Raw genomic sequence first — 144,179 nt, 5'->3', positions numbered from 1 at the left:
TTGCATGAATGTGTCTAACTGATAGTTGTTAAGATGCATTAGTAAGTCTGGACTTCGACCGTGTCTGCATGTTAAAAGTTTTGCTTATCATTTTTTGTCGAAAATTACATGCTTATCATTCTTAAGTCTAGACACGTTTTACTGCATTGATTGCATAAATAGTGTATAGACAAAAATTCATATCTTAGCGTATCTGTTACTGTAAACTTTTCCTGACATCTTCCGAAAATTTCTCCGTGATTTATGGAATTTGGTATTATATATACATATGTAAATTATGTATTGAAGAATACCAAACTAAATTCTATAATCTATTTCATATCAAAAATCATCTATCTAATTATACAAGATGGATCCCGTATCTAGTTCAAATTCCTTAAATTCCGACAGCTATTCTGATATGGATATTCTCCTGAACTCTGAAGAAAGTGTAACTGGAATGGATCAACCAATTAGCCATCATCTATTCTGGATGAATTGGGGATGGGTTCGTAGCCTACTTAATTATTGGAGACAAGAAGAAGGCGATCCCTTCCATCCACCACATTGCCCTCTTGGCGAAGAACCTGAAGCACTTACCGGCGAACCTGTTCGTAATACCATTTTCTCTCTCATTTCCAGAGTATCTAGTCATGATTATATACTATCTCACATTCTAAATCTTATTCGTCCGCTCGTCCGAATCGACAATCATCCCGGTGTAGTAGAAGAAGTCAACGAGCTTCGCGCTCGGGTAGTGGCTTTGGAGAATATGGTGCAAAGGTTACAAGCACCAGCAGCATCATCGGCATCAACAGTACCACCGACAACAACACCAACAGTACCATTACCACCACCAACAACATCCGCATCGCAAACCTCAACTTCACAATCTGTTCCACAAGCATCAACGTCATACGCACCGTAGTTACCAAGAAATACCAGCAACAATAACCGATGAAGTATTAACTCATTTCCCCTGAAGAAATTTTATGTATATTTAATATATATGAATTTTGAAATCAAAATAAATCTTTTCATACTTAGCTATTACGTGTGAATCTTAACTGGTAGGAACTACTCGGTTAGTTCATATTACTAATATGCAATGATGTACATCCTTCCTTAACAACTTAACCATTGTTAACTACAATCTCTGTTTCAACCCAATGAATTCCATTTCATAATAAACCAAGTGTATTAATCAATTACATAATTGATTTTCCATTTTCAATTTCGATATACTCGAAATTTCCAGAAAACATCATCTATGCCTGGTAAGGTTCACAAAAATTTCACGAGCACCAACATCCTTCACCGAGGAATAACAATAAGAATAAATAATGAAGTATTGATTTCATTAGTGAAAAACTCCGCAAAGATTATGTAATCTTTAATGTTTTAGAGATTAATCATTTCTAAGTCAAGCCGAAAATCAAATGAGTTTAATATGATATTAACTCATTAAATCCGTATTACATCTGAAGAAATATACATACATATATTTTCATAAAGACTGTAATGAAAATTCTTTTTTTATAAAATATTACTTGTGAAATCTTTAACGGGTAGGTAATTCCCGAAAAATATATAAGTTCACAATTAATATGTTATACTGTACATTCTTCAACTTTGATTCAAAAATTATTAACTATGCTCATAGCGATATACAATCGTTTTCATACAAATTCAATTACATATTCTGATATTGACGGATCAGAATCCAAGTCAAGATTTAACAAGTGATATCATTCTTAGATCTCTACATCTTTCAAAGCTATACTTTGACTTCAAAACTGTGAAAGATCTATTAGCATTGTTTTACCAAAAATAACCTTGCAATTCCTTTCCAAAAGTATCCAGTATTATCAACCGTTCAACCAGTCAACGACAACCTTTCAGACTTGAAACTTTGGTATATACGTTTTTGTTACCGGGGAACCTTTTATATCCCACCATATTAGCAGTAAATGTACTAGCGACTCTGTCACTCTGCAATTTGAATCTCTCCGGAAATCACTATATATATAACGCCTATCTTCTGGACTTATGAGATTAATCCTGAACTTATGAAAATCACCCTAACCTACTAATCTGTTCTTCGAATTTGAAAAAGATGATGAAGCAGCAAAAACTGTAAACGACCTTAACAGTCAAAAGTTTCATGATAAAGAATAGTATGGTGGTAAAGCTGAGAAAAAGAGAAAGTTTGGAACTGGAAAACGGATTGAGCAAAGTATGAAAGAGGCTGTGGATAAATCACAAGGACAAAACCTGTCTTCAAAGAATCCAAATGATTCAGTATCTGTTGAAGCCATTAACGAATACCTTGCTTCTGAATCTAAACCCTTGCGGACAATATTCTTCATCATCCTCTGATATTAGAAATTCTAAGATATCATCGTATCTTTCATTATAAATATCCTCCATATTTCTGGAGATAATTTCACAATCATTCTTATCGAAAATCAATTTTCTCTTTACGATATCTGTCTTACACCATAAAAGAAACTATTTTAGTTTCTAAATTCTAAAACTTTCAAGTTTAAAATATAAATGTTTTGAAGTAATGTTGGGAATTGAAGCATGAGTTAATATAATATAATGACACTTGATCAACGTGATTATATTACAGTAAGTCATGCTGAGTTTCTAATGGAACGTGATAAAGGTTCACAGATCATACCCTCATCATGAACCATGTTACATAACTCTTTCATTCTATTTAACCTCTAAACATATTAAGAAAATATTTTTCTTGATGATTCGGTCTTTTTCGAGGTATTCTGGTAATTCGACAAGTCAGATTGTGCCATTACCGTTTCTTTCTTAGAACATTAATTATGTTCATTTCAAAATCCATATCTACGAATTTTGAACCATTATTCGCTTGACTTAAAGTCGGGAAGAGAAAACGAAAGCATGAAGCTCCGAAATATAATGGAAAATATAAAGCCCGAAAACAACCCCGAAATTACAAACCGTGTATATCAATGCGTATAGCAATATAAAGACACGGGAGAATGAAAAACAATATAACCTCAAGGTAATAGTAGAAGAAAATAACCTCCTCTGGTGGCAGATGAAAAAGAAGAATGAATGATATGATAGCCAAGAAAATATCAAGAATCAGAACTGGATGAAGCATTTTCACAAATCTTTTGTAAGTATGAAATAAGAAAGAAGATTATAGGAGTGGTGAAAATAAATGAAACGGAAGAGGTTAATTTATAGCAAAATATCAGACATAGCAATCGAGGCAGATTACGCATTTAATCAAAGGAAATCCCAATTTCCTTAAATTCCGAAGAATCAAATCTTATTTAGATAATGAAGATTTTCTATTCCTTAAATTAGGAAAATCAATCGTTAATATGTCAAGAGTTAAGACGAATCTATATTCTTCATTTCACTCTTTTACGATAACTTCCCTCATACGCTTCGAGTAATTGGATTGTGTTATCCATATTATTCAACGGTGATAAAACTCTAATTATCAACTCATATACGTCATGAAAACATTTTTATTGTTAGCCATGACGACCTCACTCAAATTTCGGGACGAAATTTCTTTAACGGGTAGGTACTGTGATGACCCGAAAATTTTCGACCAAATTTAAACTTAATCTTATATGATTTCGATACGATAAGCAAAGTCTGTTAAACTGAATCTCAAAATTCTTGAACTATTCAATTACCTTTCGTTTATTCACGATGATGCACGAATAATTATATGTAAATAGATACATATACTATAACTTGAGAACGTAACTAAGTGTTGGGTATATGATACTGTGCATTAATCTTATTTGATTGATTACCTGATTGATATATTTAACTACGGAGTTAAAAGATTATGCCAAACGATTCAAGTAAAAGACATTTACTGAGTCTCTTAAGGATTATGATATCATTACGGGTCTCTATTGAGAGGTCCACGTTGATTTGAGAAATCATTCATTTTTAACGGTATTCGGAACAAATGATAAAGTGTTTGTTTAAATTATGTAACTTGGACACATACAATAATAAGGAATATTAACTGTTGGAATTAGATATATGAATAACCTGTGTTATGTATTTTAAAAACGTGTTTATTAAATATTGAATATATATATTTAAATATAATATTAACTTGGTCATAAAACAATCTGTTATTATATATATAATAACAAATAACGAGACGATGATTTATAGAAGTAAATGACCAAAATACTCGAAAGTTTAAGATATACTTTGAGTGGTATAGTTTAGGAATAATTTAAGACTATATTTTGACAAAGGTACGAGTCGCGAAACGTAATGTACAAGTTTTCTCAACGTACGAAGAGACACTCGAAAAACCGGAACCGGGACATAAGTCGAGTGATGACGTACGACTTATCGGAACAAAAATTACAAGTCAACTATGCATGTGAATTTAATATAATATATAATTAATTATTTAAATTAAATATATTATATATATTATATTAAATTATGTCGACAAACAAAATTACAAAAAATATGTGAGCTGGATCTGACGGCCATGCGATCGCATGGCAAATAGGCATAAAACCCATGCAATCGCATGGGCATCAGATTCCAAAAAGTTGCCTATAAAATGCCAGTTTCTGCTCGAGTTATATTTACACCTATATTACTCCCTCTGTAATATTATTATTATTTATTATTTATATTAATATTATTAATATTATTATTATTATTATTATTATTATTATTAAGATTATTATTATTATTTATTTTATTATTATTAGTAGTATTATTATTATTACTAATTATATCACTTAAAATACTACGACGAGGTCATGAGCGTGTCACTTTCAAAATGGTTTTCAAGCGGGATAGAGCTAAGAAAATTATGGGTTATTGTCAAGGAGGTTATGGGTAATGTTCGGGGGTATATTTGTGAATCAAACCTAGTGTTTATCATCTCCGTTGCGTCTACGTACTTTCCTACAATATTGAATCTCAATATTGATACGTAAGCACTCATATTTAACTTTTATATATTAATTGTGTATCCATGTCTAGTGCTCGAGTATATATATTTATACATACTTGTATTCTAAATTTCGTCGTTAAACAGTTTATGATGAATCACCAATTAAATACATATGTTACTGATAAAAGGTATATGATATGCATGTTTTTGGAAAGCTGGCGAAAAATCAATAACTTTTCATTTAGAAATCGCGTAATTTCGGTGAACGAATTAAAAGATATGATCAACTGAATTATGATTGACATTGATTGAAATTGCTTTTGAAACTTGTTTGTAAGAATGATAAATTGGATTTTTGAATATTACCAGGCAAGTAAATGAGTCCATATATAAGGCACGTCTCGTTTTGTTGAATTATTGTCAAAATTGACTTTTTGAAACGACTTTGGATAACTTTTGTATGTCGATCTCGAGCATTAGGATTGTTATACACTATGACCTGACCTAGCTTGATAGACATTTATTGACCAACATATGTTCTCTAGGTTGAGATCTACGGTTATTTGGTAATCTGAGTTTCGATCACATTTTGGTGAACGACTTTATATGCTGCTAAGGTGAGTTTCATAAGATCCCTTTTACTCTCTACATTTTTGGGCTGAGAATACATGCAAATGCTTTGTTAACTGATATACAATATTTATATGCGTGAGTTTCATTGATCCCTTTTTAATTGCTTTTGCAATCTATATTTTTGGGCTGAGAATACATGTACTTTATTTTAAACGCAATGGATACAAGTACATACTAAATTCTACACTGAGTTTGAACCAAAAATCCCTTAGCTTTGGTAACTGTTAACTGCCAGTTATAAGAACTGGTGGGCGCGAGTAGTAGTATATGGATCCATAGGGCTTGATATCCCCGTCCGAGCTAGAGCACTAGCCTTTTAACGGACGTATGCTATTTGAGAAGCGTACACGTTGGTTTACGTGTATTATTAAGATGATTATACAAAGGGTACAAATTATATATACGTTAAGTTTAGTTACCAGGGTGCTCAATTTCGTAGAATATTTTGATAAACGTTTCTGGATGAAACAACTGAAATCTTGTTATCCACTTTTATATGCAGATTATGCGAAACACTAAAACTATGAACTCACCAACCTTTGTGTTGACACTTGTTAGCATGTTTATTCTCAGGTTCCCTAGAAGTCTTCCGCTGTTTGCTTATATGATAGACAAGCTATGTGCATGGAGTCTTACATGGCATATTTTTCAAGAAAACGTTGCATTCACCAATTCATCACCATGTACCTTATTTAGACTGCATTGTCAACGGAAGTACTGTTGTAAACTATTATATAAGGTGATTGTTTATATGTAGAAATCATCAGATGTCGAAAACCTTTGATTTAATATTCATTTATGGTGTGCCTTTTCAAAAGAATGCAATGTTTATAAAACGTATCATATAGAGGTCAAATACCTCGCAATGAAATCAATGAATGACGTATTCGGCCAAATGGATTTGGAGCGATCGTCACATTAAACCTATCTCATTTTACCCCTAAACAATCGTCATATTTAAGAATATATTATCAAAGTGACCAACTTATAAGGTGAAGTAACATTAATATTACTGTATTGATTTGTCCAGGTGAAGATGATCAAAGGGCATCTGATCTCTTGGTAAAGAGGTCACTTAACAATCAACATATTATTCATATTATTGGCACAGAATAAATAATAACCAACTTATTCAAAATGGTTTGTTGATGTTTAGCCTCACAATCAAATAAACAATTATGAAGATGGATTTGTACAAAGTCCAAAATTATACCTGTGGTAGTGGTTAAGACTGTGGCGGTTACGACGGTGAATGGTCAACCACCATATCCGTCGCTGTGGTGTTTACGACGGTTGTTTATAACCGCTGCTGTGCTTAAAAAAACAACATGGGTACGGCGGCCACCTGCATATATCGTGATAACACTGAATAAATTTCCATGGTTGTTTGTGTGTTGGTCGTCAAGGGTCAGTAGTTGTGGCATTCGCTGGGAAAATAAAAACATACAGATTCAAGGATTGCTCTTCAATTCCTTACCAATTAACATACAACATAAAAGATTTGAAACAAAAATTTGTAGGCGTCCAACGTTATGACGACCCAGAAATTTTCGACCAAATTTAAACTTAATCTTTATTATTTTTGACACGATAAGCCAAGTCTGTTAAGTTGAGTCTCAAAATTTTTGAACTGTCTTCATGAATTCAATTTGACATTCGACTGTTCCCGACGATTCACGAACAACTAATTTTAAATAGTTGCTTATATATTTAAATATAAATTTAAAAATATATATTTAAAATTTAAAATAAAATAATATATGATTTAAAATGTAAAGACTAAAGATTGTAAAATAATAAACAATATAATAAGGTTGTTATTAAAACGAATTTATATATATGGTTTCTATACATAATTATTAATATAGGTATATTGTATTATATATTAAAAATATATATATACAAATTTAGTACTCAATATAAGTTATTATATAATATATAATATATGATCATTAAATATTACATGATTAATAATATATAATATTAATACATTTAATCTAATTACAAGTTAAAATATAGTTATTATAATTAATACTATTATTATTACTTTCATTATTATTATTAAGATAAATATTAATATTAATATATGTATTATTAAATTTATTATATCATATAGATATGAAAATTTGATACATTTAATTTGTTATATTATTATTAATATTACTAATATTATTGCTATTATTATTACTTTGAATATCATTATTAGTAATATTATAATTAGTAGTAAAATTATAAATGTAGTTATTATTAGGATTATTATTATTGTTATTACTAAAAATTCACATTTTTGTTTAAATTTATTTTTATCATTACTTTTATTACTTTTATCAATAATATTATTATTACTAGTGCTAGTTGGATATTATTATGATTATTATTGATTCTATTATTATTCTTAGTATTTTCAATATTATTAGTATTATTATTATTAATATATTTATATTTATTAATTATTAATATTTATTATGTATAAAGATCATACAAATATAATCCATATCTGTTTTAAGTCATTTTCATTTTTTTGTCTGCTCCCAAATATTCTGTCGTTAACTACAACCTTACAAAACTCGATCACATCCACTTTCTATATTTTGATTTGATCTAATTCCATTACCCATCTATATCTGATTTAATTTTTTTATTCATGTTTCTGTTTCTGATTTAATTTCTTGTCGAACCAGTTAGGCTACAAAACAAAGTTTAATGGATTCGATTCAGCTGTAATAATATCACTTAACTCCTATATAACCTTCAACTAATACTGTGACGACCTGGGAATTTCCGATCAAATTTAAACTTTAAATCTTATAATGATTTCGACATGATAAGCAAAGTCTATTAAATCGAATTTCAAAATTTTTGAACTATTTCATGAAAGCATTTGACCTTTGACTATTCCTGACGATTCACGAACCAATATTGTAAATAAAAATATTTATATAAAAATAAATGTAAATATATAGATAATAATTGAAAGTAATAAAATATAATTTAAATAATAAAATCAAATATGTAAAATAAGAATTCAGTGTAATTTAAAATGAACATATATATATGATTTCTATTAATAGTTATTATATTGTAATATATATAAAATATATAAACGTTAAATATTTAAATATGTTATTATACAAAATAAGTATTACATAAGTAATAAAATGTAAAGTTAATATGTTAAATGTAATTACAAGTAAAAAAAATTTATAATTGTTATAATAATATTTTTATTACTTCCAATATTAGTATCAATATTAGTGTTACTAATAATCTATAGATATGAAATTAATATATATAGATTGATAAAGTATTATCATTATTAATATTATTGTTATTTTTAATAATATTAGTATTATTGTTATTGGCAATATTATTTTTATACATTTTATGGTAATTATTATCATTATCATTACTAATATTATTATTACTATTATATTAATATAAATTTGTAATATTATAACATTAAGTGTATTATTATTATAGTTATACTTAATATTAAGATTAATTATAGTCTATAAAAAATAAATAAATAAATAAATAAATAAAGAGATAAACAAAAGTAGAGATATATAAATAATAAGAGAATCTATATTATTTATTATTATTATTATTATTATTATTATTATTATTATTATTTTTATTAATATAATTAAAAATTATTATTAATAATAAAAATTGTACGTAAGAGATTTGGAAATCGAATAACATCTTAATCAAACTGTATGAGATTGGTACTAGCTGCTTTTAATTGTTGAAATCCAAACCAGAACAAACCAAATTCTGTTAACAATCCATGTCGCCTTTTATTTTTATATCTTTTTTATTGTACGATCGATTATTGCCTTAGGAATTCAATTGAATTATAATTCGATCATACTGTCAATGTTAGTAGCAAAATCGCTCAGTTCCTTCACCACCATATTCACTTATCAATTCATCAGTTTTAATTTGATTGAATTTAAACAGGAAAATACAAGAACACATCGTGTTCTCTGTTTTTTTTTTTTTAAAACAGAATGATTTCGTAAACCATTTCAAAAATTATAGATGCAGTCTTGTTAGGATTTTGATACTTAAACTTTATGCAAAAGCTAAGCTACCAATTCCTCATATTGAGTGTGAATTTTTGGAGTCAAAATTATGAACAAAAAAAGTCAAACAATTGGCTTTCTGTAAAATTCGAATTTGTTTTGGAATTACAAGATCAATTGACAATTTCTAAAGTTTCCAAGAACATTTTTGAATCTAATTCACGTAGGAAGTTTTGTTTAAAATGGTCTTGAATTCGAAATCAAAATTGGAGTTTGTCATCGTGATTTTTGATGCTGATGCAGTTTTCAATTTTTTTCTGATAATCCATTTATTCCACCACTGAACGTTCTGTTTTGATTACAGAATAAAAATGTATTTTTGTTGTTGCTGTTATGAACTTTAGCTGGGTTCTGTCGATTGAAATTAAGGAAAGGGAAGAAGAAAAGAAACATAATAATACGGTATATAAGTGTAGTGACCCAAACTTTTCCATGTTTATATATATTAATTGAGATTGATATTTACATGATTAAATGTTTCCAACATGTTAAGCAATCAAACTTGTTAAGACTTGATTAATTGAAATATGTTTCATATAGACAATTGACCACCCAAGTTGACCGGCGATTCACGAACGTTAAAACTTGTAAAAACGACATGACGATATATATATGGATATACATATGGTTAACATGAGATTATGATAAGTAAGTATCTCCATAAGTATATTAACAATGAGTTACATACATATAAACAAGACTACTAACTTAAGGATTTCGAAACGAGACATATATGTAACGATTATCGTTGTAACGACATTTAAATGAATATATATCATATTAAGATATATTAATATATCATAATATCATGATAATATAATAATTTAAAATCTCATTTGATATTATAAACATTGAGTTAACAACATTTAACAAGATCGTTAACCTAAAGGTTTCAAAACAACACTTACATGTAACGACTAACGATGACTTAACGACTCAGTTAAAATGTATATACATGTAGTGTTTTAATATGTATTTATACACTTTTGAAAGAATTCAATACACTTATAAAAATACTTCTACTTAACAAAAATGCTTACAATTACATCCTCGTTCAGTTTCATCAACAATTCTACTCGTATGCACCCGTATTCGTACTCGTACAATACACAGCTTTTAGATGTATGTACTATTGGTATATACACTCCAATTATCAGCTCTTAGTAGCCCATGTGAGTCACCTAACACATGTGGGAACCATCATTTGGCAACTAGCATGAAATATCTCATAAAATTACAAAAATATGAGTAATCATTCATGACTTATTTACATGAAAACAAAATTACATATCCTTTATATCTAATCCATACACCAACGACCAAAAACACCTACAAACACTTTCATTCTTCAATTTTCTTCATCTAATTAATCTCTCTCAAGTTCTATCTTCAAGTTCTAAGTGTTCTTCATATATTCTACAAGTTCTAGTTACATAAAATCAAGAATACTTTCAAGTTTGCTAGCTCACTTCCAATCTTGTAAGGTGATCATCCAACCTCAAGAAATATTTGTTTCTTACAGTAGGTTATCATTCTAATACAAGGTAATAATCATATTCAAACTTTGGTTCAATTTCTATAACTATAACAATCTTATTTCAAGTGATGATCTTACTTAAACTTGTTTTCGTGTCATGATTCTGCTTCAAGAACTTCGAGCCATCCAAGGATCCGTTGAAGCTAGATCCATTTTTCTCTTTTCCAGTAGGTTTATCCAAGGAACTTAAGGTAGTAATGATGTTCATAACATCATTCAATTCATACATATAAAGCTATCTTATTCGAAGGTTTAAACTTGTAATCACTAGAACATAGTTTAGTTAATTCTAAACTTGTTCCCAAACAAAAGTTAATCCTTCTAACTTGACTTTTAAAATCAACTAAACACATGTTCTATATCTATATTATATGCTAACTTAATGATTTAAAACCTGGAAACACGAAAAACACCGTAAAATCGGATTTACGCCGTCGTAGTAACACCGCGGGCTGTTTTGGGTTAGTTAATTAAAAACTATGATAAACTTTGATTTAAAAGTTGTTATTCTGAGAAAATGATTTTTATTATGAACATGAAACTATATCCAAAAATTATGGTTAAACTCAAAGTGGAAGTATGTTTTCTAAAATGGTCATCTAGACGTCGTTCTTTCGACTGAAATGACTACCTTTACAAAAACGACTTGTAACTTATTTTTCCAACTATAAACCTATACTTTTTCTGTTTAGATTCATAAAATAGAGTTCAATATGAAACCATAGCAATTTGATTCACTCAAAACGGATTTAAAATGAAGAAGTTATGGGTAAAACAAGATTGGATAATTTTTCTCATTTTAGCTACGTGAAAATTGGTAACAAATCTATTCCAACCATAACTTAATCAACTTGTATTGTATATTATGTAATCTTGAGATACCATAGACACGTATACAATGTTTCGACCTATCATGTCGACACATCTATATATATTTCGGAACAACCATAGACACTCTATATGTGAATGTTGGAGTTAGCTATACAGGGTTGAGGTTGATTCCAAAATATATATAGTTTGAGTTGTGATCAATACTGAGATACGTATACACTGGGTCGTGGATTGATTCAAGATAATATTTATCAATTTATTTCTGTACATCTAACTGTGGACAACTAGTTGTAGGTTACTAACGAGGACAGCTGACTTAATAAACTTAAAACATCAAAATATATTAAAAGTGTTGTAAATATATTTTGAACATACTTTGATATATATATGTATATATTGTTATAGGTTCGTGAATCAACCAGTGGCCAAGTCTTACTTCCCGACGAAGTAAAAATCTGTGAAAGTGAGTTATAGTCCCACTTTTAAAATCTAATATTTTTGGGATGAGAATACATGCAGGTTTTATAAATGATTTACAAAATAGACACAAGTACGTGAAACTACATTCTATGGTTGAATTATCGAAATCGAATATGCCCCTTTTTATTAAGTCTGGTAATCTAAGAATTAGGGAACAGACACCCTAATTGACGCGAATCCTAAAGATAGATCTATTGGGCCTAACAAACCCCATCCAAAGTACCGGATGCTTTAGTACTTCGAAATTTATATCATATCCGAAGGGTGTCCCGGAATGATGGGGATATTCTTATATATGCATCTTATTAATGTCGGTTACCAGGTGTTCACCATATGAATGATTTTTATCTCTATGTATGGGATGTGTATTGAAATATGAAATCTTGTGGTCTATTGTTACGATTTGATATATATAGGTTAAACCTATAACTCACCAACATTTTTGTTGACGTTTAAAGCATGTTTATTCTCAGGTGAATATTAAGAGCTTCCGCTGTTGCATACTAAAATAAGGACAAGATTTGGAGTCCATGTTTGTATGATATTGTGTAAAAACTGCATTCAAGAAACTAATTTCGATGTAACATATTTGTATTGTAAACCATTATGTAATGGTCGTGTGTAAACAGGATATTTTAGATTATCATTATTTGATAATCTACGTAAAGCTTTTTAAACCTTTATTTATGAAATAAAGGTTATGGTTTGTTTTAAAAATGAATGCAGTCTTTGAAAAACGTCTCATATAGAGGTCAAAACCTCGCAACGAAATCAATTAATATGGAACGTTTTTAATCAATAAGAACGGGACATTTCAGTTGGTATCCGAGCGTTGGTCTTAGAGAACCAGAATTTTGCATTAGTGTGTCTTATCGAGTTTGTTAGGATGCATTAGTGAGTCTGGACTTCGACCGTGTTTAGTTGAAAAATGATTGCTTAACAAATTTTGTTGGAAACTATATATTTTTAACATGTGAATATTATGTGATATATTAATCTCTTAACGCGTTTGATATTATGTGATAGATGTCTACCTCTAGAACAAGTCCCATTGACTCACCTAATAATAATGAAGAGTCAAATGTAAATTGGAATGATTCGTGGACTGATTCACAAGTTCCCGAAGAGGAACCGGAAGAAGAGTCGGAACCGGAAGAAGAATCGGAACCGGAAGAAGAATCGGAACCGGATGAAGAAATAGAACCGGTGGGGGAAGTAATAAAACGGTTAAGTAAAAGAAAATCCTCAACCAACCGACCAAGGTTAATTATGGTCAATGGTGTTTCCGCCAAGGAAGCAAAATATTGGGAGGATTACCAATTCTCCGATGAATCGGATTCCGACGAGAATTCCGATGATGTTATAGAAATTACCCCAACTGAATTTAAAAAGGCAAAAGAAAATAATAAGGGAAAGGGCATAAAAATAGAGAAATCTAATTCCAACCCCGATGAACTTTATATGTATCGTCAACCCCCGAAGTCCTTAAGTTGTAACAATGACCCGGGAACCTCCAAACCACCAGGTTTTTCTAAACCAATGTGGAAAATTACGGCTCGTATTAGGGGAACATCATATATCCCTAGAAACTTGGCAAAACGAACCAAAACCGAAGAAGAAGAAACAAGCGAGTCGGAATAAGATAGTTGTATTCGTGTGGTGTAATATATGTAATATAGTGTGCTTATGCTTTATGATGTGTAAAAATTGCTTGTATTAATAAGTATTTTTTTTTATGAATCTAACTCTTGTCTATTTTACAGTATAAAAACACAAAATGGATAGACAACCCAATATTTTAAGAGACCTACCCGGAGACATGATTGATGAAATCTTGTCTAGAGTCGGTCAGAATTCTTCGGCACAACTATTTAAGGCGAGATCAGTTTGTAAGACATTCGAAGAACGTTCCAAGAATGCCTTGGTTTATAAAAGGCTTTCGTTCGAAAGATGGGGGATATCACATTGGGAAATCCATAAGTTACGATGTGTTTACTTTGACGCATATATTGCGGGGAACCCAAATGCTATTTTACGCAATGGGTTAAGAAATTATTTTGACTCAATATATCCGAATATTGGACTTCGTGATTTAGAAAAAGCGGCTAACATGCAACATAAAGAAGCATGTTATGCTTACGGATTAGTAATGTTCGCTTCTCACCAAAGTGAGAACAAGAACATCGGGCTACAACTATTAAACAAAACGTTCCCACAAGTGACGGAGTCGGTAATTGGGGTAAGAAATGAGGTTTTTAGATTGTTACGGGACTGTTGGAAATTACGTAACCCTCGTCCCTTTGACGACGTTACAACACGCTGTCTTATCAACGGCCATAACGGTTATGTTCCACAAGACCAAGGATGGGAAGTAATCCTAGTAAAACCAGAATGCATGACTTGTTTCTGGACGTATGAATTACGTGTCTTTATTGCCTTTGCTGAACGACTTGTGTACTAGCTAGAATTATCTTCACAACCATCTTGTATCAAATTTATTGTGTGCTATATTTCATGCTATATGTAAAATAAGCGGTATTGTAAGTTTGTAAAATATTGTGAAAAAGTTTGAATGCGAAATATTATTATAATCAGTTTTTCATATAGAATTGTAGTAGTTGAATTGTATATTAGCTACTAAGTATGAACTTAACGGGTAGGTACTACCCGAATTTAAACTTATAAAACGCTAATATGAAGAAAAAGCTTTTATAAATGAGTTCATATTATGCTACGAAATACTATTAACTACTCTTAATATTATGTATGATTAACTTGTTCCATTTGACTATTTTGAAGGAAATGGCACCGACTACTCGACACACCGTGAATATGAATGAAGAGGAATTCCGTACTTTTCTAGCTTCAAACATAGCCGCAGTACAGGCTGCACTACATACCAACAATAACCTTGGATCTAGCAGTACAGGAAATCGTGTAGGATGCACCTACAAAGAATTCACTGCCTGCAAACCTTTGGAATTTGATGGAACCGAAGGACCGATCGGATTGAAACGGTGGACCGAGAAGGTCGAATCGGTGTTTACCATAAGTAAGTGTACTTAAGAGGACAAAGTGAAGTACGCTACGCATACCTTCACAGGTTCTGCGTTAACATGGTGGAATACCTATCTAGAGCAAGTGGGACAAGATGATGCGTACGCACTACCGTGGTCAGCATTCAAGCACTTGATGAACGAGAAGTACCGTCCCAGAACCGAGTTCAATAAGCTCAAGACAGAACTTAGAGGGTTACGAACCCAAGGATTTGATATTACCACGTACGAAAGACAATTCACAGAATTGTGCCTATTGTGTCCGGGAGCATTCGAAGATGAGGAAGAGAAGATCGACGCGTTTGTGAAAGGATTACCGGAAAGAATCCAAGAAGATATAAGTTCACACGAGCCCGCCTCCATACAACAGGCATGTAGAATGGCTCACAAACTAGTGAACCAGATTGAAGAAAGAATTAAAGAACAGACTGCTGAAGAGGCCAATGTGAAGCAAGTCAAAAGAAAGTGGGAGGAAAACGGTGATAAGAATCACCAATACAACAACAACAGCAATTACAACAATAATCGCAACAATTATCCCAACAATCGCAACATCAATCGCAACTACAACAAACGGCCCAACAACAACAACAACAACAACAACAACGGCAACTACAACAATCATCCCAACAACAATAATAACCGCAACAACAACAACAATCAGAAGCAGCTATGCCAAAGGTGTGAAAAGTATCACTCGGGGTTCTGCACCAAATTTTGCAACAAGTGTAAAAGAAATGGTCATAGCGCGGCGAAGTGTGAGGTCTACGGACCAGGGGTTAATAGAACGAAAGGAACAAATGGTGTCGGAACGAGTAATGGAGGAGCAATTAGTGTCGGAGCAAGTTATGCCAATGTAGTTTGTTATAAATGTGGAAAACCGGGCCACATTATTAGAAATTGCCCGAACCAGGAGAACACGAATGGACAAGGCCGCGGAAGAGTTTTCAATATTAATGCGGCAGAGGCACAGGAAGACCCGGAGCTTGTTACGGGTACGTTTCTTATTGACAATAAATCTGCTTACGTTTTATTTGATTCGGGTGCGGATAGAAGCTATATGAGTAGAGATTTTTGTGCTAAATTAAGTTGTCCATTGACGCCTTTGGATAGTAAATTTTTACTCGAATTAGCAAATGGTAAATTAATTTCAGCAGATAATATATGTCGGAATCGAGAAATTAAACTGGTTAGCGAAACATTTAAGATTGATTTGATACCAGTAGAGTTAGGGAGTTTTGATGTGATAATCGGTATGGACTGGTTGAAAGAAGTGAAAGCAGAGATCGTTTGTTACAAAAATGAAATTCGCATTATACGAGAAAAAGGAAAACCCTTAATGGTGTACGGAGAAAAGGGCAACACGAAGCTACATCTTATTAGTAATTTGAAGGCACAAAAACTAATAAGAAAAGGTTGCTATGCTGTTCTAGCACACGTCGAGAAAGTACAAACTGAAGAAAAGAGCATCAATGATGTTCCCATTGCAAAAGAATTTCCCGATGTATTTCCGAAAGAATTACCGGGATTACCCCCACATCGATCCGTTGAATTTCAAATAGATCTTGTACCAGGAGCTGCACCAATAGCTCGTGCTCCTTACAGACTCGCACCCAGCGAGATGAAAGAACTGCAAAGCCAATTACAAGAACTTTTAGAGCGTGGTTTCATTCGACCAAGCACATCACCGTGGGGAGCTCCTGTTTTGTTTGTCAAGAAGAAAGATGGTACATTCAGGTTGTGTATCGACTACCGAGAGTTGAACAAACTTACCATCAAGAACCGCTACCCACTACCGAGAATCGACGACTTATTTGATCAACTACAAGGCTCGTCTGTTTATTCAAAGATTGACTTACGTTTCGGGTATCATCAAATGCGGGTGAAAGAAGATGATATTCCAAAGACTGCTTTCAGAACACGTTACGGTCATTAAGAGTTTATGGTCATGCCGTTTAGTTTAACTAATGCACCAGCTGTGTTCATGGACCTTATGAACCGAGTGTGTGGACCATACCTTGACAAGTTTGTCATTGTTTTCATTGATGACATACTTATTTACTCAAAGAATGACCAAGAACACGGTGAACATTTGAGAAAGGTGTTAGAAGTATTGAGGAAGGAAGAATTGTACGCTAAGTTTTCAAAGTGTGCATTTTGGTTGGAAGAAGTTCAATTCCTCGGTCACATAGTGAACAAAGAAGGTATTAAGGTGGATCCGGCAAAGATAGAAACTATTGAAAAGTGGGAAACCCCGAAAACTCCGAAACACATATGCCAGTTTTTAGGACTAGCTGGTTACTACAGAAGGTTCATCCAAGACTTTTCCAGAATAGCAAAACCCTTGACTGCATTAACGTATAAAGGGAAGAAATTTGAATGGAATGATGAACAAGAGAAAGCGTTTCAGTTATTGAAGAAAAAGCTAACTACGGCACCTATATTGTCATTGCCTGAAGGGAATGATGATTTTGTGATTTATTGTGACGCATCAAAGCAAGGTCTCGGTTGTGTATTAATGCAACGAATGAAGGTGATTGTTTATGCGTCTAGACAATTGAAGATTCACGAACAAAATTATACAACGCATGATTTGGAATTAGGCGCGGTTGTTTTTGCATTAAAGACTTGGAGGCACTACTTATATGGGGTCAAAAGTATTATATATACCGACCACAAAAGTCTTCAACACATATTTAATCAGAAACAACTGAATATGAGGCAGCGTAGGTGGATTGAATTATTGAATGATTACGACTTTGAGATTCGTTACCACCCGGGGAAGGCAAATGTGGTAGCCGATGCCTTGAGCAGGAAGGATAGAGAACCCATTCGAGTAAAATCTATGAATATAATGATTCATAATAACCTTACTACTCAAATAAAGGAGGCGCAACAAGGAGTTTTAAAAGAGGGAAATTTAAAGGATGAAATACCCAAAGGATCGGAGAAGCATCTTAATATTCGGGAAGACGGAACCCGGTATAGGGCTGAAAGGATTTGGGTACCAAAATTTGGAGATATGAGAGAAATGGTACTTAGAGAAGCTCATAAAACCAGATACTCAATACATCCTGGAAAGGGGAAGATGTACAAGGATCTCAAGAAACATTTTTGGTGGCCGGGTATGAAAGCCGATGTTGCTAAATACGTAGGAGAATGTTTGACGTGTTCTAAGGTCAAATTCTGAGCATCAGAAACCATCAGGTCTACTTCAACAACCCGAAATCCCGGAATGGAAATGGGAAAACATTACCATGGATTTCATCACTAAATTGCCAAGGACTGCAAGTGGTTTAGATACTATTTGGGTAATAGTTGATCGTCTCACCAAGTCAGCACACTTCCTGCCAATAAGAGAAGATGACAAGATGGAGAAGTTAGCACGACTGTATTTGAAGGAAGTCATCTCCAGACATGGAATACCAATCTCTATTATCTCTGATAGGGATGGCAGATTTATTTCAAGATTCTGGCAGACATTACAGCAAGCATTAGGAACTCGTCTAGACATGAGTACTGCCTATCATCCACAAACTGATGGGCAAAGCGAAAGGACGATACAAACGCTTGAAGACATGCTACGAGCATGTGTTATTGATTTCGGAAACAGTTGGGATCGACATCTACCGTTAGCAGAATTTTCCTACAACAACAGCTACCATTCAAGCATTGAGATGGTGCCGTTTGAAGCACTTTATGGTAGAAAGTGCAGGTCTCCGATTTGTTGGAGTGAAGTGGGGGATAGACAGATTACGGGTCCGGAGATTATACAAGAAACTACCGAGAAGATCATCCAAATTCAACAACGGTTGAAAACCGCCCAAAGTCGACAAAAGAGCTACGCTGACATTAAAAGAAAAGATATAGAATTTGAAATTGGAGAGATGGTCATGCTTAAAGTTGCACCTTGGAAAGGCGTTGTTCGATTTGGTAAACGAGGGAAATTAAATCCAAGGTATATTGGACCATTCAAGATTATTGATCGTGTCGGACCAGTAGCTTACCGACTTGAGTTACCTCAACAACTCGCGGCTGTACATAACACTTTCCACGTCTCGAATTTGAAGAAATGTTTTGCTAAAGAAGATCTCACTATTCCGTTAGATGAAATCCAAATCAACAAAAAACTTCAATTCATCGAAGAACCCGTCGAAATAATAGATCGTGAGGTTAAAAGACTTAAGCAAAACAAAATACCAATTGTTAAGGTTCGATGGAATGCTCGTAGAGGACCCGAGTTCACTTGGGAGCGTGAAGATCAGATGAAGAAGAAATTCCCGCATCTATTTCCAGAAGATTCGTCAACACCTTCAACAGCTTAAAATTTCGGGACAAAATTTATTTAACGGGTAGGTACTGTAGTAACCCAAACTTTTCCATGTTTATATATATTAATTGAGATTGATATTTACATGATTAAATGTTTCCAACATGTTAAGCAATCAAACTTTTTAAGACTTGATTAATTGAAATATGTTTCATATAGACAATTGACCACCCAAGTTGACCGGCGATTCACGAACGTTAAAACTTGTAAAAACGACATGACGATATATATATGGATATACATATGGTTAACATGAGATTATGATAAGTAAGTATCTCCATAAGTATATTAAAAATGAGTTACATACATATAAACAAGACTACTAAATTAAGGATTTCGAAACGAGACATATATGTAACGATTATCGTTGTAACGACATTTAAATGAATATATATCATATTAAGATATATTAATATATCATAATATCATGATAATATAATAATTTAAAATCTCATTTGATATTATAAACATTGGGTTAACAACATTTAACAAGATCGTTAACCTAAAGGTTTCAAAACAACACTTACATGTAACGACTAACGATGACTTAACGACTCAGTTAAAATGTATATACATGTAGTGTTTTAATATGTATTTATACACTTTTGAAAGACTTCAATACACTTATCAAAATACTTCTACTTAACAAAAATGCTTACAATTACATCCTCGTTCAGTTTCATCAACAATTCTACTCGTATGCACCCGTATTCGTACTCGTACAATACACAGCTTTTAGATGTATGTACTATTGGTATATACACTCCAATTATCAGCTCTTAGCAGCCCATGTGAGTCACCTAACACATGTGGGAACCATCACTTGGCAACTAGCATGAAATATCTCATAAAATTACAAAAATATGAGTAATCATTCATGACTTATTTACATGAAAACAAAATTACATATCCTTTATATCTAATCCATACACCAACGACCAAAAACACCTAAAAACACTTTCATTCTTCAATTTTCTTCATCTAATTAATCTCTCTCAAGTTCTATCTTCAAGTTCTAAGTGTTCTTCATATATTCTACAAGTTCTAGTTACATAAAATCAAGAATACTTTCAAGTTTGCTAGCTCACTTCCAATCTTGTAAGGTGATCATCCAACCTCAAGAAATCTTTGTTTCTTACAGTAGGTTATCATTCTAATACAAGGTAATAATCATATTCAAACTTTGGTTCAATTTCTATAACTATAACAATCTTATTTCAAGTGATGATCTTACTTAAACTTGTTTTCGTGTCATGATTCTGCTTCAAGAACTTCGAGCCATCCAAGGATCCGTTGAAGCTAGATCCATTTTTCTCTTTTCTAGTAGGTTTATCCAAGGAACGTAAGGTAGTAATGATGTTCATAACATCATTTGATTCATACATATAAAGCTATCTTATTCGAAGGTTTAAACTTGTAATCACTAGAACATAGTTTAGTTAATTCTAAACTTGTTCGCAAACAAAAGTTAATCCTTCTAACTTGACTTTTAAAATCAACTAAACACATGTTATATATCTATATTATATGCTAACTTAATGATTTAAAACCTAGAAACACGAAAAACACCGTAAAATCAGATTTACGCCGTCGTAGTAACACCGCGGGCTGTTTTGGGTTAGTTAATTAAAAACTATGATAAACTTTGATTTAAAAGTTGTTATTTTGAGAAAATGATTTTTATTATGAACATGAAACTATATCAAAAAATTATGGTTAAACTCAAAGTGGAGGTATGTTTTCTAAAATGGTCATCTAGACGTCGTTCTTTCGACTGAAATGACTACCTTTACAAAAACGACTTGTAACTTATTTTTCCGACTATAAACCTATACTTTTTATGTTTAGATTCATAAAATAGAGTTCAATATGAAACCATAGCAATTTGATTCACTCAAAACGGATTTAAAATGAAGAAGTTATGGGTAAAACAAGATTGGATAATTTTTCTCATTTTAGCTACGTGAAAATTGGTAACAAATCTATTCCAACCATAACTTAATCAACTTGTATTGTATATTATGTAATCTTGAGATACCATAGACACGTATACAATGTTTCGACCTATCATGTCGACACATCTATATATATTTCGGAACAACCATAGACACTCTATATGTGAATGTTGGAGTTAGCTATACAGGGTTGAGGTTGATTCCAAAATATATATAGTTTGAGTTGTGATCAATACTGAGATACGTATACACTGGGTCGTGGATTGATTCAAGATAATATTTATCAATTTATTTCTGTACATCTAACTGTGGACAACTAGTTGTAGGTTACTAACGAGGACAGCTGACTTAATAAACTTAAAACATCAAAATATATTAAAAGTGTTGTAAATATATTTTGAACATACTTTGATATATATATGTATATATTGTTATAGGTTCGTGAATCAACCAGTGGCCAAGTCTTACTTCCCGACGAAGTAAAAATCTGTGAAAGTGAGTTATAGTCCCACTTTTAAAATCTAATATTTTTGGGATGAGAATACATGCAGGTTTTATAAATGATTTACAAAATAGACACAAGTACGTGAAACTACATTCTATGGTTGAATTATCGAAATCGAATATGCCCCTTTTTATTAAGTCTGGTAATCTAAGAATTAGGGAACAGACACCCTAATTGACGCGAATCCTAAAGATAGATCTATTGGGCCTAACAAACCCCATCCAAAGTACCGGATGCTTTAGTACTTCGAAATTTATATCATATCCGAAGGGTGTCCCGGAATGATGGGGATATTCTTATATATGCATCTTGTTAATGTCAGTTACCAGGTGTTCACCATATGAATGATTTTTATCTCTATGTATGGGATGTGTATTGAAATATGAAATCTTGTGGTCTATTGTTACGATTTGATATATATAGGTTAAACCTATAACTCACTAACATTTTTGTTGACGTTTAAAGCATGTTTATTCTCAGGTGAATATTAAGAGCTTCCACTGTTGCATACTAAAATAAGGACAAGATTTGGAGTCCATGTTTGTATGATATTGTGTTAAAACTGCATTCAAGAAACTGATTTCGATGTAACATATTTGTATTGTAAACCATTATGTAATGGTCGTGTGTAAACAGGATATTTTAGATTATCATTATTTGATAATCTACGTAAAGCTTTTTAAACCTTTATTTATGAAATAAAGGTTATGGTTTGTTTTAAAAATGAATGCAGTCTTTGAAAAACGTCTCATATATAGGTCAAAACCTCGCAACGAAATCAATTAATATGGAACGTTTTTAATCAATAAGAACGGGACATTTCAGTAAGGAAATGGAAAAGGGTTTAAAACAGATATGTAGGCGACAGAGCCTTGGTTTAGGGTGTTAGCGGGTTTACAAGAGTTTTCGGGTTCGATCCTAGGCGTGGCCATTTTTTTTAGGAAGCACTTACAAACTCTTTTAAAGGTAGTAATATATTTATTATTATTATTATCACTATTATTATTATTTTTATTATTATTACTAGTGTTATTGTTATTAAAATTTGTTGTTATCATGTTAATATAAATAATAGAAATTAATAGTATCACCATTTTTATATTATTAAATAATATCGTTAAGTAGCATTGTATTATTATTATTATTAGTATTATTAGTTTTGATATTGATATATGTATTATTATTACCGTTATGATTGTTATTATTAGGGTTATTATTAGTTTTATCAATATAAGTATTAGTATTATTATTATTAAGTGTTATAAATATATTGGTTATTATTATTATTATTATCACTAATAGTCGTATTATTATTATTATTATTATCGTTATGATTATGATTATTAACATGAAAATAATACCAGTTATCATTATTTTAGTATTAGTATCACTTTTGTAACTATTAGTATTATTATTATTATTATTATTAAACAAAGATATCAGTATTAACAATATCTCTATTAATACTATCATTTCTTTTACAAAATTATTATTATTATTATTATTATTATTATTAGTAAATCATTAATATCATAACTACCATAAACAGTAAAATTAATATTGTTACAAATAATATTATTAATATCATTGTTATTATCACTAATAGGGTTATTATTAACTTATATATATTATTAATGTTATTATCATTATTTATTTTTACTAATATTAACTTAGTATAATAAAACTATTGTTTTGATAAACAAACTAAATACATACATAAATTTCTATATCTAACACATATAACATAACAAAATTTAATATTTATATATATATATATATATATATATATATATATATATATATATATATATACAAAATGAACATATAAAACATATATATATATATATATATATATATATAGGGGCAGGATCAATGGGGAAGTAACTAATCGGGGGGAAGCAAATTTTTTTTTTCGTTATTTTTGAATTTTTTTTTCCCGGCATCAAGATCACACGAAAATATGAACATTTAGAAGAGACACTTTGTGATGAATGTTATTATTTAGGCGGGAAAATGATCGACAAAAATAACATTCAAGATAATATTGTTCGTGAAGAATATGAACGTTTTTTTTTTCTTTCATGTTTTGTGAAGTAAAATTTAGCCCGATTTAGAGTTTAGGGTTTAGGGTTTAGAGTTTAGGGTTTAGGGTTTAGAAACCCAAAACACCAAACCCTAAACCTTAAACCCTAAACTCTAAACCGTTCGTGTTAAAAACTCAATCTAAATCCTAAATCTAAACCCTAAATCTAAACCCTAAACCCTAAATTTCTAAACCCTAATATCTAAACCCTATAAACCCTAATATCTAAACCCTAATATCTAAACCCCAATAGCTAAAACCTCAAAATACGCTCGAAAAACACGATAATTATTATATATTACTTCTTCGAGCGTTTTCCCGCCAAAATAAAAAAATTTATCACAAAGTGTCTCTACTAAATGTTCATATTTTCATCTCATCTATAATGTTCGTGAACAAAGTTTTTTTAAAAAATGAAAAAAAAAGTTTTTGCTTCCCCCCGCTTCCCCCCGAATGGTTACTTCCCCATTGATCCTACCACTATATATATATATATATATATATATATATATATATATATATATATATATATATATATATATATATATATTATTAACATAAAAATGATATAACTAATACTTATATATATATATATATATATATATATATATATATATATATATATATATATATATATATATATATATATATATATATATATATATATATATATATATATATATGTGTGTGTGTGTGTGTGTGTGTGTATGTGTGTGTGTGTGTGTGTTTTCAATTACAACTATGAATATTAATAAATATACAAATGTTATAGGTTCGTGAATCCGAGGTCAACCCTGCATTGTTCAATATAGTCATATGTATTTTTACTACAAAATACATTAGGTGAGTTCATTTGCTCCCTTTTACTCTTTACATTTTTTGGGACTGAGAATACATGCGCTACTTTTACAACTGCTTTATTAAATGCTTTTGAAATACATTTTGAACTGCGAATACATGAAATGCTTTTATAAATGTTTAACGAGATAGACACAAGCAAAACATTCCTCAAATGAATTATGTGGACGTGATAATTGCCACCATTGAATTATGTGGATGTGATAATTGCCACAATTGATATGAATATTTTCCCCTGATTATTATTGCTTGGTAACCTAAGAATTAGAGAACATCACTAATTTTAAGAATTAGTGCACGCCTAATTGACGCGAATCCTAAAGGTAGCTACCGGGTTTAACACCCCCACCCAGAATGTTCACTAGACGGAAGGGCTAGTGGGTGTGGTGTTTAGTACTTCGAAGTTTATATGATTATTATACAGACGAGATGTTCTGTTTTGGGAATATTATTATGCGCATTATATGTTAAGGTCGGTTACGAAGCCAAGCTATGAAAGCAATGAAAAGTGAATGTTATGTATCGAGAGAATGATTTTATACACAGGTTATGTGTATGTTATTTTGTGCACAAGATATGTGTACGGTTACTAAGTTTTATGAAAGATAATTTCATACACGAGAAAGGTGTACTGTATTTAAAAGATATCGCATGTACATTACATGTGGGTATAGGATTCGGGCTCATTTGTACCATACAGGATTTAAATCTTGTGGTCTATCAAAATGATGAATTTTATTGTTTTATGATAAACCTATGAACTCACTAACCTTTTGGTTGACACTTGAAAGCATGTTTATTCTCAGGTATGGAAGAAATCTTCCGCTGTGCATTTGTTCATATTAGAGATATTACTTGGAGTCATTCATGACATATTTCAAAAGACGTTGCATTCGAGTCGTCGAGTTCATCAAGATTATTCTTAAGTCAATTATAGTTGGAGGTATTATGAAATAGTATGCTTGTCGTCAACTTTCGATGTAAAGAAAGTTTGTCTTTTAAAAGTGAATGCAATGTTTGTAAAATGTATCATATAGAGGTCAATTACCTCGCGATGTAATCAACTATTGTGAATCGTTTATATTGTATATGAACGGGGCATTTTAGTTGGTATCAGAGCCGTGGTCTTAGCGAACCAGGTCTTGCATTAGTGTGTCTAACTGATAGTTGTTTAGATGCATTAGTGAGTCTGGACTTCGACCGTGTCTGCATGTCAAAAAGTTTTGCTTATCATTTTGTGTCGAAAATTACCTGCTTATCATTCTTAGTCTAGACATGTTATACTGCATTGACTGCATGAATAGTATATAGATAAAATTCATATCTTAGCGTATCTGCTAATTCATATCTTAGCGTATCTGTTATTGTTACCTTTGCATGACAGATTCCGTAGATTCCTCCGTAACTTATGGGATTTTAGTATTATATATGCATATGTAAATTATGTATTGCAAGGTACTAATCTACATCCTATAATCTATCTCTCATCGAAAATCCTTCCTCTGATCGTACGAGATGAATCCCTCAACTAGTTCGAGTCCCTCAGATTCCGATAACTATTCCGATAGTTATTCCGACAGCTATTCTGACATGGATATTCACCTAAGCTCCGAAAGCAGTGTAAACGAAATGGATCAACCAACTAGTCATCTTCAATTCATTTGATGGGTTCGTAGTCTACTTAATCATTGGAGACAAGAAGAAGCGATCCCTTTCATCCATATTGTCCTCTGGGCGAAGAACCTGAAGCATTCACCGGCGAACCAATCCGAAACACCATTTTCACTCTCATTTCCCGAATATCTCGCTACGATTATATTCTATTTAAAATTCTAAACCTTATTCATCCGCTCGTTCCAACCGACAATCATCCCAGAATAATTTAAGAAGTCAACGAATTTCGCGCTCGAGTAATCAATTTGGAGAATATGGTGCAAAACTTACCAGCTTCAACAACAGCACCGGCAACACCAGTACCACCAACAACCTAAGTTTCAACATCACATGCCTCAACATCTCAATATGTACCTCGAGCAAAATCAGCGTTCTACATGACGTTCTACAGCATTTATCTTCGTTCGACATGACGATTATGTAATCTTTAATGTTTTAGAGATTATATTCTTGTTCTAATGGTAAATCAAATGAGATTAATATCATATTGACTCATTAAATCTATGATTACATCTGAAAAAAATATATATGTAAGTATATTTTCATAAAGATTGTAATTAAAAATTCTTTTGTACAAACTGTTAATGGTGAAAATATTTTAACGGGTAGGTAATATCCGAGGAATATTTAGATTTCACATTACTAAGTTACATTGTACATTCTTCAAATCTAATTCAACAGTCATTTACTATCCTACTTACATCCACAGATATATGTATCCGTTCACCACAGAATAACCATTTTCATTCAATTTCATATTTGGATTTTGACCTATCAGAATCCAACAAGTGGCATAATGAAGAAAACACTAGACAAATTAAAATTTGTTAGAAACAGACAAAATTAACTATGAGAAATTTTGTTAAGAATCCACGCTAACTATTCCTAGCTAACTGTTCCTAGCTAACTGTTAATTCCTTATTACATTTATTTATCGCAATTTAATTATCGCAATTTAAATTCTAGCAATTTTATTTATTATCATTTAATTTCTGTTATTTATTTTACGCACTTTAAATATCGGGACACGTATACAAGGTTTTGACATATCATATCGACACATCTATATATTATTTGAAATCACCATAGACACTCTATATGCAGTAATGATCGAGTTCTCTATACAGGGTTGAGGTTGATTTTAAATAATATATATACTTTGAGTTGTGATCGAGTCTGAGACATGTACACGGGTCACGATACGTATTAATTAATTTGAATATTATATATTAAACTATATATGAATGATCGAACTGTTAACTGTAGACTATCGACTGTGGACGCATAATATTGGACAATTAAAATGAATTAAAATACTGATTATAACATATGAAACTAAATAATTCTTCAAGTTTACCACTTGATTTCATCTTAAACCTCATTTGTATCTTGACGATTACAATCCACGTTTAAACCTTTCATGATTCTTAAAAACACCTCAAACAAGAGGATGAACCAATCGCATTTCATCTACGGAAAGAAAGATTTATGCATATAGTATTGCACCTGAAAAACTCTCGGAAACTGAGTAAACGTTTAACGCGTAGCTGTGCTAATTTCTTTAGCGTTAGTATTACAAAAAAAAATAAATTTTTGCAATCTCTTTCCAAATTAGCCAATTTTGTCACAGCTTCAGCAAGTCAACTTCGACTTTTCGTTCGAAACAACCTTATTATAACCTTGATATATATGTGTGCTCTTTTATTGTTACCGGAGAACCTTTTATATTCCACCTTTATAACCACAGATATATCAGTAACCTCGTCGCTCCGTGGCTTAAATCTCTCCGTTAAATCACTATATTTATCCATTGAAACCCTATCATATACTCATCCGCATCTTGTAACGAGAATTGCCATACCAAATACCGGGAATCAACAATCAGTACTTTGAAAACTCGCAGCATGTCTACATCAACAATTTTATGTATACATATAACATTTACCTCTTAGAATTATGATCTTCCATTCTGAAATTCTGAAAAGCACTTAGTCTACAAATCAATACTCTGAATGTTGAAAAAGCTGAATGAAGCATCAGAAACTGTAGACAATCGTAAACGACCTTAATCGTCGGAAGTTTGATGATAAAGAATAGTATGTTGGAAAAGCTCAGAAAAGTTGGAACTGGAAAACGGATTGAGCTAACCATGAAGGAGACAAAGGACAAATACAAGGACCATACCCTATATTCAAAGAATCCAGGTAATTCTGGATCCGATGAAACCTTTAGAGAATATCCTGCTCCGAAGTCATGTTAAAATCTTACGATAAATTTTCCCTTATCAACTTTCGAACTTAGAAATTCCAAAATATCATCATAAGTATCTTCGATACTTCTGAAGATATTTTCATAAATATTCTCGTCCGAAATTATATACCTCTTCGTGCTATCTGTAATACATTATATTAGAAAATTCTGTAAAATCTAAGTATAAGCTATGAATGAATTCTGAAGTAGTGTTGGGAACTGAAGCATGAGTTAGTATAATATAATGACACTTGATCAACGTGATTATATTACAGTAAGTCATGCTGAGTTTCTAATGAAACATGATGATTCACAGGCCATAACATCATCATGTGCCATGTTACATGACTCTTACATTCTATCTAATATATAAACATATCAAGAACATAATTTCTTGATAATCCTATCTTTTCTCTTGAATTCTGGTAATTTAACCAATTAAGCTTGTAGTATTACAATCTCTCTCTTAGAACATTAGTCATCATCATTCGAAACTTCATACCTATGAAATCTGGACCATTATTCGTTTGACTTAAAGTCAGGAAGAGAATACAAAAGTTTGAATTAAGAAATAAAGAATAGAAGGTATGAGCTGTGGAAATAAGGAAAAGAAGGGGGTGAATTTATAGAGAAATATCCGACAGAGTAATCGAGGAAGATCACCGTATTTAATTATAGAGATCTTAATTTCCTTATTCACCGAAGAATCAAATCTTTTAGATTTCGAAGATTTTCTTTAAATTCCTTGAATTCCGGAATTCAACCATAACTAACCAAAAGTTATGACGAAAACTTGTCTGTCTTCATTTCACTATTTTGTGATAGCTTCACCCGTACTCTTCGAGTAATCGAATTATCTTATCCATATTAATTAACAGTAATAAAACTCTAATTTCTAGCTCGTATGTGTCATGAAAACAATTTTTTTTTATAACCGTGACGACCTCACTCAAATTTCGGGACGAAATTTCTTTAACGGGTAGGTACAACGTGAATGGTAACAGAAAAATAAAACAAAAAATAAAGAAAAAGAACTAGCCATTCTCTGTTCTTGTCTCATTTTTCAAATACCTCAAGTACGAATCAAACTTCAAAATGTAATAATGCAATTGTGTTAGGAATCCTTTATTTAATCTTTCTGCAAAGTTTCAAGTTTCATTTTTTGATATCGAATCCGAATTTCGAAGTCAAAGTTTAAATTTAAAAAGTCAAATTTTTTGTTCTTGAAGAAATTCGAGAGCGTATTTATGTTTCAAATTAAATTGAGAGTCCAGAAAGTTTATACATTTGATTTAGCACCTATTTCATGTTATAAGTTTTGTCTAAAACACTCTAGAATTCAATATGTGATTTGGGTGTTCTTCGTTTGTTTTGAACAGCAGATACAGCTGCTATATAATTTTTTTTTTAAAATTCTTTGATAAACAATAACAATCACATTTAATAGTTTCAATTCTTTACTACATTCTAATTCAAAAAGTAAACTCTTTGTTATAAATTTTAAATGTTTCCTGGTCGATGTGGTTTCAAGAGGAAGAAGAAGGAGAAAAGGAAAACAGATTACAATGGGTTAAATATTTATACGGGGGAAATATAATCAGAAAAGTGTGTAGCAGAGGAGTAGTTGTGTGGATGTCGGGTTAGCTGGAGGTCGAGGGTTCGAGTTTAGGCTGAAGCATATTTTTTTTAAAAACTGGTTTAAAGGTAGTCTATTCTTCTTTTGTTATTATTATTATTACTTATTGTTATTATTGTTATATTAATTATTACTAGTATCTTAATTGTTACTAATATAGAAACTAGTACTAGAACAATTATTATTATTATTATTATTATTATTATTATTATTATTATTATTATTATTATTATTATTATTATTATTATTATTATTATTATTATTATTATTATTATTATTATTATTATTAATATTATTATTATTATTATTATTATAAATATTATTTTTATAAACAAAAATATTTATACAAAAATATATTTATTACATATATCATAACTATATTAATATTACATACTAGTGTTTTTTTTTAAATAAAATATTATGGTTATTTAAGTTACATATAATATAAATATATATTCTAATAAAATACTTTAATAAAAATCTGATATATAACGATTACCTATCTATTTAAGATATATATATTAGTCATAATTAATTTATTTAATTATAAACATGTAAATATACCATATGTATATGTATATGTATATATATATATATATAATAACAAATATATTACTAATTTATATATATATATATATATATATATATATATATATATATATATATATATATATATATATATATATATATATATATAATAACAAATATATTACTAATTTAAATAAGTAAAATATTATATAATTAATATATATAAACTGGGATGATTTCCATTATATGTTCATTATGTGTTTTAATATATATATTACTGAAATAGGTTCGTGAATCCGAAGCCAACCCTGCGTTGTTCAGTTTCGTCATATGCATATTTTTACTACAGAATATCGTATCGTGAGTTTCATTACTCCCTTTTTAAATGCGTTTGCAATATATATTTTTAGGACTGAGAATACATGCGATGTTTTATAAATGTTTGACGAAATAGACACAAGTACTCGAAAATTACATTCTATGGTTGGATTATCGAATCGAATATCACCCTTTTAGCTTGGTAGCCTAAGAATTAAGGAACATACACCCTAATTGATGCGAATCCTAAAGGTAGATCTACGGGCACTAACTCCCCTAATACTGGAAAATGGTATGCTTTAGTACTTCGAGTTTATATTATACAGACGAGTTTCTGTTTGGGGATATTCTATATGCATTATGTTAATGTCGGTTACCAGGTGTTCAATCCATATGAATGATTTTTAAACACTTGCGAGTGTATGATTATTGAATAAAGAAAATCTTGTGGTCTATTAAAATTATGGAAATAATTGATTACGATAAACTAATGAACTCACCAACCTTTTGGTTGACACTTTAAAGCATGTTTATTCTCAGGTTTGAAAGAAACCTTCCGCTGTGCATTTGCTCATTTAGAGATATTACTTGGAGTCATTCATGACATATTTCAAAAGACGTTGCATTCAAGTCGTTGAGTTTAGTAAAGATTATGATTAAGTTAATGAACGATTAGTTGGATATTATGAGATGGTATGCATGCCTGTCAACTTTCGATGTAATGAAAGTTTGTCTTTTAAAACGAATGCAATGTTTGTAAAATGTATCATATGGAGGTCAAATATCTCGCAATGTAATCATATGTTATTGTATTCGTTCTTATGGATTAGGACGGGTCATTACAAACGTAAAAGATTGGATGTCTGTTACGTTTTCTGGCGTTGTACTTGATACAAAAGTAAGCTAATGTTTAGGCCATATTCTATGTATGGTAGTATTTTGCACTTACAAAACTACACATTGATTGCTATAAAATGATGTCGTAAGTGTTATGACCTGAACAACAGCTTCATTCTTTAGTAAAGAGAATTCCATATAGTGATGACCTGAACAACAGCTTCCTTCCTCTACATCCACTTTCGAAACTTACAAAACATGAGCACGTTTGGTTCTAATATCTTGATACTTTAGTCCCTATTAGTACGTAAAGAAACGCATAAAATTTAAATAGTGTACCACATTATAAGCGTACATAAGAAAAATATATCATAAAGATAAGTATACAAAAGTTCACTTTATGAAGGTTGACCGGTGGTCCAGCAACTCCAGAGACATATGTATTCTTCTGATACATCAAGAAGTAATGAGGTCAGACAAACGAAAACAAATTTCATGATTTTCTATGTAAAAGTACAGCTGCCAATTATATCCAAAATTATATATAATATGTCGTCTAAGTAAAAAGCAAAAGAAAATAAATATGTCAACTTGCGAAATTGAAATTCAAAGAATCATATGCATTTGTGAGGTCGAAAAAGGAAAGCATACATGTTGACATTAGAGAAACATAAGTTTACCCATTTACAATTTACGCGTTCCTCCATCAATGCTGACATGGTTTTTAGCCACACCCATACTCGTTATGTAAAAAGAACCTATAAAATTGAGATCAAAAAAAGTTTTACCTGTGAACATAATGATTGAGAAACAAAACAGAATAATTTCATAAGCAAAACTGACATGAACAATACCAAAGACCTGAAATGTCCCGTTCTTATTGATTAAAAACGTTCCATATTAATTGATTTCGTTGCGAGGTTTTGACCTCTATATGAGACGTTTTTCAAAGACTGCATTCATTTTAAAACAAACCATAACCTTTATTTCATCAATAAAGGTTTAAAAAGCTTTACGTAGATTATCAAATAATGATAATCTAAAATATCCTGTTTACACACGACCATTACATAATGGTTTACAATACAAATATGTTACAACAAAATAAGTTTCTTGAATGCAGTTGTTACACAATATCATACAAGCATGGACTCCAAATCTCGTCCTTATTTAAGTATGCGACAGCGGAAGCTCTTAATAATCACCTGAGAATAAACATGCTTAAAACGTCAATAAAAATATTGGTGAGTTATAGGTTTAACCTATAAATATCAAATCATAATAATAGACCACAAGATTTCATATTTCAATACACATCCCATACATAGAGATAAAAATCATTCATATGGTGAACACCTGGTAACCGACATTAACAAGATGCATATATAAGAATATCCCCATCATTCCGGGACACCCTTCGGATATGATATAAATTTTGAAGTACTAAAGCATCCGGTACTTTGGATGGGGTTTGTTAGGCCCAATAGATCTATCTTTAGGATTCGCGTCAATTAGGGTGTCTGTTCCCTAATTCTTAGATTACCAGACTTAATAAAAAGGGGCATATTTGATTTTGATAATTCAACCATAGAATGTAGTTTCACGTACTTGTGTCTATTTTGTAAATCATTTATAAAACCTGCATGTATTCTCATCCCAAAAATATTAGATTTTAAAAGTGGGACTATAACTCACTTTCACAGATTTTTACTTCGTCGGGAAGTAAGACTTGGCCACTGGTTGATTCACGAACCTATAACAATATATACATATATATCAAAGTATGTTCAAAATATATTTACAACACTTTTAATATATTTTGATGTTTTAAGTTTATTAAGTCAGCTGTCCTCGTTAGTAACCTACAACTAGTTGTCCACAGTTAGATGTACAGAAATAAATCGATAAATATTATCTTGAATCAATCCACGACCCAGTGTATACGTATCTCAGTATTGATCACAACTCAAACTATATATATTTTGGAATCAACCTCAACCCTGTATAGCTAACTCCAACATTCACATATAGTGTCTATGGTTGTTCCGAAATATATATAGATGTGTCGACATGATAGGTCGAAACATTGTATACGTGTCTATGGTATCTCAAGATTACATAATATACAATACAAGTTGATTAAGTTATGGTTGGAATAGATTTGTTACCAATTTTCACGTAGCTAAAATGAGAAAAATTATCCAATCTTGTTTTACCCATAACTTCTTCATTTTAAATCCGTTTTGAGTGAATCAAATTGCTATGGTTTCATATTGAACTCTATTTTATGAATCTAAATAGAAAAAGTATAGGTTTATAGTCAGAAAAATAAGTTACAAGTCGTTTTTGTAAAGGTAGTCATTTCAGTCGAAAGAACAACGTCTAGATGACCATTTTAGAAAACATACTTCCACTTTGAGTTTAACCATAATTTTTGGATATAGTTTCATGTTCATAATAAAAATCATTTTCTCAGAATAACAACTTTTAAATCAAATTTTATCATAGTTTTTAATTAACTAACCCAAAACAGCCCGCGGTGTTACTACGACGGCGTAAATCCGATTTTACGGTGTTTTTCGTGTTTCCAGGTTTTAAATCATTAAGTTAGCATATCAAATAGATATAGAACATGTGTTTAGTTGATTTTAAAAGTCAAGTTATAAGGATTAACTTTTGTTTGCGAACAAGTTTAGAATTAACTAAACTATGTTCTAGTGATTACAAGTTTAAACCTTCGAATAAGATAGCTTTATATGTATGAATCGAATGATGTTATGAACATAATTACTACCTTAAGTTCCTTGGATAAACCTACTGGAAAAGAGAAAAATGGATCTAGCTTCAACGGATCCTTGGATGGCTCGAAGTTCTTGAAGCAGAATCATGACACGAAAACAAGTTCAAGTAAGATCATCACTTGAAATAAGATTGTTATAGTTATAGAAATTGAACCAAAGTTTGAATATGATTATTACCTTGTATTAGAATGATAACCTACTGTAAGAAACAAAGATTTCTTGAGGTTGGATGATCACCTTACAAGATTGGAAGTGAGCTAGCAAACTTGAAAGTATTCTTGATTTTATGTAACTAGAACTTGTAGAATATATGAAGAACACTTAGAACTTGAAGATAGAACTTGAGAGAGATCAATTAGATGAAGAAAATTGAAGAATGAAAGTGTTTGTAGGTGTTTTTGGTCGTTGGTGTATGGATTAGATATAAAGGATATGTAATTTTGTTTTCATGTAAATAAGTCATGAATGATTACTCATATTTTTGTAATTTTATGAGATATTTCATGCTAGTTGCCAAATGATGGTTCCCACATGTGTTAGGTGACTCACATGGGCTGCTAAGAGCTGATCATTGGAGTGTATATACCAATAGTACATACATCTAAAAGCTGTGTATTGTACGAGTACGAATACGGGTGCATACTAGTAGAATTGTTGATGAAACTGAACGAGGATGTAATTGTAAGCATTTTTGTTAAGTAGAAGTATTTTGATAAGTGTATTGAAGTCTTTAAAAAGTGTATAAATACATATTAAAACACTACATGTATATACATTTTAACTGAGTCGTTAAGTCATCGTTAGTCGTTACATGTAAGTGTTGTTTTGAAACCTTTAGGTTAACGATCTTGTTAAATGTTGTTAACCCAGTCTTTATAATATCAAATGAGATTTTAAATTATTATATTATCATGATATTATCATGTATGAATATCTCTTAATGTGATATATATACATTAAATGTCTTTACAACGATAATCGTTACATATATGTCTCGTTTAAAAATCATTAAGTTAGTAGTCTTGTTTTTACATATGTAGTTCATTGTTAATATACTTAATGATATGTTTACTTATCATAGTATCATGTTAACTATATATATATCCATATATATGTCATCATATAGTTTTTACAAGTTTTAACGTTCGTGAATCACCGGTCAACTTGGGTGGTCAATTGTCTATATGAAACATATTTCAATTAATCAAGTCTTAACAAGTTTGATTGCTTAACATGTTGGAAACATTTAATCATGTAAATATCAATCTCAATTAATATATATAAACATGGAAAAGTTTGGGTCACTACAGTACCTACCCGTTAAATAAATTTCGTCCCGAAATTTTAAGCTGTTGAAGGTGTTGACGAATCTTCTGGAAATAGATGCGGGTATTTCTTATTCATCTGATCTTCACGCTCCCAGGTGAACTCGGGTCCTCTACGAGCATTCCATCGAACCTTAACAATTGGTATCTTGTTTTGCTTAAGTCTTTTAACCTCACGATCCATTATTTCGACGGGTTCTTTGATGAATTGAAGTTTTTCGTTGATTTGGATTTCATCTAACGGAATAGTGAGATCTTCTTTAGCAAAACATTTCTTTAAATTCGAGACGTGGAAAGTGTTATGTACAGCCGCGAGTTGTTGAGGTAACTCAAGTCGGTAAGCTACTGGTCCGACACGATCAATAATCTTGAATGGTCCAATATACCTTGGATTTAATTTCCCTCGTTTACCAAATCGAACAACGCCTTTCCAAGGTGCAACTTTAAGCATGACCATCTCTCCAATTTCAAATTCTATATCTTTTCTTTTAATGTCAGCGTAGCTCTTTTGTCGACTTTGGGCGGTTTTCAACCGTTGTTGAATTTGGATGATTTTCTCGGTAGTTTCTTGTATTATCTCCGGACCCGTAATCTGTCTATCCCCCACTTCATTCCAACAAATCGGAGACCTGCACTTTCTACCATAAAGTGCCTCAAACGGCGCCATCTCAATACTAGAATGATAACTGTTGTTGTAGGAAAATTCTGCTAACGGTAGGTGTCGATCCCAACTGTTTCCGAAATCAATAACACATGCTCGTAGCATGTCTTCAAGCGTTTGTATTGTCCTTTCGCTCTGCCCATCAGTTTGTGGATGATAGGCAGTACTCATGTCTAGACGAGTTCCTAATGCTTGCTGTAATGTCTGCCAGAATCTTGAAATAAATCTGCCATCCCTATCAGAGATAATAGAGATTGGTATTCCATGTCTGGAGACGACTTCCTTCAAATACAGTCGTGCTAACTTCTCCATCTTGTCATCTTCTCTTATTGGCAGGAAGTGTGCTGATTTGGTGAGACGATCAACTATTACCCAAATAGTATCAAAACCACTTGCAGTCCTTGGCAATTTAGTGATGAAATCCATGGTAATGTTTTCCCATTTCCATTCCGGGATTTCGAGTTGTTGAAGTAGACCTGATGGTTTCTGATGCTCAGCTTTGACCTTAGAACACGTCAAATATTCTCCTACATATTTAACAACATCGGCTTTCATACCCGGCCACCAAAAATGTTTCTTGAGATCCTTGTACATCTTCCCCATTCCAGGATGTATTGAGTATCTGGTTTTATGAGCTTCTCTAAGTACCATTTCTCTCATATCTCCAAATTTTGGTACCCAAATCCTTTCAGCCCTATACCGGGTTCCGTCTTCGTGAATATTAAGATGCTTCTCCGATCCTTTGGGTATTTCATCCTTTAAATTTCCCTCTTTTAAAACTCCTTGTTGCGCCTCCTTTATTTGAGTAGTAAGGTTATTATGAATCATTATATTCATAGATTTTACTCGAATGGGTTCTCTGTCCTTCCTGCTCAAGGCATCAGCTACCACATTTGCCTTCCCCGGGTGGTAACGAATCTCAAAGTCGTAATCATTCAATAATTCAATCCACCTACGCTGCCTCATATTCAGTTGTTTCTGATTAAATATGTGTTGAAGACTTTTGTGGTCGGTATATATAATACTTTTGACCCCATATAAGTAGTGCCTCAAAGTCTTTAATGCAAAAACAACCGCGCCTAATTCCAAATCATGCGTCGTATAATTTTGTTCGTGAATCTTCAATTGTCTAGACGCATAAGCAATCACCTTCGTTCGTTGCATTAATACACAACCGAGACCTTGCTTTGATGCGTCACAATAAATCACAAAATCATCATTCCCTTCAGGCAATGACAATATAGGTGCCATAGTTAGCTTTTTCTTCAATAACTGAAACACTTTCTCTTGTTCATCCTTCCATTCAAATTTCTTCCCTTTATGCATTAATGCAGTCAAGGGTTTTGCTATTCTGGAAAAGTCTTGGATGAACCTTCTGTAGTAACCAGCTAGTCCTAAAAACTGGCGTATGTGTTTTGGAGTTTTCGGGGTTTCCCACTTTTCAACAGTTTCTATCTTTGCCGGATCCACCTTAATACCTTCTTTGTTCACTATGTGACCGAGGAATTGAACTTCTTCCAACCAAAATGCACACTTTGAAAATTTAGCGTACAATTCTTTCTTCCTCAATACTTCTAACACCTTTCTCAAATGTTCACCGTGTTCTTGGTCATTCTTTGAGTAAATAAGTATGTCATCAATGAAAACAATGACAAACTTGTCAAGGTATGGTCCACACACTCGGTTCATAAGGTCCATGAACACAGCTGGTGCATTAGTTAAACCAAACGGCATGACCATAAACTCGTAATGACCGTAACGTGTTCTGAAAGCAGTCTTTGGAATATCATCTTCTTTCACCCGCATTTGATGATACCCGGAACGTAAGTCAATCTTTGAATAAACAGACGAGCCTTGTAGTTGATCAAATAAGTCGTCGATTCTCGGTAGTGGGTAGCGGTTCTTGATGGTAAGTTTGTTCAACTCTCGGTAGTCGATACACAACCTGAATGTACCATCTTTCTTCTTGACAAACAAAACAGGAGCTCCCCACGGTGATGTGCTTGGTCGAATAAAACCACGCTCTAAAAGTTCTTGTAATTGGCTTTGCAGTTCTTTCATCTCACTGGGTGCGAGTCTGTAAGGAGCACGAGCTATTGGTGCAGCTCCTGGTACAAGATCTATTTGAAATTCAACGGATCGATGTGGGGGTAATCCCGGTAATTCTTTCGGAAATACATCGGGAAATTCTTTTGCAATGGGAACATCATTGATGCTCTTTTCTTCAGTTTGTACTTTCTCGACGTGTGCTAGAACAGCATAGCAACCTTTTCTTATTAGTTTTTGTGCCTTCAAATTACTAATAAGATGTAGCTTCGTGTTGCCCTTTTCTCCGTACACCATTAAGGGTTTTCCTTTTTCTCGTATAATGCGAATTGCATTTTTGTAACAAACGATCTCTGCTTTCACTTCTTTCAACCAGTCCATACCGATTATCACATCAAAACTCCCTAACTCTACTGGTATCAAATCAATCTTAAATGTTTCGCTAACCAGTTTAATTTCTCGATTCCGACATATATTATCTGCTGAAATTAATTTACCATTTGCTAATTCGAGTAAAAATTTACTATCCAAAGGCGTCAATGGACAACTTAATTTAGCACAAAAATCTCTACTCATATAGCTTCTATCCGCACCCGAATCAAATAAAACGTAAGCAGATTTATTGTCAATAAGAAACGTACCCGTAACAAACTTCGGGTCTTCCTGTGCCTCTGCCGCATTAATATTGAAAACTCTTCCGCGGTCTTGTCCATTCGTGTTCTCCTGGTTCGGGCAATTTCTAATAATGTGGCCCGGTTTTCCACATTTATAACAAACTACATTGGCATAACTTGCTCCGACACTACTTGCTCCTCCATTACTCGTTTCGACACCATTTGTTCCTTTCGTTCTATTAACCCCTGGTCCGTAGACCTCACACTTCGCCGCGCTATGACCATTTCTTTTACACTTGTTGCAAAATTTGGTGCAGAACCCCGAGTGATACTTTTCACACCTTTGGCATAGCTATTTCTGATTGTTGTTGTTGTTGCGGTTATTATTGTTATTGGGATGATTGTTGTAGTTGCTGTTGTTATTGTTGTTGTTGTTGTTGTTGTTGTTGGGCCGTTTGTTGTAGTTGCGATTGATGTTGGATTGTTGGGATAATTGTTGCGATTATTGTTGTAATTGTTGTTGTTGTTGTTGTATTGGTGATTCTTATCACCGTTTTCCTCCCACTTTCTTTTGACTTGCTTCACATTGGCCTCTTCAGCAGTCTGTTCTTTAATTCTTTCTTCAATCTGGTTCACTAGTTTGTGAGCCATTCTACATGCCTGTTGTATGGAGGCGTGCTCGTGTGAACTTATATCTTCTTGGATTCTTTCCGGTAATCCTTTCACAAACGCGTCGATCTTCTCTTCCTCATCTTCGAATGCTCCCGGACACAATAGGCACAATTCTGTGAATCGTCTTTCGTACGTGATAATATCAAATCCTTGGGTTCGTAACCCTCTAAGTTCTGTCTTGAGCTTATTGACCTCGGTTCTGGGACGGTACTTCTCGTTCATCAAGTGCTTGAATGCTGACCACGGTAGTGCGTACGCATCGTCTTATCCCACTTGCTCTAGATAGGTATTCCACCATGTTAACGCAGAACCTGTGAAGGTATGCGTAGCGTACTTCACTTTGTCCTCTTCAGTACACTTACTTATGGCAAACACCGATTCGACCTTCTCGGTCCACCGTTTCAATCCGATCGGTCCTTCGGTTCCATCAAATTCCAAAGGTTTGCAGGCAGTGAATTCTTTGTAGGTGCATCCTACACGATTTCCTGTACTGCTAGATCCAAGGTTATTGTTGGTATGTAGCGCAGCCTGTACTGCGGCTATGTTTGAAGCTAGAAAAGTACGGAATTCCTCTTCATTCATATTCACGGTGTGTCGAGTAGTCGGTGCCATTTCCTTCAAAATAGTCCAATGGAACAAGTTAATCATACAGAATATTAAGAGTAGTTAATAGTATTTCGTAGCATAATATGAACTCATTTATAAAAGCTTTTTCTTCATATTAGCGTTTTATAAGTTTAAATTTGGGTAGTACCTACCCGTTAAGTTCATACTTAGTAGCTAATATACAATTCAACTACTACAATTCTATATGAAAAACTGATTATAATAATATTTCGCGTTCAAACTTTTACACAATATTTTACAAACTTACAATACCGCTTATTTTATATATAGCATGAAATATAGCACACAATAAATTTGATACAAGATGGTTGTGAAGATAATTCTAGCTAGTACACAAGTCGTTCAGCAAAGGCAATAAAGACACGTAATTCATACGTCCAGAAACAAGTCATGCATTCTGGTTTTACTAGGATTACTTCCCATCCTTGGTCTTTTGGAACATAACCGTTATGGCCGTTGATAAGACAGCGTGTTGTAACGTCGTCAAAGGGACGAGGGTTATGTAATGTACAACAGTCCCGTAACAATCTAAAAACCTCATTTCTTACCCCAATTACCGACTCCGTAACTTGTGGGAACGTTTTGTTTAATAGTTGTAGCCCGATGTTCTTGTTCTCACTTTGGTGAGAAGCGAACATTACTAATCCGTAAGCATAACATGCTTCTTTATGTTGCATGTTAGCCGCTTTTTCTAAATCACGAAGTCCAATATTCGGATATATCGAGTCAAAATAATTTCTTAACCCATTGCATAAAATAGCATTTGGGTTCCCCGCAATATATGCGTCAAAGTAAACACATCGTAACTTATGGGTTTCCCAATGTGATATCCCCCATCTTTCGAATGAAAGCCTTTTATAAACCAAGGCATTCTTGGAACGTTCTTCGAATGTCTTACAAACTGATCTCGCCTTAAATAGTTGTGCAGAAGAATTCTGACCGACTCTAGACAAGATTTCATCAATCATGTCTCCGGGTAGGTCTCTTAAAATATTGGGTTGTCTATCCATTTTGTGTTTTTATACTGTAAAATAGACAAGAGTTAGATTCATAAAAAAAAATACTTATTAATACAAGCAATTTTTACATATATCATAAAGCATAAGCACACTATATTACATATATTACACCACACGAATACAACTATCTTATTCCGACTCGCTTGTTTCTTCTTCTTCGGTTTTGGTTCGTTTTGTCAAGTTTCTAGGGATATATGATGTTCCCCTAATACGAGCCGTCGTTTTCCACATTGGTTTAGAAAAACCTGGTGGTTTAGAGGTTCCCGGGTCATTGTTACAACTTAAGGACTTCGGGGGTTGACGATACATATAAAGTTCATCGGGGTTGGAATTAGATTTCTCTATTTTTATGCCCTTTCCCTTATTATTTTCTTTTGCCTTTTTAAATTCAGTTGGGGTAATTTCTATAACATCATCGGAATTCTCGTCGGAATCCGATTCATCGGAGAATTGGTAATCCTCCCAATATTTTGCTTCCTTGGCGGAAACACCATTGACCATAATTAACCTTGATCGGTTGGTTGAGGATTTTCTTTTACTTAACCGTTTTATTATTTCCCCCACCGGTTCTATTTCTTCACCCGGTTCCGATTCTTCTTCCGGTTCCGATTCTTCTTCCGGTTCCGACTCTTCTTCCGGTTCCTCTTCGGGAACTTGTGAATCAGTCCACGAATCATTCCAATTTACATTTGACTCTTTATTATTATTAGGTGAGTCAATGGGACTTATTCTAGAGGTAGACATCTATCACATAATATCAAACGCGTTAAGAGATTAATATATCACATAATATTCACATGTTAAAAATATATAGTTTCCAACAAAATTTGTTAAGCAATCATTTTTCAAGTAAACACGATCGAAGTCCAGACTCACTAATGCATCATAACAAACTCGATAAGACACACTAATGCAAAATTCTGGTTCTCTAAGACCAACGCTCGGATACCAACTGAAATGTCCCGTTCTTATTGATTAAAAACGTTCCATATTAATTGATTTCGTTGCGAGGTTTTGACCTCTATATGAGACGTTTTTCAAACACTGCATTCATTTTAAAACAAACCATAACCTTTATTTCATCAATAAAGGTTTAAAAAGCTTTACGTAGATTATCAAATAATGATAATCTAAAATATCCTGTTTACACACGACCATTACATAATGGTTTACAATACAAATATGTTACAACAAAATAAGTTTCTTGAATGCAGTTTTTACACAATATCATACAAGCATGGACTCCAAATCTCGTCCTTATTTAAGTATACGACAGCGGAAGCTCTTAATAATCACCTGAGAATAAACATGCTTAAAACGTCAACAAAAATGTTGGTGAGTTATAGGTTTAACCTATAAATATCAAATCATAATAATAGACCACAAGATTTCATATTTCAATACACATCCCATACATAGAGATAAAAATCATTCATATGGTGAACACCTGGTAACCGACATTAACAAGATGCATATATAAGAATATCCCCATCATTCCGGGACACCCTTCGGATATGATATAAATTTCGAAGTACTAAAGCATCCGGTACTTTGGATGGGGTTTGTTAGGCCCAATAGATCTATCTTTAGGATTCGCGTCAATTAGGGTGTTTGTTCCCTAATTCTTAGATTACCAGACTTAATAAAAAGGGGCATATTCGATTTTGATAATTCAACCATAGAATGTAGTTTCACGTACTTGTGTCTATTTTGTAAATCATTTATAAAACCTGCATGTATTCTCATCCCAAAAATATTAGATTTTAAAAGTGGGACTATAACTCACTTTCACAGATTTTTACTTCGTCGGGAAGTAAGACTTGGCCACTGGTTGATTCACGAACCTATAACAATATATACATATATATCAAAGTATGTTCAAAATATATTTACAACACTTTTAATATATTTTGATGTTTTAAGTTTATTAAGTCAGCTGTCCTCGTTAGTAACCTACAACTAGTTGTCCACAGTTAGATGTACAGAAATAAATCGATAAATATTATCTTGAATCAATCCACGACCCAGTGTATACGTATCTCAGTATTGATCACAACTCAAACTATAAATATTTTGGAATCAACTTCAACCCTGTATAGCTAACTCCAACATTCACATATAGTGTCTATGGTTGTTCCGAAATATATATAGATGTGTCGACATGATAGGTCGAAACATTGTATACGTGTCTATGGTATCTCAAGATTACATAATATACAATACAAGTTGATTAAGTTATGGTTGGAATAGATTTGTTACCAATTTTCACGTAGCTAAAATGAGAAAAATTATCCAATCTTGTTTTACCCATAACTTCTTCATTTTAAATCCGTTTTGAGTGAATCAAATTGCTATGGTTTCATATTGAACTCTATTTTATGAATCCAAACAGAAAAAGTATAGGTTTATAGTCAGAAAAATAAGTTACAAGTCGTTTTTGTAAAGGTAGTCATTTCAGTCGAAAGAACGACGTCTAGATGACCATTTTAGAAAACATACTTCCACTTTGAGTTTAACCATAATTTTTGGATATAGTTTCATGTTCATAATAAAAATCATTTTCTCAGAATAACAACTTTTAAATCAAATTTTATCATAGTTTTTAATTAACTAACCCAAAACAGCCCGCGGTGTTACTACGACGGCGTAAATCCGGTTTTACGGTGTTTTTCGTGTTTCCAGGTTTTAAATCATTAAGCTAGCATATCAAATAGATATAGAACATGTGTTTAGTTGATTTTAAAAGTCAAGTTATAAGGATTAACTTTTGTTTGCGAACAAGTTTAGAATTAACTAAACTATGTTCTAGTGATTACAAGTTTAAACCTTCGAATAAGATAGCTTTATGTGTATGAATCGAATGATGTTATGAACATCATTACTACCTTAAGTTCCTTGGATAAACCTACTGGAAAAGAGAAAAATGGATCTAGCTTCAACGGATCCTTGGATGGCTCGAAGTTCTTGAAGCAGAATCATGACACGAAAACAAGTTCAAGTAAGATCATCACTTGAAATAAGATTGTTATAGTTATAGAAATTGAACCAAAGTTTGAATATGATTATTACCTTGTATTAGAATGATAACCTACTGTAAGAAACAAAGATTTCTTGAGGTTGGATGATCACCTTACAAGATTGGAAGTGAGCTAGCAAACTTGAAAGTATTCTTGATTTTATGTAACTAGAACTTGTAGAATATATGAAGAACACTTAGAACTTGAAGATAGAACTTGAGAGAGATCAATTAGATGAAGAAAATTGAAGAATGAAAGTGTTTGTAGGTATTTTTGGTCGTTGGTGTATGGATTAGATATAAAGGATATGTAATTTTGTTTTCATGTAAATAAGTCATGAATGATTACTCATATTTTTGTAATTTTATGAGATATTTCATGCAAGTTGCCAAATGATGGTTCCCACATGTGTTAGGTGACTCACATGGGCTGCTAATATCTGATCATTGGAGTGTATATACCAATAGTACATACATCTAAAAGCTGTGTATTGTACGAGTACGAATACGGGTGCATACGAGTAGAATTGTTGATGAAACTGAACGAGGATGTAATTGTAAGCATTTTTGTTAAGTAGAAGTATTTTGATAAGTGTATTGAAGTCTTTAAAAAGTGTATAAATACATATTAAAACACTACATGTATATACATTTTAACTGAGTCGTTAAGTCATCGTTAGTCGTTACATGTAAGTGTTGTTTTGAAACCTTTAGGTTAACGATCTTGTTAAATGTTGTTAACCCAGTCTTTATAATATCAAATGAGATTTTAAATTATTATATTATCATGATATTATCATGTATGAATATCTCTTAATATGATATATATACATTAAATGTCTTTACAACGATAATCGTTACATATATGTCTTGTTTAAAAATCATTAAGTTAGTAGTCTTGTTTTTACATATGTAGTTCATTGTTAATATACTTAATGATATGTTTACTTATCATAGTATCATGCTAACTATATATATATATATATATCCATATATATGTCATCATATAGTTTTTACAAGTTTTAACGTTCGTGAATCACCGGTCAACTTGGGTGGTCAATTGTCTATATGAAACATATTTCAATTAATCAAGTCTTAACAAGTTTGATTGCTTAACATGTTGGAAACATTTAATCATGTAAATATCAATCTCAATTAATATATATAAACATGGAAAAGTTCGGGTCACTACAAGACCGGATCTCCCGAAGAAGCAAAACCATTCAAGAAAAATGGGTAATTTTAGTGGTTCGCAAAGCCTTAAGTCACTGATGATATCGAATATAGTTCCGTCTTGACTGCAACTTTACATGCTCTGCATACCAAAAAGTAGCATTACAATATTGACAAACATTATTGCAATCCCATGTATGACAGTATAAGGTAGAAACATCTACCATAATAAAACAACAAACTTATTAACACAATGTAAATAACAGTCATGAACAACAAAGTTTTAACAGACATAGAGAGTCAAAAAGAAATAACGAAAATGAAACCACACCTTCGGAGATTAAGATATCTTCAGTGCCATAAACTTAGCCGTTTAAATCTGGTATAGAAGTGTTAAAATTTGACGGTTAAAATCTGCTATAAGCTTAGCCGTTAAAATTTGAAGCTTACCGTTAGCTGCTGTCTTCTTTTGAAAGATGCTTTCTTGGATCGGTGGCATCAAGAAAGAAAGAATCTTGAGTCAGGGGAAGGGGTTTGGGAACGAATATACAGCGACTTTAAATAGCGTCAGGGTTTTGAGAAAAGATGATGTACAAAAGGATTGTTATGCCAATTTAAAAAATTAGAAGTGTTAGAGACCAACCAACACAAAATCAAAAACAACAACTGCAAGACATAACTAAAAAAAAACTGAAATCACAAAACGAATAATACAAATAATGAAACTAACATCATAAAATCACAGATAAAATGACATTACCAGCATCAACTAAATGTGGATTTGAAATTGAAGAGGAACCGACATGCAAATAGGCTGAATCGCCTAACCCCAAAGAGGTACCAGACGCACCAGCATTAGCAGTCGCCATGAAGATTGACCCATTTGACGATTTGCTAATCGCGGCTTGTCTTTAAGAAATAACGGGGTCGTTGAGCACATCATTTGATGATTTGTTAACCCATTAGATATATAGTATCAACAGAAGTATTCTATTCGTAAGTAATCTAGTCAATCGATCACTAAAACAAAGGAATCGATTCCTTTTCTGATTTTTAACGTGCTTCTATCCAGGTATGTACTGTTTGCCACCTTCACTTTAATAACGGCAGTAAATGAATGGAGCAATTTGTTAGATTTTATAATCTATGATAACCTCCTAATGGTAAACATTTATAGCCTTAGCAAATTAAGACCCAAAAACCTCCTCATGCCCCATGGTGCACCTCAACAGCCTTCACACACCTTAGCCTCCAAAACCTTTAGATAAATGATGTAGATACTTAATTAGCAGATTGTAAAGTAAAACCACACTAAAATGGAACCGTACATATCATTGATATCAATAACCACACTTTGCTAAGTTAAAAATCAAAGTTGTTAATAAAATTGTTATAGAAAAAATGCATAGCACAGAATTGGACCAAATTAGCTCTTTTTTCAAATTATCCTAAAATATTAATATTAATTAAAATTAAAAGTGAAAAGGAAAAAGTGTTACCCAATTATTTTTTCACTGCTAGTATAAGGAAAGTTTGACGATTTACGGCTCGGAGTTAACGCCCCTCCGTCTTCGACCACCGGTGCTCTGTTCTGCTCTACTCTGTCACTGACGATTACTCTTCAAGGGCATTGAAATCCCCAAAATATTAACCAACACCTAACAACGGGGTATGAGTTAAGTCATCTCAAACCCTAAATCGTTTTCTAAATCCAGTTGATTTAACAATGAATCAAAAAGGGTAAAGGAAATTAAACCCTAATATTTGGTTGTGGTGGTTGCATGGATAGATACGAACACGACGGTGGTTACGCAAGGTACGACGGCATCGAGGAATACCACCTGAGACCTAGACGATGGTGGTTGTGGCAGTGACACTGATCTCGAGATGAAGATGGTGCATGGTGGTGGTGGTTATGTAACAACCCAAACCAAACCACGTTCGAACCCGCTTAAAATGTCACAAAAATTTTTTTTTATTTATTCAGCAAGTGGCGCGGCGCGCTAGAGACCTCGCGCGACGCGCAAAAGTAGCCTGTCCAAAAGTTTTGACACGCGAAAAAGATGGACCACTTCCCGACATAATTAGACCAAACGCTTTTCACAATCCATTAAAATATATGAAACTTACACATTTCAATCGTAAAAACAAGTTTTACATAATGGGGCCCACATTGGCCGTTTTACGACTTTCGTACAAAATACAAGTTTCAAGCCCAAATTACATTTAGACGAGTTAGGACTCTGTAACCCAACCCGATACCAAGAGCATAATCCCGGGGACTACCAAATCCCCAATCCGCGTCCGCATATCCAAAAGCTACCCCCATCGAGCCCAAGCGCTCCTACGCAACTAGTCTAACAACTAGCTAGTTTCATAACGCAATACCTGTAAAAAGGTAAACAACGAGAGGGGTAAGCTAAAAGCTTAGTGAATGCAATAATTATACGAATACATATATAATTATACCTACTTGCATACACTTACACAAACCGCAAACATGCTAGCAAACACAATTAGCTTATCATCACAATAACAAGCTATGAATCTCCAATACCACAAGCTAGCATAACAACCGCATGTAAATATAACTCGAATAATATAATATGCTTACAACACAAATAACCATGGTCGACCAATAGTACAAGGGAACGGCGCTCGCGAAAACGCCATCGGTGTTCATAACATCCGTTAGGGCACTTAACACCTCGCACCACTAACCCCTAGGGTGGCACCTTAACACCTCGGCACATCACCCCGAGTGGCATCTTAACATCTCGATGCAACACTCATTATTTTTACGTAGTGGTGTCTTAACACCTCGACACTACACTCCTAGGTGGCATCTTAACACCTCGATGCTACACTCTTCACGTGAAACGTGGTGTCTTAACACCTCGACACTACACCTTTCACGCTACAACAAATAGATACATTATATACATACGCATATAATTATTCCACTCACCTTGGAATGCCCGCATAAGTCATGTACAACATGATCTTCATCCTCAAATCCGAGCAAGTAATCACCTATAATACACATAGGCACAATATACACATAAATTACATTCCCTAAAAGAGAATTCGACTCAAACATCCCTTAGTCGAGGGTTTTTACCTACTTCCACAATCCGCCCATTTAGACACCTAAAGTGGACTTCACCAATCACCACTACGGGTGGTAATTCCAACCCATTCAAACAAGTACACACTAACACTTAGTGCACTTGATCTTGCAAAATCAACCCATAAGTGCAACTCGACTCAAATTGCACTTAACCACCAAAGTTTGACTTCCATTGACCAAATTAGGTTTAACTCGCTTTGACTTGTCAAATTACACACGAAGTACCTACAATCACTAACAACTAGTGATTGTATCTCAAAATCAACATTTGACACCAAAAATCACTAACACTTAACTCATTTCAACATAAAACCCATTTTGACCCATATTAGGGTTTACACCCCAAAATCACGTCAACACAACACTAACAACACTAGTACACAAGTGTTCTAAGATTTAACCAACACACGCAAGATCCAAACTTACAATTTAATCAATCGAAACCCTAAGTCACCCATTTAGGCTTACTTACATGAATCTTACCCAAAACCCCCAAATTTCACAATAAAATGGGTTTATAACTCTAACTAACACAAACCCTAACTCAAACAAGAAATCAAACACTACAATTCGGATTAGGGTTTACCTCAAGCACCAAAACGAGCTCTAGTAGCTAGAAACACCAAGGAGAACCAAAACCCGCTTCCAATTTGGGCAAAAATCACCATCTTCATCATTAACTCAAGCTTCCTCTCTCTAGAAACTCAACTCTCTCTCTAATATTGGGAGTGTTTGAATGGATGTCAAAATGATCCAAAAGTGGATCTAAAACTGATATTAAAGCCTCAAATCCGTCCATAAGTGAAAGGACCAAAGTACCCCTCATTTACCCCTTTAAAATGCTGAAAAATTGCATCAGACGTGATCGGCGCGCCGCGCCAAATGGTGGGGCGCCGCTCCACCCTACAGGTCAGATTTCAGAAACTTGTTTTGGCCATAACTTTTTGACCGTAGCTCCGTTTTCGATGAATCAAATATCGTTGGAAACGTAATAAGATTTCCTTTCTAATGGTGAGGTTTTGAAACATCAACTCAAACTTTATTTGGGGTCGAAAAGGTACGTACACACCTTGTAACTCCAAACAACATCCAGTTTTCTTCGACGTTCGAGCAAGCAACACGTACATGCTTCGTACACTTCATACACACATCGTACACCATAAATACATTATGTGCAATAAATATTTGGGTCTTACAGGTTAGCAGGGCGATGGAGAAGCATCTGGGCGGTGCAATATTATTATACAGAGTAAATATCTAAGCTGGTGAGAAAAAAAGGAAAACGCTACAGTACTGTAGCGTGTTAATAGTGCTTTTGAGGGTAGATGACCAATGGGAGAGTGACACCATTTACTACAATTTATATATATATAAATTATATATATATAAATTAATGAGATGACTATGTATTTAAGTAATTAAAGAAAAAAATTATAAAAAAGGACACACGTATTGCTATTGAAAATGGTTTCGCTCCATCAAAAAATGTAAGTTAATATTCAATTCATGGACGTTTCGAACGTACACGATATATGTTTTCGTTGGCTAAATTTCTTTATCGTAATATTTAATATTTAAGTAAACATAATATAACCTATTTTAATGTTAACAAACAAAATAATAATAATAATAAAAACTTGAGATTACTATTCATGAACTAATAACAATAGAATATATAGTCATGGTAATCATAATTAATAATCCTTGAGGTGTTATGGATAACGAACTATACATTGAACCAAATAATAAAAAAAAATTAATTATAAAGTAAAAACTATTGCATCATGTTATCATGTTAACATCAGTATGATATTGATGATGGATTACTGTAGACACCGAACACGTTGTCATTTTGAGTATGCTAACGACACCCTTTGAGTGTATTTTATTAAATTATGACAATAATAATATTAATTAATTGTTAAACTTAAATGAGTTAATTTGAATTAATTAATCTATATTGAAATTATTATATTAACAAAATTCGGTCTAGCATTCCCATCATCAAGGGCCATCTTTGCATCGGTGCTCTACCGTTCTCGTTTTAGAAGTAACGAGGCAAAAGCATCTCTAAGTTTCCCCGCTACAACTAGTTTAATTTTTTCCCCACATGAATTACCAAGCCTCTTGTGGTAACACTCTTGACGAATGCGTTTAACGTCCTGTTATGACTTTTATGATCAGTGCCTCAGGTCAGTAGTGGGGCTCCGGAACATACTATCACGGCAATTATAGACTCGAACCCAAAAAAGAAAATCAAAAGGACTAAAAGGACGAGTTCATTTGATTAAATATATATTATATGTGACAACCCAGAAATTTCTGACCAAATTTAAACTTTAATCTTTATATCATTCCAATACGATAAGCAAAGTTTGTTAAATTAAATCTCAAGAATTTTAAACTGTGTTCATACATTCATTTAACCTCGACCAAATTTCAATGATTCACGAACCATTATATGAACGAATATGAGTATATATGTATATGTGTATATATTAAAACTTGAAAATATTAACAATGTATTAAACGTATAGTACTTTACATAAACGTACTTATTTCAATACGTTTATCAGTGGAATTAGAAGATAATATCAAATGATTGATTTATCAGATACATTGTATGATTATGATTACGGGTCTCTGTTATGAGATCAACTGTGATTTGAGAAATCTATTCTTTTAATAATATTCGGAATAATTGAAAAAGTAAATTTCATATAAGAACAAAGGTGTCAATATTAGAGGATTAGACAAAAGTTAGTGAAAGATTAAATTACATAATAATCAAATTGATTTAGTTACAAGAGTACGAAAACGTTTTTCGATACAATGAAACTTGATTATTAAAATATCCTTGTTTAAATAACGTGAATTAGGATATTAGTTGTTGAATATATAAATAACTTGCAACGTATATTTAAAACGTGTTCATTAAATATATATGTTTTCAAATTAGTTTTGTACATGATAGTAACACTCGCTTAGTGATGCGATTGATATTTAAAAAGTTAGTACATAAATGAATTGTATCTATTTAAGTTCTCAAATGAAAACTTTTCGGGTTATAATATTTTTGTAAACGAATTTAAAACGAACTTTGAAATATAATTAGTTTCGAAAAACTAAATATTATATAGATATTTCTAATATATATATTTATATTTCCAAATGAATATATATATATATTTTTACAAAGTTGCGATGACCCGGAAATTTCCGACCAAATTTAAACTTAATCTTAATATGAAATCAACACGATAAGCAAAGTCCGTTATGTTGCGTCTCAAAAATTTTGAATCGTTTTCATACATTCATTTAACCTCGACCAATTCCTGATGATTCACGAACTACTAATTGTAAATAGATATGTAAATATATATGTATATATGTGTGTGTGTATATATATATATATATATATATATATATATATATATATATATATATATATATATATATATATATATGATTTTAGTTATTAAAATTAGGTATGTAAAATAATATACGATATAATAAAACTTGTTATTAAAATATATAAAGTATATCGAATTTAATTAGTCAACGTTTGTAATACTCGTTTGTCGTCTTGATTGTTATTAAATAAGTCTAATACAAACTTATGTGGATTTTAAAAATAAACGTTGGTCCGTATATAGATTATGTAATTATTAGGTTTGTTAAAAAAAAAATTTTCTTTCTTAATCTGATATTTAATACTCCGTGTATATTACCTGACTGGAAACAAGTATTATATAGACTTTATATGACCTGGTTTATGAGTGTTAATGACCAAAATAGATATACAAATACTACTTTAAAATATGAGATTTTTATGTATACCTTTAACCGTAACTGTTTAACAACGGAACACGAGATAATAGTTCGGATAAAACGTCGGTAGAATGGAACCAAAGAATGGCAGCTGGATTTTTGTTTATACACTTTTTCTTTATAACTTTATTGTATTATTATTATCATAATGATTATTATTATATTATAATTGCAATTATGCAATTTAATGAGTGCTTTTGTTTGCTACTGCTACATGTAGCAATAATTACTTTACATATATTTTCTTTGCTTCATCGAACAATACACATACACATATATTCCTTTTATTTTCTTCTTCCCTTACATATAACTCCTTGTTCTTTTTCCTTCTTCTTTGTACAATCGGGATTACATCATCCATATGATACTCGACAATCATTAAAAGACCATCACCTCCGATAACCATTCAACAACGCACAACTATCATGGAACCACAGATGCTGCTACTGGATTGTTGTTGTCGAAACCCACACGTTACTTAATTTTTCTGTTTATAATCGACACAAACTCACAACAAAACCATCACCATCTTCATGTTTCGATCACCATTTAAACTTGCAAACCGGTACCTTCCGTTTTCTTTTATGATCGACCAACACCATACCTATAACATCATCATCTTCACCAAACAAACCTCCACTTCATCTCCACCATTCGGCAACCTGCAACTAGGTACTATTTTTACTTGTTGTTCAGCTCAAACGATAACTATCTCCATGAACACCATCATCCTTCATTTACTAGTCTACTACTACCATTTTCGAGAGTAATCAAGAACTAAAACACACACCATATAAATGCGATATCGATCAAGATACTTACCATAACCACCTTAAACTATCACTTCACCACTATTGTTGCTACTACTTCTATTGTTTACTTTTTCTGTCCAAGCTCGACATCAAGCAAGCCAAGTTGGGGCTGCTATCACCGTTATTTTTGCCACCATAAAAAACCAACCATTTCAATTCATCACCACTTCACCTTCATAAAACCTTAAGCTCACACCTTGTATGCTTGATCCTTGTTTGCTTTACATGTTAGACCCAAACCAAACTACGCCCTTTAGAAATAGATTAACAACTTAATATTTCTGTTTTGGTTCGAAACAACACACACCACCATAATTATTGATCATTTATTACTATTGCATGCCCAATGTTTTCGATTGTGAAAACCCAACAACACCATCGTCTTACAGTTGCAGTCCGACGAGTTAAATGAAACACTCAAACAAAACCCTTTCAAACCGTTACTAGTAGTCTTCAAACTGCTCGAATCATCTTGTTAACTGCTACTGTTTCTAATTTCGGTTCTAGTTCAGGATGACAACCCATCTCGACCATCGAAACACATCTGGATTGATTCAGTTTATACGTCTATTCTAATTAGACATCACCACCTATCTATCTTCTATTCTGATTAGACATCACCACCTATCTATCTCGTCCTCTCTCTCCTGTTATGTTCGAAAATAGTCACAAACCATCACCATAAACACACCATATTCACCATTCGTTGCTACTGCTGTTATTGGTCCAAACTATCACCATAGTTGCTTCTTGTTTCCCTATTCGTAAACCCACCTAAACAAGAACCTGCAACTATCGACGATGATGATGAATTGATGATAACGATGACAAGAAGATGATGATGGAAAGAAAAGGATTATGGCTGTCACGAAAATTTTTCTGTTTAAATCATAATCACCACCGACACTTTCTCTTTTCTTTTGTTGATGGCCGACAGGTTACAAACAAGTAACCCACTTTTTAATAAATAAAAAAAGAAAAAGGAAATCGAAAGTTACAAATTGTTCCGGTTCATGTTTCAATATTTTTTTTGGGGCCGAGAGTAATATATGTTCAGATGGGTCGTATAAGTGGTTATATTATTAAACTTACGGTTGGGCTGCCATAGGTCTGTTGGGCCACGTTTCTATTTTTGCTGATCGGGCCGTAATTCCTTTTTCCGCTGTTGGGCTGCTACTCGAAATTTCGGGCCATATAGATTAAGTTAGGAATTATTCACGAAATAACAAAACAGCTCGATGGTTAAGGAAGTTGTGTGTTAAGCGAGAGGTCTCGGGTTCGAGCCCGGTCGGTGGCATATATTTTTTTAGAGGCTTGTTCTTCAAAGGTTGTATCCCAAAAACTATTATTATTATTATTATTATTATTATTATTATTATTATTATTATTATTATTATTATTATTATTATTATTATTATTATTATTATTATTATTATTATTATTATTATTTATTGTTATTATTGATTTAGGGTAATTATTATTATCACTATACAATTAATATTATTATCATTATTGTTAGTATTAGTAATATCATTGTTATTAATCTTATCAGATTATTATAGGTATTACTATTAATATTATCATGAGTATCATTATTATTATGCTATTATTAAAATTGATATCATAACTATCATTAACAGTAAAAGTATTACTTTTATAGTTATTATTATTATCAGTATTATTATTGTTATCCTTATTACCATAAGTATCATTATAATTAATATTAGTATTAGAATTACCATTTAACATTAATATTAGTAGTATTGTTAATATGATTATTAAAATTGCTATTAAAACTATATTTATTATTAACACTGCCCTTATTAATAAATGTATTACTTTTATTAAAATTATCATTTTTATCTTATCATTTATATTAAAATTATCATTTTAAATTTTTTTATTATTACTATCATGATTATCATTATTAATTATTATTATTATTATCCTCATGCTAGTATTATTATAATTAATACTTTGCAAACAAGAGAATGTATATAAATATATTTATGATAATATTACATAATATTATGTTTTAACAAATATAATATTATAACGTTAACAAAATAATATATCAACGAAGTATTATAGCATATTACAAGTATTAATAAATTATATATAAGAATATTAATCCTAATATATAACAAAATTGTTCGATCACGATTATATGTTTTAATATATATATAAATGATATAGGTTCGTGAATCCGAGGCCAACCTTGCATTGCTCAATTTCGTCGTATGCATATTTTTACTACAAAATATCGTATCGTGAGTTTCATTTGCTCCCTCTTTAAATGCTTTTGCAATATATATTTTTGGGACTGAGAATACATGCGCTATTTTTATAATTTTTTTACGAAATAGACACAAGTAATTGAAACTACATTATATGGTTGAATGGATCGAAGCCGAATATGCCCCTTTTATCCTGGTAATCTAAGAATTAAGGAACATCACTAATTTTGAGAATTAGTGCACCCCTAATTGACGCGAATCCTAAAGGTAGATCTACGGGAACTAACAACCGCCATTCTAGAATTTGGAATGCTTTAGTACTTTAAAATTTATCATGTCCGATGGGTGTCCCGGAATGATGGGGATATTCTATATGCATTTTGTTAATGTATCAGGTGTTCAATCCATATGAATGATTATTTTTGTCTCTATGTATGGGACGTATATTTATGAGAAAAGGAAAAAAAAATGAAAATCTTGTGGTCTATTAAAATGATGAAAATGATCGATTATGATAAACTAATGAACTCACCAACCTTTTGGTTGACACTTTAAAGCATGTTTATTCTCGGGTATGAATGAAATCTTCCGCTGTGCATTTGCTCATTTTAGAGATATTACTTGGAGTTATTCATGACATATTTCAAAAGACGTTGCATTCGAGTCGTTGAGTTCATCAAGATTATTATTAAGTAAATTATAGTTGGATATATTATGAAATGGTATGCATGCCGTCAACTTTTGATGTAATGAAAGTTTGTCTTTTAAAAACGAATGCAATGTTTGTAAAATGTATCATATAGAGGTCAAATACATCGCAATGAAATCAACTATTGTGAATCATTTATAATCGATATGAACGGGGCATTTCAAAAGTGATATCAACTTAGTCATAAAAATGTTTGATGTAAGATAATATATTTTGTTAAACAATGAGACACTAATTTAAAAAAGCAAATGACCACAACACTCAATTATATAAGTTACATTTTTTCATAAAATAAATTTATCAATGATTAAGTCTAAACTTTGATAAAAGTACACGTCGCGAAATGTAATGTATCAGTTTTCTAAACGTATGAAGATGCGTTCGAGAAACCGGAAGCAAGACATAAGTCGAGTGACAACGTACGAGTCATTGGAACTAATTTTACAAGTTTACTATGCACGTAAATATAATATAATATATAATTAATTATATAGATTAAATAATTATTTATAATTAATAATAATTAAATGATTGTCGGCAAGAAAATCGATGGATACCAGTTGCCATATGGCTTCATGTGATCGCATGAATTGTTACCACAAACCCCATGCGATCACATGGGGTGTGGTTGTCTAAAAGATGTATAAAGCTCGCATTTTTAGTTCAGCTGAATGCATTTAATTTCTTTCTTAATCTCTTACATTCTCTTCACTTCTATATTTATATTTAATAAAATTATTATTATTATTAATAATAATAATATTATTAATATTATTAGTAGTATTAATATTATTAGTATTTCACATAAAATACTACGACGGAGTGCTGCTCGAGTGATCTAAAACGGGTTTTCAAAACTGGTTCTCGAGTAGGATAGGGCTAAGGAAATTATGGGTTATAGCTATGGAGGTGATGGGTAATGTTAAGGGGTATGCTCGTGAGGTCAATCTAGTGTTTATCATCTCCGTTGCGTCTACGTACATTTCCTGCAATATTGAATCTCAATATTGATCCGCGAGCACTCATAACTTAATTTTTATATATTATTAGTGTATCCCTGACTAGTGCTCGAGTAAATATGATTATGCATGCATGTATGTTTAATTTAGTCGTTAGATAGTTTTGATGAATCATAAGTTTGATACATATGCTACTGAGATAAGGTATAGGATATGCATGTCGTTGGATAAGGTATTAGTGTATCCCTAACTAGTGCTCGAGTAAAAAGAAATGCGCTTCTTGATTTAGGTCATGAAGTTGTCGTCCAGACCAGCTGTAGGTTGACGAAAAATCTAGAAAAGTCATCTCTAAAATCAGCAGGAAATCCACGGACCTCAGCATCAAACAGGGTCGCCAAGTGGTCAGACTTATCCTAACCATGAGAGGATCTGTCTTGTAAAATGGGGAGGACGCCGTGCAAATTAGCTGGATAAGACTAATGAATCAGATCTCTAGAAAAGATAATCTCCTTTAAAGATCAAAAATTAGCTTTTAAGACTGATATTACTCAATCCTTGAGATTGACCTTAAAGATTGAGAATTACAAACTCATGGAATTCGATGATATCTAAACTCGAGCTTGAACGAGAAAATATTTTGATCAAAATTACAAACCGATTTATTTTCTGAAAACCCATTTTCAATGCGTTCATTACCATTGAACGTAAAATCCTAGGAATTCACCTGGAATTCATTAGGTCACCTGAACCAATTCGGGTGTCAACCGTAAGAACGGTGGTTGCATAGCATGGTCAAAGACAGGACCTTGTGCCAGACCGAAAAATTATAAGGGTGAGCTTTACTATTGCTCCTACCAAGGATAGTAATTGCATATGACACGTTATAAACCATAATTAAAAGCATGTCAGGGGACATTGCCTTAATAGTTGCTTGTTCAACGCTTTCCTTTACAACCGGACGGTAGTTTACCGAAAGTTAATATACGGAGCAAGTATACTGGACGTGTTGCTTTCCCAATACAAGGTTAGCAAGTGGGTAACACAAAATCGCAAGTTTTGAGCTAAAGTTTTCAAATCTGAAACCCACCAAACCCACAAAAAGAATTTGCAAACACCGGTGAAGGGTTATTCCGGAAAACTTATCTAGGGTAAAAACTAGATTGAATTTTCAAAAAGATCAAATGTTTTCATAAAGATCCAATTTCCTTAAAGGATCTAAATTTTTATAGTCATGTGGGACTGTAAACCATAACGTTACTACCATTGTTCATACCGCCGTAATGAAATCACTGATGTACAAAGTGTGAAGAATAAACAAGTGATTCTAGTATATTTCAAGACTATATTGCTTGAGGACAAGCAACGCTCAAGTGTGGGAATATTTGATAATGCTAAAAATGAACATATATTTCATAGCATTATCCCTCAAGAAAGACAAGCTTTTAGTTGCAGTTGTCCTATTTACAAGGAATATTCGTTTAAATATTAAAAGGTGAAGACAAAAGGCAGATTCGACAAATTAAAGACGCAAACGACCAAAAAGCTAAAAAGTACAAAGTACAAGCAAAGAGGTTCAAATTATTGATGAGAAACGTCTCAAAATTACAAGAGTACAAGATGCAAAATGCAAAGTACAAGATATTAAATTATACGAAAGGACGTTCAAAAATCTGGAATCGAGACATGAACCAGCTTTCAACGTACGACGTAACGGATCGGAAATTATAAATTAATTATGTATATAAATATAATATAATATATAATTAATTATATAAATTATATATTTATATTATATTTATAATAAAATCCGTCGGTAGACTAAGATCCAAACTTGTGTGAGCTGGATTCCACAGCTCCGCACTCGCGAAGCTTATAAAGGCAAATTGCACCGCACTCGCGGAGCCCATAAAGTCAGAAATCCACCTATAAAAAGGCCATGCAATTCGACGGATTATTTACACCTTTTTCATTTTCATCATACGTAAAATATATTTTAATTTTAATTTTAATTTTAATTTTAATTTTAATCCTAATAATAAGGGTATGTTAGCAAATGTTGTAAGGGTGTAAGTCGAAATTCTGTCCGTGTAACGCTACGCTATTTTTAATCATTGTACATTATGTTCAACCTTTTTAATTTAATGTCTCGTAGCTAAGTTATTATTATGCTTATTTAAAACGAAGTAATCATGATGTTGGGCTAACTATTTAAATTTGGGTAATTGGGTTTTGTACCATATTTGGGGTTTGGACAAAAGAACGACACTTGTGGAAATTAGACTATGGGCTATTAATGGGCTTTATATTTGTTTAACTAAATGATAGTTTGTTAATTTTAATATAAAGATTTACAATTGGACATACCTATAAATAACCATATACACTCGATCAGACACGATGGGCGGGATATTTATATGTACGAATAATCGTTCATTTAACCGGATACGGGAATGGATTAATAGTCTATGAAATTATTAAAACAGGGGTGAAATTATGTACAAGGACACTTGGCATAATTGATAACAAAGTATTAAAACCTTGTTACAGTTTAAGTCCCCAATTAGTTGGAATATTTGACTTCGGATATAAGGATAATTTGACGAGGATACTCGCACTTTATATTTATGACTGATGGACTGTTATGGATAAAAACCAGACGGACAAATTGAATAATCCAGGACAAAGAACAATTAACCCATAGGCATAAAACTAAAATCAACGCGTCAAACATCATGATTACGGAAGTTTAAATAAGCATAATTCCTTTATTTTCATATTTAATTGCACTTCTAATTATCACATTTTTATTTATTGTCATTGTATTTAATTGCACTTTTAATTATCGCACTTTTTAATTATCGTAATTTTCTTTTATCGCACTTTTATTATTCGCAATTTCATTATCGTTATTTATTTTACGCTTTAAATTAAGTCTTTTATTTATTTAATATTTTACATTAGGTTTTAACTGCGACTAAAGTTTTAAAAATCGACAAACCGGTCATTAAATGGTAAAACCCCCCTTTATAATAATAATATTACTTATATATATATTTGTATTTTTATAAATTAAAACTAATATAGCGTTAAGCTTTGTTTAAAAGATTCCCTGTGGAACGAACCGGACTTACTAAAAACTATACTACTCTACAATTAGGTACACTGCCTATAGTGTTGTAGCAAGGTTTAGGTATATCCATTCTATAAATAAATAAATATCTTGTGTAAAATTGTATCGTATTTAATAGTTTTTCCTAGTAAAATATACACTATTTCATATACGCCTCGTATAACATCAAATAAAAATATTGAAAGTTATTGATTTAGATAAAAAAATATCATTTTCATTATTTTTATCACTAATATTCAGTGTTGTAAAAGTCGGCCGACTTGGCCGACGCGTCGGCCGATGCGTCGTTTTTTTGGGTTCTCCGTCCCGTTTTTTCTGAAAACGACTCAAAAGACGGTCAAAGCTAAAAGTTCGGTTAAAGTCTGTCAAAGACGGTCAAAGTTGGTCAAAAACGGTAAAAATCAGTCAAATTTTCGTCAAGATGTGATATGTTTTAAAATTAGGGTTCGTTTTCATTTTTGGGCCGCTCTTTTCTTTGTATCCTTACTGATTATATACTCGGTAACATTAATTGAGTTTGAAGTTTGATTGTATTTAAATTCAAGTTCTTATTTAAGAAATTTATGGTACAGAATCAACTATTTTATACATATATAAATATATATTTAAGAAATTATTAATAAAGTCAACGTTGGTCAACGGCCGATGCGTCCCCGACGCGTCTCCGACTCGGCCGACGCGTCCTTTTTAGGTCTCGACCGATGCGTCCCCGACTCGCGACTTTTACAACCTTGCTAATATTATTATTAAAAGTATTATTAATATTAAAACTATCATTTTTACTAAAATTATTATTTTTAATAGAAATATCATTGTTATTATAAAATATCATTATTACTATCATTTTAGTATTCTTATTTTCATTTTATCATAATAACATTTTTAGTAAATATAAATATTGTTAATTTTATTAGTAGAATAATAATAATTATTACAAAATAATACAACTTTTACTTATTATTGTTATTATCAATATTATTTTATCAAATAAATATGTGATACAAAGATATTTTTACCACACGTAATATAATTACATTAAAGTTACATACCACTATATTTTTATGATATTAAGTGAACTTTATAAATTTTATTAGTTAAAATATATAAAAAGTATATTTTTATCATATATAAATTTTAAATATAAATTTTATTAACAAATGACTTTTATTATTTACTTTAATAAAATCTGATAAATATATTTAGACATATAAAACAACTATATTTAAGTTATATAATAACCACATATAATTTTGGAAATCATTTTTAGTCAAATTGACTTTTGTTGACTTTTGCATAGTAATCTCGAGCATTAGGATTGTGATACACTATGACCTGACCTAAAATTGTTAGACAGATATTGATCATTATATAAATATATATATATATACTTAATATAGGTTCGTGAATCCGAGGCCAACCTTGCACTTGTTCAAGTGCCGTCCTATGCATTATTGCTACGAAATACAGTTTTGTGAGTTTCATTTGCTCCCTTTTTAAATGCTTTTGCAATATATATTTTTGGGACTGAGAATACATGCGCTGCTTTTATAAATGTTTTACAAAATAGACACAAGTAATCGAAACTACATTCTATGGTTGGATTATCGAATCGAATATGCCCCTTTTTAGTCTGGTAATCTAAGAATTAGGGAACAGAAACCCTAATTGACGCGAATCCTAAAGATAGATCTATTGGGCCTAACAAACCCCATCCGGGTTACGGATGCTTTAGTACTTCGATTTTATCATGTCCGATGAGAGTCCCGGAATGATGGGGATATTCTAGATGCATTTTTGTTAATGTCGATTACTAGGTGTTCACCATATGAATGATTTTTAATTCGCGGGTTACGCGTTTTATTTTGTACTCGGGTTACGTGTACAATTAAATATATGAAATCTTGTGGTCTATTAAAATGATGAAAATGAATGTTTATGATAAACTAATGAACTCACCAACCTTTTGGTTGACAATTGAAAGCATGTTTATTCTCAGGTTTGAAAGAAATCTTCCGCTGTGCATTTGCTCATTTAGAGATATTACTTGGAGTCATTCATGACATATTTCAAAAGACGTTGCATTCGAGTCGTTGAGTTCAACAAGATTACTATTAAGTCATTTATAGTTTGGATATATTATGAAAGGGTATGCATGCCTGTCAACTTTCGATGTAATGAAAGTTTGTCTTTTAAAACGAATGCAATGTTTGTAAAATGTATCATATAGAGGTCAAATACCTCGCAATGTAATCATATGTTATTGTATTCGTTCTTATGGATTAGGATGGGTCTTTACATGTGGTATCAGAGCGGTGGTCTTAGCGAACCAGGTCTGCATTAGTGTGTCTAACTGATAGTCGTTAGGATGCATTAGTGAGTCTGGACTTCGACCTTAGCTGAATGTCAAAAGTTTTGCTTATCATTTTCTGTCGGAGATTACCTGCTTATCATTCTTAGTCTAGATACATCTTACTGCATTGATTGCATGAATAGTGTATAGATAAAATTCGTATCTTATCGTATCTGCTAATTCATATCTTAGCGTATCTGTTACAGTAAACTTTGCCTGACATATTTTGTAAATTCTTCCGTAATCTACGAAATCTTTTGTTCTGTATATATATATAGATATTCTAAGATTTTTCTTAAGTGCTTTTTCTTTAGACTAAGATTTAGGTGCTTTAGAATTTTGCGACGCTGTTCTAAGTTTTTAGTACCTTTTTAAGATATTGCCATTTGGGATATAGAATTCCTTGTAAGCTTTAATATTTTTAGACGCAACTTTTAATTCTTAGTTTTTAGTTCCTTTTTAAGTTTCGACGCGCTACTTTTTTATTTTTATTTTTCAACGCCTATTATTTTTCAATCTTTTATTTTTCGACCCCCTCTTTTTCTCTCTTATTTCTCGCCATTCTAGTTTTTAGGACTTAGAATTTTCTCTATTTCTTATCTAAAATTTCTTTAAATTACGAAAAATTATTTTAAGTGGTTAAATTGATAGACATCAAAATTTTCTGGTTCGTACTAATAGTTGAATTTGTACGTGGACCGGGTTATTGGAGCCAAACAGTACTCAATTATATTGAGACCAAACGAATCCTGCCCCTCTGCTGCATCTTTTGGATATTCGAAACGTGGGCAAAATCAAAAAAGTCTATTAATTAGATAACTTATATAATTTTTCTTTCTTTTTTAAAACTAATAGGAATAGGATATTCAGTGAATGCACCGAGCAAAACGTTCACCACCTTTTGTACGTTCACCACCTGTAACTCGATCAAGACATCTAGCTAATATTACCGCCGTTGATTTTTCTTTAGAATCATCATCCAGTCGACCAAGTACTCCAATTCAAATTTCCGATAATCCATTTTTTGAACCCGACCTCACAATTGAGAATCCGGAGAATATTCAGGGACAATTCATAGATCCTGAACCATTAATCTTTCCTCCGGAATCACCAATCATTCAAATAGAGATTGTTGAGGAACCAACCATTAAATCAGAATTCTATAGTGATTCAGATTCAACAAATTCAATTATGGAGAATCTGGAACCTCTAAGTATGGAAGACCGAATGCGAGCTAAACGCACTGGCCAAGGTCACGCAATTACTCATCCAGAAATTAATGCGCCAGATTATGAAATCAAAGGACAAATTCTACGCATGGTAACTAATCAATGCCAATTTAGTGGTGCGCTGAAGGAAGATCCAAATGAACATCTTCGTACCTTTAATAGGATCTGTACTTTATTTAAAATTCGAGAAGTTGAAGATGAACAGATATATCTCATGTTATTTCCCTGGACTTTAAAGGGAGAAGCCAAAGATTGGTTAGAATCCTTACCTGAAGGGGCGATTGATACATGGGACGTTTTAGTTGAAAAATTTCTTAAACAATTCTTTCCGGCATCTAAAGCCGTAAGACTTCAAGGAGAAATTGTTACGTTCACACAGAAGCCAAATGAAACTCTATATGAGGCATGGACCAGATTTGGAAAGTTATTGAGAGGATGTCCGCAACATGGTTTAGACACTTGTCAAATAGTACAAATATTCTACCAAGGATGCGACATCACTACAAGGAAAGACATAGACATAGCAGCTGGTGGTTCCATTATGAAGAAAACAGAAACTGACGCTTATAAGATTATTGATAACACTGCTTCCCACTCACATGAGTGGCACCAAGAAAAAGATATCGTTAGATCATCTAAAGCAGCTAGAGACGATTCTAGCCATGACTTAGATTCCATTTCCGCAAAGATATATGCTGTCGAGAGATGAATGGAAAAGATGACTAAGGATATATACTCAATACGAATTAGTTGTGAGCAGTGTGGAGGACCACATTTGACAAAAGATTGTCTCGGTATTGAACTAACAATGGAACAAAGAGAGAATGTTTCATATGTAAACCAAAGGCCTGGAAATAATTATCAGAATAATTATCAACCGCCAAGACCGATTTACAACCAAAACCAGAATTATAATCGAAATGTTCCATACAACAACCAACAAGGTCCTAGTAATCAACAAGTATCCAATAATACTTACAATCAGCAAAGACCTAATTTTTAAAACAAACCACCACAAACCGATGATAAAAAGTCGAATTTAGAAGATATGATGACAAAGCTAGTTGAATCTCAAACGCAATTTTTCACATCTCAGAAACAAACAAATGAACAAAATGCTCAAGCATTTAGAAATCAACAAGCTTCTATTCAAAATCTGGAACAAGAAGTAAGTAACCTAGCAAGGTTAATAGGTGAAAGAAAACCGGGAAGTCTACCTAGTGATACAAATGCTAACCCCCGGAATGAAATAGTTAAAGCCATTACCATAAGAAGTGGTATTACACTTAAACCACCTGAAATACCTGTAATTTCTGATGAAGCTATTCCTACTCTATAAGAACCACAACCTGATCAAGATAAGGAAAAAGAACCGGTAGTTGAAAAGGTTAATGAAGATAACACATTTAAGGCTAAACCTTATGTTAAACCATACCAACCACCACTTCCTTACCCGAGTAAAATGAGAAAAGAGAGACTTGAAGTCAAGCAATCCAAATTCTTGGATATGTATAAACAGATAAATGTAAATCTTCCTTTCATTGATGTGATTTCAGGAATGCCTAGATATGCTAAATTTCTGAAAGATCTAATCTCAAATAGAAAGAAAATGGAAGAGCTCTCGGCTGTTACTATGAATGCTAATTATTCTGCAGTGCTGTTGAATAAAATACCAGAAAAACTATCTGATCCAGGAAGTTTCACAATTCCATGTTTTCTGGGAAGTCTTAGTTCAATAGAAGCATTGGCAGATTTAGGTGCTAGTATAAATTTAATGCCGTATTCACTATACGCTAAACTAGACCTTGGAGAATTGAAACCAACAAGAATAAGCATACAACTAGCCGATAGATCAGTAAAATATCCTAGAGGGATAATGGAGAACATGCTAGTTAAAGTTGGTACTTTAGTATTTCCAGTAGATTTTGTTGTTCTGGGCATGGAAGAAGATTCTCAAGTTCCTCTCATATTAGGAAGACCATTCTTAAACACGACTAAAGCAATGATAGACGTGTTCGGTAAGAAACTTACCCTAAGTATAGAGGACGAGAGTGTTACCTTTTCTGTTGATAGAGCAATGCAGCAACCGCAATCTGCAGATGATACATGCTATTATATTCAAACTATAAATTCACATGCAGAATTGTTAGAAGAATTTCCAGAATTACAAGGAACAGGAGAATGTTCTTTAGGAGAAGGAACTGAACCAATTGATGAAACTAAAATGTTAGCTACACTTATGGCTAATGGATATAAACCAACAACAGAAGAAATTCAAATGCTAAAAGAAGAAGACAAATATCGATATAAATCATCGATAGAAGAACCTCCGACATTAGAGTTAAAGCCACTTCCAAACCATTTGGAATACGCTTATTTACATGGTGAATCTGAATTACCTGTAATAATATCATCTTCTCTTACTGAAAATGAAAAATCTCAACTCATTTCTGTGTTGAAAGCTCATAAACCAGCTATTGCATGGAAGATTCATGATATTAAAGGAATAAGTCCTTCGTATTGCACACATAAAATCCTTATGGAAGAAGGTCATAAAACGTATGTGCAACGCCAACGAAGACTAAATCCTAATATGCAAGATGTTGTTAAGAAAGAAATTATTAAATTGCTAGATGCAGGTTTAATTTATGCAATTTCTGATAGTCCATGGGTAAGCCCAGTTCAATGCGTGCCTAAGAAGGGTGGCATGACTGTCATCACAAATGAGAAAAATGAGCTTATTCCGACTAGGACTATAACAGGATGGCGTGTATGTATTGATTATAGAAAATTAAATGACGCCACCAGAAAGGATCACTTTCCCTTACCTTTCATTGATCAAATGTTGGAAAGATTAGCCGAAAATAGTTACTATTGTTTTCTTGATAGTTTTTCCGAATATTTTCAAATTCCAATAGCACCCGAGGACCAAGAAAAAACCACGTTCACGTGCCCTTATGGTACTTTTGCTTACAAACGCATGCCCTTTGGACTTTGCAACGCCCCTGCAACCTTTCAAAGGTGCATGATGGTGATTTTTCATGACATGATAGAAGAATGCATGGAAGTTTACATGGATGACTTTTCAGTCTTCGGTGATACATTTGAATCATGTCTAGTTAATCTTGAACGAATGCTTATTAGATGTGAACAATCAAATCTAGTTCTTAATTGGGAAAAATGCCATTTCATGATTAAAGAAGGCATCGTTCTTGGACATAAAATTTCAAAGGAAGGAATTGAAGTGGATAGAGCTAAAGTAGATGTAATTGCTAAACTTCCACATCCCACCAATGTTAGAGGAGTTAGGAGTTTTCTAGGGCATGCCGGTTTTTACCGACGTTTCATAAAAGATTTTTCTAAAATTGCCACTCCTATGAATAAACTCCTTGAAAAGGATGCTCCATTCATCTTTTCAGATGAATGTATCAAATCTTTTAATATTCTTAAAGAAAAACTCACTAATGCGCCGATTATGATAACTCCAAATTAGAATCTACCATTTGAACTTATGTGCGATGCAAGTGATTTTGCAATGGGAGCCGTTTTAGGACAAAGGATTAAAAAACGATTTCAACCTATATATTATGCTAGTAAGACGTTACAAGGAGCACAAACAAATTACACAACTACTGAAAAAGAACTCCTTGCTATTGTCTTTGCTTTTGACAAATTTTGTTCATATATCGTTCTAGCTAAAACGGTGGTCTATACCGACCATTCTGCTCTTATATACCTATTTTCGAAACAAGATGCTAAACCACGATTAATCCGTTGGATCTTACTCTTACAAGAGTTTGATATTGAAATCCGAGATAAAAAGGGAGCAGAAAATCTCGCCGCTGATCATCTTTCTCGTCTTAAAAATCCCGAATTAGAAGTTCTAACTGAATCGGCCATACAAGACAACTTTTCTGATGAATATCTATTGAAGATAGATTATAATGAAATTCCATGGTTTGCAGACTATGCAAACTATTTAGTATGTGGAATCCTTGAAAAAGGATTGTCGTACCAAAAACGAAAGAAATTCTTTAGTGATATAAAACACTATTTCTGGGAAGATCCGCATTTGTTTAAAAGTTGTCCAGATGGAATAATAAGCCGATGTGTATTCGGAGATGAAGCTAGTAAAATTTTAAACCATTGTCACACATGACCAACAGGAGGGCATTATGGGCCTCAACTAACAGCAAGAAAAGTTTACGATGCTGGATTCTATTGGCCTACAATTTACAAAGACGCACACCTTCTTTGCAAATCCTGTGATGCTTGTCAAAGGGCCTTAAAAATAAGTCAACGTGATGAAATGCCACAAAATGTCATTCAAGTATGTGAAGTATTTGACATTTGGGGTATTGACTTTATGGGTCCATTTCCAAAATCTCATAATAATCTCTATATTCTCGTAACCATTGATTATGTATCTAAATGGGCGGAAGCACAAGCTCTCCCAACTAACGATGCACGAGTTGTAGTCAACTTTTTAAAACGTCTTTTCGCAAGGTTTGGAACACTGAAAGCTTTAATAAGTGATCGGGGAACTCATTTCTGTAATAATCAACTTGAGAAAGTTCTTAAAAAATATGGAGTAACTCATAAAATCTCCACTGCTTATCATCCACAGACAAGTGGACAAGTTGAAAATACCAACCGAGCATTAAAACGTATTCTAGAGAAAATCGTAGGATCAAATCCGAAGGAATGGTCCATGAAATTGGAGGATGCACTCTGGGCTTTTAGAACAGCCTACAAAACTCCAATTGGTACCACACCTTTTAAACTCGTTTACGGAAAAGCATGTCATCTTCCAGTAGAAATTGAACACAAAGCATTTTGGGCTTTGAAGACATGTAATCTTGATTTACATGAAGCTGGACGTCTACGATTAAGTCAACTAAACAAATTAGAAGAATTAAGACAAGAAGCATACGAAAATTCGTTAATCTATAAGGAAAGAACGAAGAAATGGCATGATAAAAGAATCAGAAGTTCCAAAGAATTTAAAGAAGGATAAAGAGTTCTTCTTTTCAATTCACGATTCAAGCTATTTCCTGGAAAATTGAAATCAAGATGGTCTGGACCATTCATAGTCAAAAGAGTTTTCCCATACGGAACAGTAGAATTAATAAATTCAAATGGGATTGAATTTAAGGTTAATGGTCACAGAGTTAAACATTACATAGATAGTCCGATGGAAGTTGACAACGAAGTTAATCACAATTTCAACACCACAGCTAACTAAGTGTGGGAGAATCAAGTCTTTTAAGGATAATATGTATTTCTGTTAGAGTTAGATTTTCTGTTTTCGTGTAGTTCTCGAAAATGGAACCCGAATGGTCTTTCCCTAGCAGACCCTAAAGAACTAGTCTTCTCCCCCCATTCTGAATTTTTATTTTTTTTAGGTTTTACGAGATGAAGACTTCCTGTGAATTAAACCATGGTCTAATGCTACATGCTTTGATCACTAAACGTAATAATGACACACTTCCAAGTGAAATAATATCATTAATCAGAGGTAAATTGGACGGAGTAAGAAAAGAATCCAGATGCGAAAATAATAAGTTACAATTTGGTAAAGGAAAATCAAAATCCGCAGCGAAAAGAAGAGCACGACACCTTGAAAGATGTCACAAATGCGAAAAATGGTCACACGAAGGAAAATGCTCGATGAATCAGACATATTCCAATACCGAATTTGTTACGCTATGCAGAGATGGACCGTTCATATGTTTAGAAGAAAAAACGTTGAATGCTCGAGGTTACGCCTATGTAGCCATGGAAAACTAATTAGTCCGACTATCTTATGAGTGGGCTAGAGCATATCATTAAGAAATCTTTCTCACAGGTAAGTATGTACAGTTTTTATTTTTATTTTTATTTTTAACCTTTTGATAATAAACGCTAATTTGTTCGCTATAAAGTATTAAATTGGTATTCGATAAAATTAGGTCTTGCGACCGAAATTATTGATATCATACAAAAATTTATTACATCACTGCGAAATTTACCGTTTATTCTTAAGGTATAAATATCTTTAATCAATCAACCCAAAATATTTCAAAAATTCGTCATGAGTTAAACTAGGTTATGGAACCAAAATTACTTTACCGAAAAGAGAGGCGTATATTTTTGATAATATTTGATCGATTAAAGTGGGATAAAAGACCAAAAAGATTTTTAATTTTATTTTTACTTTGTTTTTAAAATTAATATTAAAATACTATTGTAAACTTGTTAAAATTAATATATATTTAAAATTGTAAATATTTAAAAAATTAATATTTTTAAAACAAAAATATAATTTAAGTTTGGTGTGAATTTTTAATATGAATTTTTAATTTTATGCATTTTAAATTTAAGTTTGGTGTAAATTTAAAAACAAAAATTTACTTTATTTTGCTAAGTTAAAAATATGATTTTTAAAATTCGTCGTGAGTTGAAGACTAGGTCGTTGAACTGAAATTGCTTTACCCGAGGGAGGAGCGAGAACTTTTATTATCATTATTTTTAATCTTATTGAACTAAAGTAAGCCAAAAATATTAAAAAAACCCAAAAATCTTTGCTTTTAAAACTGCGCTTAAAAATGACAAATTTTAAAATTTTTGTCGAGGGACAGACTAGGACATCGATCCGAAACGCCCTCATCCTAAAAAGAAACAAAATTTTAATTTTTAAATTAATTTTATGTTTTATAAAGTTATAAGGTTTTATAAAAAAAAAAAAAAAAAAACCACCGCAACTCGCGAAGGTTTAAATGGCCACACTACCGCACTCGTGGAGGTCAAAAAACCCAGAAAAAAATATAACTGGTCGAACAGACCAGTTTGTACCACCACACCCATTTTTCTGCGAAAAACACACAAAAAAATCGCCCAAATTCGTGATTTTTCACCATTTTTCATCAAATCTTTCATAAAATCACAATGAGGAGACTATTATCAAGGAATTACTCAAGGAAATCGGTAAATTTCTACATCTAAACACCATTTAATACGAATTTTTAGTGTTCTTGAACAATTTCATGCCTAATTCAATTTTGATGCTTTCTAGTGTAATAATGCTTCAATTGTTTGTGTATTATGCTTGTATAACCTAGATTGATGCTATTTAACATGATTAGAAGCTTTGAACTTCAATTTTTGAGTAATCTAGGGTTTGTGTTCTTGAGCAAAATTAGGGCTTTTTGATATAAACATGTTATGGCCGAATTTTGTTGTTAGTTTATGCTAAATTGAGTAGTGTAACATGTTTAGGTTGCTAAATGATCAAAACTTTGATCCTAAACATGATTTATGAAGATTAAAGTGGACTTTTTGAACCAAAATTGCATGAACTTGATTTAATTGATATGAATGCCATGAGGAACTTATTTAATTGTTATAATGATTGTTTTTGACATGTTTTAAAAGATAAATGCGAAGGAACTTTGTATACATTTTTGTAAAAGAATATTTGTAAAAGTGTAGAATTGTTAATATTTTGAAAATGTGTATAGAGTTTAATATGGATTAAACATGTCATTGTAATTATTTAGATTTATGATTTTGCTAAAACTAATGCATATTTGGATGCACAAAAATTGTGTTTGATATATTTTGCAGACTGAAAGGGGTGAATCTTCATCCCAGACTCGCAATGCTCCTCCGGAAGATGCAGATCAACAGGAAATTAATAACCAATACCGACAAGATATGCCTCACCCAATTGTTTCATATTCAAACATTCATGAGGCAGATTTACATTCGAATTTGAGATTTGATAGATATTGGATAGACTATCCAAAATATCAAAAGAACCTGCACAACCTTGTGTCTAATAATGTTGAGGTACCCAGAGTTATAGATTGGCAACCATTAGAGGTAGTGGAATTGGCCGAGCCAATCAGGGAATTACTTACTCAAAGGTATGGTAATTCTACTTTTAGTGATTGGGTAAGTTTATTCAACATGCGTAGACCTGTGTATAGAGAATGGTGTATAGAGTTATTATGTACTATTGAAATAAATGATCGGGTAGATACTTTAACCGATCGTAGTTTTCTTAGATTTTTATCAGGAGGGGAGATGCACCATATGTCTTTACTAGATATGGCTCGGGCTTTAGGTATATATACGCCCGAGGAGCTAGCATCTTATGATTGCCAGAGGTTAATAGTTTATGGTAGGAGGGTGGATGAGAATTTTGATACAAATGATGTATGGAGTAGGATGACTAGCCATCGCCAATTCCAGGGGGGATTATACTCTTATCTTGATATTGATAGAGCTGAATTAAGAGTAATCCATAGGTTTTTAGCCAATTTGATTACACAACGAGGTAAGAATAAGGAAAAGGTAAATGAACAGGATTTGTTTTGCCACATGTGTATTCGAGACCCACAGAGCGCTGTAAGTATACCTTTTTGCGTGGGTTATTATTTATTGACTATGGTTAGGGGTATGAGGCGTGGTAGCATAATAGGAGGTGGTATATTTATTACTTTAATTGCTGAATATCTCGGTGTGGATAGAAGTCGGGGGGGATTATTAATGGCAGAACCAGAACCCCGCGATAGAATAGATTTGCTTGTTTATCATGGTGCTAAGGTCTTAAAGAAACGAAACAACGCGGCAGTATGTTATGATGGCAGGCATCCACAGGTTGAGAGAGATCAACAGCAAGGTCAACCGGGAGGGGGTAATCCAATGACGGAAATGCAAATTTTTATGGCTCGACACGAGTATGAAATGGCTAGACAAAAAGCATTTCAAGATTGGCAGTATCATCAAAGCCAAATCATAAGTCATTGTACGCACGTAGGTAGAGACTACATTCCTACCGTTATGCCCAAATTTGCTCCTTGGACTTTAGAGAGCCGACCACCATATCCTACATATGACCCGGTCCAAGCATTTTCATCTATGGATACGCTTGGGACCCATACTGGAACCATCCTCCTCATCCGTAATTTTCTATTTTTGTTTATTTCATTGTAATGTTACTAATTCTTAATTTTCTTATTTCTTATTTCTTATTTTATTATTATAATAGCTTTTATAATTTTCTAACTTTATTAGATTTTAATAATTTTTGAATGTGGTGTGAAAACCCAACTTCAAAAATATGAATATATGTGTTTGTAGTTTATCTCATGTACAAAACAGGGTAAAACAGCTCATTTTCAAAGACTGGCATTAAGTTCAGCAAAAGCTATTAATTTTGACGACGAAACGAAAAAACAAATGTGATGTACTAACAGACGGAATAAACAAATGATGTGCACCATTTATCATTCAGCAAACAAACGCCAATATGTTTGGAAACTTTGGTAAAATTTAATCATTTTTCTACGCTAATCACCCTCAATAATTTAAATTGTTACTGATTTATGCAAATGAGGGCATTGCAAGATCTTAAGTGTGGGAAGGGGTTAAATTCTTTCGGATTTTAAAATTTTTTTGATTTAAACACTTGGTTACCATTAAAAATACTAGTAACGTAGTAGTTGTATTAGAATCTAGTGCTCTCTGATAACAAAGAACAGCCCTAGTCTTATATACTAACTATCCACTTCTAGTAAAATTTTTCAAAATTTTCAATTAAATGAATTCAAAATCATGTTTATACATATTTATGAACGATAAAACTAGGTGTTAACACTGAAATTATTGTTACCTCGGAAAGGACATAAATTGAGAAACAAACCAAAATGTTAGAATTCATTTAAAATGGAATAGAGGACAATAAAAAGACAAATAAAAGAAAATAAAAGCCAAGTGTGGGAAAATTTACCAAAGTTATTTAAAACATATATCACATATTTTTGTACAAATAACTGAAGATACTTTTGCTTTGGACTAATCTAAAAAAGTTTTACCCGATTTACTGTAATATATTTGAAAGAAAGATGGATCTACATGATGAATCAATTCCATCATTTAAAGGAAGTAAAGTCTTCCGAAAAAGAAACGCGCTTCTTGATTTAGGTCATGAAGTTGTCATCCAGACCAGCTGTAGGTTGACGAAAAATCTAGAAAAGTCATCTCTAAAATCAGCAGGAAATCCACGGACCTCAGCATCAAACAGGGTCGCCAAGTGGTCAGACTTATCCTAACCATGAGAGGATCTGTCTTGTAAAATGGGGAGGACGTCGTGCAAATTAGCTGGATAAGACTAATGAATCAGATCCCCAGAAAGGATAATCTCCTTTAAAGATCAAAAATTAGCTTTTAAGACTGATATTACTCAATCCTTGAGATTGACCTTAAAGATTGAGAATTACAAACTCATGGAATTCGATGATATCCAAACTCGAGCTTGAACAAGAAAATATTTTGATCAAAATTACAAACCGCTTTGTTTTCTGAAAACCCATTTTCAATGCGTTCATTACCATTGAACGTAAAATCCTAGGAATTCACCTGGAATTCATTAGGTCACCTGAACCAATTCGGGTGTCAACTGTAAGAACAGTGGTTGCATAGCATGGTCAAAGACAGGACCTTGTGCCAGACCGAAAAATTATAAGGGTGAGCTTTACTATTGCTCCTACCAAGGATAGTAATTGCATCCGATACGTTATAAAATATAATTAAAAGCATGTCAGGGGACATTGCCTTAACAGTTGCTTGTGTAACATCCCGCCTTTTTCCGTTAAATTTATTTTTAACACCGTCTTTTTTTTTTAATAAATATCCTTCGTTATTTAAATTTGTATCTTTCGTTAACTAACGTTCATAATATCCTCGTTATTTAATTATAACGTCACCCGTTTACTCGAACGTCTTTAAAAATATTCGTTTGGTTAATTTCCGCACCCGCTTTGAAACTCGAGGGACCAAAGTTGCAAAGGGGCCTAACTAGTGACTAGGTCAACTAGTCAAACCCCATCCCATCCATTCATTATCACCACCCACCTTCATCCTCCCCTTTCTCTCTACTTCCCATTTTTGAACACAAACCCCAACTTCATAAAATCATCATCTAAATTCGGGATTGGAAGCAAACTTCAAAACAAATTACATTTTCGTGATCCTCTCTTCATCCTCTACATTTTGATACCAATTTTATCAAGTTTGGGTAACTTTCTAAAAACTCTAGATTTCTATAAATTCGTGTTTTTGACTTGAAATTGTGTTAGTTAGTGTCTATGGCTCGTGTATAACATGAATATATGATTTGTTTGCTTGATTTGTTGATTTTGGTGTGACTAGCTTGAAAATGAAAATCGTATGCTTAATCTTTGATTTTGGATGATTAAATGTTGTTAGATTGTTAAAGTTCATGTTTTAAAAGTGTTACTAGCATCATTAGCTTCATGTTGATGTATAGATTGATCAAAGAAACTTCATAAACGCGATTATTGATTTTGTGAACTTTTGGTTAGGGTTTGATAGCCTTAAAGCGAACTTTTGATGCGTTGAATGCTTGTTAATGTTATTGATAAGTGCTTGGTTGTATTACATGCTTCATTACCTTCAAAACGGCATATCATATGTGTGAATTGGATTCCCGAAACTTAAAATGCAATTGATGAACTTGAAACTTTGAAAATGGACTTTTAAATGATCACTTGACGAGAAATCGGTTATGGAAAATGTTGTTTTTGTTTGATGAAACATGTTTAGTTGTGTTCCTTGTCAAAAGAGCTTTCCAACGGTATAAGATACGCTTTCTAATTGTTTACGGTTTGAGTTTTGCGTTTGTTTGAAATTTTACCAAGCCTTGAACAAGTGAAACAGGCCAGGGACCAGGCCACGGCCATTGTCGCGGCGCGACAGGCCTGGCCGCGGCGCGACATAAGCCGCGTCCAGATTCTGTTTCCCTTGACCTTTTTACTAAAAATGTTTGACATGTTCTAGACCTCCAATTCACATGAAACTTGTTTTAATATACTTGTATATGAATATTTAGCATAGAAAAATAGTTCGGGACCCGACCCGAACGCGTTGACTTTTCGTTGACTTTGACCAAGTTTGACTTTTAGTCAAACTTAACCAAACTTTTATGCAATCGTTCTAACATGCTTTTATACTTGATTCTCGCATGAAACTTGGCAACGTGATTCACATGCTATATTTAATCGAGTCGTAATGAGCCATAGGACTAATTGAACACATTTCACCCGACCTTGTGTCGTAACCGGTTAATTGATATAACTTACTTGTTTAGGTCAAGGCTAAGCAACTTTCATGCACACGTTTACTTTGTGAAGTACTTTTATACTCGTCCACTCGAGGTGAGATCATAGTCCCACTTTTTACTCTTTTGAACTTACTTTTGGGATGAGAAAACATAAACGATTCTTTTGAACTAAGTGAACACAAGAACGGGAAAACAAACATTCTACATACGAGTTTAGAACGAAAATCCTCAATCCGATTATCATTAGTTACATCAGATGGTGTAAGCGAGAACTTATGTTATATGGCCATATGGGTTGACAACCCTCATCCTTGACGGTTCGCTACCGTCTACGGATGAAATATATTTTCGGGAACAGTGTTGTTCTAGCACTAATTGATGGGGTATTCAACGGACGGAACGTTAAGCTTTGATAATTGGGTGCTCGTGAATATTAACTTTTAGAATGTACTACTATTATTTCAACTTTGCAAATCTTGTGGTTCGACTTACTTTACTTTTACTCACTTACTTAAACCTATGATTTCACCAACGTTTTTGCGTTGACAGATTCTTCTATGTTTTCTCAGGTTTTCACATGGCTATTTGTTACACGCTTCCGCACTCTTTGATTACTTGATTGGAGTCTACCATGCATGCATACGCTAGGGATAGCATTTTTGGATTCAAACTTTTGTCTACTTACTTACGCTATTTATAGCAACTGTGGTTTCAAACTAATTATGTCGCAAGTTATTTCATTCATACTTTATAACTTTGTAAACTTAAACTTATTGTCGATCCGTTTGTTAAACTAAACTTTGTACCTTTCAAATGAACGCGACATAATTTTGGTCAAACGAGTCTCATATAGGGACTACGACCACGCAACGGGACCTAAGTTAACGACGCCGTCAATAACGGTTTTGGTCGGGTCGGTACAAGTGGTATCAGAGCGTTGGTTGTAGGGAACTAGGACGTGCATTAGTGTGTCTAACAGAGTCGTTAGGACGCATTAGTGAGTCTAGACTACAACCGGATAGTTAGCATTTGCATTCTGACATACATTTGCTATAGATAGCACTTACTTGACTACTTGTGCATTATACTTGAATCATTCTTAGGCAAACTTTTTAATGGTACCCAACCTTCATTATACGAACTCGTATCCTGCCACTTTAGTTCGGGAACTCTGACTCCTTGGTTGTTATTTCCCCCGTCTCATCTTACTATCCATGAATATTATAAAGTCACTGTCACTACTCTAGATGAGTATCGTCATCACCATTTATCGCTACGGTTGCGTATTACTTGTTATCATGACTCGTTACTCTTTTCATACCTAAATACAATATTGTCTGACTCGAACCACATTGACGTGAACAATCAACTATACACTTCCCTCGGGGAACGCATCTTCAGAGTTGCACCAATTCTTTCGATTTAATACGAGTCACGTTTGAGACGTCATTACATTTTGTTTATTTTAGATTTTCGCGATGACACGAACTTGAATCTATGGAGTGATGTGGGAATGGAGGTATGAGTTAGCGTAATATAACTACACTCGATCAACGTAGTTATATTACGGTAAGACATACCAAAGTTCTAGTGACGCGTGATGGTGGTTAGACTCGATCAACCTAAACACCACCATGTGCCATGTACATGACTTCATCTATTCAGGTTTGGACATCCGAAAACTCCGAGAATATTTATAACAACCATACCGGGGACACACCTTCAATTATTGTCAAATTATATTTATGCTTCCGAATGAATTACCGATTCCTCTCGGCTTCAACCGTATGTTACACGTGTATACTAGCTCGTCCTCGCACAGTCTTATTGACTAATTACAATTTACTCGTTATGCTCGCACTGAGGCGGAAACTTCTCTCTCACCACACTCGTACTTCCGGTTCAGGAAATCTTTATTCTAAACTCTCAATGGAGGGAGGGACTCTCCACGTTATACTAGTATTCACCTCGAGGGTGAATAGTTCCGACGAACGTTTTTCTTTCAGAAACCGAGGAGAACTTGCCCCGATGAACGTTTTTGGAAACCGATAAATCTTCCGCGACGCGAATTTTCTTGAGAAACTTGTCCTAGCTAACGTTTTCAATTCCTAGCAAACTTGTTCAATATGCCTTAGGGAAATGTACCCCGTTTCGGATCGAGATCCTCGTTTCACTTCTAGATTTCGGAGTGCTTTACAAAAAGCCTCGGGACCACGTTTAAACATGAGTACAACACATCAACCGCATCTCGAATGACCAAACAAACATTCGATTCAAACCTTGGAAACCATAATACGAGTTCGTGTTATCGACTTCAAAATTTCTTGAGAAAAATCTTTGCTTCTAACCGAATTCTCTTACAACGATGGTTATCATTCAAGTCTTAACGTCACACCTTTTGAAATCTTATATGACCGGAAACGTCATTCTCCTTTTGTAGAACCAAGTAAATGATAAGCAAATCAACCGACCCGCACTCATTCATGAAATAATCGTTAAGATCGTTCAGATCCAAGAAAGACTCGAGACGGCCCGTAGTCGCCAACAGAACTATGTCGATGTTAGACGTAAACTTTTCAAATTCCATGTGGAAAACCGCGTAACGTTAAAAGTCGCACCTTGAAAAGGTGTAGTCCGTTTCGGAAACGTTGAAAGCTAAATCCGTGATATTTTTAGTCCTTTTGAAATTTTGGGGTGTGTTGTGCCCGTTGCTTACCGCTTCGAACTTCCGACTCAAACAAATTCCGTTCATCCTACATTCTGTGTATCAAACTTAAAGGCGTGTCTTGCGAGACAAGAACTTGTTATCCTCTTCGATGAACTTACTATCAACGATAAACCTCACTTCCAAGGAGGACCGGTTGAAACTATAAATCGTGGAACCAACTTTAAAACCAACGTAAAATCGCAACTGTCAAAGTTCGTTGAAATGCCCAAGGAAGTACCTTCACTTATTCGTAGAATTGGCAACACAAGATCTCGAGGAAGAAACAACGACTACTACTTCCAACTAAATTTCGGGACGAAATTTCTTTTAAGGTGTAGGTAATGTAACATCCCGCCTTTTTCCGTTAAATTTATTTTTAACACCGTCTTTTTTTTTAATAAATATCCTTCGTTATTTAAATTTGTATCTTTCGTTAACTAACGTTCATAATATCCTCGTTATTTAATTATAACGTCACCCGTTTACTCGAACGTCTTTAAAAATATTCGTTTGGTTAATTTCCGCACCCGCTTTGAAACTCGAGGGACCAAAGTTGCAAAGGGGCCTAACTAGTGACTAGGTCAACTAGTCAAACCCCATCCCATCCATTCATTATCACCACCCACCTTCATCCTCCCCTTTCTCTCTACTTCCCATTTTTGAACACAAACCCCAACTTCATAAAATCATCATCTAAATTCGGGATTGGAAGCAAACTTCAAAACAAATTACATTTTCGTGATCCTCTCTTCATCCTCTACATTTTGATACCAATTTCATCAAGTTTGGGTAACTTTCTAAAAACTCTAGATTTCTATAAATTCGTGTTTTTGACTTGAAATTGTGTTAGTTAGTGTCTATGGCTCGTGTATAACATGAATATATGATTTGTTTGCTTGATTTGTTGATTTTGGTGTGACTAGCTTGAAAATGAAAATCGTATGCTTAATCTTTGATTTTGGATGATTAAATGTTGTTAGATTGTTAAAGTTCATGTTTTAAAAGTGTTACTAGCATCATTAGCTTCATGTTGATGTATAGATTGATCAAAGAAACTTCATAAACGCGATTATTGATTTTGTGAACTTTTGGTTAGGGTTTGATAGCCTTAAAGCGAACTTTTGATGCGTTGAATGCTTGTTAATGTTATTGATAAGTGCTTGGTTGTATTACATGCTTCATTACCTTCAAAACGGCATATCATATGTGTGAATTGGATTCCCGAAACTTAAAATGCAATTGATGAACTTGAAACTTTGAAAATGGACTTTTAAATGATCACTTGACGAGAAATCGATTATGGAAAATGTTGTTTTTGTTTGATGAAACATGTTTAGTTGTGTTCCTTGTCAAAAGAGCTTTCCAACGGTATAAGATACGCTTTCTAATTGTTTACGGTTTGAGTTTTGCGTTTGTTTGAAATTTTACCAAGCCTTGAACAAGTGAAACAGGCCAGGGACCAGGCCACGGCAATTGTCGCGGCGCGACAGGCCTGGCCGCGGCGCGACATAAGCCGCGTCCAGATTCTGTTTCCCTTGACCTTTTTACTAAAAATGTTTGACATGTTCTAGACCTCCAATTCACATGAAACTTGTTTTAATATACTTGTATATGAATATTTAGCATAGAAAAATAGTTCGGGACCCGACCCGAACGCGTTGACTTTTCGTTGACTTTGACCAAGTTTGACTTTTAGTCAAACTTAACCAAACTTTTATGCAATCGTTCTAACATGCTTTTATACTTGATTCTCGCATGAAACTTGGCAACGTGATTCACATGCTATATTTAATCGAGTCGTAATGAGCCATAGGACTAATTGAACACATTTCACCCGACCTTGTGTCGTAACCGGTTAATTGATATAACTTACTTGTTTAGGTCAAGGCTAAGCAACTTTCATGCACACGTTTACTTTGTGAAGTACTTTTATACTCGTCCACTCGAGGTGAGATCATAGTCCCACTTTTTACTCTTTTGAACTTACTTTTGGGATGAGAAAACATAAATGATTCTTTTGAACTAAGTGAACACAAGAACGGGAAAACAAACATTCTACATACGAGTTTAGAACGAAAATCCTCAATCCGATTATCATTAGTTACATCAGATGGTGTAAGCGAGAACTTATGTTATATGGCCATATGGGTTGACAACCCTCATCCTTGACGGTTCGCTACCGTCTACGGATGAAATATATTTTCGGGAACAGTGTTGTTCTAGCACTAATTGATGGGGTATTCAACGGACGGAACGTTAAGCTTTGATAATTGGGTGCTCGTGAATATTAACTTTTAGAATGTACTACTATTATTTCAACTTTGCAAATCTTGTGGTTCGACTTACTTTACTTTTACTCACTTACTTAAACCTATGATTTCACCAACGTTTTTGCGTTGACAGATTCTTCTATGTTTTCTCAGGTTTTCACATGGCTATTTGTTACACGCTTCCGCACTCTTTGATTACTTGATTGGAGTCTACCATGCATGCATACGCTAGGGATAGCATTTTTGGATTCAAACTTTTGTCTACTTACTTACGCTATTTATAGCAACTGTGGTTTCAAACTAATTATGTCGCAAGTTATTTCATTCATACTTTATAACTTTGTAAACTTAAACTTATTGTCGATCCGTTTGTTAAACTAAACTTTGTACCTTTCAAATGAACGCGACATAATTTTGGTCAAACGAGTCTCATATAGGGACTACGACCACGCAACGGGACCTAAGTTAACGACGCCGTCAATAACGGTTTTGGTCGGGTCGTTACAGCTTGTTCAACGCTTTCCTATACAACCGAACGGTAGTTTACCGAAAGGTAATATACGGAGCAAGTATACTGGACGTGTTGCTTTCCCAATACAAGGTTAGCAAGTGGGTGACACAAAACCGCAAGTTTTGAGCTAAAGTTTTCAAATCTGAAACCCACCAAACCCACAAAAAGAATTTGCAAACACCGGTGAAGGGTTATTCCGGAAAACTTATCTAGGGTAAAAACTAGATTGAATTTTCAAAAAGATCAAATGTTTTCATAAAGATCCAATTTCCTTAAAGGATCTAAATTTTTATAGTCATGTGGGACTGTAAACCATAACGTTACTACCATTGTTCATACCGCCGTAATGAAATCACTGATGTACAAAGTGTGAAGAATAAAGAAGTGATTCTAGTATATTTCAAGACTATATTGCTTGAGGACAAGCAACGCTCAAGTGTGGGAATATTTGATAATGCTAAAAACGAACATATATTTCATAGCATTATCCCTCAAGAAAGACAAGCTTTTAGTTGCAGTTGTCCGATTTACAAGGAATATTCGTTTAAATATTAAAAGGTGAAGACAAAAGGCAGATTCGACAAATTGAAGACGCAAACAACCAAAAAGCTAAAAAGTACAAAGTACAAGCAAAGAGGTTCAAATTATTGATGAGAAACATCTCAAAATTACAAGAGTACAAGACGCAAAACGCAAAGTACAAGATATTAAATTATACGAAAGGACGTTCAAAAATCCGGAACCGAGACATGAACCAGCTTTCAACGTACGACGCAACGGATCGGAAATTATAAATTAATTATGTATATAAATATAATATAATATAATATATAATTAATTATATAAATTATATATTTATATTATATTTATAATAAAATCCGTCGGCAGACTAAGATCCAAACTTGTGTGAGCTGGATTCCACAGCTCCGCACTCGCGGAGCTTATAAAGGCAAATTGCACCGCACTCGCGGAGCCCATAAAGTCAGAAATCCACCTATAAAAGGCCATGCAATTCGACGGATTATTTACACCTTTTTCATTTTCATCATACGTAAAATATATATATATTATAATTTTAATTTTAATTTTAATTTTAATCCGAATAATAAGGGTATGTTAGCGAATGTTGTAAGGGTGTAAGTCGAAATTCTGTCCGTGTAACGCTACGCTATTTTTAATCATTGTAAGTTATGTTCAACCTTTTTAATTTAATGTCTCGTAGCTAAGTTATTATTATGCTTATTTAAAAATGAAGTAATCATGATGTTGGGCTAAATATTTAAATTTGGGTAATTGGGTTTTGTACCATAATTGGGGTTTGGACAAAAGAACGACACTTGTGGAAATTAGACTATGGGCTATTAATGGGCTTTATATTTGTTTAACTAAATGATAGTTTGTTAATTTTAATATAAAGATTTAGAATTGGACATACCTATAAATAACCATATACACTCGATCGAACACGATGGGCGGGATATTTATGTGTACGAATAATCGTTCAGTTAACCGGACACGGGAATGGATTAATAGTCTATGAAATTATTAAAACAGGGGTGAAATTATGTACAAGGACACTTGGCATAATTGATAACAAATTATTAAAACCTTGTTACAGTTTAAGTCCCCAATTAGTTGGAATATTTGACTTCGAATATAAGGATAATTTGACGAGGATACTCGCACTTTATATTTATGACTGATGGACTGTTATGGACAAAAACCAGACAGAAAAATTGAATAATCCAGGACAAAGAACAATTAACCCATGGGCATAAAACTAAAATCAATGCGTCAAACATCATGATTACGGAAGTTTAAATAAGCATAATTCCTTTATTTTCATATTTAATTGCACTTCTAATTATCACATTTTTATTTATTGTCATTGTATTTAATTGCACTTTTAATTATCGCACTTTTTAATTATCGTAATTTTATTTTATCGCACTTTTATTATTCGCAATTTTATTATTGTTATTTACTTTACGCTTTAAATTAAGTCTTTTATTTATTTAATATTTTACATTAGGTTTTAACTGCGACTAAAGTTTTAAAAATCGACAAACCGGTCATTAAATGGTAAAAACCCCCCTTTATAATAATAATATTACTTATATATATATTTGTATTTTTATAAATTAAAACTAATATAGCGTTAAGCTTTGTTTAAAAGATTCCATGTGGAACGAACCGGACTTACTAAAAACTATACTACTCTACGATTAGGTACACTGCCTATAGTGTTGTAGCAAGGTTTAGGTATATCCATTCTATAAATAAATAAATATCTTGTGTAAAATTGTATCGTATTTAATAGTTTTTCCTAGTAAAATATACACTATTTCATATACGCCTCGCATAACATCAAAGTATCATGATGAAATAAAAATATTGAAAGTTATTGATTTAGATAAAAAAATATCATTTTCATTATTTTTATCACTAATATTCAGTGTTGTAAAAGTCGGCCGACTTGGCCGACGCGTCGGCCGATGCGTAGTTTTTTTGGGTTCTCCGTCCCGTTTTTTCTAAAAACGACTCAAAAGACGGTCAAAGCTAAAAGTTCGGTTAAAGTTTGTCAAAGACGGTCAAAGTTGGTCAAAAACGGTAAAAATCAGTCAAATTTTCGTCAAGATGTGATATGTTTTAAAATTAGGGTTCGTTTTCATTTTTTTGGCCGCTCTTTTCTTTGTATCCTTACTGATTATGTACTCGGTAACATTAATTGAGTTTGAAGTTTGATTGTATTTAAATTCAAGTTCTTATTTAAGAAATTTATGGTACAGAATCAACTATTTTATACATATATAAATATATATTTAAGAAATTATTAATAAAGTCAACGTTGGTCAACGACCGATGCGTCCCCGACGCGTCTCCGACTCGGCCGACGCGTCCTTTTTAGGTCTCGACCGATGCGTCCCCGACTCGCGACTTTTACAGCCTTGCTAATATTATTATTAAAAGTATTATTAATATTAAAACTATCATTTTTACTAAAATTATTATTTTTAATAGAAATATCATTGTTATTATAAAATATCATTATTACTATCATTTTAGTATTCTTATTTTTATTTTATCATAATAACATTTTTAGTAAATATAAATATTGTTATTTTTATTAGTAGAATAAAAATAATTATTATTACAAAATAATACAACTTTTACTTATTATTGTTATTAACAATATTATTTTATCAAATAAATATGTGATACAAAGATATTTTTATCACACGTAATATAATTACATTAAAGTTACATACCACTATATTTTTATGATATTAAGTGAACTTTATAAATTTTATTATTTAAAATATATAAAAAGTATATTTTTATCATATATAAATTTTAAATATAAATTTTATTAACAAATGACTTTTATTATTTACTTTAATAAAATCTGATAAATATATTTAGACATATAAAACGACTATATTTAAGTTATATAATAACCACGTATAATTTTGGAAATCATTTTTAGTCAAATTGACTTTTGTTGACTTTTGCATAGTAATCTCGAGCATTAGGATTGTGATACACTATGACCTGACCTAAAATTGTTAGACAGATATTGATCATTATATAAATATATATATACTTAATATAGGTTCGTGAATCTGAGGCCAACCTTGCACTTGTTCAAGTGCCGTCCTATGCATTATTGCTACGAAATACAGTTTTGTGAGTTTTAATTTGCTCCCTTTTTAAATGCTTTTGCAATATATATTTTTGGGACTGAGAATACATGCGCTGCTTTTATAAATGTTTTACAAAATAGACACAAGTAATCGAAACTACATTCTATGGTTGGATTATCGAATCGAATATACCCCTTTTTAGTCTGGTAATCTAAGAATTAGGGAACAGAAACCCTAATTGACGCGAATCCTAAAGATAGATCTATTGGGCCTAACAAACCCCATCCGGGTTACGGATGCTTTAGTACTTCGATTTTATCATGTCCGATGAGAGTCCCGGAATGATGGGGATATTCTAGATGCATTTTTGTTAATGTCGATTACCAGGTGTTCACCATATGAATGATTTTTAATTCGCGGGTTACGCGTTTTATTTTATACTCGGGTTACGTGTACAATTAAATATATGAAATCTTGTGGTCTATTAAAATGATGAAAATGAATGTTTATGATAAACTAATGAACTCACCAACCTTTTGGTTGACAATTGAAAGCATGTTTATTCTCAGGTTTGAAAGAAATCTTCCGCTGTGCATTTGCTCATTTAGAGATATTACTTGGAGTCATTCATGACATATTTCAAAAGACGTTGCATTCGAGTCGTTGAGTTCAACAAGATTACTATTAAGTCATTTATAGTTTGGATATATTATGAAAGGGTATGCATGCCTGTCAACTTTCGATGTAATGAAAGTTTGTCTTTTAAAACGAATGCAATGTTTGTAAAATGTATCATATAGAGGTCAAATACCTCGCAATGTAATCATATGTTATTGTATTCGTTCTTATGGATTAGGATGGGTCTTTACATGTGGTATCAGAGCGGTGGTCTTAGCGAACCAGGTCTGCATTAGTGTGTCTAACTGATAGTCGTTAGGATGCATTAGTGAGTCTGGACTTCGACCTTAGCTGAATGTCAAAAGTTTTGCTTATCATTTTCTGTCGGAGATTACCTGCTTATCATTCTTAGTCTAGATACATCTTACTGCATTGATTGCATGAATAGTGTATAGATAAAATTCGTATCTTATCGTATCTGCTAATTCATATCTTAGCGTATCTGTTACAGTAAACTTTGCCTGACATATTTTGTAAATTCTTCCGTAATCTACGAAATCTTTTGTTCTGTATATATATATAGATATTCTAAGATTTTTCTTAAGTGCTTTTTCTTTAGACTAAGATTTAGGTGCTTTAGAATTTTGCGACGCTGTTCTAAGTTTTTAGTACCTTTTTAAGATATTGCCATTTGGGATATAGAATTCCTTGTAAGCTTTAATATTTTTAGACGCAACTTTTAATTCTTAGTTTTTAGTTCCTTTTTAAGTTTCGACGCGCTACTTTTTTATTTTTATTTTTCAACGCCTATTATTTTTCAATCTTTTATTTTTCGACGCGCTCTTTTTCTCTCTTATTTCTCGCCATTCTAGTTTTTAGGACTTAGAATTTTCTCTATTTCTTATCTAAAATTTCTTTAAATTACGAAAAATTATTTTAAGTGGTTAAATTGATAGACATCAAAATTTTCTGGTTCGTACTAATAGTTGAATTTGTACGTGGACCGGGTTATTGGAGCCAAACAGTACTCAATTATATTGAGACCAAACGAATCCTGCCCCTCTGCTGCATCTTTTGGATATTCGAAACGTGGGCAAAATCAAAAAAGTCTATTAATTGGATAACTTATATAATTTTTCTTTCTTTTTTAAAACTAATAGGAATAGGATATTCAGTGAATGCACCGAGCAAAACGTTCACCACCTTTTGTACGTTCACCACCTGTAACTCGATCAAGACATCTAGCTAATATTACCGCCGTTGATTTTTCTTTAGAATCATCATCCAGTCGACCAAGTACTCCAATTCAAATTTCCGATAATCCATTTTTTGAACCCGACCTCACAATTGAGAATCCGGAGAATATTCAGGGACAATTCATAGATCCTGAACCATTAATCTTTCCTCCGGAATCACCAATCATTCAAATAGAGATTGTTGAGGAACCAACCATTAAATCAGAATTCTATAGTGATTCAGATTCAACAAATTCAATTATGGAGAATCTGGAACCTCTAAGTATGGAAGACCGAATGCGAGCTAAACGCACTGGCCAAGGTCACGCAATTACTCATCCAGAAATTAATGCGCCAGATTATGAAATCAAAGGACAAATTCTACGCATGGTAACTAATCAATGCCAATTTAGTGGTGCGCTGAAGGAAGATCCAAATGAACATCTTCGTACCTTTAATAGGATCTGTACTTTATTTAAAATTCGAGAAGTTGAAGATGAACAGATATATCTCATGTTATTTCCCTGGACTTTAAAGGGAGAAGCCAAAGATTGGTTAGAATCCTTACCTGAAGGGGCGATTGATACATGGGACGTTTTAGTTGAAAAATTTCTTAAACAATTCTTTCCGGCATCTAAAGCCGTAAGACTTCAAGGAGAAATTGTTACGTTCACACAGAAGCCAAATGAAACTCTATATGAGGCATGGACCAGATTTGGAAAGTTATTGAGAGGATGTCCGCAACATGGTTTAGACACTTGTCAAATAGTACAAATATTCTACCAAGGATGCGACATCACTACAAGGAAAGACATAGACATAGCAGCTGGTGGTTCCATTATGAAGAAAACAGAAACTGACGCTTATAAGATTATTGATAACACTGCTTCCCACTCACATGAGTGGCACCAAGAAAAAGATATCGTTAGATCATCTAAAGCAGCTAGAGCCGATTCTAGCCATGACTTAGATTCCATTTCCGCAAAGATATATGCTGTCGAGAGATGAATGGAAAAGATGACTAAGGATATATACTCAATACGAATTAGTTGTGAGCAGTGTGGAGGACCACATTTGACAAAAGATTGTCTCGGTATTGAACTAACAATGGAACAAAGAGAGAATGTTTCATATGTAAACCAAAGGCCTGGAAATAATTATCAGAATAATTATCAACCGCCAAGACCGATTTACAACCAAAACCAGAATTATAATCGAAATGTTCCATACAACAACCAACAAGGTCCTAGTAATCAACAAGTATCCAATAATACTTACAATCAGCAAAGACCTAATTTTTAAAACAAACCACCACAAACCGATGATAAAAAGTCGAATTTAGAAGATATGATGACAAAGCTAGTTGAATCTCAAACGCAATTTTTCACATCTCAGAAACAAACAAATGAACAAAATGCTCAAGCATTTAGAAATCAACAAGCTTCTATTCAAAATCTGGAACAAGAAGTAAGTAACCTAGCAAGGTTAATAGGTGAAAGAAAACCGGGAAGTCTACCTAGTGATACAAATGCTAACCCCCGGAATGAAATAGTTAAAGCCATTACCATAAGAAGTGGTATTACACTTAAACCACCTGAAATACCTGTAATTTCTGATGAAGCTATTCCTACTCTATAAGAACCACAACCTGATCAAGATAAGGAAAAAGAACCGGTAGTTGAAAAGGTTAATGAAGATAACACATTTAAGGCTAAACCTTATGTTAAACCATACCAACCACCACTTCCTTACCCGAGTAAAATGAGAAAAGAGAGACTTGAAGTCGAGCAATCCAAATTCTTGGATATGTATAAACAGATAAATGTAAATCTTCCTTTCATTGATGTGATTTCAGGAATGCCTAGATATGCTAAATTTCTGAAAGATCTAATCTCAAATAGAAAGAAAATGGAAGAGCTCTCGGCTGTTACTATGAATGCTAATTATTCTGCAGTGCTGTTGAATAAAATACCAGAAAAACTATCTGATCCAGGAAGTTTCACAATTCCATGTTTTCTGGGAAGTCTTAGTTCAATAGAAGCATTGGCAGATTTAGGTGCTAGTATAAATTTAATGCCGTATTCACTATACGCTAAACTAGACCTTGGAGAATTGAAACCAACAAGAATAAGCATACAACTAGCCGATATATCAGTAAAATATCCTAGAGGGATAATGGAGAACATGCTAGTTAAAGTTGGTACTTTAGTATTTCCAGTAGATTTTGTTGTTCTGGGCATGGAAGAAGATTCTCAAGTTCCTCTCATATTAGGAAGACCATTCTTAAACACGGCTAAAGCAATGATAGACGTGTTACGTAAGAAACTTACCCTAAGTATAGAGGACGAGAGTGTTACCTTTTCTGTTGATAGAGCAATGCAGCAACCGCAATCTGCAGATGATACATGCTATTATATTCAAACTATAAATTCACATGCAGAATTGTTAGAAGAATTTCCAGAATTACAAGGAACAGGAGAATGTTCTTTAGGAGAAGGAACTGAACCAATTGATGAAACTAAAATGTTAGCTACACTTATGGCTAATGGATATAAACCAACAACAGAAGAAATTCAAATGCTAAAAGAAGAAGACAAATATCGATATAAATCATCGATAGAAGAACCTCCGACATTAGAGTTAAAGCCACTTCCAAACCATTTGGAATACGCTTATTTACATGGTGAATCTGAATTACCTGTAATAATATCGTCTTCTCTTACTGAAAATGAAAAATCTCAACTCATTTCTGTGTTGAAAGCTCATAAACCAGCTATTGCATGGAAGATTCATGATATTAAAGGAATAAGTCCTTCGTATTGCACACATAAAATCCTTATGGAAGAAGGTCATAAAACGTATGTGCAACGCCAACGAAGACTAAATCCTAATATGCAAGATGTTGTTAAGAAAGAAATTATTAAATTGCTAGATGCAGGTTTAATTTATGCAATTTCTGATAGTCCATGGGTAAGCCCAGTTCAATGCGTGCCTAAGAAGGGTGGCATGACTGTCATCACAAATGAGAAAAATGAGCTTATTCCGACTAGGACTATAACAGGATGGCGTGTATGTATTGATTATAGAAAATTAAATGACGCCACCAGAAAGGATCACTTTCCCTTACCTTTCATTGATCAAATGTTGGAAAGATTAGCCGAAAATAGTTACTATTGTTTTCTTGATAGTTTTTCCGAATATTTTCAAATTCCAATAGCACCCGAGGACCAAGAAAAAACCACGTTCACGTGCCCTTATGGTACTTTTGCTTACAAACGCATGCCCTTTGGACTTTGCAACGCCCCTGCAACCTTTCAAAGGTGCATGATGGTGATTTTTCATGACATGATAGAAGAATGCATGGAAGTTTACATGGATGACTTTTCAGTCTTCGGTGATACATTTGAATCATGTCTAGTTAATCTTGAACGAATGCTTATTAGATGTGAACAATCAAATCTAGTTCTTAATTGGGAAAAATGCCATTTCATGATTAAAGAAGGCATCGTTCTTGGACATAAAATTTCAAAGGAAGGAATTGAAGTGGATAGAGCTAAAGTAGATGTAATTGCTAAACTTCCACATCCCACCAATGTTAGAGGAGTTAGGAGTTTTCTAGGGCATGCCGGTTTTTACCGACGTTTCATAAAAGATTTTTCTAAAATTGCCACTCCTATGAATAAACTCCTTGAAAAGGATGCTCCATTCATCTTTTCAGATGAATGTATCAAATCTTTTAATATTCTTAAAGAAAAACTCACTAATGCGCCGATTATGATAACTCCAAATTAGAATCTACCATTTGAACTTATGTGCGATGCAAGTGATTTTGCAATGGGAGCCGTTTTAGGACAAAGGATTAAAAAACGATTTCAACCTATATATTATGCTAGTAAGACGTTACAAGGAGCACAAACAAATTACACAACTACTGAAAAAGAACTCCTTGCTATTGTCTTTGCTTTTGACAAATTTTGTTCATATATCGTTCTAGCTAAAACGGTGGTCTATACCGACCATTCTGCTCTTATATACCTATTTTCGAAACAAGATGCTAAACCACGATTAATCCGTTGGATCTTACTCTTACAAGAGTTTGATATTGAAATCCGAGATAAAATGGGAGCAGAAAATCTCGCCGCTGATCATCTTTCTCGTCTTAAAAATCCCGAATTAGAAGTTCTAACTGAATCGGCCATACAAGACAACTTTTCTGATGAATATCTATTGAAGATAGATTATAATGAAATTCCATGGTTTGCAGACTATGCAAACTATTTAGTATGTGGAATCCTTGAAAAAGGATTGTCGTACCAAAAACGAAAGAAATTCTTTAGTGATATAAAACACTATTTCTGGGAAGATCCGCATTTGTTTAAAAGTTGTCCAGATGGAATAATAAGCCGATGTGTATTCGGAGATGAAGCTAGTAAAATTTTAAACCATTGTCACACATGACCAACAGGAGGGCATTATGGGCCTCAACTAACAGCAAGAAAAGTTTACGATGCTGGATTCTATTGGCCTACAATTTACAAAGACGCACACCTTCTTTGCAAATCCTGTGATGCTTGTCAAAGGGCCAGAAAAATAAGTCAACGTGATGAAATGCCACAAAATGTCATTCAAGTATGTGAAGTATTTGACATTTGGGGTATTGACTTTATGGGTCCATTTCCAAAATCTCATAATAATCTCTATATTCTCGTAACCATTGATTATGTATCTAAATGGGCGGAAGCACAAGCTCTCCCAACTAACGATGCACGAGTTGTAGTCAACTTTTTAAAACGTCTTTTCGCAAGGTTTGGAACACTGAAAGCTTTAATAAGTGATCGGGGAACTCATTTCTGTAATAATCAACTTGAGAAAGTTCTTAAAAAATATGGAGTAACTCATAAAATCTCCACTGCTTATCATCCACAGACAAGTGGACAAGTTGAAAATACCAACCGAGCATTAAAACGTATTCTAGAGAAAATCGTAGGATCAAATCCGAAGGAATGGTCCATGAAATTGGAGGATGCACTCTGGGCTTTTAGAACAGCCTACAAAACTCCAATTGGTACCACACCTTTTAAACTCGTTTACGGAAAAGCATGTCATCTTCCAGTAGAAATTGAACACAAAGCATTTTGGGCTTTGAAGACATGTAATCTTGATTTACATGAAGCTGGACGTCTACGATTAAGTCAACTAAACGAATTAGAAGAATTAAGACAAGAAGCATACGAAAATTCGTTAATCTATAAGGAAAGAACGAAGAAATGGCATGATAAAAGAATCAGAAGTTCCAAAGAATTTAAAGAAGGATAAAGAGTTCTTCTTTTCAATTCACGATTCAAGCTATTTCCTGGAAAATTGAAATCAAGATGGTCTGGACCATTCATAGTCAAAAGAGTTTTCCCATACGGAACAGTAGAATTAATAAATTCAAATGGGATTGAATTTAAGGTTAATGGTCACAGAGTTAAACATTACATAGATAGTCCGATGGAAGTTGACAACGAAGTTAATCACAATTTCAACACCACAGCTAACTAAGTGTGGGAGAATCAAGTCTTTTAAGGATAATATGTATTTCTGTTAGAGTTAGATTTTCTGTTTTCGTGTAGTTCTCGAAAATGGAACCCGAATGGTCTTTCCCTAGCAGACCCTAAAGAACTAGTCTTCTCCCCCCATTCTGAATTTTTATTTTTTTTAGGTTTTACGAGATGAAGACTTCCTGTGAATTAAACCATGGTCTAATGCTACATGCTTTGATCACTAAACGTAATAATGACACACTTCCAAGTGAAATAATATCATTAATCAGAGGTAAATTGGACGGAGTAAGAAAAGAATCCAGATGCGAAAATAATAAGTTACAATTTGGTAAAGGAAAATCAAAATCCGCAGCGAAAAGAAGAGCACGACACCTTGAAAGATGTCACAAATGCGAAAAATGGTCACACGAAGGAAAATGCTCGATGAATCAGACATATTCCAATACCGAATTTGTTACGCTATGCAGAGATGGACCGTTCATATGTTTAGAAGAAAAAACGTTGAATGCTCGAGGTTACGCCTATGTAGCCATGGAAAACTAATTAGTCCGACTATCTTATGAGTGGGCTAGAGCATATCATTAAGAAATCTTTCTCACAGGTAAGTATGTACAGTTTTTATTTTTATTTTTATTTTTAACCTTTTGATAATAAACGCTAATTTGTTCGCTATAAAGTATTAAATTGGTATTCGATAAAATTAGGTCTTGCGACCGAAATTATTGATATCATACAAAAATTTATTACATCACTGCGAAATTTACCGTTTATTCTTAAGGTATAAATATCTTTAATCAATCAACCCAAAATATTTCAAAAATTCGTCATGAGTTAAACTAGGTTATGGAACCAAAATTACTTTACCGAAAAGAGAGGCGTATATTTTTGATAATATTTGATCGATTAAAGTGGGATAAAAGACCAAAAAGATTTTTAATTTTATTTTTACTTTGTTTTTAAAATTAATATTAAAATACTATTGTAAACTTGTTAAAATTAATATATATTTAAAAATGTAAATATTTAAAAAATTAATATTTTTAAAACAAAAATATAATTTAAGTTTGGTGTGAATTTTTAATATGAATTTTTAATTTTATGCATTTTAAATTTAAGTTTGGTGTAAATTTAAAAACAAAAATTTACTTTATTTTGCTAAGTTAAAAATATGATTTTTAAAATTCGTCGTGAGTTGAAGACTAGGTCGTTGAACTGAAATTGCTTTACCCGAGGGAGGAGCGAGAACTTTTATTATCATTATTTTTAATCTTATTGAACTAAAGTAAGCCAAAAATATTAAAAAAACCCAAAAATCTTTGCTTTTAAAACTGCGCTTAAAAATGACAAATTTTAAAATTTTTGTCGAGGGACAGACTAGGACATCGATCCGAAACGCCCTCATCCTAAAAAGAAACAAAATTTTAATTTTTAAATTAATTTTATGTTTTATAAAGTTATAAGGTTTTATAAAAAAAAAAAAAAAAAAAACCACCGCAACTCGCGAAGGTTTAAATGGCCACACTACCGCACTCGTGGAGGTCAAAAAACCCAGAAAAAAATATAACTGGTCGAACAGACCAGTTTGTACCACCACACCCATTTTTCTGCGAAAAACACACAAAAAAATCGCCCAAATTCGTGATTTTTCACCATTTTTCATCAAATCTTTCATAAAATCACAATGAGGAGACTATTATCAAGGAATTACTCAAGGAAATCGGTAAATTTCTACATCTAAACACCATTTAATACGAATTTTTAGTGTTCTTGAACAATTTCATGCCTAATTCAATTTTGCTGCTTTCTAGTGTAATAATGCTTCAATTGTTTGTGTATTATGCTTGTATAACCTAGATTGATGCTATTTAACATGATTAGAAGCTTTGAACTTCAATTTTTGAGTAATCTAGGGTTTGTGTTCTTGAGCAAAATTAGGGCTTTTTGATATAAACATGTTATGGCCGAATTTTGTTGTTAGTTTATGCTAAATTGAGTAGTGTAACATGTTTAGGTTGCTAAATGATCAAAACTTTGATCCTAAACATGATTTATGAAGATTAAAGTGGACTTTTTGAACCAAAATTGCATGAACTTGATTTAATTGATATGAATGCCATGAGGAACTTATTTAATTGTTATAATGATTGTTTTTGACATGTTTTAAAAGATAAATGCGAAGGAACTTTGTATACATTTTTGTAAAAGAATATTTGTAAAAGTGTAGAATTGTTAATATTTTGAAAATGTGTATAGAGTTTAATATGGATTAAACATGTCATTGTAATTATTTAGATTTATGATTTTGCTAAAACTAATGCATATTTGGATGCACAAAAATTGTGTTTGATATATTTTGCAGACTGAAAGGGGTGAATCTTCATCCCAGACTCGCAATGCTCCTCCGGAAGATGCAGATCAACAGGAAATTAATAACCAATACCGACAAGATATGCCTCACCCAATTGTTTCATATTCAAACATTCATGAGGCAGATTTACATTCGAATTTGAGATTTGATAGATATTGGATAGACTATCCAAAATATCAAAAGAACCTGCACAACCTTGTGTCTAATAATGTTGAGGTACCCAGAGTTATAGATTGGCAACCATTAGAGGTAGTGGAATTGGCCGAGCCAATCAGGGAATTACTTACTCAAAGGTATGGTAATTCTACTTTTAGTGATTGGGTAAGTTTATTCAACATGCGTAGACCTGTGTATAGAGAATGGTGTATAGAGTTATTATGTACTATTGAAATAAATGATCGGGTAGATACTTTAACCGATCGTAGTTTTCTTAGATTTTTATCAGGAGGGGAGATGCACCATATGTCTTTACTAGATATGGCTCGGGCTTTAGGTATATATACGCCCGAGGAGCTAGCATCTTATGATTGCCAGAGGTTAATAGTTTATGGTAGGAGGGTGGATGAGAATTTTGATACAAATGATGTATGGAGTAGGATGACTAGCCATCGCCAATTCCAGGGGGGATTATACTCTTATCTTGATATTGATAGAGCTGAATTAAGAGTAATCCATAGGTTTTTAGCCAATTTGATTACACAACGAGGTAAGAATAAGGAAAAGGTAAATGAACAGGATTTGTTTTGCCACATGTGTATTCGAGACCCACAGAGCGCTGTAAGTATACCTTTTTGCGTGGGTTATTATTTATTGACTATGGTTAGGGGTATGAGGCGTGGTAGCATAATAGGAGGTGGTATATTTATTACTTTAATTGCTGAATATCTCGGTGTGGATAGAAGTCGGGGGGGATTATTAATGGCAGAACCAGAACCCCGCGATAGAATAGATTTGCTTGTTTATCATGGTGCTAAGGTCTTAAAGAAACGAAACAACGCGGCAGTATGTTATGATGGCAGGCATCCACAGGTTGAGAGAGATCAACAGCAAGGTCAACCGGGAGGGGGTAATCCAATGACGGAAATGCAAATTTTTATGGCTCGACACGAGTATGAAATGGCTAGACAAAAAGCATTTCAAGATTGGCAGTATCATCAAAGCCAAATCATAAGTCATTGTACGCACGTAGGTAGAGACTACATTCCTACCGTTATGCCCGAATTTGCTCCTTGGACTTTAGAGAGCCGACCACCATATCCTACATATGACCCGGTCCAAGCATTTTCATCTATGGATACGCTTGGGACCCATACTGGAACCATCCTCCTCATCCGTAATTTTCTATTTTTGTTTATTTCATTGTAATGTTACTAATTCTTAATTTTCTTATTTCTTATTTCTTATTTTATTATTATAATAGCTTTTATAATTTTCTAACTTTATTAGATTTTAATAATTTTTGAATGTGGTGTGAAAACCCAACTTCAAAAATATGAATATATGTGTTTGTAGTTTATCTCATGTACAAAACAGGGTAAAACAGCTCATTTTCAAAGACTGGCATTAAGTTCAGCAAAAGCTATTAATTTTGACGACGAAACGAAAAAACAAATGTGATGTACTAACAGACGGAATAAACAAATGATGTGCACCATTTATCATTCAGCAAACAAACGCCAATATGTTTGGAAACTTTGGTAAAATTTAATCATTTTTCTACGCTAATCACCCTCAATAATTTAAATTGTTACTGATTTATGCAAATGAGGGCATTGCAAGATCTTAAGTGTGGGAAGGGGTTAAATTCTTTCGGATTTTAAAATTTTTTTGATTTAAACACTTGGTTACCATTAAAAATACTAGTAACGTAGTAGTTGTATTAGAATCTAGTGCTCTCTGATAACAAAGAACAGCCCTAGTCTTATATACTAACTATCCACTTCTAGTAAAATTTTTCAAAATTTTCAATTAAATGAATTCAAAATCATGTTTATACATATTTATGAACGATAAAACTAGGTGTTAACACTGAAATTATTGTTACCTCGGAAAGGACATAAATTGAGAAACAAACCAAAATGTTAGAATTCATTTAAAATGGAATAGAGGACAATAAAAAGACAAATAAAAGAAAATAAAAGCCAAGTGTGGGAAAATTTACCAAAGTTATTTAAAACATATATCACATATTTTTGTACAAATAACTGAAGATACTTTTGCTTTGGACTAATCTAAAAAAGTTTTACCCGATTTACTGTAATATATTTGAAAGAAAGATGGATCTACATGATGAATCAATTCCATCATTTAAAGGAAGTAAAGTCTTCCGAAAAAGAAACGCGCTTCTTGATTTAGGTCATGAAGTTGTCATCCAGACCAGCTGTAGGTTGACGAAAAATCTAGAAAAGTCATCTCTAAAATCAGCAGGAAATCCACGGACCTCAGCATCAAACAGGGTCGCCAAGTGGTCAGACTTATCCTAACCATGAGAGGATCTGTCTTGTAAAATGGGGAGGACGTCGTGCAAATTAGCTGGATAAGACTAATGAATCAGATCCCCAGAAAGGATAATCTCCTTTAAAGATCAAAAATTAGCTTTTAAGACTGATATTACTCAATCCTTGAGATTGACCTTAAAGATTGAGAATTACAAACTCATGGAATTCGATGATATCCAAACTCGAGCTTGAACAAGAAAATATTTTGATCAAAATTACAAACCGCTTTGTTTTCTGAAAACCCATTTTCAATGCGTTCATTACCATTGAACGTAAAATCCTAGGAATTCACCTGGAATTCATTAGGTCACCTGAACCAATTCGGGTGTCAACTGTAAGAACAGTGGTTGCATAGCATGGTCAAAGACAGGACCTTGTGCCAGACCGAAAAATTATAAGGGTGAGCTTTACTATTGCTCCTACCAAGGATAGTAATTGCATCCGATACGTTATAAAATATAATTAAAAGCATGTCAGGGGACATTGCCTTAACAGTTGCTTGTGTAACATCCCGCCTTTTTCCGTTAAATTTATTTTTAACACCGTCTTTTTTTTTAATAAATATCCTTCGTTATTTAAATTTGTATCTTTCGTTAACTAACGTTCATAATATCCTCGTTATTTAATTATAACGTCACCCGTTTACTCGAACGTCTTTAAAAATATTCGTTTGGTTAATTTCTGCACCCGCTTTGAAACTCGAGGGACCAAAGTTGCAAAGGGGCCTAACTAGTGACTAGGTCAACTAGTCAAACCCCATCCCATCCATTCATTATCACCACCCACCTTCATCCTCCCCTTTCTCTCTACTTCCCATTTTTGAACACAAACCCCAACTTCATAAAATCATCATCTAAATTCGGGATTGGAAGCAAACTTCAAAACAAATTACATTTTCGTGCTCCTCTCTTCATCCTCTACATTTTGATACCAATTTCATCAAGTTTGGGTAACTTTCTAAAAACTCTAGATTTCTATAAATTCGTGTTTTTGACTTGAAATTGTGTTAGTTAGTGTCTATGGCTCGTGTATAACATGAATATATGATTTGTTTGCTTGATTTGTTGATTTTGGTGTGACTAGCTTGAAAATGAAAATCGTATGCTTAATCTTTGATTTTGGATGATTAAATGTTGTTAGATTGTTAAAGTTCATGTTTTAAAAGTGTTACTAGCATCATTAGCTTCATGTTGATGTATAGATTGATCAAAGAAACTTCATAAACGCGATTATTGATTTTGTGAACTTTTGGTTAGGGTTTGATAGCCTTAAAGCGAACTTTTGATGCGTTGAATGCTTGTTAATGTTATTGATAAGTGCTTGGTTGTATTACATGCTTCATTACCTTCAAAACGGCATATCATATGTGTGAATTGGATTCCCGAAACTTAAAATGCAATTGATGAACTTGAAACTTTGAAAATGGACTTTTAAATGATCACTTGACGAGAAATCGGTTATGGAAAATGTTGTTTTTGTTTGATGAAACATGTTTAGTTGTGTTCCTTGTCAAAAGAGCTTTCCAACGGTATAAGATACGCTTTCTAATTGTTTACGGTTTGAGTTTTGCGTTTGTTTGAAATTTTACCAAGCCTTGAACAAGTGAAACAGGCCAGGGACCAGGCCACGGCCATTGTCGCGGCGCGACAGGCCTGGCCGCGGCGCGACATAAGCCGCGTCCAGATTCTGTTTCCCTTGACCTTTTTACTAAAAATGTTTGACATGTTCTAGACCTCCAATTCACATGAAACTTGTTTTAATATACTTGTATATGAATATTTAGCATAGAAAAATAGTTCGGGACCCGACCCGAACGCGTTGACTTTTCGTTGACTTTGACCAAGTTTGACTTTTAGTCAAACTTAACCAAACTTTTATGCAATCGTTCTAACATGCTTTTATACTTGATTCTCGCATGAAACTTGGCAACGTGATTCACATGCTATATTTAATCGAGTCGTAATGAGCCATAGGACTAATTGAACACATTTCACCCGACCTTGTGTTGTAACCGGTTAATTGATATAACTTACTTGTTTAGGTCAAGGCTAAGCAACTTTCATGCACACGTTTACTTTGTGAAGTACTTTTATACTCGTCCACTCGAGGTGAGATCATAGTCCCACTTTTTACTCTTTTGAACTTACTTTTGGGATGAGAAAACATAAACGATTCTTTTGAACTAAGTGAACACAAGAACGGGAAAACAAACATTCTACATACGAGTTTAGAACGAAAATCCTCAATCCGATTATCATTAGTTACATCAGATGGTGTAAGCGAGAACTTATGTTATATGGCCATATGGGTTGACAACCCTCATCCTTGACGGTTCGCTACCGTCTACGGATGAAATATATTTTCGGGAACAGTGTTGTTCTAGCACTAATTGATGGGGTATTCAACGGACGGAACGTTAAGCTTTGATAATTGGGTGCTCGTGAATATTAACTTTTAGAATGTACTACTATTATTTCAACTTTGAAAATCTTGTGGTTCGACTTACTTTACTTTTACTCACTTACTTAAACCTATGATTTCACCAACGTTTTTGCGTTGACAGATTCTTCTATGTTTTCTCAGGTTTTCACATGGCTATTTGTTACACGCTTCCGCACTCTTTGATTACTTGATTGGAGTCTACCATGCATGCATACGCTAGGGATAGCATTTTTGGATTCAAACTTTTGTCTACTTACTTACGCTATTTATAGCAACTGTGGTTTCAAACTAATTATGTCGCAAGTTATTTCATTCATACTTTATAACTTTGTAAACTTAAACTTATTGTCGATCCGTTTGTTAAACTAAACTTTGTACCTTTCAAATGAACGCGACATAATTTTGGTCAAACGAGTCTCATATAGGGACTACGACCACGCAACAGGACCTAAGTTAACGACGCCGTCAATAACGGTTTTGGTCGGGTCGGTACAAGTGGTATCAGAGCGTTGGTTGTAGGGAACTAGGACGTGCATTAGTGTGTCTAACAGAGTCGTTAGGACGCATTAGTGAGTCTAGACTACAACCGGATAGTTAGCATTTGCATTCTGACATACATTTGCTATAGATAGCACTTACTTGACTACTTGTGCATTATACTTGAATCATTCTTAGGCAAACTTTTTAATGGTACCCAACCTTCATTATACGAACTCGTATCCTGCCACTTTAGTTCGGGAACTCTGACTCCTTGGTTGTTATTTCCCCCGTCTCATCTTACTATCCATGAATATTATAAAGTCACTGTCACTACTCTAGATGAGTATCGTCATCACCATTTATCGCTACGGTTGCGTATTACTTGTTATCATGACTCGTTACTCTTTTCATACCTAAATACAATATTGTCTGACTCGAACCACATTGACGTGAACAATCAACTATACACTTCCCTCGGGGAACGCATCTTCAGAGTTGCACCAATTCTTTCGATTTAATACGAGTCACGTTTGAGACGTCGTTACATTTTGTTTATTTTAGATTTTCGCGATGACACGAACTTGAATCTATGGAGTGATGTGGGAATGGAGGTATGAGTTAGCGTAATATAACTACACTCGATCAACGTAGTTATATTATGGTAAGACATACCAAAGTTCTAGTGACGCGTGATGGTGGTTAGACTCGATCAACCTAAACACCACCATGTGCCATGTACATGACTTCATCTATTCAGGTTTGGACATCCGAAAACTCCGAGAATATTTATAACAACCATACCGGGGACACACCTTCAATTATTGTCAAATTATATTTATGCTTCCGAATGAATTACCGATTCCTCTCGGCTTCAACCGTATGTTACACGTGTATACTAGCTCGTCCTCGCACAGTCTTATTGACTAATTACAATTTACTCGTTATGCTCGCACTGAGGCGGAAACTTCTCTCTCACCACACTCGTACTTCCGGTTCAGGAAATCTTTATTCTAAACTCTCAATGGAGGGAGGGACTCTCCACGTTATACTAGTATTCACCTCGAGGGTGAATAGTTCCGACGAACGTTTTTCTTTCAGAAACCGAGGAGAACTTGCCCCGATGAACGTTTTTGGAAACCGATAAATCTTCCGCGACGCGAATTTTCTTGAGAAACTTGTCCTAGCTAACGTTTTCAATTCCTAGCAAACTTGTTCAATATGCCTTAGGGAAATGTACCCCGTTTCGGATCGAGATCCTCGTTTCACTTCTAGATTTCGGAGTGCTTTACAAAAAGCCTCGGGACCACGTTTAAACATGAGTACAACACATCAACCGCATCTCGAATGACCAAACAAACATTCGATTCAAACCTTGGAAACCATAATACGAGTTCGTGTTATCGACTTCAAAATTTCTTGAGAAAAATCTTTGCTTCTAACCGAATTCTCTTACAACGATGGTTATCATTCAAGTCTTAACGTCACACCTTTTGAAATCTTATATGACCGGAAACGTCATTCTCCTTTTGTAGAACCAAGTAAATGATAAGCAAATCAACCGACCCGCACTCATTCATGAAATAATCGTTAAGATCGTTCAGATCCAAGAAAGACTCGAGACGGCCCGTAGTCGCCAACAGAACTATGTCGATGTTAGACGTAAACTTTTCAAATTCCATGTGGAAAACCGCGTAACGTTAAAAGTCGCACCTTGAAAAGGTGTAGTCCGTTTCGGAAACGTTGAAAGCTAAATCCGTGATATTTTTAGTCCTTTTGAAATTTTGGGGTGTGTTGTGCCCGTTGCTTACCGCTTCGAACTTCCGACTCAAACAAATTCCGTTCATCCTACATTCTGTGTATCAAACTTAAAGGCGTGTCTTGCGAGACAAGAACTTGTTATCCTCTTCGATGAACTTACTATCAACGATAAACCTCACTTCCAAGGAGGACCGGTTGAAACTATAAATCGTGGAACCAACTTTAAAACCAACGTAAAATCGCAACTGTCAAAGTTCGTTGAAATGCCCAAGGAAGTACCTTCACTTATTCGTAGAATTGGCAACACAAGATCTCGAGGAAGAAACAACGACTACTACTTCCAACTAAATTTCGGGACGAAATTTCTTTTAAGGTGTAGGTAATGTAACATCCCGCCTTTTTCCGTTAAATTTATTTTTAACACCGTCTTTTTTTTTAATAAATATCCTTCGTTATTTAAATTTGTATCTTTCGTTAACTAACGTTCATAATATCCTCGTTATTTAATTATAACGTCACCCGTTTACTCAAACGTCTTTAAAAATATTCGTTTGGTTAATTTCCGCACCCGCTTTGAAACTCGAGGGACCAAAGTTGCAAAGGGGCCTAACTAGTGACTAGGTCAACTAGTCAAACCCCATCCCATCCATTCATTATCACCACCCACCTTCATCCTCCCCTTTCTCTCTACTTCCCATTTTTGAACACAAACCCCAACTTCATAAAATCATCATCTAAATTCGGGATTGGAAGCAAACTTCAAAACAAATTACATTTTCGTGATCCTCTCTTCATCCTCTACATTTTGATACCAATTTCATCAAGTTTGGGTAACTTTCTAAAAACTCTAGATTTCTATAAATTCGTGTTTTTGACTTGAAATTGTGTTAGTTAGTGTCTATGGCTCGTGTATAACATGAATATATGATTTGTTTGCTTGATTTGTTGATTTTGGTGTGACTAGCTTGAAAATGAAAATCGTATGCTTAATCTTTGATTTTGGATGATTAAATGTTGTTAGATTGTTAAAGTTCATGTTTTAAAAGTGTTACTAGCATCATTAGCTTCATGTTGATGTATAGATTGATCAAAGAAACTTCATAAACGCGATTATTGATTTTGTGAACTTTTGGTTAGGGTTTGATAGCCTTAAAGCGAACTTTTGATGCGTTGAATGCTTGTTAATGTTATTGATAAGTGCTTGGTTGTATTACATGCTTCATTACCTTCAAAACGGCATATCATATGTGTGAATTGGATTCCCGAAACTTAAAATGCAATTGATGAACTTGAAACTTTGAAAATGGACTTTTAAATGATCACTTGACGAGAAATCGATTATGGAAAATGTTGTTTTTGTTTGATGAAACATGTTTAGTTGTGTTCCTTGTCAAAAGAGCTTTCCAACGGTATAAGATACGCTTTCTAATTGTTTACGGTTTGAGTTTTGCGTTTGTTTGAAATTTTACCAAGCCTTGAACAAGTGAAACAGGCCAGGGACCAGGCCACGGCCATTGTCGCGGCGCGACAGGCCTGGCCGCGGCGCGACATAAGCCGCGTCCAGATTCTGTTTCCCTTGACCTTTTTACTAAAAATGTTTGACATGTTCTAGACCTCCAATTCACATGAAACTTGTTTTAATATACTTGTATATGAATATTTAGCATAGAAAAATAGTTCGGGACCCGACCCGAACGCGTTGACTTTTCGTTGACTTTGACCAAGTTTGACTTTTAGTCAAACTTAACCAAACTTTTATGCAATCGTTCTAACATGCTTTTATACTTGATTCTCGCATGAAACTTGGCAACGTGATTCACATGCTATATTTAATCGAGTCGTAATGAGCCATAGGACTAATTGAACACATTTCACCCGACCTTGTGTCGTAACCGGTTAATTGATATAACTTACTTGTTTAGGTCAAGGCTAAGCAACTTTCATGCACACGTTTACTTTGTGAAGTACTTTTATACTCGTCCACTCGAGGTGAGATCATAGTCCCACTTTTTACTCTTTTGAACTTACTTTTGGGATGAGAAAACATAAACGATTCTTTTGAACTAAGTGAACACAAGAACGGGAAAACAAACATTCTACATACGAGTTTAGAACGAAAATCCTCAATCCGATTATCATTAGTTACATCAGATGGTGTAAGCGAGAACTTATGTTATATGGCCATATGGGTTGACAACCCTCATCCTTGACGGTTCGCTACCGTCTACGGATGAAATATATTTTCGGGAACAGTGTTGTTCTAGCACTAATTGATGGGGTATTCAACGGACGGAACGTTAAGCTTTGATAATTGGGTGCTCGTGAATATTAAATTTTAGAATGTACTACTATTATTTCAACTTTGCAAATCTTGTGGTTCGACTTACTTTACTTTTACTCACTTACTTAAACCTATGATTTCACCAACGTTTTTGCGTTGACAGATTCTTCTATGTTTTCTCAGGTTTTCACATGGCTATTTGTTACACGCTTCCGCACTCTTTGATTACTTGATTGGAGTCTACCATGCATGCATACGCTAGGGATAGCATTTTTGGATTCAAACTTTTGTCTACTTACTTACGCTATTTATAGCAACTGTGGTTTCAAACTAATTATGTCGCAAGTTATTTCATTCATACTTTATAACTTTGTAAACTTAAACTTATTGTCGATCCGTTTGTTAAACTAAACTTTGTACCTTTCAAATGAACGCGACATAATTTTGGTCAAACGAGTCTCATATAGGGACTACGACCACGCAACGGGACCTAAGTTAACGGCGCCGTCAATAACGATTTTGGTCGGGTCGTTACAGCTTGTTCAACGCTTTCCTATACAACCGAACGGTAGTTTACCGAAAGGTAATATACGGAGCAAGTATACTGGACGTGTTGCTTTCCCAATACAAGGTTAGCAAGTGGGTGACACAAAACCGCAAGTTTTGAGCTAAAGTTTTCAAATCTGAAACCCACCAAACCCACAAAAAGAATTTGCAAACACCGGTGAAGGGTTATTCCGGAAAACTTATCTAGGGTAAAAACTAGATTGAATTTTCAAAAAGATCAAATGTTTTCATAAAGATCCAATTTCCTTAAAGGATCTAAATTTTTATAGTCATGTGGGACTGTAAACCATAACGTTACTACCATTGTTCATACTGCCGTAATGAAATCACTGATGTACAAAGTGTGAAGAATAAAGAAGTGATTCTAGTATATTTCAAGACTATATTGCTTGAGGACAAGCAACGCTCAAGTGTGGGAATATTTGATAATGCTAAAAACGAACATATATTTCATAGCATTATCCCTCAAGAAAGACAAGCTTTTAGTTGCAGTTGTCCGATTTACAAGGAATATTCGTTTAAATATTAAAAGGTGAAGACAAAAGGCAGATTCGACAAATTGAAGACGCAAACAACCAAAAAGCTAAAAAGTACAAAGTACAAGCAAAGAGGTTCAAATTATTGATGAGAAACATCTCAAAATTACAAGAGTACAAGACGCAAAACGCAAAGTACAAGATATTAAATTATACGAAAGGACGTTCAAAAATCCGGAACCGAGACATGAACCAGCTTTCAACGTACGACGCAACGGATCGGAAATTATAAATTAATTATGTATATAAATATAATATAATATAATATATAATTAATTATATAAATTATATATTTATATTATATTTATAATAAAATCCGTCGGCAGACTAAGATCCAAACTTGTGTGAGCTGGATTCCACAGCTCCGCACTCGCGGAGCTTATAAAGGCAAATTGCACCGCACTCGCGGAGCCCATAAAGTCAGAAATCCACCTATAAAAGGCCATGCAATTCGACGGATTATTTACACCTTTTTCATTTTCATCATACGTAAAATATATATATATTATAATTTTAATTTTAATTTTAATTTTAATCCGAATAATAAGGGTATGTTAGCGAATGTTGTAAGGGTGTAAGTCGAAATTCTGTCCGTGTAACGCTACGCTATTTTTAATCATTGTAAGTTATGTTCAACCTTTTTAATTTAATGTCTCGTAGCTAAGTTATTATTATGCTTATTTAAAAATGAAGTAATCATGATGTTGGGCTAAATATTTAAATTTGGGTAATTGGGTTTTGTACCATAATTGGGGTTTGGACAAAAGAACGACACTTGTGGAAATTAGACTATGGGCTATTAATGGGCTTTATATTTGTTTAACTAAATGATAGTTTGTTAATTTTAATATAAAGATTTAGAATTGGACATACCTATAAATAACCATATACACTCGATCGAACACGATGGGCGGGATATTTATATGTACGAATAATCGTTCAGTTAACCGGACACGGGAATGGATTAATAGTCTATGAAATTATTAAAACAGGGGTGAAATTATGTACAAGGACACTTGGCATAATTGATAACAAATTATTAAAACCTTGTTACAGTTTAAGTCCCCAATTAGTTGGAATATTTGACTTCGAATATAAGGATAATTTGACGAGGATACTCGCACTTTATATTTATGACTGATGGACTGTTATGGACAAAAACCAGACAGAAAAATTGAATAATCCAGGACAAAGAACAATTAACCCATGGGCATAAAACTAAAATCAATGCGTCAAACATCATGATTACGGAAGTTTAAATAAGCATAATTCCTTTATTTTCATATTTAATTGCACTTCTAATTATCACATTTTTATTTATTGTCATTGTATTTAATTGCACTTTTAATTATCGCACTTTTTAATTATCGTAATTTTATTTTATCGCACTTTTATTATTCGCAATTTTATTATTGTTATTTACTTTACGCTTTAAATTAAGTCTTTTATTTATTTAATATTTTACATTAGGTTTTAACTGCGACTAAAGTTTTAAAAATCGACAAACCGGTCATTAAATGGTAAAAACCCCCCTTTATAATAATAATATTACTTATATATATATTTGTATTTTTATAAATTAAAACTAATATAGCGTTAAGCTTTGTTTAAAAGATTCCATGTGGAACGAACCGGACTTACTAAAAACTATACTACTCTACGATTAGGTACACTGCCTATAGTGTTGTAGCAAGGTTTAGGTATATCCATTCTATAAATAAATAAATATCTTGTGTAAAATTGTATCGTATTTAATAGTTTTTCCTAGTAAAATATACACTATTTCATATACGCCTCGCATAACATCAAAGTATCATGATGAAATAAAAATATTGAAAGTTATTGATTTAGATAAAAAAATATCATTTTCATTATTTTTATCACTAATATTCAGTGTTGTAAAAGTCGGCCGACTTGGCCGACGCGTCGGCCGATGCGTCGTTTTTTTGGGTTCTCCGTCCAATTTTTTCTAAAAACGACTCAAAAGACGGTCAAAGCTAAAAGTTCGGTTAAAGTTTGTCAAAGACGGTCAAAGTTGGTCAAAAACGGTAAAAATCAGTCAAATTTTCGTCAAGATGTGATATGTTTTAAAATTAGGGTTCGTTTTCATTTTTTTGGCCGCTCTTTTCTTTGTATCCTTACTGATTATGTACTCGGTAACATTAATTGAGTTTGAAGTTTGATTGTATTTAAATTCAAGTTCTTATTTAAGAAATTTATGGTACAGAATCAACTATTTTATACATATATAAATATATATTTAAGAAATTATTAATAAAGTCAACGTTGGTCAACGACCGATGCGTCCCCGACGCGTCTCCGACTCGGCCGACGCGTCCTTTTTAGGTCTCGACCGATGCGTCCCCGACTCGCGACTTTTACAGCCTTGCTAATATTATTATTAAAAGTATTATTAATATTAAAACTATCATTTTTACTAAAATTATTATTTTTAATAGAAATATCATTGTTATTATAAAATATCATTATTACTATCATTTTAGTATTCTTATTTTTATTTTATCATAATAACATTTTTAGTAAATATAAATATTGTTATTTTTATTAGTAGAATAAAAATAATTATTATTACAAAATAATACAACTTTTACTTATTATTGTTATTAACAATATTATTTTATCAAATAAATATGTGATACAAAGATATTTTTATCACACGTAATATAATTACATTAAAGTTACATACCACTATATTTTTATGATATTAAGTGAACTTTATAAATTTTATTATTTAAAATATATAAAAAGTATATTTTTATCATATATAAATTTTAAATATAAATTTTATTAACAAATGACTTTTATTATTTACTTTAATAAAATCTGATAAATATATTTAGACATATAAAACGACTATATTTAAGTTATATAATAACCACGTATAATTTTGGAAATCATTTTTAGTCAAATTGACTTTTGTTGACTTTTGCATAGTAATCTCGAGCATTAGGATTGTGATACACTATGACCTGACCTAAAATTGTTAGACAGATATTGATCATTATATAAATATATATATACTTAATATAGGTTCGTGAATCTGAGGCCAACCTTGCACTTGTTCAAGTGCCGTCCTATGCATTATTGCTACGAAATACAGTTTTGTGAGTTTTAATTTGCTCCCTTTTTAAATGCTTTTGCAATATATATTTTTGGGACTGAGAATACATGCGCTGCTTTTATAAATGTTTTACAAAATAGACACAAGTAATCGAAACTACATTCTATGGTTGGATTATCGAATCGAATATACCCCTTTTTAGTCTGGTAATCTAAGAATTAGGGAACAGAAACCCTAATTGACGCGAATCCTAAAGATAGATCTATTGGGCCTAACAAACCCCATCCGGGTTACGGATGCTTTAGTACTTCGATTTTATCATGTCCGATGAGAGTCCCGGAATGATGGGGATATTCTAGATGCATTTTTGTTAATGTCGATTACCAGGTGTTCACCATATGAATGATTTTTAATTCGCGGGTTACGCGTTTTATTTTATACTCGGGTTACGTGTACAATTAAATATATGAAATCTTGTGGTCTATTAAAATGATGAAAATGAATGTTTATGATAAACTAATGAACTCACCAACCTTTTGGTTGACAATTGAAAGCATGTTTATTCTCAGGTTTGAAAGAAATCTTCCGCTGTGCATTTGCTCATTTAGAGATATTACTTAGAGTCATTCATGACATATTTCAAAAGACGTTGCATTCGAGTCGTTGAGTTCAACAAGATTACTATTAAGTCATTTATAGTTTGGATATATTATGAAAGTGTATGCATGCCTGTCAACTTTCGATGTAATGAAAGTTTGTCTTTTAAAACGAATGCAATGTTTGTAAAATGTATCATATTGAGGTCAAATACCTCGCAATGTAATCATATGTTATTGTATTCGTTATGGATTAGGACGGGTCTTTACATGTGGTATCAGAGCGGTGGTCTTAACGAACCAGGTCTGCATTAGTGTGTCTAACTGATAGTCGTTAGGATGCATTAGTGAGTCTGGACTTCGACCTTAGCTGCATGTCAAAAGTTTTGCTTATCATTTTCTGTCGGAGATTACCTGCTTATCATTCTTAGTCTAGATACATCTTACTGCATTGATTGCATGAATAGTGTATAGACAAAATTCGTATCTTAGCGTATCTGCTAATTCATATCTTAGCGTATCTGTTACAGTAAACTTTGCCTGACATATTTTGTAAATTCCTCCGTAATCTACGAAATCTTTTGTTTTATATATATATAGATATTCTACATAATTAGAATACCATCCGATAGCCGGAAATCATTTCGTATCGAAAATCCTTTAGTTGATCGTGTAAGATGGATCCTGTACCAAATTCGAATTCATATAATTCTGGAGACGATTCTGAAGACTCTGAAGGTAGTGTGACCGAAGTGCCCCAAATGGTTGACTACACTTCTTTCTGGAGGAGATGGAGATGGGTTCGAGACATACTCACTCACTGGAGAAATGAAGAGGGAGAACCCTACCGCGAACCAAATTTACCTCCCGATATCGGAGAACTTGACGCGCTCACCGGTTAACCAATTCGCAATACCGTTTTCACACTCTTTGCTCAAATATTCCGCCTCGAAGAACGCATTCATAGAACTATGTTGGTGATTCAGCCTCTACTTCCGACTACTAATCAGGTAGGATTAGTGGAAGAAGTTAGAGAGCTTCGTGCTAGGTTTGAAGAAAGAGTGGAGTTTCTGGAGAGCACAGTACAGAATTTGGAAGATAGACTTACAACAATAACGCAAGTACCACCAACAACATCCACATCGCAAGCCTTAATACCACGAACATCAGCAGCATCACTGGCATCAACAGTACCACCATCAGCAACACCAACAGTACTATTATCACCAACAACAACAACATCCGCATCTCACACTTCAACATCACAATCTGTATCTGGAACATCGACGTCATACGCACAGTAAATACTAAGGAATACCAACAACAACCAACGATGAAGTATTGATTCATAATATCATCAAAGAAATATTATGTAGAGAATATGTAGTTTCTAAAACTTTTAGAGATTATTTATTCTAGTTCTAATTGTAAACCAGATGAGTGGGCGAATAGAAATGATGAAATGAAACCCTGACTGGAATGGTGCACGATTTACAAGCTAGACTTGTTTTAACCAGCAATATCAACAGTACTGTCAGCATCACCAGCACCGTCAATGCCGTTAGCATCGTCAACACTAGTAGCATCTACAACATCCCAAGCACTGCCAGTTTCATAATCACCGCAGACATCATCATTAATCAACAACGAGTATTTTGTATCAACTAGTTATGAAGTATTAACTCATTCTCACTGAAGGATTTATATATATATATATATATATATATATATATATATATATATATATATATATATATATATATATATATATATATATATATATATATATATATATATATATCTTATATATATAAATTTTGAAACCATAATAAATCTTTCTGTACTAAGCTATTACGTGTGAATCTTAACTACTCGGTTAATTCATATTATCGATATGCTTTGATGTACATCCTTCGTCAGTGACTTAACCATCGTTAACTACAATCTCTGTTTCAACTCAATGAATTCCATTTCATAATAAACCAAGTGTATTAATTAAGTACATGTTCGATTTCACACTTTCATTTTCAATATAATTGAAACTTTCTAGAAATTATCTTTCGGCTCTTGCGAAGTTCACAAGAATTCCACGAACACCAACATCATCCCAATAGAAGAAATACTCAGCAAAGATTACGTAATTTCTAAAGATTTTAGGAATTATTCAATTCTAGTTTCAACCGTAAATCAAATGAGTTTAATTTAATATTAATCCATTAAATCTATGTTACATCTGAAGAAAATATACACATATATTTTCATAAAGACTGTAATAAAATTCTTTTGTACAAAATATTAATTGTGATTTTTTTAACGGGTATGTAATACCCGAGAGATATATAAATTCACAATTAATATGTTACATTCTTCGATTCTGATTCAACAAATCATCAACTATACTCACTACTTTCACAACAATATACATTCTTTCATAGAAATCAAAACAACCATTCTCAATCAAATTCAATTACATATTCTGATTTTAACCCATCAAAATTCAAGTCAAGATCTAATCGAATACATCACTCTTAGATTTCTACATCTTTCAAAGTCATACTTTGACCTTAAAACTGTGTTAGAACATCATATGTATATTAACGATTATAATCCGTGTTCAAACCCATCGAAATTCCTAAAGACACTTCAAGTAATGAACAATCGAAATGATGATCCAACCACATGTTACCCACAGTCATGTACCTGAGAAACTCTCGAAACCAAAGTAAAAGTTTAACACATATCTGCGTCAAATCCTTTGGCATTTATTAGCAAAAATAACCATGCGAATCCTTTTCAAAATAGCAAATTCTGTCACAGCTCCAGCAAGTCAACTCCGATTTTTCATTCAGAGTAACCTTATCATAACCCTGATATATACGATTACCCTTTTGTTATCGGGGAACCTTTTATATTCCACGACATTATCAACAGATGTACCAGCAACTCGTTACCTCTTTGGCGTAAGTCTCTCCGAAAAATCATTATATGTACTCATTGAAACCTTATCATCTACTCATTTGCATCCTGTAACAATAATTGCCATACCGACTGTCGGAAACCATCAATCATCAATCTCGAATCTCGCAGCGGTTTTACTACGACAGTTATATATACATATAATGTCTTTTTCGAATGTGAAGTTTCTGAAAACACCCCAGTCTACGAATCAGTACTATGAAGTTTGAAAAAGACTGATAAAGTAATAAAGACTATAGACAGCAATTACGGACAGAAGTTTGATAATAAAGAATAGTAGATTAGGAAAGGTAAAACGAAAAATTTGGTACTAGAAAACGAATTGAGCAAAGTATGAAGGAAGCTGTGGACAAATCACAAAGACTAAATCTGCCTTCAAAGAATCCAAATGATTCAATGTCTGCTGAAGTCTTTAGCAAATAACTCACTCCTTACTTTAAAACTCTTGCGGACAATATTCTTCATCATCCTATGATCTTAGATATTAAAAGATATCATCGTATCTTTCGTTATAAATATCCTCCATATTTCTGAAGATATTTCCATAACTATTCTTATCTGAAATCATTTATCTCTTTACGCTATCTGTATTACATCAAAAAGGAAACTGTTTAGTTTCTATAGTCTGTAAACCTCCGAGTTTAAAATATGAATGTTTTTGAAGTAGTGATGGGAACTGGAGCATGAGTTAGTATAATATAATGACACTTGATCAATGTGATTATATTACAGTAAGTCATGCTGAGTTTCTAAATGGAATGTGATGATTCACAGATCATAACGTCATCATGTGCCATGTTGAACGACTCTTGAATTCTACCTAAACTCTAAACATATCAAGAAAATATTTTTCTTGATGATTCGGTCTTTTCCGAGGTATTCTGGTAATTTGACAAATCAAAATTGTGCCATTACTATTTCATTCTTAGAACATTAATTATGTTCATTCCGAACTTCATACCTACGAATTCTGGATCATTATTCGCTTGACTTGAAGTCGGGAGGAGGAGACAAAAGTATGGGACTCTTGAATATAAAAGAAAATATAAAGCTTGACAACACCACATAAATTACAAACCATGCATATCAATACGTATTGCCACGTAAAGGCACGAGAGAATTAAAATTACTATAACCCCAAGGTAATAGTAGAAATAAATAAAATCCTCCGTCGGCAGATGAAAAAGAAGAACAACAGATATGAAAGTGAGGAGTATATCGAGAATCAACACTGGATGAAGCATATGGACGAATACTTTAAAATATGAGTTGAGGGAGAAAGAATAGAAATTGTGAGTTGTAAGGAAACGAAGGAGATGGATTTATAGTAAAATATCCAACAAAGCAATCAAAACAGATGACCGCTTTTAAAGTATATCCTAATCTCCTTGATTACTGGAGAATCAGATCTTATTACGAAGATTTTTTCTAAATCCCTTGAACTCCGGAAATCAATTCTATCCATGTCAAAAGATATGACAAATCTACACTTACTCATTCCACTCTTTTGTGATAACTTCACTCGTACGCTTCACTCAAGCAAATTGTTTTATCCATATTACTCAATGATTATAAAACTATATTTATCAACTCATATTCGTCATAATAAAATTCTTATCGTTAACCATGACAACCTCGATCAAATTTCGGGACGAAATTTCTTTAACGGGTAGGTACTGTGACAACCCGGAAATTTCCGACCAAATTTAAACTTTAATCTTTATATCATTCCAATACGATAAGCAAAGTTTGTTAAATTAAATCTTAAGAATTTTAAACTGTGTTCATACATTCATTTAACCTCGAACAAATTCCAATGATTCACAAACCATTATATGAAAAAATATGAGTATATATGTATATGTGTATATATTAAAACTTGAAAATATTAACAATGTATTAAACATATAGTACTTTACATAAATGTATTTATTTCAATACGTTTATCGGTGGAATTAGAAGATAATATCAAATGATTGATTTATCAGATACATTGTATGATTATGATTACGGGTCTCTGTTATGAGGTCCAATGTGATTTGAGAAATCTATTCTTTTAACGATATTCGGAATAATTGGAAAAGTAAATTGCATGTAAGAACAAAAGTGTCAATATTAGAGGATTAGACAAAAGTTAGTGGAAGATTAAATTACTTAATAATCTAATTGATTTAGTTACAAGAGTACGAAAACGTTTTTCGATACAATGAAACTTGATTATTAAAATATCCTTGTTTAAATAATGTGAATTAGGATATTAGTTGTTGAATATATAAATAACTTGCAATGTTGATAATGCTAAAAATGAACATATATTTCATAGCATTATCCTTCAAGAAAGACAAGCTTTTGGTTGTAATTGTTCTATTTACAAGTGATATTCGTTTAAATAATAAAAGGTGAAGACAAAAGACAGATTCGACGATTTGAAGACGTAAAGGTCCAAAACGCTAAAAAGTACAAGATACAATTCAAATGGTTCAATTTATTGATGAGAAACGTCTAAAAATTACAAGAGTACGAGCCGCAAAACGCAAAGTACAAGATATTAAATTGTACGCAAGGACGTTCGAAAATCCGGAACTGGGACATGAACCAACTATCAACTCGCAACGCAACGGAGCTAAAATTACAAGTCAATGGAGTACAAGACTATAATATAATATATAATTAATTATATAAAATTATATATATTATATTATATATTAAGTAAATACGCGCATCCCACGTTTTGGAATCATTGTGAGCTGGAAAAGCAGGCCATGCGATCACATGGCCAGGAAGGCTTAAAACCATGCGATCGCATGGCAGCCTGTAGCAGGCCAAGTCCTATAAAAAGCAACAAATTTGGCCGATTTAATTACTCCTTTATCAATCTCTCTCTCACAAATATATATATATATATATATATATATATATATATATATATATATATATATATATATATATATATATATATATATATATATATATTATAATTTTAATTTTAATTTAAGATTAATAATAATAAGATTATAGTAGCAAATGTTGTAAGTTTGTAAGTCAAAATTCTGTCCGTGTAACGCTACGCTATTAATACTCATTGTAAGTTATGTTCAACCTTTTTAAATTAATGTCTCATAGCTAAGTTATTATTATGCTTATTTAAATCGAAGTAATTGTGATGTTGGGCTAAATATTAAAGACGGGGTAATTGGGTTTTGGACCATAATTGGGGTTTAGACAAAAGAACGATACTTGTGGAAATTAGACTGTGGGCTATTAATGGGCTTTATATTAACTAAACGATACCTCGTTAATTTAATATAAAGATTATAATTTGACGTATCTATATATAACCACATACGCTTAATCGGGTACGGTGGGCGGGATATCTATAAATACGAATTATCGTTCATTTTACCGGACACGGGGATGGATTAATAGTTAATGGACTCATTAAAATAGGGGGGATTACATTCAAGGGTAATTGGTGTAATTGTTAAGAAAGTAGTAAAACCTTGGATTATACGCAGTCGATAACCTGGTGTATTCATTAAACAAAGTATTAAGACCTTGTTACAGTTCAAATCCCCAATTAGTTGGAATATTTGACTTCGGGTATAAGGATAATTTGACGAAGACTCTCGCACTTTATATTTATGACTGATGGACTATTATGGACAAAACCGTATGGACATATCGAATAATCCAGGACAAAGGACATGTGATGACCCGTCCTTATCCACCTGGACGAAGTCATCAACATTTGGTCCCACTGCGATGATCGACTCCAAGTAATGTCCTTAAATTGAGCAAATGCACAGTGGAAGACTTAATTCGTACCTGAGAATAAACATGCTTTAAAATGTCAACCAAAAGGTTGGTGAGTTCATAGGTTTATCATAACAATCATTTCAATATTTTAATAGACCACAAGATTTCATAATCATAAACATAATACACTCGCAAGTGTATGTAAAGCATTCTAAGTGGTTGAGCACTTGGTAACCATACTTAACATTTAATCACGTCACATATTCCCTTTATTATGAAATCTCACTACACCGTACCAAGTGTAGTCACCGAAACGAAGTGCTGTGCAACCGTTGAATACTGGTCGTCCAGTCCGGTTGGGGTTGTCAGGCCCGATAGATCTATCAACAGGATTCGCGTTTACAATACCCATGTAAATAGTAGTTACCAAGCTACAGGGAAGTATGCCAGTGGTACAACTCAACGTAGAATGTATTTTTAAGTACTTGTGTCTATTTCGTAAACATTTATAAAAGCAGCGCATGTATTCTCAGCCCAAAAATTTATATTGCAAAAACAATTAAAAAGGGAGCAAATGAAACTCACAGTACGATATTTTGTAGTAAAATTATTCATACGACGATACTGAACAATGCAGGGTTGGTCTCGGATTCACGAACCTATATCAATTATATATATATTAAAACATATAATCGTAATCTAACAAATTTATATATTATATTTTCAGTTATATGCTATATATATTTATTTTGTAAACTAATTAATTTTTATACATATAATTATATTAATACATATATATCTATATAATTAGTATTATATTGTTAAATCAAAATTTTGTTATATGTAATTATTTATGTAAATAATGTCATTATGTTTAATATATAAAGTATATGAAATATTAATATAGTTATAGTATATGTAATAAGTATATTTTATATGCAAAATATATATTTGTTAAAATGATAGTTTTAAAAATAATGATTTACTAATAATAATAATAATAATAATAATAATAATAATAATAATAATAATAATAATAATAATAATAATAATAATAATAATAATATATATACCTTTAATACAAGCTCCAAATAGAACAAAAAAATACCATTGCCCGGGTTCGAACCCGGGACCTCTCGTTAACCCAACATAACCCCAACCATCTAATCTACTATTTCTTTTCTGAAATAATCACTACTCTAAATCATTTAACTCAAATAAACCTGCTGCCTTCTTCTTCATAGTTCACAAAAATCATCATTCTAATACCATTATCTATAATCACATTCGTGATCATCCTATGATCATAATCATATCAGAATCATAATCATAACATAATTATATCATAATCATAATCATTTTTTCGATTTATTTCATCTCGATCGTCATCGTTCTTAATTTATTACCACTATCATTATCTTTTCAAGCTTCTCAACTCCAAAAATCTCGGCTCAACAGAATTCTCGGCCCAATGGTACAAATAGGGACACGGCCCAATTATATTATAGTAGCCCTTGTCCGGCCCAAATTGATCACGAGCCCAACAGCATAAATAAGCCCGTTACATGTTGTAATTTGAATTGAATCGATTTTTAATGGTTCGTGGGGTCGTCTGGGAATGGAATCACAAACGCATTATTCATGATAATCATCATCCTTTTGTTACAGAAACAGTAAACGTACAGTTAACGTGGTTTTGTTGTGTTTAATCATAGAAACGATGATAGAGCATGGGTGTACTCGATGATGTCGAAATCATGAAACAAGAATTTAAAGCTCTTGAGGTTCGATTGTAACAGGTACAAGTGGTTTCATTTGGGTTGGTAACCGAGCATATGGACTGCAGAAAATAAAAAAATAATTAGGTTTTGGTTTCGTGAACTCAACAACCGAAAGAAAGAAAAATATAGAGCGAGAGAGATAGATGAGAGAGATAAATGGTTGTTCTCGGTGGTGATGTGGGTCGTTATGGTGATTCAAAACAGAAAAATAGACGTTGCAATAGCAATGTTGAATTGAAACAGAAAAATAGCGGTTAGTAGTAGCAATATAGAGGAAGAAACATGAAAGGTGTTAAGGTTTTGGTTTAAATGGTGGGTGTTCAAATGGTAACGGTTATGGTGGTGAGGTTCTAAGGGGTCACGTATGTATATGTATGTATATAAAGATGAAGAGGTGTTGTTCGGTTAAGATCAGAGACAGAATACGATCACATAGGTGTCTGAATATTTGTGTTTTAAATGGAACAAGAACGTAGCAAAAAATCAATGATTTAGTTCGAGCTGGGTGTGTGGTTATGGGTGTTCTTGGGCTTTCGAATAGAAGTGAAGAGTAAACAGAAACGGTTAGTTGCAGCGGTGTAGTATATCGGTGGTCAAGTGGTGGTGGTCTAGTAGTTTATGATTTGAATAGAGTTGTGAGTTCTTGGATGGTGTCGAGCAAAAAGGCAGGAGTAGAACAGATGCCGAAGTAGCAGAAACAATGGTGGCAGATGTGAGTTTCGTAGGTTTTGTGAGGGTGGTTATTTCATGATCAAGTTAGAGAAAAAGTGTGGTGATCGATGGTTTGTGTTTTGCAGAGGGAGAGGATGAAGACTTCCCTCAATAATCATGGTATATAATATGTATTTATATTTATATAATACCTCACACATGATTTTAAATAGTATTAGAGATAGAGATTGACATTAAGCACAGAAATAATAATAATAACATAATAATTCCTCAATCAATAACAGTAAAGAATAATCAATAATAGTATTTGATGTAATTAGCATCCGGAGATTTGGAGCATTCAGTGTCGACATCCAATTATATTGTGTCTATTGCTAAACAGTTAGGGATGAACTTGTTCCTAAAAATCCCAAAATTTTAGGTTAAATATAATTAATTATTTCACTCATTAACTGTTTGAAACCTGATCAAAAAGGTTTGATAATTTTTTATTTTCTGTTCCAATTTATCTATACGGAGTACTAATATTTAAACTTAAAAATGTAAAAATATTTTTAACAAATCTAAAATCTTCGTAATCAACTTACAGACCAACTTTTATGTTAATTATTCATGAGCATGTATTATATCTATATTAAAACTAACGAAACGTCAACCGAGTGTCACTGACGTTTATTAATTAAGCTCGAAATCAATCATTTTTCAGTTACTCTCTCTCTATATATATAATCAGTTTTAAATAATAAGTTTTATCACATAAATATATATTATATATATTCTTAAACAAATAGATTTACTATTATATTATATATTTCCAAGTAGTATTTATATATATATTTATATACACTCATATATATATATATATATATATATATATATATATATATATATATATATATATATATATATGTATATGTATATGTATCTATTTACAAATAGTTGTTCGTGAATCGTCGAGAACAGTCGAAGGTCAATTGAATATATGAAACAGTTCAAGATTTTTGAGACTCAACCTAACAGACTTTGCTTATCGTGTTGAAAATACAATATCATATCGAGAGTTTGGTTTAAAATTAGTCGAAATTTTCCGGGTCGTGACAGTACCTACCCGTTAAAGAAATTTCGTCCCGAAATTTGAGTGAGGTGGTCATGGTAAACAATAAAAATGTTTTCATGACGAATATGTGTTGATAAATAGAGTTTTATCATTATTGGTTAATATAAATAAAATGATTCGATCCTGTGAAGCGTACGAGTGAAGCTATCACAAAATAGTGGAATGAGAAAGATAAGTTTCATCATAACTTTTGACTAGTCATGGTTGAATTTAGAAAATAAGGTGCGTCTTAACTTTTGACGTAGTCTGGTTTGAATTCCGGAATTCAAGGGATTTAAAAGAAAATCTTCGAAATCTAAATAAGATATGATTCTTCGATAAATGAGGAAATTAGGATCACTTTAATTAAATGCTATGATCTGCCTCGATTGCTTTGTCTGATATTTTTACTATAAATGAACATCTCCCGTTCATCTACTTTTATCACTCCTATACTCAATTCCCAAATTCAAAAGATTGTGAAAATGCTTAATCCAGTTCTAATCCTTGTTCTTATCCTCACTATCGCAACAATCATTTTCCTTTTCCAATTATCAGCGGAGGAATCTGTTTTCTTCTACTTCGCCCTTGGGGTTATAATGTTTTTAATTCTCCCGTGTCTTTATGTTGCGATAAATATTGATATACACGGTTTGTAATTTATGCGTTGTTATCGAGCTTTATATCCCCCCTTATATTTTTGGAGTTTCATACTTTTGTTTTCTCTTCCCGACTTTAAGTCAAGTGAATAATGGTCCAGAATTCGTAGATATAGAGTTTCGAATGATTATAATGTTCTAAGCAGGAAGGAACGTGATAGCACAATTTGATTTTCAAATTTATCAACATCACTGAAGATAGAATCATCAAGAATACATTTTCTTGATATGTTCAGAAGTTAAGTAGAATGAAAGAGTTATGTAACATGACACATGATGATGGTATGATCTACTGTGAACCATCATCACGTTTCATTAAAAACTCAGCATGACTTACTGTAATATAATCACGTTGGCCGGGCGTCATTATATTATACTAACCCATGCTTCAATTCCCAACACTACTTCGAAATCATTCAAACTCGAATTTTTAAGAAATTTAGAAACTAAAGTAGTTTCCTTTATGATGTAATTTAGATAGCACGAAGAGATAAATAATTTTGGACGAGAATATTTATAAAAATATCTTCAGAAATATCGAAGATATTTATGATGATATTTTGGAATTTCTAAGTTCGATGGTTGATGAAGAAAGATTTTTCGCAAGATTTTAACATGAGTGAGGAGCAAGATATTCTCTAAAGATTTCATCGAATCCGGATTTATCTGGGTTATATGAATTTAGGGTATGTTACTTGTATTTCTCCTTGGTTTCCTTTATGGTTAGCTCAATCCGTTTTTCAGTTCCAACTTTTCTGAGCTTTTCCAACATACCATTCTTATTGTCAAGCTTTTGGCCATTAAGACTATCTATAGCTTTTACTGCTTTGTCAGTATTTTCAAAGTTAACGAATTTGGATCATTGGTTATCAAATCGAGGTGGTTTCGAGAATCATGAAAGGTTTGAACGCAAATTGTAATCGTCAAGATACGAATGAAGTTTAAGATGAAAATCAAGTGGCAAACTTAAAGAATTATTTAGTTTCATATATTATAATCAATATTTTAATTCATTTTTATTGTCCAAAGTTAGTAGTCCAATAGTCCAATAGTTCATATATAGTTTAATATATATCATTCGAATTAATTAATACGTATCGTGACCCGTGTACCGGTCTCAGTATTGATCACAACTCAAACTATATATATATTTTGGAATCAACCTCAACCCTGTATATCTAACTCCGTCATTTACATATAGAGTGTCTATGGTTGTTCCAAGATAAATATATAGATGGGTCAATATGATATGTCGAAACCTTGTATACGTGTCCCGTTATTTAAAGTGCATAAAATAAATACAGAAATTAAATGACGATAAATAAAATTGCGAGAATGTAAATTGCGAGAATGTAAATTGCGAGAATATAATTTGCGAGAATGTAAATTGCGATAATTAAATTGCGATAAATAAAATGTAACCAGTTAGCTAGGAACAGTTAGCTAGGAACAGTTAGCGTGGATTCTTAACAATATTTCAATTAGTTAGTTCGTTTGTTTCTAACAAATTTTACTTTGTCCGATGTTTTCTTCATTATGCCACTTGTTGAATTCTGATAGGTAAAAATCCAATTATGAAATTGAATGAATATGGTTATTCTGCGGTGAACAGATACGTATATCGATGATTGCAGGTAGGATAGTAAGTGACTGTTGATTCAGATTCGAAGAATGAACAAAGTAACTTATTGATGTGAAATCTAAATATTCCTCGGGTATTACCTACCCGTTAAAATATTTTCACCATTAACAGTTGGTACAGAAGAATTTTTAATTACAATCTTTATGAAAATATACTTGCATATATATTTTCTTCAGATGTAATCATGGATTTAATGAGTTAATATGATATTAATCTCATTTGATTTACCGTTAGAACAAGAGTATATAATCTCTAAAATATTAGAGATTACATAATTGCCATGTCGAACGAAAATAAATGATGTAGAACGATTAGCAGATTGATGACTATGCTCGAGATACATAATGAGATATTGAGGTGTGTGATGCTGAACTTGGGTTGTTGGTGGTACTGGTATTGATGTTGGTGGTACTGTTGGTGCCGTTGATGTTGCTGAAGCTGGTACGTTTTGCACCATATTTTTCAAGGCTACAACTCGGGCGCGTAGTTCGTTGACTTATTACTCCGGGATGATTGTCGGTAAGAACGTGCGAATGAATAAGATTTAAAATTTTAGATAGAAGATAATCGTGACGAGCTACCCTGGAGATGAGGCTAAAAATGGTGTTTCGGATAGGTTTACCGGTAAGTGCTTCAGGTTCTTCGCCGAGGGTACATGTTGGTGGGTGGAAAGAATCGCCTTCTTCTTGTCTCCATTGGTTAAGTCGACTACGAACTCATCTGATGAATTGGGGATGGATGACTGGGTGATTCATTCTGGTGGCGCTGGTTTCGGAGCTTAGGTGAAACTCCATATCGGAATCTGAGGGACTTGAACTAGTGGTGAGTTCCATTGCGTACGATTGAATGAAGGATTTTTCGATATGAAATGATTTTCGGATATCGGATGATATTCTAATTATATAGAATACCTATACATAGTACAGAAGATCCCGTAGATTACTAAGGGATTTAAGGAAACATGTCAGATAAAGTCTACAGTAACAGATACACTAGGATATGAATTTATCTATACACTATCTATCAAATAAGTGCAGGAAGTCGTGTCTAGACTTAGGAATAATAAGCAGGTAATTTTCCACTAGAAATGATAAACAATACTTATAATATGCAGCTAAGGTCGAAGTCCAGACTCGCTAATGCATCCTAACAACTATCAGTTAGACACACTAATGCAAGAACTGGTTCGCTAAGACCACCGCTCTGATACCACCTGTGATGACCCATCCTTATCCACCTGGACGAAGTCATCAACATTTAGTCCCACTGCGATGATCGACTCCAAGTAATGTCCTTAAATTGAGCAAATGCACAGCGGAAGACTTAATTCGTACCTGAGAATAAACATGCTTTAAAATGTCAACCAAAAGGTTGGTGAGTTCATAGGTTTATCATAACAATCATTTCAATATTTTAATAGACCACAAGATTTCATAATCATAAACATAATACACTCGCAAGTGTATGTAAAGCATTCTAAGTGGTTGGGCACTTGGTAACCATACTTAACATTTAATCACGTCGCATATTCCCTTTATTATGAAATCTCACTACACCGTACCAAGTGTAGTCACCGAAACGAAGTGTTGTGCAACCGTTGAATACTGGTCGTCCAGTCCGGTTGGGGTTGTCAGGCCCGATAGATCTATCAACAGGATTCGCGTTTACAATACCCATGTAAATAGTAGTTACCAAGCTACAGGGAAGTATGCCAGTGGTACAACTCAACGTAGAATGTATTTTTAAGTACTTGTGTCTATTTCGTAAACATTTATAAAAGCAGCGCATGTATTCTCAGCCCAAAAATTTATATTGCAAAAACAATTAAAAAGGGAGCAAATGAAACTCACAGTACGATATTTTGTAGTAAAATTATTCATACGACGATACTGAACAATGCAGGGTTGGTCTCGGATTCACGAACCTATATCAATTATATATATATTAAAACATATAATCGTAATCTAACAAATTTATATATTATATTTTCAGTTATATGCTATATATATTTATTTTGTAAACTAATTAATTTTTATACATATAATTATATTAATACATATATATCTATATAATTAGTATTATATTGTTAAATCAAAATTTTGTTATATGTAATTATTTATGTAAATAATGTCATTATGTTTAATATATAAAGTATATGAAATATTAATATAGTTATAGTATATGTAATAAGTATATTTTATATGCAAAATATATATTTGTTAAAATGATAGTTTTAAAAATAATGATTTACTAATAATAATAATAATAATAATAATAATAATAATAATAATAATAATAATAATAATAATAATAATAATAATAATAATAATAATAATAATAATATATATACCTTTAATACAAGCTCCAAATAAAACAAAAAAATACCATTGCCCGGGTTCGAACCCGGGACCTCTCGTTAACCCAACATAACCCCAACCATCTAATCTACTATTTCTTTTCTGAAATAATCACTACTCTAAATCATTTAACTCAAATAAACATGCTGCCTTCTTCTTCATAGTTCACAAAAATCATCATTCTAATACCATTATCTATAATCACATTCGTGATCATCCTATGATCATAATCATATCAGATTCATAATCATAACATAATTATATCATAATCATAATCATTTTTTCGATTTATTTCATCTCGATCGTCATCGTTCTTAATTTATTACCACTATCATTATCTTTTCAAGCTTCTCAACTCCAAAAATCTCGGCTCAACAGAATTCTCGGCCCAATGGTACAAATAGGGACACGGCCCAATTATATTATAGTAGCCCTTGTCCGGCCCAAATTGATCACGAGCCCAACAGCATAAATAAGCCCGTTACATGTTGTAATTTGAATTGAATCGATTTTTAATGGTTCGTGGGGTCGTCTAGGAATGGAATCACAAACGCATTATTCATGATAATCATCATCCTTTTGTTACAGAAACAGTAAACGTACAGTTAACGTGGTTTTGTTGTGTTTAATCATAGAAACGATGATAGAGCATGGGTGTACTCGATGATGTCGAAATCATGAAACAAGAATTTAAAGCTCTTGAGGTTCGATTGTAACATGTACAAGTGGTTTCATTTGGGTTGGTAACCGAGCATATGGACTGCAGAAAATAAAAAAATAATTAGGTTTTGGTTTCGTGAACTCAACAACCGAAAGAAAGAAAATTATAGAGCGAGAGAGATAGATGAGAGAGATAAATGGTTGTTCTCGGTGGTGATGTGGGTCATTGTGGTGATTCAAAACAGAAAAATAGAAGTTGCAATAGCAATGTTGAATTGAAACAGAAAAATAGCGGTTAGTAGTAGCAATATAGAGGAAGAAACATGAAAGGTGTTAAGGTTTTGGTTTAAATGGTGGGTGTTCAAATGGTAACGGTTATGGTGGTGAGGTTCTAAGGGGTCACGTATGTATATGTATGTATATAAAGATGAAGAGGTGTTGTTCGGTTAAGATCAGAGACAGAATACGATCACATAGGTGTCTGAATATTTGTGTTTTAAATGGAATAAGAACGTAGCAAGAAATCAATGATTTAGTTCGAGCTGGGTGTTTGGTTATGGGTGTTCTTGGGCTTTCGAATAGAAGTGAAGAGTAAACAGAAACGGTTAGTTGCAGCGGTGTAGTATATCGGTGGTCAAGTGGTGGTGGTCTAGTGGTTTATGATTTGAATAGAGTTGTGAGTTCTTGGATGGTGTCGAGCAAAAAGGCAGGAGTAGAACAGAAACCGAAGTAGCAGAAACAATGGTGGCAGATGTGAGTTTCGTAGGTTTTGTGAGGGTGGTTATTTCATGATCAAGTTAGAGAAAAAGTGTGGTGATCGATGGTTTGTGTTTTGCAGAGGGAGAGGATGAAGACTTCCCTCAATAATCATGGTATATAATATGTATTTATATTTATATAATACCTCACACATGATTTTAAATAGTATTAGAGATAGAGATTGACATTAAGCACAGTAATAATAATAATAACATAATAATTCCTCAATCAATAACAGTAAAGAATAATCAATAATAGTATTTGATGTAATTAGCATCCGGAGATTTGGAGCATTCAGTGTCGACATCCAATTATATTGTGTCTATTGCTAAACAGTTACGGATGAACTTGTTCCTAAAAATCCCAAAATTTTAGGTTAAATATAATTAATTATTTCACTCATTAACTGTTTGAAACCTGATCAAAAAGGTTTGATAATTGTTTATTTTCTGTTCCAATTTATCTATACGGAGTACTAATATTTAAACTTAAAAATGTAAAAATATTTTTAACAAATCTAAAATCTTCGTAATCAACTTACAGACCAACTTTTATGTTAATCATTCATGAGCATGTATTATATCTATATTAAAACTAACGAAACGTCAACCGAGTGTCAATGACGTTTATTAATTAAGCTCGAAATCAATCATTTTTCAGTTACTCTCTCTCTATATATATAATCAGTTTTAAATAATAAGTTTTATCAAATAAATATATATTATATATATTCTTAAACAAATAGATTTACTATTATATTATATATTTCCAAGTAGTATTTATATATATATATATATATATATATATATATATATATATATATATATATATATATATATATATATATATATATATATATATATATATATATATATATATATATATATATATATATATATATCTATTTACAAATAGTTGTTCGTGAATCTTCGAGAACAGTCGAAGGTCAATTGAATATATGAAACGGTTCAAGATTTTTGAGACTCAACCTAACAGACTTTGCTTATCGTGTTGAAAATACAATATCATATCGAGAGTTTGGTTTAAAATTAGTCGAAATTTTCCGGGTCGTGACAGGACAATTAACCCATGGTAATAAACTAAAATCAACACGTCGAATATCATGATTACGGAAGTTTAAATAAGCATAAATTCCTTTATTTTTTATCTTATCGCACTTTTAATTATCGTACTTTTTAATTATCGCAATTTTATTTATCGTCATTTTATTTATCGCACTTTTAATTATCGCAATTTTATTTATCGTCATTTACTTTACACTTTAAATTAAGTTATTTGTATATTTAATATTTTACATTAGGTTTTAATTGTGACTAAAGACATAAAATCAACAAACCGGTCATTAAACGGTAAAACCCCCCCTTTTTATAATAATAATACTCCTTATATATATATATATATATATATATATATATATATATATATATATATATATATACACACAAATATAGTTTTAAAAATATAGCGTTAAACTTGGCTAGCTCCCTGCGGAACGAACCGGACTTACTAAAAACTACACTACTGTAAGATTAGGTACACTGCCTATAATGTTGTAGCAAGGTTTAGGTATATCCACTCTATAAATAAATAAATAACTTGTGTAAAATTGTATCATATTTAATAGTATTTCGTAATAAAAATATAACTATTTCGTATACGCTGCTGCACACATCAAGTATTTTTGGCGCCGCTGCCGGGAAACACCGAAGCGAAACGCTATTAAAAAAAATTATTAAGTTTTAATTTCTTTTTGTAAAAATACGTTTTAAATATTAAAAATACAAAAATATAAAAAGAAAAAACAAAATATATATTTTTAAGAGTTTGTTTAAAATATATAAAATTATAAAGTATTTTTATTTTAATTTTTAAATATAAGTTTTATTTAATTTATATAAATATTTTATTAAATTAAAAATAGAAAAAAAAGTAAAACGTAAAATGAAAAAAAAAAATAAGATAGAAACTGAATCTGTCGATCTGAACCTGCATGTGAACTGAACCTGACCCTCATGCGATTGCATGAGGATTCAGTTACAAAGTCATGCGACCGCATGACCCTATCTGACAGGTCTGACACATAGTACGAACGGATTAGGGTTTGTTTAATTATTATTATTATTATTAATTAATTATAATTAGGGTTTTAATTTAATATTAGTTAGTTTTAGTTTTAATTAATTTGTATTTTAAGTTTTAATTAGTTTTAAACTTAATACTTTTATAAAATAATAATATAAAAATAATATTTTTATAAAAATAAGTAATATTATCATTTTTATTTCTTTTTTTAAATTGTATATTTTAATCGTTTAATTCGTAAAATTTTATATTTATCGTTCATAACTAGTTTTAAGATATAGTTTTTGCCATAGTTATTTTATATTTCTAGATTTTTAGACTTTGCCGTAAAATCCTTTAAGTGCTTTTTCTTTACACTAAGACTTAGATGCTTTAGAATTTTGCGACGCCGTTTTAAGATTTTAGTACTTTTTAAGTTATTTCCGTTTTGGATATAGAATTCCTTTTAAGCTTTAATTATTTTAGACGCAATTTTTAATATTTAGTATTTAGTACCTTTTAAGTTTCGACGCTGCATTTTCTTATTTTTCGACGTTTGTTTTTCGATCTTTTATTTTTCGACGTTTTCCGACGAGCTCTTTTTCTTTCTTATTTCTCGATGCTCTAGTTTTTAGGACATAGAATTTTCTATTTCTTCTCTACAATTTCAAAACGGAAAATTATTTTAAGCGGTTAAATTGATAGACATCCAAAATTTTCTGGTTCGTAGTAACAGTTGGATTTGTTAGTGGCGAGTTGTGGACTTCCGATTTAAAGGGTCCTGGCTACCTGCTGCATCTATTGGCTATTCGAAACGTGGGTAAAATCAGAAAAGTCTATTAATTTGATAACTTATATAATTTTTATCTTTATAACTAATAGGAAATTCAGTGAATGCACCGAGCAAAACATTCACCACCTTTCATACGTTCACCACCTGTAACTCGATCAAGACATCTAGCCAATATTGTCGCCGTTGATTTTTCTTTAGAATCGTCATCTAGTCGACCAAGTACTCCAATTCAAATTTCCGATAATCCATTTTTTGAACCCGACCTCACAATTGAGAATCCGGAGGATATTCAGGGACAATTCAGAGATCCTGAACCACTAATCATTCCTCCTGAACCACAAATCACTCATCCAGAGATTGTAGAAGAAGAAACCATTAAATCAGAATCTTCTAGTGATTCAGATTCAACAAAGTCAATCATAGAAAATCTGGAACCTCTAAGTATGGAAGACCGAATGAGAGCTAAACGCACTGGCCAAGGTCATGCAATTACTCAACCAGACATTAATGCGCCAGATTATGAAATCAAATGACAAATCCTACACATGATAACTAATCAATGCCAATTTAGTGGTGCGCCGAAGGAAGATCCAAATGCACATCTTCGAACCTTTTATAGGATCTGTACTCTATTTAAAATCCGAGAAGTGGAGGATGAACAGATATATCTCATGTTATTTCCCTGGACTTTAAAGGGGGAAGTCAAAGATTGGTTAGAATAGTTACCTGAAGGGGCGATTGATACATGGGATGTCTTAGTTGAAAATTTTTCTTAAACAATTCTTTCCGGCATCTAAAGCCGTGAGACTTCAAGGAGAAATAGTTACGTTCACACAAAAGCCAAATGAAACTCTATATGAGGCATGGACAAGATTTGGAAAGTTGTTAAGAGGATGTCTGCAACTTGGTTTAGACACTTATCAAATAGTACAAATATTCTACCAAGGATGGGACATCACTACACGAAAAAATATCGACATAGCAGCTGGTGGTTCCATTATAAAGAAAACCGCAACTGAAGCTTACAAAATTATTGATAACACTGCTTCTCACTCACATGAGTGGCATCAAGAAAAAGATATCGTTAGATCATCTAAAGCGGCTAGAGCCGATTCTAGCCATGACTTTGATTCCATTTCCGCAAAGATAGATGCTGTCGAGAGACGAATGGAAAAGATGACTAAAGATATTCACGCTATATGAATTAGTTGTGAGCAGTGTGGAGGACTACATTTGACAAAAGATTGTCTCAGTATTGAACAAACAATGGAACAGAGAGAGAATGTTTCATACATAAACCAAAGACCTGGAAATAATTATCAGAATAATTATCAACCGCCAAGACCAAACTACAATCAAAATCAGAATTATAACCGAAATGTTCCATACAACAACCAACAAGGTCCTAGCAATCAACAAGTATCCAACAATACTTACAATCAGCAAAGACCTATTTTTCCAATTAAACCACCACAACCCGATGATAAAAAGCCAAATTTAGAAGATATGATGTCGAAGCTAGTTGAATCTCAAACTCAATTTTTCACATCTCAGAAACAAACGAATGAACAAAATGCTCAAGCATTTAGAAATCAACAAGCTTCTATTCAAAATCTGGAACAAGAAGTAAGCAACCTAGCAAGGTTGATAGGTGAAAGAAAACCAGGGAGTTTACCTAGCGATACAAATGCTAACCCCCGGAATGAAACAGCTAAAGACATTACCACAAGAAATGGTATTACACTTAAACCACCTGCAATACCTGTAATTTCTGATGACTCTATTCCTACTCCACAGGCACCACAACCTGAGCAAGATAAGGAAACAGAACCGGTAGTTGAAAAGGTTAATGAAGATAACACAGCTAAGGCAAAGCCTTATGTTAAACCATACCAAGCACCACTTTCTTACCCGAGTAAAATGAGAAAAGAAAGACTTGAAGCCGAGCAATCTAAATTTTTGGGTATGTTTAAACAGATAAATGTCAATCTTCCTTTCATTGATGTGATTTCAGGAATGCCAAGGTATGCTAAATTCTTGAAAGATCTAATCACAAATAGAAAGAAAATGGAAGAACTTTAGGCTGGTACTATGAATGCTAATTGTTCTGCAGTGTTGTTAAATAAGATACCAGAAAAATTATCAGATCCAGGAAGTTTCACAATTCCATGTTTTCTGGGTAGTCTTAGTTCAATAGAAGCATTGGCAGACTTAGGTGCTAGTATAAATTTAATGCCGTATTCACTATACGCTAAACTAGACCTTGGAGAATTGAAACCAACATTAATAAGCATACAACTAGCCGATCGATCAGTAAAATATCCTAGAGGGATAATGGAAAATATGCTAGTTAAAGTTGGTACTTTAGTATTTCTAGTAGACTTTGTTATTCTGGACATAGAAGAAGATTCTCGAGTTCCTCTCATATTAGGAAGACCATTCTTAAACACGGCTAAAGCAATAATAGACGTGTTCGGTAAGAAACTGATCCTAAGTATAGAGGACGAGAGTGTTACCTTTTTCTGTGGATAGAGTCATACAACAACCACAATCTGCAGATGATACATGTTATTACATTCAAACCATAGATTTACATGCAGAATTGTTAAAAGAATTTCCATAATTACAAGGAACAGGAGAATGTTCTTTAGGAGAAGGAACTGAACCAATTGATGAAGCTGAAATGTTAGCCACACTTATGGCTAATGAATACGAACCAACAATAGAAGAACTTCAAATGCTAAAAGAGGAAGACAGATATCGATACAAATTATCGATAGAAGAACCACCGACATTAGAGTTAAAACCACTTCCAACCCATTTGGAATACGCTTATTTACATGGTGAATCTGAATTACCTGTAATAATATCGTCTTCTCTTATGGAAAATGAAAAATCTCAACTCATTTCTGTGTTAAAAGCTCATAAACCAGCTATTGCATGGAAGATTCATGATATTAAAGGCATAATTCCTTCGTATTGCACACATAAAATCCTTATGGAAGAAGGTCATAAAACCTATGTGCAACGCCAACGAAGACTAAATCCTAATATGCAAGATGTTGTTAAGAAAGAAATTATTAAACTGCTCGATGCAGGTTTAATTTATCCAATCTCTGATAGTCCATGGGTAAGCCCAGTTCAATGTGTACCTAAGAAGGGTGGCATGACTGTCATCACAAATGAAAAAAATGAACTTATTCCTACTAGGACTGTAACGGGATGGCGTGTTTGTATTGATTATAGAAAATTAAATGACGCCACCAGAAAAGATCACTTTCCCTTACCTTTCATTGATCAAATGTTGGAAAGATTAGCCTGGAATAGGTACTATTGTTTTTTTGACGGTTTCTCCGGATATTTTCAAATTCCAATAGCACCCGAGGACCAAGAGAAAACCACCTTCACGTGCCCTTATGGTACTTTTGCTTACAAACGCATGCCATTTGGACTTGGCAACGCCCCTTCAACCTTTCAAAGGTGCATGATGGCGATTTTTCACGACATGATAGAAGAATGCATGGAAGTTTTCATGGATGACTTTTCAGTCTTCGGTGATACTTTTGAATCATGTCTAGTTAATCTTGAACGCATGCTTATTAGATGCGAGCAATCAAATCTAGTACTTAATTGGGAGAAATGCCATTTCATGGTTAAAGAAGGCATCGTTCTTGGTCACAAAATTTTAAAGGAAGGAATTGAAGTGGATAGAGCTAAAGTAGATGTAATTGCTAAACTTCCACATCCCACCAATGTTAGAGGAGTTAGGAGTTTTCTAGGGCATGCCGGTTTTTACCGACGTTTCATAAAATATTTTTCTAAAATTCCCACTCCTATGAATAAACTCCTTGAAAAGGATGTTCCATTCATCTTTTCGAATGAATGCATCAAATCTTTTAATATTCTTAAAGAAAAACTCACTAATGCGCCGATCATGATAACTCCAAATTGGAATCTACCATTTGAACTCATGTGCGATGCAAGTGATTTTGAAATGGGAGCCGTTTTAGGACAAAGGATTGAAAAAAGATTTCAACCTATTTATTACGCTAGTAAGACGTTACAAGGAGCACAAACGAATTACACAACTACTGAAAAAGAACTCCTTGCTATTGTCTTTGCTTTTGACAAATTTCGTTCATATCTCGTTCTAGCTAAAACGGTGGTCTATACTGACCATTCTGCTCTTAGATACCTATTTTCAAAAAAAGATGCCAAACCAAGCTTAATCCGTTGGATCTTACTCTTACAAGAGTTCGATATTGAAATCCGAAGCAAAAAAGGGAGCAGAAAATCTCGCAGCTGATCATCTTTCTCGTCTTGAAAATCCCGAATTAGAAGTTCTAAATGAATCGGCCATACAAGATAACTTTCCTGATGAATATCTATTGAAGATAGATTATAGTGAAATTCCATGGTTTGCAGACTATGCAAACTACTTAGTATGTAGATTCCTTGAAAAAGGGTTATCGTACCAAAAACGAAAGAAATTCTTAAGTGATATAAAACACTATTTTTGGGAAGATCCACATTTGTTTAAAAGTTGTCCCGATAGAATAATACGTCGATGTGTATTCGGGGATGAAGCCAGTCAAATCTTAAACCATTGTCACACAGGACCAACAGGAGGGCGTTATGGGCCTCAACTCACAGCAAGAAAAGTCTACGGTGCTGGATTCTATTGGCCTACAATTTTCAAAGACGCACACCTTCTTTGTAAATCCTGTGATGCTTGTCAAAGGGCCGAAAAAATAAGTCAACGTGATGAAATGCCACAAAATGTCATTCAAGTATGTGAAGTATTTGACGTTTGGGGTATTGACTTTATGGGTCCATTTCCAAAATCTCATAATAATCTCTACATTCTCGTTGCCATTGATTATGTATCTAAATGGGCGGAAGCACAAGCTCTCCCAACTAACGATGCACGAGTTGTAGTCAACTTCTTAAAACGTCTTTTTTGCTAGGTTCGGAACACCGAAAGCTTTAATAAGTGATCGGGGTACTCATTTTTGTAACATCAACTTGAGAAAGTTCTTAAAAGATATGGAGTAACTCATAAAATCTCAACCGCTTATCATCCACAAACAAGTGGACAAGTTGAAAATACCAACCGAGCATTAAAACGTATTCTAGAGAAAAACCGCAAGATCAAATCCGAAGGAATGGTCCATAAAATTGGAGGATGCACTCTGGGCTTTTAGAACAACCTACAAAACTTCAATTGGAACCACACCTTTTAAACTCATTTACGGAAAAGCATGTCACCTTCCAGTAGAAATTGAACACAAAGCATTTTGGGCTTTAAAGACATGTAATCTTGATTTGCATGAAGCCAGACGTTTACGATTAAGTCAATTAAACGAATTAGAAGAATTAAGACATGAAGCATATGAAAATTCGTTAATCTATAAAGAAAGAACAAAGAAATGGCATGATAAAAGAATTAGAAGTTCAAAAGAATTTAAAGAAGGAGACAAAGTTCTTCTTTTCAATTCACGATTCAAGCTATTTCATGGAAAATTGAAATCAAGATGGTCTGGACCATTCATAGTTAAAAGAGTTTTCCCATATGGAACAATAGAGTTGATAAATTCAAATGGGATTGAATTTAAAGTTAATGGTCACAGAGTTAAACATTACATACATGGTCTAATGGAAGTTGACAATGAAGTTAATCACAATTTTGACACCACAGCTAACTAAGTGTGGGAAGGGTCGAATCTTTTAAGGGTAATATGTATTTCTGTTAGAGTTAGATTTTCTGTTTTCGTGTAGTTATTGAGAATGGAATCTGAATGGTCTTTCCCTAGCAGACCCTAAAGAACTAGTCTTCTCCCTCCATTCTGAGTTTTTATTTCTTTTAGGTTTTACGAGATGAAGAATTCCTTTGATCTGAACCATGGTCTACTACTACACGCTATGATTACTAAACGTAATAATAACACTTTCCCGAGTGAACTGGTATCATTCATAAGAGGAAAAATGGACGAAGTAAGGAAAGAACTCAGGAAAGATCATCATAAGACACATTTTGGTAAAGGAAAATCAAAATCCGCAACAAAAAGAAGAACACGACACCTTGAAAGATGTCATAAATGCGGAAAATGGTCACACGAAGGTAAATGTTCAAACAATCAAACATATTCAAATACCGAATTTGTTACTCTATGCAGAGAAGGACCGTTCATATGTTTAGAAGAAAAGTTATTGAAGAATCGAGGTTACGCTTACGTAGCTATGGAAAACCAAATCACACGACTCTCCTATGAGTCGGCTAAAGCAGGTCTCTGAGAATTCTTTCTCACAGGTAAGTATGTACAGTTTTATTTTTATTTTAATTGCTTTTAACCTTTTGATAATAAACGCTGAATCGTTCGCTATAAAGTATTAAATTGATATTCAATAAAATTAGGTATGCGAAACCGAAATTATTGATATCATACAAAAATTTATTACATCACTGCGAAATTTATCGTTTATCCTTAAGGTATAAATATCTTTAATCAATCAATCCAAAATATTTCAGAAATTCGTCAGGAGTAAAACTAGGTAAAATAGCCGAAATTACTTTACCCAAAAGAGGGGCGTATATTTTTGATAATATTTGATTGATTAAAGTGGGATAAAAGACCAAAAAGATTTTTAATTTTAATTTTTACCTTGTTTTTAAATTAATTATAAATTATTATTGTAAATTTTTAAAACCAATATATTTAAGTTTTTAAATATTTTAAAAATTAATATTTTCAATATAAGTTTGTAAAACTAATATATTTAAATATTAATAATATTTGTATGAAATTTTATTATGCATTTTAAATTTAAGTTTGGTGTGAATTTAAAAACAAAAATTTACTTTATTTCATTAAGTTAAAAATATGATTTCTAAAATTCGTCGTGAATTGAAGACTAGGTCGTTGAACCGAAATTGCTTTACCCAAGGGAGGGACGAGAAATTTTGTTATCATTATTTTTAATCTTATTTGAGTTAAAGTATGCCAAAAACATTAAAAAACCCAAAAATATTTTCTTTTAAAACAACACTTAAAAATGACAAACTTTAAAATTTTGTAGAGAGACGAACTAGGACAAAGATCCGAAACTCCCTCATTCTTAAAAGAAACAAATTTTTAAAATTAATTTAATTATTTGTTTTATTAGTCAAAGGTTGGGATTTGCAAGGGGAATCCATGCGATCGCATGGAGCCTAAATACTGGCCAGAAACAAAAGTCTACGAGCTGTTCTCTGTCCACACAAAACACACACATAAAACACGAACACATACACACACAAATCACTCTAAAATCATCATTTTTCAACCAAAATCAACGAAATTCGTCACAATAATTAGCTATAATCATGCCTTTCTTCATATGGGGAAGCAAAAAGGTAAAAATTTCACCCCTAAATTCTTAAATTTTTCAGTTTTAGTGTTCTTGAGCTAAATTTTACCTAATTTAATTTTATTAATTTATAGTGTAATTAGAGTTAAATTGTTAGTACATTATGCTTGTATAACCTAGATTGATGCTATTTAACATGATTTGAAACCAAAAACTTCAAAATTTTTAGAAATCTAGGGTTTATGTTCTTGAGCAATTTGGGGCTTTTTGATATAAACAGGTTATGGCCGATTTTTGTCATAAATTATTGCTAAATTAAGTAGTGTAACATGTTTAGGTAGCTAAATGATCCAAACTTTGATCCTAAACATGATTTTTGAGAATTAAAGTAGACTTTTTAATTCTAAAATTCATGAACTTGATTAATTTGATATAAATGCCATTTGAAACTTGTTTAATTGCTAGTAATGATTATTTTGACATGTTATTTGAGTTGAATGCTTGTGAACTTTGTAAACATTTTCATATAAGCTTATTTGAAAAAGTGTAGAATTGATAAAAATATGAAAATGAGTATAAGTTTAATATGGACTAAACATGTTATTGTAATTGTTTTAATTTGTTATTTTGCTAACACTAATGGATATTTGGATGCACAAATTTTGTGTTTAATGTGTTTTTCAGAGAAATACTGATACTGATGGTGCATCATCATCATCCAGACAACCTGAAAACGAACCACAGCCAGAAATGCAATATGAGCCACAATATGAACCAGAACCTGAACAGGAACAACAACAAGAACAACAATATCATAATGATCAACACATACCATATTATGATCCGGAAATAGAATATGTTAATGCCTATGTACAATTTCCGATTCATCCAATAATAGAACACCCAACGATTCATGAAGAGCTGTTGCATCCCAATTTGAGATTTGATCGAAGCTGGAGAGCTTACCCGACGTACCAAAGTAACAAATTTAAACTGGTAATGAAAAATTTAGAAGTACCGAGGGTAATCGATTGGGAGCCTTTGGAAAGGGTCCAACTAGCTAACTCAGTTAGGCAGCATCTGATCCAAAGGTATGGGAACTCTTCTTTTCCCGATTGGGAATGTTTATTCACCATTCATAGGCCTGTATATAAGGAATGGTGTGTTGAGCTTATGAGTACTATATCACTTGATACGGATGTAGTTAGGTTAGACGATAGGAATTTTCTTAGATTTTTACTTGGCCGTAGGATGTACAGAATGTCCATGCTGGACATGGCCAGGGCTTTACAGATTTACACTCCCGCTAAATTACTACTACCTGATTGTACAAATTTGATTTATCATGGTGAAAGGGTAGATAGAAATTTTGACGCTGACGCCGTCTGGAGGCGTATGTCAAATTATAATGTTTTTACGCGGGGAGGAAGACACTCCTATTTAGATATTAACAAAGCAGAGCTTCGTATTATACATAGATTTTTGGCTAATTCGATTACACAAAGAGGTAACAACAAGGAGAAAATGACCTTACACGATTTATTTTACCTTAAGTGTATTCGAAACACTAGAAGCTTTGTTAATATTCCCTACTGTGTTGGTTTTTATCTGTCTAAAATGGTGGAAGGAATACAGGACGGGGGAATAATAGGAGGAGGTATTTTTGTTACTCTCATTGGAGAGTATTTGTGTGTAGATAGGGATCAAGGGGGTCCACTGATGGTGTGTAGGGAACATGATGAGACTTTAGGATTGCGGGTCTATCAAGGTGCAAAGGTATTAAAGAGCAGACGCAATCGGGCAGTACCATATCAGGGCCCTCATCCACAGGTAGAGAGAGGTTCATATGAGGAAATGGAGGAAGCAGATGACATTAGGGATGTCATCAGGGAGGTTGTTACTGACGTTTACCAGCGTATAAATGAGGTAGAAATGACAAACGAGGCTAGACATCGTCAGTACGAGCAGTTGCACGCCGATTCCAGGCAACGACAGCATGATAGATGGCACTATCATCAGCATTAGATCATGAGCCAGCTATCACCTCAGGTACCAAATAACTACGTACCGACCCGACCTTCTTACTATCCGCCACACCAGCATGATATACGACCACCATTTACTCTCTACGACCCCAACCAAGCCTATCAGCACACCTATAACCAACCGTGGAACCCGACCGACGACATGAACTGGAACTCCTATCCAGATTGATACAGTTTCCGTTGGTGATTTTTATATTTTATTATTTTTATTTACTTATGTTTAAAACATATAATATTGTGATACTTTTATGTAATTTTTAACATTTTTTATTTATTTTGTTACTAATATTTCGTATTTATAATTTGAAAGTGGGATGTTAAGTCCCATTTCAAATTACCATGCATGTTATTATTTGTATGTATGTATATTGTCAATTGTAGACAACATGGTAAAACAGCGAACTTTCAAAGACTGGCATTAAGTTCAGCAAAAACTACTAATTTTGACGACAAAACGAAAAATAAACGTGATGTAAAAACAAGACGGAATAAACAAATGATGTGCACCATTTATCATTCAACAAACAAACGCCAATATGTTTGAAAACTTTGGTAAAATTTAATCATTTTCTACGCTAATCACCCTCAATAATTTAAATTGTACTGATTTCTTGCAAATGAGGGCATTGCAAGATCTTAAGTGTGGGAAGGGGTTAAATTCTTTCGAATTTTTAAAATTTTAAATTTAAACACTTAGTTACCATTAAAAATACTAGTAACGCAGTAGTTGAATTAGAATCTAGTGCTCTCTGATAATAAAGAACATCCCTAGTCTTATATACTGACTACCCAATTCTAGTAAAATTTTTTAAAATTTTCAACTAAATGAACTCAAAATTATGTTTATACATATTTATGAACGATAAAATTAGGTGTTTACACCGAAATTATTGTTACCTCGGAAAGGACATAAATTGAGAAACAACTCAAAACGCTTGAATTCATTTAAAATGAAATAGAGGAAAATAAAAAGGCAAATAAAGGAAAATAAAAGCCAAGTGTGGGAAAAATTTACCAAGTTATTTAGAACATATATCACATATTTTTGTACAAATAATTGAAGATACTTTTGTTTTGGACAATATTAATCAGTTTTACCCAGTTTATTGTAATATAAATGAAATTTAAAAGGAAGTAAAGTCTTTCGAGAGAAAATACACGCGCTTCTTGATTTAGGTCAGGAAGTTGTCATCCAGACCGGTTGTAGAGTCTACGAAAAACCTTGAAAAGTTTTCTTGAAAATCAGCTGGAAATCCACGGACCTCAGCATCAAACAGGGTCGCCATGTGGTCAGACTTATCCTAACCATGAGAGGATCTGTCTCGTACAATGAGGGGCACCATGCAAATTAGCTTATAAGACTAATAAATCAGATCCCCAGAAAGGATAATCTCCTTAAAGATCAAAAATCAGCTTTTAAGACTGATATTACTCAATCCTTGAGATTGGCCTTAAAGATTGAGAATTCAAACTCATGGAATTCGATGATATCTAAACTCGAGCTTGAATGAGAAAATATTTTGATCAAAATTACAAACCGATTTGTTTTCTACTGAAACCCTATTTTCAATGCGTTCATTACCATTGAACGTAAAATCCTAAGAATTCACCGGAATTCATAAGGTCACCTGAACCAAAATCGGGTGTCAACCGTAAGAATGGTGGTTGCATAACATGGTCGAAGACAGGACCTTGTGCCAGACCGAAAAAACTATAGGGTGATCTTTACTATAGTAATTGCATCCGACACGATATAGACCAGAATTATCAACATGTCACGGGACATTGCCTTAACAGTTGCTTGTTCAACGCTTCCTTTACAACCAGACGGTGGTTTACCGAAAGGTAATATATGGAGCAAGTATACTGGACGTGTTGCTTTCCTAATACAAGGTTAGCAAGTGGGTGACACAAAACCATAAGTTTTGAGCTAAAATTTTCAAATCTGAAACCCACAAAACCCACAAACAATTTGCAAACACCGGTGAAGGGTTATTCCGGAAAACTTATCTAGGGTAAAAGCTAGATTGAATTTTCAAGAGATCAAATGTTTTCATAAAGATCCAATTTCCTAAAGGATCTAAATTTTTATAGTCATGTGGGACTGTAAACCACATTGTTACTATCATTGTCCATACCACCGTATTAAAATCACTGATGTACAAAGTGTGAAGAATAAAGAAGTGATTCTAGTATTTTTATTTCAAGACTATATTGCTTGAGAATAAGCAACGTTCAAGTGTGGGAATATTTGATAATGCTAAAAATAAACACATATTTCATAGCATTATCCTTTAAGAAAGACAAGCTTTTGGTTGTAATTGTTCTATTTACAAGTGATATTCATTTAAATAATAAAAGGTGAAGACAAAAGACAGATTCGACGATTTGAAGACGCAAAGGTCCAAAATGCTAAAAAGTACAAGATACAATTCAAGTGGTTCAATTTATTGATGAGAAACGTCTAAAAATTACAAGAGTACGAGCCGCAAAACGCAAAGTACAAGATATTAAATTGTACGCAAGGACGTTCGAAAATCCGAAACCGGGACATGAACCAACTATCAATGCGCAACGCAACGGACCTAAAATTATAAGTCAACAGAGTACAAGGATATAATATAATATATAATTAATTATATAAAATTATATATATTATATTATATATTAAATAAATACGCGCAGCCCACGTTTTGGAATCATTGTGAGCTGGAAAAGCAGGCCTTGCGATCGCATGGCCAGGAAGGATTAAAACCATGCGATCGCATGGCAGCCTATAGCAGGCCAAGTCCTATAAAAAGCAACGAATTCAGCCGATTTAATTACTCCTTTATCAATCTCTCTCTCACAATATATATATATATATATATATATATATATATATATATATATATATATATATATATATATATATATATATATATATATATAATTTTAATTTTAATTTAAGATTAATAATAATAAGGTTATGGTAGCAAATGTTGTAAGTTTGTAAGTCAAAATTATGTCCGTGTAACACTACGCTATTAATACTCATTGTAAGTTATGTTCAACCTTTTTAAATTAATGTCTCGTAGCTAAGTTATTATTATGCTTATTTAAATCGAAGTAATCGTGATGTTGGGCTAAATATTAAAGACGGGGTAATTGGGTTTTGGACCATAATTGGGGTTTGGACAAAAGAACGACACTTGTGGAAATTAGACTGTGGGCTATTAATGGGCTTTATATTAACTAAACGATACCTCGTTAATTTAATATAAAGATTACAATTTGATGTATCTATATATAACCACATACGCTTAATGATAAGGCTAAAAAGGAACATATATTTCATAGCAAAATCCCCCAAGAAAGACAAGATTTTAGTTGCAATTGTTCCATTTTCGAGTAATATTCGTTTATTTTAAATAAGTGCGAAGACAAAAGGCGAAAATGAAGATTTGAAGACGCAAAGGTCCAAAAAGCTCAAAAGTACAAGATACAATCAAAAAGGTTCAAATTATTGATGAAGAACGTCTAAAAATGACAAGAGTACAAGTTACAAAACGCAAAGTACAAGATATTAAATTATACGCAAGGACGTTCGAAAATCCGGAACCAGGACATGAACCAACTCTCAACGCTCGACGCAACGGTGTAAAAATTACGAGTCAACTATGCACAAGAATAAAATATAATATTTAAATAATTCATAATAAGAATAATATTAAATAATAAAAAGTTGTTAATTGAGCATAGTTCAGGGGTCGTAAATGAAAATTCAATTTCTATATAACGATCTATGTAATGATGAATTGAGGGAACTTCTCCGAGATTTTTTTTCTCGATTTTTTTTTTTCTTCTATCTTTTTTCTTATTTTTCTATCTATCAATATCTATATCTCTATCATAATGTTAACTTAATAAGATATAACAATAATCTTAATTTTAATTTTAAATTATGATAATAATAAGATTTATGATAGAGATCGTTTGAGTGTGTAAGTCGAAATTCTGTCCGTGTAACGCTACGCTATTTTTAATCATTGTAAGTTATGTTCAACCTTTTTACATTAATGTCTCGTAGCTAAGTTATTATTATGCTTATTTAAAACGAAGTAATCATGATGTTGGGCTAATTACTAAAATTGGGTAATTGGGCTTTGTACCATAATTAAGGTTTGGGCAAAAGACCGACACTTGTGGAAATTGAACTATTGACTATTAATAGATGGGGGGTATTGTCTAATTGAGTGACAACTCATTGGAGTCTGTCGAACCTATCTTCAAATTAATTAACCTAATAATTAATAATGATTATGGTTGTCCTATTTAGTGATGTTCATATGGAATCTGTTATAATCATTTAATTAATCAATTGGGTTGGGTAATTGATTATTCATTCTGATCAAGTGGATGAATTAATATTCATAAACTAATTAAAACAGGGGTGGATTACATACAGTGATAACTGGTGTAATTGTTGACAGAAGTGATAACTGCGTCACAGTTTAAATCCTTAATCAGTTGGAATATTTGACTTCGGGTATAAGGGTAATTTGACGAGGATACTCGCACTTTATATTTATGACCGATGGACTATTATGGACAAAAACCAGATAGATGTATCAAATAAACCAGGACAAAGGACAATTAACCCATGGTAATAAATTAAAATCAACACGTCAAACATCATGATTACGGAAGTTTAAATAAGCATAATTCTTTTATTATATTTCTCATCGTATCTTTATTTACTGTCATTTTATTACTCGCAATTTTATTTTCTGTCATTTTATTTATCGCAATTTATTTTACGCACTTTAATTTTTGTCATTTATTTTTACGCTTAAAATCGACAAACCGGTCATTAAACGGTAAAACCCCCATTTTATAATAATACTACTACTTATTTATATATATATTTTTACAAATAAACTTAATAATATAGCGTTAACTTCACCAGCTCCCTGTGGAACGAACCGGACTTACTAAAAACTACACTACTCTACGATTAGGTACACTGCCTATAGTGTTGTAGCAAGGTTTAGGTATATCCCATCCGTAAATTAATAAAACTTGTGTCATATTTTGTAGTATTTTGTATTAAAAATAATACTATTTCGTACCCTCACGCTACATCATCAAGTTTTTGGCGCCGCTGCCGGGGAGCACTAAAACGCTATATTTTTAATTTATATTTGCAAAAATATAAAAAAAAAAAAAAATATAAAATCCTTGTACGAATAAATACGACGAAAAAATCGTTACACATCAAGTTAAAAATTGCGAGTCTGATTGGTGATGTAGCAATTATTAATTAATAGTATTACGTAAATTTTAAAAAAAAAGTCGTATTTATTAAATACTTCAGGGGTATATTATGTAACTTATAATTAATAATTGCTATCATGTCGCTTTCATGTGAATAGTAAATTAATT

The sequence above is a fragment of the Rutidosis leptorrhynchoides genome, chromosome 3, assembly GCF_046630445.1.
Source record: "Rutidosis leptorrhynchoides isolate AG116_Rl617_1_P2 chromosome 3, CSIRO_AGI_Rlap_v1, whole genome shotgun sequence".
Lineage (NCBI taxonomy): Eukaryota > Viridiplantae > Streptophyta > Magnoliopsida > Asterales > Asteraceae > Rutidosis > Rutidosis leptorrhynchoides.
Note: the sequence above shows the minus strand (reverse complement) of the source record.